The sequence below is a fragment of the Nuphar pumila genome, chromosome 5 (genome assembly GCF_984573655.1).
Source record: "Nuphar pumila chromosome 5, dmNupPumi1.hap1.1, whole genome shotgun sequence".
Taxonomy (NCBI): Eukaryota; Viridiplantae; Streptophyta; class Magnoliopsida; order Nymphaeales; family Nymphaeaceae; genus Nuphar; species Nuphar pumila.
In genome coordinates this window covers 137,639,507-137,783,685 of record NC_143253.1, presented here as the reverse complement: position 1 = coordinate 137,783,685, position 144,179 = coordinate 137,639,507, and the positions used below count along the sequence as shown (strand labels likewise).

At 38.4% G+C, this 144,179-nt stretch overlaps 3 protein-coding genes across 5 annotated transcripts; 2 read left to right on the top strand and 1 right to left on the bottom strand.

Moving 5' to 3' along the window:
• The first annotated feature begins 3,014 nt into the window (after window positions 1–3,014).
• LOC149838972 (protein RGF1 INDUCIBLE TRANSCRIPTION FACTOR 1-like) lies at window positions 3,015–4,413 on the top strand. Its single transcript, XM_090007883.1, has 4 exons — window positions 3,015–3,275; window positions 3,367–3,441; window positions 3,537–3,677; window positions 3,771–4,413. Exons 1-4 carry the CDS (start codon window positions 3,096–3,098, stop codon window positions 4,158–4,160), a joined length of 786 nt encoding a protein of 261 aa, XP_089864009.1. The 5' UTR covers window positions 3,015–3,095; the 3' UTR covers window positions 4,161–4,413.
• A 29,543-nt stretch (window positions 4,414–33,956) lies between these two features.
• On the bottom strand, window positions 33,957–124,509 carry LOC149838970 (Protein kinase superfamily protein). 3 transcript variants are annotated; one of them, XM_090006908.1, is made up of 16 exons: window positions 124,097–124,509; window positions 121,150–121,355; window positions 119,567–120,874; window positions 94,072–94,244; window positions 92,984–93,221; window positions 85,379–85,471; window positions 79,314–79,454; window positions 79,134–79,226; window positions 78,039–78,246; window positions 77,846–77,931; window positions 66,563–66,651; window positions 53,914–53,965; window positions 53,777–53,833; window positions 53,331–53,489; window positions 34,891–34,968; window positions 33,957–34,369 (listed from the first exon to the last, which is right to left on the bottom strand). In XM_090006908.1, the coding sequence occupies exons 1-16, from the start codon at window positions 124,311–124,313 to the stop codon at window positions 34,271–34,273; spliced, it is 3,297 nt and encodes a 1,098-aa protein (XP_089863034.1). In that variant the 5' UTR covers window positions 124,314–124,509; the 3' UTR covers window positions 33,957–34,270. The 3 variants fall into 3 exon arrangements, 2 of the variants coding, with proteins under 2 accessions (XP_089863034.1, XP_089863035.1); XR_016432005.1 differs by lacking the exons at window positions 33,957–34,369; window positions 34,891–34,968; window positions 66,563–66,651 and having other exon boundaries at window positions 53,408–53,489; XM_090006909.1 differs by lacking the exons at window positions 33,957–34,369; window positions 34,891–34,968; window positions 53,331–53,489; ... (3 more) ...; window positions 77,846–77,931; window positions 78,039–78,246 and adding an exon at window positions 78,766–78,956.
• Window positions 43,000–45,250, top strand: LOC149838971 (uncharacterized). Its single transcript, XM_090007882.1, has 2 exons — window positions 43,000–44,557; window positions 44,836–45,250. The coding sequence occupies exons 1-2, from the start codon at window positions 43,519–43,521 to the stop codon at window positions 44,871–44,873; spliced, it is 1,077 nt and encodes a 358-aa protein (XP_089864008.1). The 5' UTR covers window positions 43,000–43,518; the 3' UTR covers window positions 44,874–45,250.
• Window positions 124,510–144,179: the final 19,670 nt, after the last annotated feature.

The following is a 144,179-nucleotide window of genomic DNA, read 5'->3' as shown; positions in this document are numbered from 1 at the left end:
TTTTTCAACCTAAACCTCACAGCTGTTGTTCTAAATAATAAATTATTGTTACATGCTTACTAGTGGCATTATCTAATCAAATCAAAGTACCCACTTGTATTCTTTGTTCTTGATTAAAACTAGGGGTGGCAATCGGGTAGGGTCGTCGGGTTGGTGGGTCGGGTTAATGGGTTGGCGGGTTAGAATACTTTAACACGCCGTTTATTAAATGGGTCGGATGTGGCAAACACAAACACGACCCATTTATTAAACTATTAAACGGGTCGGATGTGGCAAACACAAACACGGCCCATTTATTAAACGGGTAACCCGACACGACATGGTTAACCTGTTTAATAAACGGGTCGACCCGATAACATAGACACGATAACTGACCCGAGTCACCCGAATAACCTGTCTAACCCGAATAACACAATTAGAAACAAAAATAAATAAATACATATTATACTTTTTTTTCTGCAAATCTCAATATGAAATTATACTACCAACATCAACATAAAACTTCAACATAAGGACAACATCAACATAATTGTCTTACAAGTTACAACCATACTACAAACATATCTACCAAGTTGTCTTACAATCATCAAGATAAACATAAATAATTAAACGGGTTGACCTGCCCGCCTAACCCATTTATTAAATGGGTCAAACGGGTTGACGGGTTGGCATACCCCTAACATGAACACGACCCATTTAATAAACAGGTTAGGCGGGTTGACCCGTTTACGACACGAACCCGTTTAAGCCAAACCCTAACCCGGCTAAGAAGCGGGTTGTCGGGTCAGATTTTGCCACCCTTAATTAAAACAAAGAATTGATAAAATTTGCCCTTTAAATTCGTCTCTATTGATGAACCAGCCAGAGCATGAGATAAGTTGCATTTGTTGGCTGTAATAGTTCAGGCAGCAAAATGCTGAGAGAGAGAGAGAGTAGAGTAGTAGTAGCAGTAGCAGTAGTAGTAGGTAGGACAATTCCCATAGACCATATAGTGTGTTTCATGTGAATGTGTGCTGGGCTAGTAGCAGTCGATTTATGGGCCGGGCCGCCTAGACCACTAGGCATCATCTCAAGCATGCCTTCATAAATATCTTCCAATAATAGAAAAGTTGACATTTTTTCATGATTTTTGAAAAGCATTGTTGTCCATGAACTTGGTCACATACGTTTTAGGTGGTCTAACATGCAACAGCCTTGCACTTGCAATCAGTGCGACTATTTGAACTGGAAAAACACTCAATTTAGGAACCCTCCTTAAGATCAACATTTGTCTTTTTTCTTTACAATTTTAATGATGATGGCCTGCTCTTCATGTACTTGGGCTTGAGTAACAAAGGCAAAGCAAGTGGAGTTGCGGCGAGCTTTCGGTGTTGTAAAATGACTAGTATCCGTTCTGTGGCTCTGCGATGAATATTTGCTGCCGGGTTTGATATACGTTGAGTCATGATTTTGAAAATATTAAAACTTTGTAAGGTTCGTTTGAACTTTGAGCCTCTCAAGTCTCGTTTCCCATTTTAGAGATACCCTAACCCTCTCCTTCCCAGCCAGAGATACTTGATCCATTTTCTTATTTTTTAAAAGTCAAGCTACCCCCGCCGGTTACACAACATGCATACCACTGGGTTTTGAACTTGCAATGTTCCAACGTATAGTGACGTGCACTAACAGCTCCTCAGCTGATCCCCCACACACCCCCACCCTCGGTCAGAGATACTTGATCCTTGTTACTGTGAGAGTTTTGGTATTTTTTCACCTCCATTTTCCCACCAGTTTTTATGCAGCGACGCTGACAGCCACCCATCTCAACATTTCTCGAGAAATGCCAAGATGGAGTGGTTGTGTGGGCGACGCATGAGGAAGCAGATCAGGTCATGCTGAACATGAGCGTTTTTGCTCATGCCCCCAACATCGTGGTCATCCGATTTGCATTTTAAAAAGCTCAAAAGTCAACAAAACCATGTGGCATTCATCTAAAATGCAAACAGACGGCCACGATGTCGGCATAAGCAAAAACGCTCATGTTCAGCCTGACCTGATCTGCTTCCATGACTTGGATACATGATATGATATCCCCACAAAGCTGATCACCTCTTCCAGCAGAAAACAAGTATGGCATGTCACGAAACATGACAAAGTGCGTGAAGTCCATGCGCTACGAGAGAGAGAGAGAGAGAGAGAGAGAAGGGTCAGGGTTAGGGTCAAGGTCAGACCCAGACCCCGGTAGGTTGTCTGAGTAGGGCCAGCTGGCCAGATTGTCCGAAAACCCAACCCGAGGAAGCACACCACTGGCTTGGTTTCGGGGAATGACAAAGCCCGGGTCGAAAGGGTAATTTCGCCATTCACAAATTAAAGGGACATGCTTGTCATTTTTCTAAAAGCAGTCACGCCCCACTCTCAGACACTCTTTTCAAAAAGATACGGTATTTTTGGTTGCATTCCAAAAAAATCCCAATCCCCATTAATGTTTGCAGTAACACACCCTCCTTTTCTAGTTTTCTTTCCCAAAACTACCAGCTTGCCACCCGGAACTCTCCACAAAACAACCGAATAACGCTGAAAAATAACGAAAACACCATCCCCTTGAACGTGGCCCAAGTCAAAGAGCTTGGTTGCTGTATCACTATCAATGTTGTCGATACGTATCATGTCGGCAAAAATTCGATACGTTTAACCCCCTGAATTGGCTAAGGTTAGGGGGGGGGGGGGGCTGGACATATATACCCACCAAACAAGAGGGCCTTTGATGAATTTGGCTAGACATAGTCCATCTCTCTGAGATGATGGATGAGATTTTTTGGGAGGATGGCGTTGTTGTGGTTTTATGAAGATGTGAGGGTGTTTGGTTAGGAAAAGTTTGAAGTTCTTGAAGTGTGCAGAGGGGACAGATGTGGTGAGCAGCCGCAGCAGCAGACATTGATAAGAACAAAAGCCCTGGGCAACACATTTTGGTCATCCTCTTTTCCCTCCCTCACTCACTCTTTCTCTCTCTCTCTCTCTCATGCCGAATCCCACACTTCAAATACTTTGATACGCCCTCTCCTCTCCCGCCTCTCTCTCACACCCTCTCACCCATCAGAGCGCTGCTCTCTCTCTCGATGCCGACTCCAACTCAGAACCCCGCCTGGCTCTACTCCATCCTCTCGGAGAAATTCTTCACACCGTGTTTCCTTCACGAGTTCTCCAAGAAGAACGAGAAGAACATCTTCTGCCTCGACTGCGTCACCACCATCTGCCCTCATTGCCTCTCCCAGCACCGCTCCCACCGTCTCCTCCAGGTCCCTACTTCGAATCCCTACCACTCAATTGACAATTCTCCTTCCTTCTGCGCTTAATTTCGAGCTAATTGTCTTCTTTGAAACTTATCAGGTGCGGCGATACGTCTACCACGACGTCATCCGGCTGGAGGATCTCGAGAAATTGATCGACTGCGCCTTCGTTCAGGTGGGTGTGCCTGCCTCTAAAAAAAAACCTAAATTTTCCTTCCTTCTGAACCTTACGAGTTCCCTAACGGGAGGTTTCTGCGTGTACGGTAGCAGGCGTATACCACCAACAGCGCGAAGGTGGTTTTCCTGAACCAGAGACCCCAATCCCGCCCCTTCAAGGGCTCAGGCAGTGTCTGCAACACATGCAAGAGAAGCCTCCAGGAGCCATACCACTTTTGCTCCCTCGCCTGCAAGGTAAAAAAAAAAGCCACCAAAATTAATTCAAAAATTTCCGGCGGAGAAGCGGTTTTCTAAGGGATCGACGGTGGTTTTATACGGTGTATGCAGGTACAGTATTTGGTGAGGTACGAAGGGTGTATATCGAGGTATCTATACGACTGCGAGTACCTGCCTCTGTCGGAGTTGGGGTGCTCGCAGCAGGAGGGCTTCAGGGAGATGGACGACGGCCAGATGACGCCCAGCTCCATCCTCGACGGCGACGCCTCCCTCCGTACGTCGTCGTCGTCGGGGTCGAGCGGGAACAACCACAAGAACAACGGCCCCGCCGGCGCAGCGACGGTGGCCTGCACGGCCACCACGGAGTTCGTCAGGAGGAAAAGGCGTACCGGAACCGTCGGGAATTCCCGAATTGCCCCTGCCGCACCCTCCGTTACCTCCTCGTCCTTCCCCGCCTTCAGCCGGAGGAAAGGAGTCCCTCAGCGGAGCCCCCTTTTCTGAGATTTTCCGGGAATTCTCAGGAACAGCAAGACATTGGGAAATGTTGTGTAATTAGAGAGCGAGCGAGCGAGCGGGGGCTTTCGGTTCTCATCACCTCGCAATTTTGGAAGCCGTGGAAATGAATTCCCAGGAAATTAGGAAACCGAGGGCTCTCTGTAAATTATGAGCTTATGGAAGTTATTTAATTTTCTGTTTCCCGCAACTTTCCCTCTTCGTAAGGTGGGTGGTTTGGGGGCCGGCGAATGTTCGCGTTAAATTACCGAATTATCGCGCTATAGCCTATGTTTCATGTTTGCTTGGAACTTTTTCCTTTTATTTTGCCGACGGAGAATTTTGCAAGCAATGACGAAATAGCCTGACGGAAATCACGGGATCGCCACCAACTTGTTCGCTTTTTTTCCCCGCTGCTGCGATTATGGCAAACCTGACAATGTGGGCCATGTGAAAAGAAAATGCAGCCTGACGACGGTAAGGGGTATTTTAATCATTTTCAGAGGCGCGACCTGCCCCTCCAGTCCAGTCTCCAGCCTGTGGGTGGGTGGGTGGGGGCTCTGTGACCGTACGTCGTGCTTTATAGAGGGAAAGGAAGAAAAACAAACGCAATTTGGTCCAAAGGAAAACGAGGGTATTTTTGTCATCTAAATGAGGATATTCTTCAAAAGTTAGTCGTTATTTTCTGGAAAAGCAAAGATTCTTGTAAAACACTAGTGTGAGGATATCTTGCCCTTTTCGGGGAACAGAGCTGGGATTTGGACCCTGCCCGTTTGATCCGGTTCCAATTCGTTTGAAGATCGCCTAGATGCCTATCCACGGACGCCAGCGGTAGCGGTTTGGGTCGGGTCTTCAACTGCATCACAGCCGGTTGCCTTGATACGGTATTCTGCCAGAGATATTCATTTTGAACGAGTGTTGGAACCCGTTTAGGCAGTTTTTAGGTATTAAATTTGGGTTTTCATAGAGGCATGGAGCTCATCAAATTTGAACCTGTGAACGCTGACGAGTTCAAGTGCATGCGAATCAAGTTAACCTGTATGGTATGGGGACAAAATCCGAACCATTTAATTGACATTGCCATTGATATTGACATAGGTGCGTCCCAACAGACAACAGACATGGATGTGGGTCGTCAACCGGACCAGCGTATTGAAATATATGACGATGTGAATGATGGGATGGGATGAGCACCATCCTCTCCTTTTTACGCTGGACCATGTTGGTCGTTTCTGGAGACAATGGACACTATTTTCTCAAGTGTGAAATAACTTGGATCCAGGCATTTGTGTTGGAATTTAGAGTTGGACAAACTAAGCAATTCTCCCTTTTTGCTCCGGAGGGAGTTGTGCCGATTTTGGGTTTTATTTTTATCTCAGGGGGCTCGAGAGTGGAGAGTAAATAATTTGAGATCCAACATTGCAAATGTTTGTAAAGGGGGGAAGAGGAATATTTCTGATTGTGAAAGATTTCAACCGGCTTTGTATGCTCACCACCATACTTGAATATTGTTTTCTTAATTTGGGAGGATTCATTCATCTCTATTCATTCCCAAGTTGTGCTGCAAATTTCTGTAGCTGCTTAATTTCTATAGTTATATTGTCGCGCCAACGAGGACTCGGCTCAACTGGTGGGGCGGCTCCTCCGTGTAGAGTAGGGACGTCTAATTTTGAGTTTCTTGTTTGGATTGATCTTTTGTTTGCTTGCATCTCAAACTTTTTATTTTGGTACTACACTCTCTAGTTCCCTATTTTTGAGTTTTCCAACGTTTTGTGTTGTTCGCATAACACGTGAATAACAAAGTCTCAAAATCCCATGAGGCTCAACTCAATTTCTATGCCATTGATTACGCCCTTAACTTTGGTACCTTAAGACACAAAAAAAAAAACAAAGCGCCCAAAACCTAATCATTCTTGAATGTCAAGCGACTTAAGCTTGCATGATATATTTGCTTTCCCCAATGAGCCTGTCCTGCGAACCATCCATCTTCAAATCGAAGGGTCTTAAAATATATAAAGCTTTTGTTGGTGATCCTCAGGTGGTGAGGGCTTGTCAAAACCGATATAAGCATCACGCCGAAAGCCTAAAATAATGTGATTGTTGGCTTCTTTGCTAATTTGGAAACCTAAACCAGGGCTATGCAAATCAACCATGGAGTTGCCAGAGAGAGAGAGAGAGAGAGAGAGAGAGAGAGGTGAATGAAACGGAAAACCCCGACAAAAGGGGAACACCCCTCACTGGGAAATCCCTCTATTTATGGGGAAATCTCTTTCCCGGTTACCCCCCGTCGAAAAGAGGCAGTTGCAGAGTCGATCTACTCCCTAACCAAAAAAACCCATCGATCGGCTGAACTCAACAGAGCCACCAATGAGAGGTGGTGGTTGCAGAGGATGCAAAAAAAAATTGAAAAGAGGAAAAACCCTCCATAAAGAGAGAAAGAGGTGATCACCGGCCATGATCCCTGATCTCCACCCGCACGACAGTCGGGTAACCCCCAACGGGAGGCGATGGTGTCTCCACCAGCCGGTTCTGTTCAGTATCCACGGGACGCCGTTGCCGGAGCGATGGATTTGCTGGAGAAAAAAAATGAAAGGGAGAAGAAGAAAGAGGAGTTAGGGTTTGAGAACCCTCTTTTGACCTTTTAATATGAATTTACCTTTTTGCCTTTTAATTTTCTATTAATTCCCATTGTATCCTCTTATAGCAGGATTACCAGACTACCCCTGCTCTTTCTAGTATATTTCAATTGTGCCTTTATTTTTTCAGAACTTGCTCTCTTAAAAATACCCTAGTTTTCACATAACAACGACTACCAACTTTTCAAAAATTTCAGAAAAGCACACGCAATTTTCTTTTCAACTCAGAAGTTCTGAAAATTTTGTTTAAGTGTTCTACTTTGTTGTTTTTGTCCGTAACCACTTTATGAATTTTTTGGTTTTACAGGAAAACATCTTTGGTTTGATGAATACCTCTCAATGCTTTATCCAGATAGGTTTGTATCTATTATTTGGACAATGCATTATTTTCATGAGTTCGATATTCAGTTAAAGTAATATTCATAAATTTTTTTGTGATAAAAAAATTCATGCTTGATTTGGTTTTCTTGGATCGAGTTATAATCTAGATTGAATCTTTACCCTGGTATGTGAGATGTTTAATTTTTAGCATGCATTTATATTTGGTTCCTGAAAATGCTGGGTATAATTGCATATTATTTTTTATGTGTTTTATGAGTTACTCATATTTTGGATCATACTAATATATGGATCGTGTATGGCTTTGTATTGATCTATTTTTTTTTATGAAGGATCAAAGTTAATTGAACTAGGATCAATTAGATATGATATTTGCATCGACAGTGGATCTGATCAGTATTGGATCTGATGCTTGAATCAATAATGGCTATGTTGAGCCTGAATGAATCTAAATAAATCCAATTGAATATTTTTTTATCCAAAAAATACCATTAAACATGCTTGCACCATTATCATGCTTAAGGTTATTTGGGTATTCAGTAAAATAATTCAACATGAATCAAGTATCTAGGTCTAGTTAGAGAACTATTTTATAGCTCAAAACTCATGGTGTGAAATTCATACATGATACATGTGAGTTGGTTCCATATGAGATCTGAGAACATTTTACATGATTGCACTGCATGAATATGCTTGTTTATTTTATTATATATGGATCTATTGCGGTTCTAAATTAGTATAATGGTGTACAAGTTTATTTAACTTGATTATATGGAACTATGTATGGTTTGATGCATGTACAATTTGGATAGTTATTTATTGGGTATTCTTATTAGACGGATCTATTAATGGATCCATAAAAGTGTAATGTTTGATATGTTGTATAGATCTTGATCAGATCTAGATTATATGATGGATCTGGATTGAATCAGATAGAGTTTTTGAACCTAATAATATATTTTATATAGGTCTTGGTTTGACCCGAATAGATCCAGATAAGTATAATACTGGATATGTGGTGTTGATCCATTTGAATTGAGAACATAAGGACATAGATTTTGACTATGGTCAAATCTCTTGTGATGCATGATTTTGCATGAGTTATTTAAGCTTGCATGAGATCCATTTCTTATTATGGATCATATTAAACTTGATGATAACATCTAAAGTTGGTTTTAGATATAGATTTATACAAATCCAATGAATTTGGATATAATTTTTTGAGTAAATCTGGTAATGAATATGAACTTGTATGTTGACATACTTATTGCTTAAGTTGCTTATTATCGCAAGATTAAAATCATGAAAAATGAATGAGCTTATTTTATTTTAGCATATCCAAATGCTAATAAGATAACTCTCATTAGATATGGATCTGATGTATATCTAAATTAAATATAGAGATGAGGACTTATGTTATGCTTTACTTATTGTGCATATTGTTTCTAGTTTCTGATAACTTAATGCGCATATTGCTTAAATGCAATGCATTGAAAAAGTGAGTGTTGAATTATAATTTTATATATTTTATTTGTATATGATGATAAATAATTATTATAAATTATGCTCTTTATGGTTTGCTTGTATGAAGGCATAGAGAGATATTTTGTTAGAAGTTTATGCATGATATGCAACATGGTGTTATCATAGTGACAAAAGTTAAAAGTGACAAAATCTCAGGAATCCAAAAACTTGAGAGATTTTGAAAATTTTCATAAATCTTGTTTTTTTGGCAAAATCTTGGCAATAAAAAATTAATTAAAAATCTAAAAAAAAAGTATAAGAAAATATAAATAAAACATATTTAAAAATGAAATTTTTGTGATAAATATATGCTAAAATGGTAAATATCGCGATATTTGTCATGGTTTGAAAATCATGGGAGAAATTACCGTTTTAAACTTTTAAGCAATTTCTCGCGATATTATCATGAGATTTTTATAAATCTCATGATATTTGTTACATAAGGTGTTATTCATATTTTTAATAATATTTATGATTATTTAGATATGAATATATATGGATCCAAAATGATCAAGTGGTGGTTAACCTGATGAGAATTTAAGCATGTTGCATATGATGATGATGATGCACATAGATGGTGAGAATATTAATTATGATGAACATTTTAAAAAGTAAGTGTATTTGCTATGTTTGACAAATTATATTTTATCATGGATCCATGAGTTAAAGAAAATTCATAATTCTCAATTAGTGTGCATGTGAACATAATGATGTCTAATGTTATGGTTATGAAAGAGTCATAAGAACCCCATGATTAACTAAGAAAGTGAGACTCCGATATAATGCATTAGTTTAAATATGGTATTGCATGCTAAGAGTTATAATTTAAATTGTGACATGACGAGAAACCTATATGGTTATGTGAAATTAGTGCATGCAAGGATAATGTCATGATTAAACCTATACCATATGCAAAAAGAATTATGGCTCATATGATATTTAAAATATGATACGACTATGTGATAAATAACTCATAACATGTATGAAAAACCTCATACTTGAAATTGAAGAAAAGAAAACATAGCTACGTGAAAACCTCATACTTAAAAAATTGAATGATAAAAAAGATTCACATGATTATGTGATAAATAACTCATAACATGTGAAAAAAATATCATATTTAAATATCGATATAACCCAAAAAATTATGCAAGTTTATTTGGTGCATGTTTTGTCACGAAGTATTATATGCAATATATGATACACCATTTATGATATAATGTAGGTGTTTGCCCCATATAACCAAGTGAGAAATGTTGGATCTTAATTTTAGATCTCACATATGAAATCTATAACCAAAAGTATGAATGTATTTATCGGATTCAAAGTTGGTCATTGGATCTCACAAGAGAATCCAATACCCCAATAATAGTGGGCCCTTGATATGTGGATTACAAATAGTATTTGGGGCCTACAACTCATTGGATTCTCAACATGTTTAGGAATGTGACAGTTATGTTGGGTTGGGAACGGTTCACCAAGGAAGGCTTTAAGGCCTAACACTTGAACACAAAATAGTATATGATGCATGGTTTTCCATTCTTCTCCTCTCTCCCTCTTCTTCTATCTGTACTCTCAACCCTCTCTCTGCGCACACCAGCAGTCCCTAAATCCAACAAAGCGATGCAATTGCTTCGTAGTCTATGTTGATCATTTGTGTATATATATATGAGCACTCCAATAGGGAGCTTTGTGTTTTGGTTTTGGGGCCAATGCTAGGATGACGCGGAAACACATAAAAACATAATAAGACCACCAAAGAAATAAACCATGCACAAAGAAATAAACATAGAGGGACAAGTAGACGCAGCCTGGGTCATTTTCAATCACCTGAAACCATAGTGATCAATGTAATCCGACTATCAGTCCATTAGACCTGTCGCAGTGCTGGATTTATAACCAGGAGATTCAACATCTCTCAAATTCAATTGAGAATCTCACTCTCAACATCAAGAGAGTCTCTCTCTCTCTCAAAAGATCCCAGAAAAGCAGAGCCGTACCTGTGTTTTATGGGGCTTCAGGCGGAGGAAAAAAATGGGCCTCCTATTAATAGTAGGAGTTCGGGGGCAGTGCCTCCCAATTTTTTTTTAAAGAATAAAAATAACAATAAAATTTGCATTTGCATTAAACAGATATAATATTCCAAATATTTATATTAAATTAAATAAAAATAGGGGAACTCGGGCCTTAAAAATGAGCCCCTAATTTTTTTTTGAGCCCAGGAGCCCTGGGCCCAAGCCTCATTGGCCTCTTTAGAGGTCCGGCTCTGCAGAAAAGCCCACAAACTAACTCTACTACTTTCGTCTTCTCTTCCTCTCTTTATTTAATGCTCGCATAAAGAATCCCTCCTTTTTTTTTTTTAATTTTCTTAATGTCTAAAAGTTACCGATACGATTGATTTTCTAAATTCACCATCATAGGTAATCTAAAAGTCACCTCAAAAAAGGGTCTTTGTAGTGGGGTCTAAATGTCCCCATGTTTAAGCAACAACTTACCATTTATTTTTATTTTTTTTGTTAGGCTAAGGAAAAACCCCTTTATCACTGACCACATATTGGCAGACCACTTCCTGATCACCGGCATGGAGCGTAATTATTAAAAGATTTTCCTTGTAACGTAAAAGCTCATTCTTTTTAGATAAAATTTCATTTAGAGACCTACTTTTACTCAATATTCTTGATTTCTCAAAAAACAGTTTAGACCCGACTTTTTGCCCAAACTGTCAAATAGATACCTTATTGGCTCAGTTAGAGTAACTCAAGTTAAATATGAAATATGTATGCCCGACAGGGGGGCTCCCACTTGGGTAGGGTAGGGGTCAAACTAATAACTCAGTGTCATGAGTTTGAGCCCTGAAAGGTTATTTTTGTTGCGCAAGCTTTTTTGGAAAACATGAGACTCTTATTGTAGTATCAAGGAAAAGGTGGGATTCTAAATGTAATTTCCTTTTTTTTTTTATTTATTCGGAGAAGAAAACAGGAATAATAAATAAACTGTCGATAGAAAAAATAGAGAGCGTATATATTTTATTCTTTTCCTGTACATTTGAAAACTGAAAAGAGATACAAAAGTAAGTGGAGAGACCCACTTCCACTTGTTTTCCGGTTCTTCCTATAAGACAAAAACCATATGGGCTTAGCAAAATCGGAGGGTTTGGTTTTACGGGCGGCTGTACGTCCAAGGTTCGATCCCATGGGATCCCTCATTTCATCATGTCAGGTCGGGCCCAGCCCCCATCTTTCCTACCATTTAAAGCAAAACATCACAAATTTTTTTTGTTTCTTCACTCACCAATCGGAGTTTTTTTTTTTTTAAGGGGGGGCAAAATCTTCTTGAATTGACCTCAACTAGAAAGCCTGAGGGGGCAATACCGTCAATTCGGACCACAAGCGCGGGCCATGTGAACGCGCATGCATTCACATGTCCTAGACAGACTTGCGCAGGGCCGTACGGGTCATGAAATGGCATGAGAAAATCACATGAAACTACACAACCTTCTTGTCAAAGACAAGGGCTTTGTTACTGCACAAGGCTGGTAATCGTCCATCTGAGAGATGAAAGGTGTGCAACGTGGTGAGTATGAGAGAGGTGGTCGTCCAACCACTATCATTAATTTTGACCCCGAGATCTGGAAGGGACGGTAGAGGATAACCCATGCATGACACATTGATTAGTCTGGCTGGCCTCTTTCAAGGGTGAGTTGGGTGGGACAAGTGATTTTCCTGCAATGGGTGATAAACCCCGGCGAAAGGGAAAGCTCAAAGCTCTTCAATTTCCAGATTCTTACGCTGAGGAAAAAGCTTAAAACCTATATGTGCCCACCAAACCTAAAAAGGCACATCCTTGGAAGACATAAATTAAAGGGAAAAAGGATAAATGTGGCATGTACATTTTATTGGCACACTTTGCATCCCCCTTTAGCTTATCAATTTGCAGAGCACTTGCATCTTTACCATTTGGTAAGGCTTGCTCGAATTGGCGCTCCATGTGGTTGCTGATCAGCATCACTACCAACACAAATATCCCAACTTACTGTTCTGGTTTTTTGACACTTATGCAACCAACCAAAATATAATTGAGGATGCCTCCTGTTGATCTGGGTCATAGGATTCAAGCTCAAGCTCTGTATCATTTTCATAGTGCAGCAATAATTTGAGGACAGTCTCTTAGTCCCGGTCAAACGTTAATTTCGTCTTCTACTAAGAGGGGTGGGGGGGGATGCCCTTTCATGGGAAAAGCGAGTGCTGCATTTGCCTGCAGAGCGTCGGAGATGGGGAAGCAGAAATCTTTTTATTTTTGCACTCCAGTCTGTTGGGGCCAGTGCTGTGGGTGGGATACCATACCACCATGGGCTGGCTGGCATCCACCTCGCGTGGGTCTCACCATCCGACCTGAAGATGACCCACCAGGTGGGCCCATCAAGGTTGGCAGAGTTGTTATGTGAGGCAGATCTCAAAGCTTTGCTTTGCTTTCCTACCCTTCCCTTTTTAGGCCACAGTATGATTATGACCTGGTGGGCGCCCTATTCCCCCATTCACAGCCTCTGCCTTCCCTCCGAAAAAATCACAAATTTTCTCCCCTTCCTATTGTTTCCTTTGTTGTTGGTGTTTTTTTATTTTTTTCTGACATTCATCACTTTTTTTTTTTTTTTTATGTTCTAAACATTCTCCCATTTCTTGTGTTTTTATCTTTTAGATTACTCGGCTGGCCAGCAAAGCTGCATGAGGACACTTCTCTTGTTAGGTACTTATGTCTGATACTTTGATGATCTGATCCATAGGCTACGTGGGTTATGACGTAAATGGATTGGGAATAGCCACTTATTGGAAGCTGCTATGGACAATTGGAACGTAGCGGTTGGTCAGTGTTCTCTTTAGCCAATTTAAGCTTTCCATGAGCCGAGGCCGATATGTCGAGAGGTGAGCGAGCCTAAAAAAAGATCGTAGTTCTCATCACACTACCACAAGTCTCTTATTTATAGTGAGATCTGGTGGGAGGACCATGATGAGACCATAATGAACATGCATGGACAATTATGAGACCTCATAGTTATCCTTTAACTCTCAAAACTGAAAGGTCTCTTCAGTCATTTGGACCCTTGATGTGCCCAGGTCAATCTGGATCACATCTATGTTACATCCGATCCAACTAAAAAATCCAATATTCTCTCACTGGACTCATTAACGTGCAAAAAATACATTATCGAGGTTCTTTATTATTATCTCGATCCATTTTTCATATGGGTTCTGATGCTATCCTGTATCACAAGAATGAATCATATGAGTCATGAAGATGAACATCTCTACGTGAGATGTTATATTTTTATGTACTATAATATTATTTATTTTAAGTTTTTAGCATGTTAAGAATACATTTATGAATGAGTTGGTCTCTAACTCATTCTATTGGACCTTTTAATATTGTTATTCTCTCTTCGAAACAAGAGACACTTTATACAAAATCAACAATGCATAAATTATAAATAATCAATTTAATTTCATAAATGTGATCACATATAACTATAACGTATTGTCATACATTAAAAAAAATCAAATAAACGTATCCTCATTATATGTTGAGAATATAATCTCGGTGCTAGCTCTTTACTAAGAGGATCCATAATTATTTGTTTCATACTGATTGTATCAATACACACTAAATGATTCTTTGTTCTTTCTTTAACATCAAAGTACTTTAACTTCATATGTTGACATGAGGTGAAACACTTGTTATTAAAGAAATACACAACAACTTCATTATCACATAAGATCTTTAGTAAACTCTCAATAAAGTTCATAACACCAAGACCCATAATGAGGTTTCTGATTCATATGGCCTGAAATGAAGTCTTGTATAGAGTAATAAATGACACTAGCCTTATCAGAACTGACAAATTGAGTCTCAATGACTCTAAAAAATTACTTCATTGTCCTATAGTGCGGGATGATGCATCGAATATTCTTAGTCACTTAAGATTGCCAAAGCAACATATTAAGCCTATTTGAGCTCTCTCACTTCTCATAGACAACGTTTTGAGTGCTCTCACTTTTTATAAACAACCATCTGATCGGTTGTTCTATTTTCTGTATGAGTGGGAGGTTTGTCAGTTACTAAAGCTAAATATATGTCCATGTATCTCAAATTGAATAACACAAAATAAATGTTCATAAAAGTTTCATATCGAAAAGGTAAATATGAGATCCTTTATTATTCACATTTTCTAAGGTAAACATAATAGGGTCATTATCGTTTCACTTTGATGAAATCAATAATACTCATAGCTACTTCGCCTCTTAATTTCACAAGAAATTGACTCTTAATTGATGAAACTAGTAGATAATTTAACAAGATGCAATTCAACATTGTACTTTTGGGTACGAACATGCTTCATGGGTTGGTGTACACACCTACTATTACACCCTGTGTAAATTTGAAACACAATGACCTACTTTTTGGGTAAAATCATTGCCTTCCTAAAGTCATACATAATTTACAATACCGAATTTCAATCTTAACACGGTCTAAGGAACCCTCAATCAACATAACTTAGATCACTTTGGTGATTGCAAGAGAGAGTTGATCGAGATATTTTATCGTCAGTATTTATAAGGCATGTCACAATACAAAAGATAGTGCATACATTCATAATCTCTTGCTTAAATAATCAAGGATAACTCAAAACAACATGAAAGACACCAAATATCATGCTAAAGTCACCAAATAGCATGAGAGCTACGAGAAAGACATGTATAAGTAATATCTAGGATTGAGCCTGAAAACTACCTCAAACGAGTCCTTAAAGTCCCTGAATTGGTCATTAAAAGCCTTGAACTGATCACAGGAACCCTAAATCGATAAAAAATTCCCTGAACAAAAACCCCCCCTGAAAGCATAAACCGATCCCAAGAAGCCCCAAATTGGTCATAAAATGCATGAACCGATTCAAGAAAAGCCAGAACTGAAACCAAAAACCTCAGAGCCAGTTTTCAGAAGTCCCGAATCAGTCCTAGATGGACCGAATCAGTTCTAGAACTAGTTTTGTTTTGGATGGGTCTGGGTGGTCCAATTTTGAATCTGATCTGACTCATAGTTACTGACATGATCTACCCTAAAACCTGTAATGGGTCCTGAACTGGGTCACAATGGGTCGAGTACAGACCCGGTCCACCCAAAACGGGTTCGGTTCCGACTGGGTTAGGCATACACCCAATCTACTTGAAACCCCAAAACATGTTCGGCTCCAAGATCGGGTCCCCCTTAAGTCAGACACAGACCCGATCCACTCAGAACCCGTAATGGGTCTTGGTCCAGATCGAGCACAGACCCGATCCACCCAAAACCCCATAATGGGTCAGGGTCTGGATCGAGTCCCCTAGAGAAGGATCAGACTTGATCCACCCGAAACTTTGTAACGGGTCCATGTCTAGATCGGGTCTGCCCTGGGGTCTCCTCTCCCCTCTCCTGCCTTCGTCGCCTTCGGTGGCTAGCCATCTGGGTCATCCGTTGATGGCTGTGGCAGTGGAAAATGGTCTGGGTGTGATTGCCCCCCCTTCACTTGAAACCACAGTCGGCAGTGGCTGCAACCGGCGACCGACCTCAATCGTCGACGGTGAGGGCCAACCTTCAGCATCCTGCTATCGAAGATCACAGTCGTCTGTCAGTGATGAAAGCAGGCAGAAACAACCTACAGGGCTGAATGTGGTTGTTCACAACCACAAGAGCCCATATTCACCGACTATCGTTAGAGGCGGCTGACCTCAGGTTGCCATCGATGATAGCTGACCTTAGGCGGCCAGTCGCAGCCCGACAAAGCTTGATCCAACCTCCAGACATCCACGATGTTCTTGTGGCGGTAGGGGGCTCTGTGTATCTGACTAAAAACCTAGATTCCGGCAACCTTGTTCACAGGCGACGTCCACCGCCAGCCTTTGCAGAAAACAGCATCTGCTGTCAACCCGCCGGCGGTGGGTCATTGGTCAATGCTTCCTCTATCGACATCAGATTTTCCAAAACCAAACGGGTTATGGATGATGGTGTTGGTGTAAATGGATTTGGAAGATACACTTACCCAAAGCGCGGCCATGAACGATCTGGATGTAACTTGGGTGACATAAGATAATCGATGCCCTTGATGAACCCAGGCCTATATCTCGAGAGGCAGGACCGTTGAACCTAGAGAGAGAGATCATACACAAGTAGTTCTTATCGCACTACCATGGGTCTCCTATTTATTGTGAGATCTGGTAAGAGGACCATGATGGAACCATAATGGGAATGCATGACCGTTATGAGACCTAATATATGTCTTGTAACCTCCAAAACTAAAAGGTCACTTCAATCATTTGGACCCTTGATGTGCTCGGATCAATCAGGGTCACATTTAGGTTGGATTTGATCCGACTCAAAAATCCAATAGATGGGACTCACACATGCATGAGAGTTTGACTTTGATCGTAAAACTGGTTAGATTTAGATGCATGACAGTGACATAATGGTACTTTATTTTTATTTTTTTGGATTTATAACGTAAAGAACCACACCCAACACGAAGACATGGTCACACTGGCTCAACCTACCATACCGATGATCGTTATACTAGTAGAGTAAAATTCTAAGGCTAGGACCCTTGCCTCGGGACCTATGCTATGCATTGGCTTGCCTAGAGGGGCGACACCCATGAAAATCTAACCATAACTGCCGTCTAGCAGCCATGGCCCCACCCAACCAAGCTATCCCCCCTTGGGGCTAATGACACTCACTCCACTAATCAAGAAAAAACTGTTAGGAGAGGGATCTCTCGTGAAGTGCCTTGATTATGCGGACCACTACCCTTGTATTGATAATCAAAATGTATGCACAAGGGGATTTACATGATTTTCATGATGAACAAATACCTTTTTTCTTTTATGCGTGTTGTATAATTATTTTGGGAAAATTTCATAAGGGGCTATTCTTTTGCTTCAATCCAAAAGTGAGCATAACTTTTTCGAATTCCGTGATTTGAGCAACTGGTTTCCTGAAAACTGCCAAATAGAGGCCGTAACCTTTCTCCATTGAGGCATTGCCCTTTGGAATTGAAAAATACCTAGATAAGGTATGTATTTTAATCATTCAAAGGTATTATTGATATTTGACTCAATTTAACTGAGATTTAACCTGATTGAATGATCAATGCTAATAATAGGTTTTTAGAACTTATTTTCATATGATGTGGCCAGAGTTTCAAGTTCGTTTGCCAAGCTTCCTCCTTTATCCAGGTTTGGGATTTACACTAGTCAGGTTGAAACAATCTTGATGGCAGAATTTCACAACGCCACTGAAACAGGTTGACATAATACAAGTAAAAAGAGCTAAGAAAAGAAAAGGACCACTGAAGACTTGAAAGAAAACAACTAGAGGTGACATGGAAGATTGTACATTGACCAAAGTTTTAACTCTAGATAGATAAGAATGAAAGAAATAGGATTCATAAAGCCAACTCCATGTAGCAGGGGCATAGCTAGGATTCATGTGAGGAGGGGGCAAACAGGGGTGTAGCAAAAAAAAAAAATTTTGGTGTGATAGTCAGGGGTTCGGGGGGCAGTGCCCCCACTCCCCCCATTTTTTTTTGAGAAAAAAATAAAAAAATGGCTACAATTATTAATAAAAATCTATTTCATATGGACAAATCAAACTATATGCTGCAGTCTTTCTCAACCTCAACAGAAAGTTCTTAAACATGATCTAATGGCAATATATAACACTGGTGCGATAATTTGAAGTTCATAAGAATGCATAAATTTTATTTATGACAAAATAAATCAAAATACAAAAGTACCAACTAAAATGGACCCCGACAGTTACCCGCAACATAAAATTCATCTATAAGAGAATCTATAACTAAAGTCATAGTATATTCTCGTTCAATGTACAATGTCATACATACAACAAGAAAACCGTCGTCCATTTTGTTACGAATTTCCGTCTTCATATGCTTCATCACTGAAAATGCTCGTTCTGTAGTGGCCGTAGAAACTGGTAATGTCAATACAAGATGAAATAATCTAGTTAGCATGACATAACTTTCTGACCTTCCACTTGCAACCAACTTTTGATACAAATCAGGTAGAGTAGGTACTTGAAATCGAGGATCAGAAACCACATCAATCTGATAATGTTGTAACTCTGCTTTCAAGTAAAATATATCTTGTGGTGTAAAATCTTGAGGATAGAATTTCTCGGCAAGATTGCAAATATCAACTATATTAAAGAATTCAAATGAGTTTCTAGGATCCAATGTCACACTGAGAGAAAGAAGTTCGACTGATGTGTCATTAAATCTAGTATTTAACTCCACCAACAAGAAATCTATAGCTTTATTGAAAACATCAAAATGATAGTGATGCTCAACTGAGGGATACTCACGACCACGGGATCGACCAACCATGTATGAACCACTGAAGTCAGGTAGGCAAATATCATTTATTGAACAAAATGATGTTACCTCTTGAAGGAATTCTTCCCAACCATCTTCTCTCAAAGCTTGAAGCACAGTCTTTGTAGTGTAGACAAATCTCATAGCAGTCAAGATATCTTGATTTTTCTTCTGAAGGGTCTGCCATAGAATATCAGTAACTGCAAATATTCAATTCATTAAATGCAAGACAAATACAAATTCGAAGCTTGTAATGCAAGTGTATGCACCATCAACTTCAGCCTGAGATCTAGCACTTGGAGAATTTTCAATCAGACACTCAAATACTTTACATGTTGCAACGTACATATCCATCAAACTTTTTACAGATTCATAATGAGAACTCCAACGAGTAGCTCCAACTCTATGCAAGTTTCCAATCTGATTAGCCCCACTTTCTGTCGGCTGTTCTCCAGTTTCTAACAAATGTTTAATTTTTTTTCTATGTGCATCTTTCAACTCACAAACATGATTAGGCGAAGAAGTAATAATGTTAACAACATTATCCAAATGAGAAAAGAATTGACAAATGTCACGAACATCCTTAGCTGCAGAAACCAATGTTAATTGCAAACCATGCGCAAAATAATGAACATAATATGCGTAAGGACAATCCTTCAGAAATAAAGCTTGGAGCCCATTCTAAGCACCCCGCATATTACTAGCACCATCGTACCCTTGTCCTCACATATTCTGAATTTGAAGGTTGTGACTACTAAGAATATCAAAAATTTGATTTTTCAGATTCAACGAGGTAGTATCACTAACACTTTTAATTGCAAAAAATCGTTCTCTTAAAATTCCCTCTTCATTGACAAACCTCAATACAATGCACATTTGTTCTCATTTAGATGCATCTCATGCTTCATCAACAAGGATACAATACAATGCATCTCCAACTTCATTACGAATCATACCTTGTACTCGGTTTGCCATAATGTGCAAAATCTCCCTCTAGATATCTAGAGAAGTGTATGCGGCATTTCTTGGAGCATTAGCCAAAACAACTTTACCAACATCTGCATTCATTTTTTCAGAATAATCAACCAGTTCAATAAAATTTCCACGATTCAATGAAGATAAATATTCATCATGGCCTCTAAATGCGCAACCTTGGAGCGCTAACCACTGAAGAGCTAACATTGAGGTTCTTACTCTCAAACGAGCTTTATGACGTTCCTCTTGGGATATAACATTCATCACTTTGTCAATGTGATGACCCGGTCTCATCAAAATCTCTGTATTTATTACACATACATTATGATATAAAGACGACGAAGAACCGACATAGGTAAGAAAAGCACATTTTTCTCCTTGACTAACCCTCTTCCAATTATTAAACCCAACTATTTCCAATGCTGAGAGATTCGAAGGAGGGCTATTATCAAGAAAAAGAAAGCAATAAAAATAATATGATTTATCTTCTGTCGGAGAATACTCTAGCCAACAAAACTTATCATACCAATGTTCTTGACATTGACACACTTGTTTACCACATTGTCTACTTCGATATTGTGCAAGTTTTGGTTGAAAAGGTCCCGCCCTCAGATAAGCCTGTCTAATTTGATCTATTTCATTAACAAGGTGATCACACATACGCTTTCTTTTACTCAGATCTCTTTTAATATAAAAATTAGATTATGAAGTTGGATTCAGAGATGGAATATGCTCAGGTGATGAAGGAATGGTTGGAGTAGGACTTGGAGTTTTCTCGACTTGTCCATTTGAAGAGTTGTCTAACTTCGAAAAAAATGATAACAAGTTTTTTCTTTTCTTAGTGCTCGAAGATTGTCCTCTTTCCATTTCAAATTCTATAAATAAATAAGATACTACATGAGCATAACTTTGACTGTTTCAACTTACAAAAGTATTACTTTAACTGTTCAACATAACAATTATACATAAGTACACCGAATCAGATACAATTACTAATTGGTGATAAATAATAAAAAATAATTGAATAACATTATGTTAAGGTAGTGAAAAAAACTAGAGAAAAGCAAGTATAAAATTTTCACCGAATCAGATATAATTACTGATTGGTGATAAATTTATTAATCAAACACGTAAACTATCAATAATCTACACAATTAATCATTAAAATTCTACACAAGTACACCAAATCAGATACAGGTACTAATTGATGATAAAATTATTAATCAAACATATAAACTATCAATAATCTACATAATTAATCATTACAATTCTATACAAGTACACCGAATCAGATATAGTTACTGATTGGTGATAAAATTATTAAACAAACACGTAAACTATCAATAATCTACACAATTAATCATTATAATTCTACACAAGTATACTGAATCAGATACAATTACTGATTGGTGATAAATGATAGAAAAATACCAATATAACACTATAAATCTATACCAATTAACAAATTAACACTATAACAATTAACACTTAACAACTATAACAAACTAATAATCGTGCATAAGGTATGGATCAGGACAAATAACAACAATAAATTTGTAAATTGCAACTAGATAAGAGTTAAGCATATACTCACAAGTCACTAGGAGAATAAGTAGATAAGAGTTAGCACCGCTGAAACGATATTTACTAATCCACAACCTTCAAATATATCTTCTTATCCTTCAAATAAATTCACTGATTCACAACATTCTCCTACTGTCCAAAGATAATTGATTTGGATATCAGAACATTAAAACATAAGTTAGAAGTCAGGACTTTTCTATAATTCTATATAATTTGAGTAAATAAAGTAGATAATTGATTCTATAATTCAGAAATCATGACTTATTCTAAAATTCAGAAGTCACTGATTCACAACCTTCTCCTAGCTTTGTTCCAACTAAAAAGAGTAGATAAAGTATAATTATTACACCAAAAAACATAAATTATCATCAACACTCAATATTCATCTTCCACTTTAATTTAATTTGTGAGTCAAACAATTAACATGAGATAAAAGACTGAGAGACATCTGCATATATGTATATAATATATACATAGAAATATATGCATAGGAGCTCATTTAGGAACAAAAAATAGGATTTATCCCCAAAATGGTAATTTGTTTTTTTATTTTAAATAAAATTTGATAAAAAATAAATGCAGTGAATTGTTTCAGGTCAGGATCAACCCTACTTCGGAGTTGATTTGATTAAATCCACTCCAATCCACCTATAATTTGATTAAATCAAACTAGCACATATTTGATTAGTCAAATTACCCAAAAGATCGGTGTCTCGTCGTCGTGCTCGGTCGGTGTCTCATCATCTTGTTCACTCAGGAGCATGGGAGCAACGCCAGAGGCTTGGAGGAGAAGCGTGGGCGGCTGGCGTCGAAGGAGAAGCTCAATCGGCATCGGAGAAGAAGTTGGGCGGCTGAGCGACATTGGATCGGTCGTCGGAAGTCGGAGGATTTGGGGAAGACGAGGGCAAGGGCTAGGTCACTCAAAATCAAGATCGAAGAAGAAGAGGGACTGAGGGGTAATAAGTTAAACGGGTAGGATCCAGCACGGGCGGGTGCTCGCCCTCGCCAGGTGTTGGATCTGACCCGGGAATCAGGGTTGGGCTAAGACTGGGCTTTTAATTTTTTTTTTTAACTGAGCCGGGATGTTGGACTTTGTTTGGTAGTTTTAAGTGGCGATATATGCACCATAATATCACGAGATATTGAAAATAAGCGAGAATTCGAAAATCTCGTGATATTATTGGCATAATCTCGTTTTTGTGAATAAAACACGATAATATAGCGAGAATTTTTAAAAAATCAACGATATTTGTGACTATGGCTACAACTCCACTTAAAAGCCAATTAGGATGTGTTTGGGAGCCTGTCATCGGAGGAGATGGGATGACACTAGAGGTAGTTACTTGAGTTAGACTGCCCAAGATGCAGTTGAGGTTGATTGGGACAAGGATTTGAGGAAAGCATGAATTATGCTAGGTAATCGGCCAGCTCCAAATCCCAATATTTCAAATTTTAAGTCTCCTTGTAAAGAGTAGGTATTTAGGACTCATTGAATGACAGGGAATCCGATGTGTCTGAAATTTCAAAAGTTCACACTTTTTTACTGCATTCACCTCAGCAAATTTCCTTTTGAACATTGAAACAAGCTTTTTTATCTATATATGTTGACGCGCCTCAATGCTGCTCACTGCAAACTGGTTCAATATTGTTGTTTTTCTCTGGTTCTCAATCTCAAAAGGGAAAGAGGTTAAACAATAGGTCATTCTTGAGTTTTTTCCCTTGGAATTTTTTGTTTTTTGAGTGTTTATTTGTGTGTTTATGGTTAAAATATGCTTGTTAGGTAGTTTTGTTTTCTTGATATTGAATTTTTTTGGGTGATATTTGCGACCATGGTTATCACCAACATATCTTATGTACCTCCATCTGCAGTCTTAAAGCTGGAGAGATGTGTGGAGTCCTGTATATGTTCATCAAAATAATGGAGAGAGAGAGAGAGAGAGAGAATCAAGTCATAAAAAGATAAAAGATACTTTAGTGCTGTCTCTGTGTCTGTGTGGTCATGTTCTAGAACGGTCAATATTTTGTAAATGTTTTAATAGTTCAGGATACATGTAGCTCATGTTTTGTGTTAATTTTTGTATTGGCTTGCGTTGATCTTCTTTAAACATTCTGATAGAGTAGTTCTAGAGTTTGAAATTTCAAATGTTCAGGTACTTGGTGTCTTTAGATAATCCTAGGCTTGTGCATAGCAGTTGTTTGCTTATGTACAAGCAAGAGTACAATTTTTTGATGAGGGATGACTTTTAAAGGAAATGTCTAAAAAAATTGTTGTTTTTTGATGGATACTTGCATACATACCCATTTTTTTTTATGATAGATGCAAGGGTGTGTCATACTATTGTCTGTATATTATAACACAGGGCTATGTTGTTGAGTTGAAGAGAGAGTTTGAGTTCAACTTAAATAACATTTATGCTTTTAAATCTTATTTAACTTTGCTTCACATTCTTTATTACTCAAATTCTAGGAATTGATAGTTGATGGTCCGAATTTTTGGAGTTACTTATGCTTAGAAACAATAGAAAGAGTGCAAACTCCTTTGAAATCCATTTCTCATGAAATTTAGTATTTGCACTTCTCTCGACTACTACTTGCAAATCCCTCCCACACTAGTTCCCAAACAGAGCCTTAGTAGCAGCTAAAGTCGCAAAAGAAGAGTTGGGAATAGGGCGAACCCAACCCCTTGAAGGAGATCGTCAGGGCCTTCCTTCCACGTGTAGAAAGAGGGCATAGCCGTGATTCGACGGTCTAGAAAATCGTTGTGAAAATAAATAGAACAAAAGGTCGCGATTCCAAATGACCCATAGAGCGTTTAATTGAGGTGCAAGATGCGCGATCACATCTCTGACTGTTGGGGACAGCCAAAATGTCTTCCACGACGATTGTTTGTAATTCGGACATTGATTTACAACTGCGTGACCATTTATAAGCAATTATTAAACCACCAAAAAGAATCGGTTGCCTCTCAGCCCATCTTGAACCCATCTTTCTCTTTTAATGCTCTGAGTGGGAGCTGGGAGTTGAAGGATGCTCACAGATTCTTAAAATTAGAAGCCATTAGTTCCTAAAATTTGCAGCTACCCTCTAGGAGGTGGCAATTACCAAATACAAAATCAAGGATTTCACAAATTCAGGATTTTAAAGCCATAGGATTTGCTAAATCATGTAAGCTGTTTGAGACCCAACTGCTAGAGTTGGCATCTCCTTGCCAACCACCAGCTCCCAAATCTATCAAAATGGATTGCTTTGGAAAGATAAGATTGTATCAATGTTGGATTTTCGATAGGACATTGCATAACTTTTGATGAAATCCATAGATATTCAAATATGACCATGATGATGTTAATGAAGTGTTGTTATGGTATTGCATGCAACTATGACTTATGCAAGATGTTATCATGCTTATCTTATATAAGTTGTGTCAATTTGAACACGGAAAAAAACACCAACCTCAAAACTTTGGGTACATTGCTTTTTATTTCTCACAAATTATGTTAGGGGGTATAAGCCTGAGTGAGTTGGGGTGATACAATGCATTTTATTCTTTTTATGAAATAGGGTCTATTGGAGATGATGCGTTCAAGAGATATACATACTCATGTAACCAGTACGAGAAAATCACCCGAGGACTTGATGGAGACCATAGAACATGCGACATACATGCTTGCAGTAGACCCAACATTGCCCCTCTGCCAGTTAGACAATTGGATACGTGCGAGGGCAAGTAATCCTATTGAGAGTGAATAATAATTATAATCATTAGTAGCCTTTAAGACATGATTGACTATGTGAACTTTGGTCTTAGACAATCATTGTGTCCTATATTTGTATCGTATGTCTATGTTGTAAAACCCATAAAAAAATAATAATAAAATTTATTTGGACTCGGACCGGATCCGGACCCAGACTCGACCAGGATCCGTCAGGTGTTAGTCGGTTGCGTGCTTATAAAAGCACGCAGCGGCAAGGGGGGAAAGGTTTCTCGAAACCTCCTTCCCCTCAGTTCTCTCTCTCTCCTCTCTCTCTCTCTCGCCACCGCCTCTCACTCTCTCGATACCCGACCCCCTCTCCCACTCTCCTTACGTTTGCCGAGCAGCGGCCTCCGACGATGCTCACATGCCGACGACCTTCCCTCCAGGTACGCATTGCCTCCTCCTCTCCTTTGTTTGTTTTTCTCCCCCTCACCTCTCTCTTGCGCAGAGAGGGGAGCTGAGCCGCCTCCCTGCTCCCGTAAATCGCAGAGGAGGGGTAGAGCCCCCTCCCTACAACTCCTTTTAGCAAGGGAGGGGCCGAGCCCCTCCTTGTACCGTATTTTGAAAGTGAGGGTCCGAGCCCCCTCACGGTGGCCTCTATTTGCAGGGGAGGGGTCGAGCCCCTCCCTACACCCTTGTAGGCAAGGGAGGGGCCGAGCCCCTCCTTGTACCGTATTTTGAAAGTGAGGGTCCGAGCCCCCTCACGGTGGCCTCTATTTGAAGGGGAGGGGTCGAGCCCCTCCCTGCACCCTTGTAGGCAAGGGAGGGGCCGAGCCCCCTCCCTGCGTCTCCTTTCGGCAAGGGAAGGGTCGAGCCCTCCCTGTGCTCCCTGCAGCCAAGGGAGGGGCCCAACCTCCTCTCTGATCCCTTTGATGGTGGGGGAGGGGTCGATCCCCCTCCCTGCTCTTTGCACCCTTCAGCGACAGGGAAGGGGCAGAGCCTCCCTCCCTATACCCTCTGTATGCAGGGATGGGGACAAGCCCCTCCCTATGCACTCGTTTTGTAGGGGAGGGGCCGAGCCCCCTCCCTGCACCCTCAGTTTGGCGGGGGAGGGGCCGAGCCCCCTCCCAGTGCCTTCTTCTTCTAGTAGGCAGGGGTGCCACCCCTGCCTCCACAAACTTTGGCAGGCAAGGGTAAAGCCCCTTGCCTCCCCCTTTGTGATCGACGGGCAGGGGCCTCACCCCTGCCTCCTTGCTCCTTCAGCAGGCAGGGGTGAAGCCCCTTGCCTCCCTTGTTTTTGTTAGGCAAGGGCGTTACCCCTGCCACTCTTCCACCTTGTCAAGCGGAGGCACAACCCCTGCCTACTTTCACTTTCGGAAGGCAGAGGCGCAGCTCCTGCCTCTATTTAATTTTTTGAAAGCAGGGGCATAACCCCTGCCTCTGTATGAACCATCGTTAGGCAGGGGTGCAACCCCCATGCCTCCCCATTTTTCGTGTTCAGCAGGTTCGCAGGGGCACGATGCCCGTGCCTCTGCTTCTTTCACGTCAGGACAACGACAACACTCCTGTCTTCTCTACCTTTCTAATTGAGATAACATGTTGACGTCTCACTTTTTTAGCTCGTACGATGGATCCTGCTCATGCCCCACGACTCTAGCCGTCAATCGCTTACACCCGCAGATGCCAGCAATCTCGGAACTCTCCAAGGTAGGGGAAGATTGCACAGAGGACTTGGACAATTGAATTGAGTTCAATTAACTAAAAAGGAAAATAAATAAATAAATAAATAAATATAAATATAAATAAATAAATAAATAAATAAATATATATATATATATATATATATATATATATATATATATATATATATATATATATATATATATATACGAGTACATATTTAACAAGGACACAGTTTCACGATCCTTGTCCTTTACTTTTTGTCATGTCTTTCGTTTGCCGTTGCACTTTGTGCCTAGGCTTCGCTTACGCATTCCTGCTTTCAGTCTTTCCTTTGTTGTTGCACTTTGCACCCAGGCTTTGCGTTTGCACTCCTTCTTACAGTCTTTATTTTGCCATCGCGCTTTACGCCCAAGCTCCTACCTTTTGCAGATGACGCTCAAGTTTTTGCTCATTGCATGTGCTATAAAGGCATTCTCGTGGAGGATGTAAGGGGCATTTACCGTTCTCCCTCTTGCGATTAGAGTTGAGTCAAGGGCTTAACGATACATCCTCATCTAAGGAGAGGGATCCCTAGCAAGGATCCTGACTTTTCGAGTGAGCAGTTCTGCAAAGTAGACTTGAGAATTTAGGGAGCTGCGCAAAAGCATCAAAGACTGCCCAAATCAAAGTATTTAGAAGGATGTGATTGACTGGTTCTATTTGTCTATCCGACATATCTCGGGTAACCCCGAATTGAGGCTTGAGCGAACTTCTTAATGAGAGTTCTGTAGAGAAACCTGTATCTCGTTTATCGAGGCCAATATCGAGTCATGCGAGGCATGTAGATACTACGATAACGGATGAGATTCTAGAAAATCGTATGCCAAATGTTGACACAAGTTGTTGACTTTTAAGTTAAAGAATGTCAAAAGTAAAGTTTGAGAAACATTACATCTTTAAGAAACACTTTTGTTGATGCTCCTATTGAGGAACTATATCCCTTTTATCATAGAGTACTTGTAGTCGTGCACTGCACGCTAGTACTGCGATGATCGGATGAGACGGTTGTGCGACCTCGAACAGTGCTAAATACACAATGCTGTAAACACATAAAAATGGGATCACCTTCACAGGAAAGATGCTCGAGTGACTGAAAGACCATAGCATGTAGAATGGGTCGTTAGTTAAGCAACGCCTAACACACCTATTCGCCTTTTGGTTTCTGTCAAGGAAGAGGATGGATCGATACAAAAACTCCAATGGACAGGTTGTTAACAACCACCCTGCGGGCAAAGATCCGGCCTCCTCAGTCATTGGAATTAGGGGAAGGGACTACCAGACATTATCCTAGGTGGTAGATCCCATGGACTTCTGCAGAAGTTGGATGCATCCGTTGCCAAGTAACTGCCTTTGGAAAATCCTCTCTAGGCTGAAAGTCGTCCCCTTAGGAGCGGACTCAACTAGCTATTCGGGTTATTGAAGATACATAGAATAACAGATGCCCGAACTAGTCTCAGTTGTTTCTACGATTTGTTTGCGCGTACCCACAGACTAGTAATATCGAAACATAAGTATGTTCACACTGGTTGATGGGTCATAAGACTTGCTAGTTGCATGGTAGTTCACAACTTACGATCAAATGAATCGTCATGCTGTGTTTGACAGTTGCACTGCTTACTTGATTTGAACTGCTTACTTGCTTTGAACTGCTTAGCATATTGAATTAAATGCTCTTAATTCAGTTTCCTGTAGTCTCTCTTGTGCACCTACTAGTTTTTCGCGAAACTAACTCATTCTATGGGTATATGTGATGATTAGGTACACCACGGGCGATGACACGATTGCATGATGGTTTCAAGATTTTTTTTCTTGCTCTTAGCTCGCGTCCTGAATGTTTTTGGGTTTTATCAAAAATTTTTCTTTGGATATCCGAATTTTGTACTATTTGGAAACTTCTTTAAATGAAAGTGACTTTTCCATGTGTTTTGCAAGTAACATGTGTAGTGAGTTTTGGTTCTTTTAGCTAACGTGCCCAAAGTTGTCAGCTTGCCTTTCTAAATTCAACAAAAGAATTATCTTTCGCTGATTACATAAACAAACTCTGAAAGGAAAGAGATTTTCTTTGTCTCTTGCCGGTTTTCTGAAAGGTTCGAAAGTTTGAAATTTTGGGGCATTACATATGTACTGAGCGAGCAAAACTTTTATGATACTCGCAATGGTAACTAGTGTACGCATATTATATTAAGGTTAGACCTCTATTACGTCTAGTATGAGTTAATATACTAGTAAATATGTATATATTGAGTCAAATTTATGATTTGCCAAACAAGTTTTTTGTAAATCTTGTTTTGGGAATATGTTTGTAATGATTATACATATTAAATTTTGTTTTCGGTATTCTTAAAATTTCTACAACTTTTAGTCTTATTTTAATTAAAAGTAATACCTAATAAATGATGAACTTGTTAATTAAGAAAGTGTGGTTGGAGGTTAGCATCAATTGAAATTCCTTTTTTTAATGGGAGACTGGAGTCCCCATACTTTATAAATAGGTCTCATCCTAGGGAGGAGTAATAGAGAAATTCTTCTGTGTTGCCTTATGCCATATAGCCAAGAGGCAAGCTGAGGTCCACCCCATTCAGTGTGCTTGTAAACTTAGTGTCGAGCCCCCTCCTTGATTCTCTTTTGATAGTGGTTTAAGTTAAAATAAGATGATATAACCTTATGCCGTATTTTTTTTAATCAACAAAGATTTAAAAGTTTTGCTGGCGAAAGATACATTTTCTCTTTCTTCCTTTTTTGACGTTATTATCAATTTATATATATTATTTATTCAAATTTGTTCTTAGATCCTATACATATATTTGGGTCAGAGCATACTCAAAATTTGATAGCACTTGACATAGTCAACTTGCAAAAGCCATAACTTTGCAACTGCATATAAAAATTCAATGATTTTTTATGCACTGGAAATCTTATTCAATTTTCTAAATTCAGATTTTTTAAGTCAAAACTATCATGTCAGAAATTTTATGACAATTAAACTATTTTTTTGCAGATTTGGTTGCCTATTTAAATAAGCTTGATCTTAACTAAAATCATATTTATAATTGTTGATTATAATTATATGTTTGTTTATAATTGCAAGTATCTATTATTTAAAATTTGATATATATATAAGCTTAAATATTTTAATTGATTATTTATGATCATATATACATTGATTTAGTCATAGGGATCTCATTTGCATATTTAAATTGACATGTCATATGGATCATGTCTAAAAATATATAATTTTTCTTATTACTATGATTATTTTAAATAAATAAAAATAAAAAATAAGATGGGTTGTGTGAACTTTATATTATGAATGAGAAGTTCTGACTACGAAGTTCAATTTAACAAGAAGCGCACACATTTTTTATACAAATTTCATATTATATATGCGAACTTCATGATGTTCACAAATATGATTATGCAAACTTCGTGACATCCACACAAAAATATGTGGACCTTATTTTAAGTGAGAGAAAATTCACAAGTTTAAGAGAAAATTCACATATATTTAAGAGAAAATTTGCATATTCACATATTTTTTGCAAAACAATCATTGTTCTTAGAGATGTATCTCTTTGATCCGAAGTGAAAAATGTATATTTTTACCGTTGTTAAAAAGCTGAGATATAGGCTTGCAACCTTTCTATTTTGAGTCTAAACCGAAAACCCATCTAGGATTCTTGTTTTTAGTTCAAAAAACTAAAACTGAACCATGTTTCGTAAACTGAAACAATCGAATAATCTATCTTTCATATGACGTTTCTTTCCAGTCGCTCATCAGATTATTGTGATCTTGGTAGTGTTTGAAAGCTAACTCCCTGATTTGTCTCTATCTTTTTTATTGTTTTTTTGAATTTCTGATGCATATAACCAAAAAATAGCATAGAATAATCAGGATTGGCATAATTGTAACTATTCATCTCCTGTTTCAGGAACGTTGTCAAAATTGTATCGCAACATTCATTTGTCATTTTTCAGCAAATCAGGTATTGTTGAAAATGTATTTTTGTCTAGTGACCTTGTATTTTTTTTTTCGATATCCTTTTAGGAAAAAATAGTGGCAAAGTCTGCCATAAATCTTGGATGCAATACTTGAGCACATCGAGAAAATTTGCATATTTGAAAACAATTCTTTGCTGCGAAGGTTAAAATTATAATTTTAACACCAAACATTTATGGTTTTGAACATCAAATGGATTTTCAAAAATTATAAGGTTTTTCGAGAAACACATCCTTTTTGTTGTACAATACAATCATTTTATGTTATTTTCAAAGGGCAACTATGGGACAATAGGTCTCAATTACTAACAATGTTTACTTTTGTCTAAAGTTTGTTAATGTGTGCCTTTCCTTTCTCTTATACTATTTATGGACAAAGCGTTGCTGTTTTTAGCTCGTGAAAGTGTATGTTTGAACCCTCAGTTGTTGTATCCATCCTATTCCCGCAATGGTGCATGGAAGGAGGTAGGTTGTCAAACAAGCCATCTTTTTTCTATCATCGAGAGGGATGCTATAATACCAACACCTTTTTTTCTTGGTCAAAGGAAAAATTCTTCCATCACTAATCGCACATTGACAGGCTTCTGGTTGGTAAAACCCTCAATGCACCTCATGCCTACTGAAGAGTACACCCAGCTTTAACCTTACGACACGACACTTCTTGTAGGTTTTGAACTCATGACGTCATGTTCCTGCCAAGATTATGACATTCACAAGTTGCGCTTAAGAGATGATTGGAGTAGTGGGGGCCTAATAATTCCAACACAATCAACCAAAAATGCTGCCAAACCATGTCACTTGAATTAGCCCACACCTTGGCATCCTTTAAAGCATGCATGATGGTTTGTCTAAGATTGGACAAAATGAACAAAAAAGATGGAACCAAATAGTAACAACTATACCAAGTCTAATGTTTGTTTGAACCGTACTTGAATGTTGTGTTTCAAATATCCGTTGTTTGATGATGATGGGACAACTTGGACAATCATGGATAATGGGTTAGATTACTTCATTTTGGATTGTATGACCCGATCCACCCAGTGTTTCTACATATTTCTTATATATTTTAACTTTGGATATAGAAATAGGATTTGATCTAAAAACTAAAAAATGTTTAAAAAAATCCATGTACGTATAAAAAAAAATCTAGGAGGGGCATATGTCACAAACTAGTCATGGATGCTACCAACTATAACATGCAAGATTAATGGTCCTCACTGCACGTACGAAGACAACAAAGAATTAAAAATAATGAATAAAAATGTTGAAAACTATCCCACCTATCTTGAGCTTTTGAACTTTGTTGTTATTTTGCAGTCGATGGTTTTTTACTATAGAAATTAATTGGAATAAATAAACGCCAAAATAACCAAACTTCTCATTTTTTGAAATCCACAAGCTGATTCTTTGAAGACTAATTAAGACTAAAAACAGGAATATGCAGTTACTACCAGTTTATGACTATTATCCAAATAGCCTGAAGGATTATGACCAGTAAAAAAAATATAAAAAACTCCAGCAGGTCTTTAAATCACATAAAAATGCAAGTTTTCTGTCCATGATTGACCAAGAGGATTTTGCTCATCAGAAACTCAAATTTCATTTGTGAAAAGGGGAAGAATGCAACGTAACAAAAATTGGCAATAGTAGCACAAAGGAAGAGCAGTTTCTCCTTCAAAATCAAATGTCATTATAACATAGAATTTGATTTAAGATCATCTGATTAAAACATACAACGAAATTGTATGGACTTCTGACTGAAATCTTGGAAATACTGATCCCTCGTGAGAAGAAAACAACTCGAAAGGATTTCATAAAAGCACAGAGCAACCCTTTTTTTAACATCCCATGAAATACAAGCACTCCAATATCTCTCTGTCCTTAGAAACAAGGCCTAGAAATGACTCCAAACAGCCTGTTGACATACTGGCTTAACTTGGCAATCTTTACAAGGTCTCATTTATAATTCAATAAAAGCAAACCCGGATCAAAGAAAGAAAAAACAGGAATTCAAATTTCAAAAGAAACACAATGAAAAACTTTCACAAGAAATCTCTATTGACCAACAAAAGATTATACAAAAAATAACAAATCTGTATTGGTTCCAATTTTTGGATCAACCGTCCCAATTACAATACCAGTCTACTTCTCCAAATGAAATAACAAAAAAATGGATCTAAATACTGCAAAATATGGACGAAATGAAAAAAACAAAAAAAATGATCAATTACAAAAAAAACAAAAAAATATGGATCTAAATCCTCCAAAATATTGACAAAATGAAAAAAAAAACACTAACAGAGAGGAGGGCAAGTTGTGGGTGAGGCAGAAAGCCTGAAACCACCACCATCCCCAGTCCTTCCCATCCAGATTTGGCCCAAAGCCTCCACCACCGCTGCCGCCACATCCCCACACCTCCCTCAACCTTCTTGACGCCTCCTCATCCGCTGTTGCCACCACCATCATCAGCACCCATTGCTTTCAGAAATGGAGCGATTCCACGAAGAACAGAGGAGAGAGAGAGAGAGCATTCACCATTACCAAAATACATCCAACAGAATATTGGATGAGAGAGAAACATAGGAGTAAGACAGCCACAATCTAGATGGTGGCTGTGCACAATTCAGAGTACAAGCAAATCAGACCCCCTCTCTACTATGTAATTTGAGAGAGAGAGAGAGACGGGCACGACCGTTGAGGCCTTTTTTTTAACTAGTTTCACGTCCCTGTTCATTTTGTAACGGGGGAGGGTGGAACGTAAATAACGAGTTATTCTGGATGCGGCGGACGGCATTCCGGGTGTCTGCCAGTTCTGACATTTGTTAAAAAAACTGTAAAAAGTCTTATCGTCCCGCATGATGTGCGGGACGCGGCATCAAACATACCCTTAATATAGAAAAGGGCAGTCGTGAAAAAAACAAACTATTGCACAAATGTAACAGCCTATCAACCTTCAACTAATCTACAAAGGCCTCCCAGAAGTAGGCAGATGTTGCTTTGACTTGCATATTTTCTCTTTGATCTATTTACAGAAGCAATTACACAGAGTAATGGATAAAAACCAACAAAAATTACAAAATTAAATTGCTAAGCTGTACAGGCGTATGAAACTCCAGAACCCATACCGCTGAATGCTAATCCGAGCAGACATGTACATGCTGGGCGTACTCGGACTGGAAGAATCAATCACAATGACACTGAGAAACAATAGACGTGTCAAGTGAAAAGAAAAATACGCTATGGCTTCAGCTCCTTTTTTTCATGTGAGATATCTGGTGATTCTTTCCCACTCTGCGAAAGCATGGCACAACTGATTGATGCTAGCTGTGATAAGTTCTGCAGGACAAGACATCTGGTCAGCAGTTGGCAGAAAATTGGCAATCTTCTGATACCAATTGGGTAGTCTGGACAATTTTTAAAAGTCCCCATCACGAATGTCGGTGAAATTTTTTAAAATATAGCGATTTTGAAATGCCAATATATATTATACTGCCAAAAAAACACACCGGTTTTCATAATATCTCCTGTTTTGTGAACACAACAAAAAAGAACACTTTCTATTATTCTGCAGATTATGTATATATTTTTCATATTTCCGTGTACGCCAACATTTTCCTGAGAGTTTTCTGAGGAAAACCATAAATTTTCAACGCATCACGAGATTTTCCAAAAACAAGATTTGACATTGTTAAAAGCACATTGATTTTACCAAACAACCTTTAATAACAACCGGACAATCTGGGAAGCTTTTAAGACTTGTGATTGTTCAACACCTATCACTCTGCTGAACACTAGAATCAGTTTTTCCAAGGTTGGCAATCAAATGGAAGTCAGTTGGATCAATAAACCTGACTTGCCTTGAAGGAGAAACTTCCAAATGATTGCTTAAGCAAAGCTGAATGCCCAAACTCCGCAAGATCACCGCATTCATCTACCTGAAGCACCACAAGAACTAACTCAAATTTGAACCATAAAAATGCACAGCCCTTCCATTAGCGAAAATATAGCAAGCTGCTCTTTTCGAGATATGACCAATATTTCCATAAAAACAAGATCCTAATTAAGGCAAACATAGCAAGCTTCTCTTGCAGACGTGATTAATATTCCATAAACGAAGACCCTAATTAAGGCAAACTATTGGTGGCTTTATGGTTACTTATATTATTTTTTATCAAATAAATTTATTTACCTGTATTAGCTAATCATGGTGTGAATGTCACATGATCATCCACAGCTTAAAATGTTTTATCCATGTGACTGCAATAAGAGCGTCAAAAATAACAAATCACTTGAAAATTTGTGGTTTCACGTTAAATAATCACGATGTCAACAGACCAAACAGAAATGGGCTAAATACTAGTAGAAAACAACATTTTTCTCAACTTTTGCAATTTTTTTTGCTGATCTAACCTTAGAGATGTGATATATATAGTTTGTTTAGTATCACTATCAAATAGGTTTTGGATCATGAATATGTGAAATGTAAGCAGGTTTTCCAAGGAGCATCAAAATCAACGGCCCACAATGTGCCAAATTTCAAGAATGAAAAGATCATATTTTTACTTCAAAAGAATATGATCCAAGGCATGTCTTCTAGCAAATGGAACATGCTGAACACATCTGTAAGGTCAGATTGAGTGGATGCAACTTGCATCTATGATTTCCCAACTAGATTGAACATACTAACAGTAGCATATATATATATATATATATATATATATATATAGTGTGTGTGTGTTTTAGAGAGAGATTCACTTTTATACATTCTAAACAACAGCACAATAATCATGCCCGTGAAATGCATCGTATATTGCATTTAGTTTAGCACATAGACAATGCTCTATGTTCAATCTCCATTTGCCATGTAATGTTAGACAGGGCAGCTATCGTGCATTTGTATTTAAGTTTGGATCCGGATCAAACTATCTTTGTGAAACATGTCCAGCCAATATTAGGGCATACTTGTAAATACCTGTATTAGGTTTTGTTTTATAAATTAAAAGGTAGAGATCACGATTTTCACATAAGGGAAAATTGTGAATAGTTGCAGCCCCATTCTCTTTTCTTCTCTACAGTTTCCTGATCGTTGATTCTGGAGAAAACTTTCATGGTATCAGAGCGAGTCTGATCCGAAGGCTGATATTCTTTCCAGCAGGTGTGTCCTCAAGAGATCTTATTCCCTTTTCTGTCTCTCCTCTAATTTTTTTTGCTGTTCTACGTTTTTCATTCTATTCTTCATCTTCAATATTCTGTTTCCAAGTATTTCTTGATCCCTAGATTCTCATTCTTATTAATCTTTTCTCTCAGACCTGATACACAAATCAGACCAGTCATCTGGTTTGCGTCAAATCAGGTTCAGACCTTTCCCCTCTTTTTGAAATCAGTTTCACGACAGCCCTTCTATTCCAAATCAGTTTCGTGACATCTTTGGTATCAGTTTTGCGTCAAACTGATTTGGGTCGAGTTATTTTTCACACAAATCAGTTTCACGATATTTCTTTTCAGTTTTGCGTTAAATTCATTCTCGTTGTTCATCGGATCTGTGTGATAGGTCTGACACTTCATGGTATTTCCCAGATTGATGCATTAAATCTGACTATTGGTTAGAGTCAGTCTGTAGACTTGGTTTCACCTGTTCTCCTCTGTTTTCATTATTGCTGTGTGCAATCTCAAAAAAAAAAAAATCATGATATATAATCTTCATTTTGGTCACTTCACTTCTTTGATGCAATCAAAATAGATCTGTGACCTAACTTTTCTCATTCACGCTGAATATTAGAGCTCTCTCCCCCCCCAAAAAAAAAGGGGGACGAGACTTATTTGTTGCATCTTGGTCTGAGACCATTTTACATTCTGATTGCACACGTCAAAAAAAAAAAATTTTCTTTAAAGTCATGGATTCTTCTTCCCATTCATTTCTCTCATACAATTTCCTCGGTCAACTCATTTCTGAAAAGCTTACCAATTCTAATTTTTTGATTTGGAAAAGACAAATTCTTTCATTCATTAAAAGCCAAGGTCTCTCTGAACATCTGAATGGATCAATCTCAGCTCCTCCAGAATTTGTTATACAAGAAACTAAGAATGGAAATGAGGCTGATTCTACACAACAAAATCCAAATCCCCAATACGAGATTTGGATGAAGCGTGATCAAGCTGCAGTTGCCTTTATTATTTCTACTATCTCTCAAGAAGTATTGGTGGGAATTCCAGACGAGTGTTCAGCAAAGGAATTGTGGGACAGGCTGGTCAAGACATACTCTCAGATATCAGAGGCTAGAATTTCTTTTCTTCAGCGTGAATTTCAACTCTTGACTAAAGGCTCCATGTCCGTCATGGAGTACTTGAACAAAGTTAAGAGTATCAGTGATCAACTAGCCGTTGTAGGGTATGAAGTGACAGATAAACACAAAGTCAGGCAAACCTTGAATGGCTTGGGACCGGAATTTCATGTTCTTTCAACTTCATTGCTATGTCTACCCGACTTACCGTCATTTGAGGACTTGCAAGCAAAACTACTTCAATATGAGATGACTTTGAAGGGGATGTCACATGAGACTGGTGGACAAGTTCTTGATACTGGAATTTCTTTTGGTCAGGGACGTGGGGATAGTAATTTTGGAGGTGGCAGAGGACGAGGACGAGGTACTCCAGGGGGGCGTGGGTTACTCCCTACTCCGAATGTTACACCAGTTTATAATGTAAAAAATGTACCAACATGTTATCTCTGTAACAAGCGAGGTCACATCAAAACCAATTGTTGGCACAATCCACATAACAAAGGAAAGTTCCAAAAGGGTGAGAGCTCGTCATGACGAAAAGAGAACTCTTCAAAGTTTGGTGGGGATGTGAAAGAGCTTCTCTTGGACACGTTGTCTGATCTTGATCTGAAGCGTGATGATAAAGGAGTGTGGTACATTGATTCAGGGGCAGCTACTCATGTCACAGGTAATGCAAGTAAATTCTCTAATTTAATCCCCTATCTTGGAAAAAGTAATATTGTCACTGGAGATGGGTCACACCATCCCATCACTCACATTGGAAATGTTTTTATTCCCTTGTCTAAATCCCCACTTCATCTTTCCAATGTCTTGCATGCTCCAGATATTAAGAAAAATATAATTTCCGTTTCTAAGCTTGTTGATCATACCAATTCTTCCGTTGAATTTACTCCGTCTTTTGTTTATGTCAAGGATCTATAAACGAAGAAGACGTTCGCTAGAGGGGAACGCCGGGAAAATATGTAAGTCTTCCAGGAGGATCCTTCTACTTGTGTCCGACCTACCTTGAAGTCTCCTCAATCTATGTCGTCAAAGAGTATTCGTGTGTTCAGTTTGCAATCTTCAAATAAATGTAATAAGCCTGATTTTTGGCATTCTCGTCTTGGTCATTGTGGTCGAGTCTTTGTTGAACGACTGGTATCTAATGGACTTATTCCTGAATCTAGCTTGATTCCTAGATCAGATGATAAAATATGTTCCAGTTGTCAACTGTGTAAGAGTCATGTTCTTCCTTTCCATTCAATAAATGAGAGAGCTTCAAGGCCTTTTGAAATCGTCTGTTCTGATGTGTGGGGACCGGCCCCTGATTCCTCTAATTCTGGCAGCAGATACTATGTTATTTTCATCGATAATTTCTCTCGTTTCACCTGGATATACTTCATGAAGAATAAATCGGAAGTCTTCTCTATTTTCCGTTGTTTTCATGCGTTTATTAAAACTCAGTTTTCTTGTAATATTTTACATTTCCAATGTGATGGTGGGGGGGAATACTCCTCTAGGGAATTTATCAATTACCTCCAAGATAGTGGAATAAATCGTAGAGTATCTTGCCCGCATACACCTCAACAAAATGGAGTTGCAGAACGGAAACACCGTCACATTGTGGAGAGTGCTATGAGCATGATGCACGGAAGTCGTGTTCCTATAGGATTATGGACAGAGGCTTTTCATTCTGCTGTTTACATCATTAATCGTCTGCCCATGAAGATTTTAGAAAATAAATCACCTTATTTCGTTTTATTTGGGAAGCATCCAAATTATGATGAACTAAAATTTTTTGGCTGCATGTGTTATGTTCATATTGACTCTTCTCTGCGAAATAAGTTTCAGGCTAAGGCATCAAAGTGCAGATTTGTTGGATATGCAGATCACCATAAAGGGTACAGATGTTATGATTTTGACAACAGGCGAATCAAGATATCTAGAAATGTAGTTTTTGATGAAAATGATTTTGAAGATGGAGAATGTGCTTCTGCCCAAACCAATATGAACGTTTTTTTCTATGATCCATGGCTTAGTGCAGAGCTTTTTCCTGAAACAAGCAATGAGTGCTCTTCCTCCTGTGCTCCAGGGATATCCTGTCAAGATGGAACCAACAAAATACAGGAACTTGAAATAGACAATCCTCCAGAGATTGATAAGTTTGCTGGGCAAGTTTATAGGAGAAGAGAAAGGTCCCTTTTGACCCCAAATAATATTGAACAAGGAGCTCTTACGTCTTATTCACCCAATGACCCCCCTACTTCTCCAATTCCGAATACCGTAGCATTCCCGATCAGACGATCAGAAAGAGCTCGACATCCTATTGAAAGGTGGGTTAGTTATGAGAATTTCACCATGGATTTTCAGTTATTTTTGTCTCAAATTGAAAAAGATACCGAGCCTAGACATTTTCATCAAGCTATTAACTCCAAGAAATGGATTCAAGCCATGAATGAAGAGATGGAAGCTTTATACCAATGTCAAACATGGACAGTTGTCCCTCGACCTTCAGGTAAGAATGTTGTTGGATCGCGATGGGTTTACAAGATCAAATACAAACCGGATGGGAGTGTTGAGTGATACAAAGCTCGTCTCGTAGCAAAGGGATTCACCCAAGAATTTGGACAAGATTATGATGAAACCTTTAGTCCAGTCGTGAAAATGGGCACAATTCGCATTGTTCTGTCATTGGCTGTAGATTATGGTTGGAGAATAAGCCAGCTAGATGTGAAGAATGCTTTTCTTCATGGGGATTTGAAGGAAGAAGTATACATGGAACAACCGCCAGGGTATTAGATTGGTATACAGGAAATAAGGAGAGAGAGAGAGAGAGAGAAAGAGAAGTCACAATGGCTGGGGCGGCTCACACAGCTCGACCACCGAAACCCTAAACATTAAAAGGTAAAAACATGTACAACGATATTACAAAAATGCCATTAATGAGGTTATATGGCATGTGTTTATACAATATGCGTATGGATCTGGATCCAGATCCATACGCATATATCCATACTGTATTCTAACACCCTTCCTCAAGTTGTACGTGATTTTGGAGCATGTACAACTTGCTCTTCAATAGCCAAAATTGACGTCCTGTTAATCCTTTGGTAAACAGGTCTGCCACTTGATCTTCTGTTCGAACATGACGTAGTTCTATCTCCTTCATCTCGACTTTCTGCCGTATGAAATGTTGATCAATCTCAATGTGCTTCGTTCTGCTATGCTGGATAGGATTACATGCAATGTTTATTGCGCTTTGATTGTCACATAAAAGAAATGATCGAATAATTGTCTCCCCAAGATCACTCAATAAGTGTCTAATCCATGTGGCTTCTGCCGTGCCTGCAGCCATCGATCTGTATTCAGCCTCTGTACTCGATCGTGCCACTGCCTTTTGTTTTCTGCTGCTCCAGGACACTAAATTGTGCCCAATATAAACACAATATCCAGAGACAGATCGTCTCTCATCTGGATCCCCTGCCCAATCTGCGTCTGTATAAGTGATGAGTTCATGTCCTTTATGCAGATTATCGTTCTTGCGATAAACAAGTCTGTCTCCTATAGTTCCTTTTAAATAGCGTAGAATGCGCTTCACAGCTTCCATATGACCCTCCGTTGGAGCATGCATAAACTGGGATACCTGATTGACAACATAAACTATATCAGGTCTGGTAAAGGTCAAGTACTGTAACATCCCCACGAGACTTCTATACGTTGTAAGGTTGACACAAAGATGACCATCTTCAGAGCTCAGCCTTTGATGTAATACACTAGGAGTGCTGACTGGTTTGCAATTCGTCATCCCGGCTTTTTCCAGAAGGTCAAGAGTGTATTTTTGTTGCATGAGTGTCAACGTGTCTTGTTGTCTGTCAACTTCCACACCAAGAAAGTACCGCAACTCCCCTAAATCTTTCATCTTGAAAGTTTTCATTAAAAACTGTTTCACGTCTTGCACATGACTATCTGAGCTCCCAGTGATCACAATGTCATCAACATATATAAGAAGAAGTATAACAATGCCCGCCTTTTGGTAAATAAAGAGTAAGTGATCCAGAGAGCATCTTCTAAAACCATAACTCTGAATCTGCATAGAGAAACTTTCAAACCAGGAACGGGATGCCTGTTTCAACCCATACAGAGATTTCCTTAGTTTGCACACCCAGGCAATAGGATCCTTCTCGGCATAACCAGGTGGTTGCTCCATATACACTTCTTCCTTTAAAGTTCCATGCAAAAAAGCATTTTTAACATCCATCTGGCTAAGGCTCCAGCCTTTATCAACTGCTAGGGATATGATGATACGAATAGTACCCATTTTGACTACGGGACTAAAAGTTTCGTCGTAGTCTTCACCATATTGTTGTGTGAATCCTCGAGCAAAAAGTCACGCCTTATATCTGTCAATACTTCCTTCAGGCTTATATTTTATTTTATAAACCCATTTTGAGCCAACTACATTCTTTCCTTCTGGCCGAAGAACTATTTCCCAAGTCTGGCATTCATTAAGAGCTTTCATTTCTTCATTCATAGCTTCAGTCCAATGACGGGATTGAAGAGCTTGATTAAAACAAGTGGGTTCATCCTGTTTTGTGAGCTGAGACATAAACAACTGGAAATCAAGGGAGAAGGTCTCATAACTCACCCATCGTTGAATAGGATGCTTAATGTGTGACGGCCTTTGAGCCGAAGCATTGGCGATGCTTTCCTTCACATTCCTCGGCTCTGTATTTTTGTCCCGTCTAGTGTATATCTGCCCAGAGAAGCGTTCTACTGGGGGTGGCTCAGCTGGAGACTCAACTGGAGATAATTCAACATGCATTTGTGAGTCATTCAACTCCCTACTCAAGCCGAAGGAAGGACAATTTGTCTGACATGTTTCTCCTGTATTAGCAAAAAGATCTGCGCTCATCCATGGATCATATACTTCTAATTCTCGAGATGGTAACGCTGCAGAGTCATTGACTTGAAAATTTCCTTCATAAAAAACAACATTCCTGGAGGTCCTAATACGTTTTGTAGTAGGATCATAGCATCGATAACCTTTGTATTCATCTGTGTTGAGAATAGGTGGTTTTTAGGTTAAGTTATTCTTTATTAGAGGTTTTCTGAAATACTTTTTTCATAAGGTCTTAGATGTAATTTCTTTGTTTTGCCTCTCTCTATTTAATATAGAGAGAAGCCCTAATGATGGATTAATGATTTCTGTTTTCATGTTCAGTCGTCTCTCTCTCTCTCTCTCTATCTCTCTCAGGGTCGGTTCATCTTCTACATGGTATCAGAGCCTCAGCCGATCGTGGGAACGTGATCGACTGTGACGTGGGAGCGTGATCGAGATATCGACTGTGACGTGGGAGCGTGATCGTGCTCTACCAGAACTCAGTCGATTCATGGAGGCTCTCATGATCGTGATCAAACTTCGATCATGCTGAGTAATGTTCTAATCAGGTCAGCACTTTAAATATTTTTTTTTGGGCATTCTGCTGGTCGTGGATGCTTGCTGTGGGTGTCGTATCATCTGCTAGCCGTGGATGCCTGCTGTGGGTGTCGTATCTCCTCGTGCTCGTCGTGGATGCCTGCTGGGTGTGTCGTATCTCCTCGTCTTTCTTTTTTGTTTTCTCTCCTCGTGACTACCTACGCTGTTGGGAGTTTGCTGCGACCTGGTGGTGCCGAGTCTGGTTGCTGCTATGACGAGTTGTGTTTTGGTTCATAAGTTGTCGAAGGATATTCCTGATGGGTGGAAATAACAGAATTTTTTCCTGTTGTCGTGAGTGCTGAATTCTCGTCGAGGTGTGTTCCTGCTGTTTGGGAGCAACAAATTTTTTTTTTGTGTGGCCGTAAGTGTTGAGTTCTTGCAGAAGCTGATTTTGTGTGATATTTACTGGATGTCATGTCGTATATGTTGGAGAACAGCAGGTTTAGTTAACATTGTGTCTTGCGACTGCATTCTATCATGTGTGGTGATGTGTTTGGGTGCAGCAAGGATCGGGATTTCTGTGGTAACTACAGCAACTGAAATTATGTTTTTTTTAACTCCCTGTTGTGTCGAGTGTTGGTTTTAAGGAAGCACGGAAGCTGAAGTTACTCTTCTGTCATGGAAAATAGCAGATGTGATTTCCTGCTGGATTGAACTTTATTTTGTGGAACAGCAGGAGTGGTTTCCTGCTGAGTTGAAGAATTTTTTTTTCCTTGAACACTTGTTGTTCAAGTGAGTTTTTTTTTGGTATGGCTGAAACGTCGAAAGGTGATTCCAAAATGGAACATATTGGGGAGTATAAGGCGTTTGCCAACCCCTTCTCGTATGGCTCTTCTGTTAGGTTGAATGAAACCAACTATGCCAGGTGGTCCAGAACTTTTATGATGTCGGTATCTGGACATCGTCGAAAACATATTTTGTTGGAAGGCGAACCCACTGAGAGATTGAGAAAATATGTTACTTGGGATGAAGATAATGACATAGTTATGTCATGGATCATGAACAGTGTCGAACCCCATATTGCAGATGGATTGATCTACTATAATACAACCAAACTAATGTGGGACAATCTTCGTGATACATACTCACAAGAAACGAATGTGAGTCGTGTCCTACAAGTCGAACAAGAAATATATAACTTGCAACAGGGAGATCAGACCTTGGCCCAGTACTATGCCTCTGTCAAAGCTGCGTTTGAAAGACTTAATGCTCACCGGCCTCTGTGTTGCTCGAAGCAAAAGGATCATCAAGAACAAACCATGGTTGCTCGTTTTCTTACAGGTCTCTCTTCAGATTTTTCTGTTGCAAAAGTTCAAATGTTGACTGGTTCAGATGTTCTGACTCTTGCTGACGCTTACAATCGTCTGAGTAGACTTGCGATATCTCTGCCACAATCTCAGCCTGTGACTCAGACATCTGCTCTTGTTGCCCCATCTAGTTATGGCCGTGGAAATATTCAGAATATCAGAGGACGAGGACGTGGACGTGGTATGGGAGGCAGAGGAAAGCTTCAATGTACATTCTGTGGAAAGTCTGGACATTTAAAAGATCGTTGTTGGGATAAGCATGGTCGGCCAATCTCTTCTGCATCAAAGTCATATAATCCTAAAGCTCATGTTACTACTATTGAGGCAACTAATGCACAAGAGAATATCACTGCAAATGAAAGTAGTATCACCCTTAGTCGTGCGGAATATGATGAGTTGATTGCTCTCGGACCTTTGAGTTCCAGTTCTCCTGTAGCTGGTATTGCCTATTCAACCGGGAATCATCTCCATCCGAATGATAGTAAGTGGGTTATTGACTCTGGTGCATCCAAACATTTGTGTGGAAACTCTCGTGTTTTTTCAGATCTAAAGGTCATTAAGGCTCAACTTGGAGTCTCATTAGCCGATGGGAGCTCCTCCTCGGTTGTTGGTCAGGGAAATATTTCTATATCCTCCTCATTACAGTTGAAAAATGCTCTTCATGCTCCAAACTTTCCTCAAAGTTTACTTTCTGTTAGTTGCCTTATAAAAGAACAAAATTGTAGAGTAATATTTGATCCAATGGGTTGTCATTTTCAGGATTTGCTGACGGGGAAGAAGATTGGTGGAGGCTATGAAGAAAATGGAATTTACTACCTACATCATCCAATGGGTTCTGTTCATGCTGCAGTGGACCATTCATTCAGCCCTGTTCAGTGGCATCGTCGTCTTGGTCATCCTTCATTGTCAAAGCTTCGGTCGGTCTTTCCTCAGATTTCTTCCACCACATCATTTCAGTGTAAAGCATGTCAGTTGGGCAAGCATCATCGAAGTTCGTTCCCTTTGAGTCAGAGTCAGTCTAGTAATAAAGTTTTTGAACTTCTTCATGCAGATGTATGGGGTCCTAGTAAGATTCCTACTAGGACTCAGTGTCGGTATTATCTTGTTATTGTTGATGATTTCTCTAAGTTATCATGGGTATTTTTAATAAAAGAACGATCTGAAGTTTCAAGTCTTATCAAATCCCTAATTCTTGAAATAAAAACTCAGTTTGAATCTATTGTCAAGATTGTTCGCACTGATAATGCTCTTGAGTTTAAATCAAAAGATTTGTTACAATTTTACCAAGATCATGGCATCCAACCACAAACTTCTTGTGCCTATTCATCTCAACAAAATGGGGTGGCTGAGCGAAAACATCGGCACCTCCTTGATGTTGCAAGGACCATTATGATTCAATCCAATGTTCCTGCGTCATATTGGGGTGATGCGATTACCACTGCTTGCTATCTGATCAACCGCATGCCTTCGTCTTCTGTGGGTGATCAAATTCCATTACATATCCTAAAACCTAATGCCCCACTTTTTTCTTTCTCACCAAAAATATTTGGATGTGTCTGTTTTGTTCATAAACTTGGCCCTGACCGTGATAAATTAGCAGCTCAAGCTACAAAATGCATATTTATTGGTTATCCGAAAAATCAGAAGGGCTATCAATGTTATGATCCTATTTCTCGCCGAGAGTATGTCAGTGCGGACGTATCTTTCCTGGAATCCTCTCCATATTACTCTAGTTCCGGTTCTCCACTGCAGGTTGATCCAGCTGAGTCTTTTCCATTACCTATACCTCCTTTTCCTTTGGAATATGTGCCCTCCTTACCGAACCAAACTTCATCCTCTTCCAGATTTAATAATCCTCCATTGGTATATGTGCGTAGAGCTCCACTTCCGCAAGAGCCTTCATCTTCTTCTTCTCCTGAGGTAAGTTCTACTGACAATAGTGTTCTTCAGGATGATGATAACAGGCCTATTGCTCTACGAAAAGGGACAAGACAATGCACCTTATATCCCATAGCTCATTTTGTCTCCCATGCCAGAATTGGACATAAGATGAAGTCTTTTATTTCAGCCTTGTCTGCTGAAACCATTCCTTTGAACTATCAGCAGGCAGCACTTGATAATCGCTGAAAGATGGCTATGCAAGAAGAAATGACAGCTTTGGTATCTCAGCATACCTGGGATCTAGTTGATTCCCCAGCAGATGCTGACATTGTTGGTTGTAAATGGGTATATACAATAAAGTATAAATCTGATGGTTCTATTGAAAGGTACAAGGCCAGATTAGTCGCGAAAGGATATACCCAGACATATGGAATTGACTTCTTTGAAACGTTTTCTCCTGTTGCACGGATGGGTACCATCCGTCTTGTTCTCTCAGTAGTTGTTCAGCATGGCTGAAACTTGTGTCAATTAGATGTGAAAAATGCATTTCTTTATGGGGATCTCTCTGAGACCGTTTACATGCAACAACCTCCAGGTTTTGAGGTTAAGGGGGAGTGTCATAAGGTGTGCAAATTGAGAAAGGCGATTTATGGCTTGAAACAAAGTCCTCGTGCATGGTTTCAAAAGTTGTTTGAAGTGATGTCAAGCTTTGGTTTTAACAGATCAGCAACAGATCATACTCTTTTTATAAAGAAAACTAGCTCTGGCATAGTTGTTATGGTAGTATATGTGGATGACATCATTCTTACAGGAGATGATGTGAAAGCTATTGAAGCCACAAAAGCTCATCTTCACAAACACTTTGTTACAAAAGACCTTGGTTCACTCAGGTATTTTCTGGGTATAGAAGTTGCTAGAAGCCGTGAAGGGATGGTTCTGTCTCAACGAAAGTATGTTCTTGACTTATTAAAGGAAACAGGCATGTTGGAAGCTAAACCAGCAAATATTCCCATGGACCATAAAGTTCAGTTGGTTGAAGAAGGGTCAAAACCTGTTGATAGCAAACGCTATCGCTCACTAGTAGGGAAGTTACTATATGTAACTGTGACCAGACCAGATATTGCTTTAGCAGTAAGCAAAGTTAGCCAGTTCATGGACAAACCAACTGAGGTACACTGGAATGCAGCCATAATGATTCTCAGATATCTAAAGTCCTCTCCTGGAAAGGGGTTACTGTTCAAGAAAGGTGGAACACTGGAGATAGTAGCTTATTCTGATGCTGACTATGCTGGATCTGTAGTAGATAGAAAGTCTACCACAGGATTCTGTGTGTTTCTGGGAGACAACTTGATTTCATGGAGAAGTAAGAAACAAAATGTGGTTTCCAGGTCGAGTGCAGAATCAGAATATCGGGCTATGGCCCAAACAGCTGCTGAATTGATATGGGTTCGCACTGTTCTTAATGATCTCCAGGTGAAGGTTTCCTCTCCAATGACCATGATGTGTGATAACAAAGCGGCAACATATATAGCAAACAATCCTGTCTTTCATGAGAGAACAAAGCACATTGAGGTTGATTGTCACCATGTAAGAGATATGATTCAAGCTGGTCATATCACTACAAAATACCTAAAGTCTGAAGACCAAGTTGCAGATATGTTTACAAAGCCTCTTGCTAGGCCTAATTTCTCCAGATGCTGTGACAAGCTGAGCATGATAGATATCTATGCTCCAGCTTGAGGGGGAGTGTTGAGAATAGGTGGTTTTTAGGTTAAGTTATTCTTTATTAGAGATTTTCTGAAATACTTTTTTCATAAGGTCTTAGATGTAATTTCTTTGTTTTGCCTCTCTCTATTTAATATAGAGAGAAGCCCTAATGATGGATTAATGATTTCTGTTTTCATGTTCAGCCGTCTCTCTCTCTCTCTCTCTCTCTCTCTCTCTCTCTCTCTCTCTCAGGGTCGGTTCATCTTCTACAATCTGCATACCCAACAAATCTGCACTTGACAGCCTTGTCTTGAAACTTATTTCGCAGAGATGAATCAACATGTACATAACATACACAACAAAAAACACGCAGCTCATCGTAAGAGGGATGTTGCTCGAATAAAGTATAATAGGGAGATTTCCGATCCAAAAGTGTCATAGGAAGACGATTTATGATATGAACAGATGTGTGAAAAACTTCTGTCCAGAGACTAACGGGCATATTGCTGTCATGTAGCATGCTCATTGCGCTCTCTACAATATGCCTGTGTTTCCTCTCCACAACCCCATTTTGTTGAGGGGTATGAGGGCAAGAAACCTGTCGACTTATTCCTTTATCCCGAAGAAAGGCAATAAACTCGTTCGATGAATACTCTCCTCCACCATCACATTGTAAATGCACAATATCACAAGCAAACTTTGTTTTGACCATCGAATGGAATTCCCGAAATATTTGAAAAACTTCATGCTTGTGTTTTAAGAAATATATCCAAGTATAACGGGAATAAGAATCAATAAAGATAACATAGTAGCGACTGCCAGAAAGAGAAGGAATAGGTGCGGGTCCCCAAACATCAGAACAAATAATCTCAAATGGCTTTGAAGCTCTTTTATTTATAATATGAAAAGGAAGAACATGACTTTTGCAGAGTTCGCATGAAGAACATTTATTATTATTATCAAAAAATGAACATAAACTAGACTCTGGAAGGAGACCATCAGATACAAGGTTTTTAACGAAACCCCGACTACAATGTCCCAAACGACTATGCCAAATATTTGACTTATTACAATGAGATGAATTAAAAACTTTCAATGAAGGAAAAAACAAAGACTCTGAAGGTGAAGACACTGAAGAATACTTGGACGACTTCAACTGGAGAACTGGGACTGAAGATGAAGACACTGAAGGAACCTCCTTGAAGACGTACATGTTTCCTTGTCGCTCCCCCTTAGCGAACGTCTCCTTCATTCGTAGATCCTTAACATAAACAGAAGAGGGAGTAAATTCGACGGAAGAATTCATATCGTCAACAAGTTTAGCTACAGAAACAATGTTTTTTTTAATATTAGGAGCAAGAAAGACATTGGACAAGTGGAGTGAGGACTTTGACATAGGGATATGTGCACTGCCAGTATGACTAATGGAGTGATAAGTTCCATCTCCCGTAACTATACTACCTTTTTCAAAATAAGGTAATAAGTGAGATAACTTACCCGCATTACCCGTAACATGTGTGGCGGCACCTGAATCAACATACCACTCGCCTTGTTCATTTTGCTTGATCGTCATCTGTGACAATGCTGATAACAAAAGTTGTTGCACATCTGTGGATGGCCCTTTTGTGTCCATAGGAGTAGCTGATTTATGCTCAATTTTGTTTATTTTTCCTTTATTCTGTAGATTAAACCAACAATCAGCTTTCACATGTCCTCTTTTGTTGCATAAGAAACAAGTGGGCACTCTCCTCTGATTTACTGTATTAAAAACCCCTGAAATATTAGGTGTAGGCAAAATACCACGTCCTCCCTGCCCAAAACGTCCGCGGCCTCTGCCTCCTTGATGCCCTCCATTCCCTCGTCCAAAACCTACAGAAGTGTCCATGGCCAATACTGAATGAGGACGAGCAGATTCATTTCCTTCTGCCCGTTGTTTCATAATCATCTCATGCTGGAGAAGCTTCGCTTGAAGATCGTCAAAAGTGGGCAACTGCGGAAGGCATGATAAAGCCGTGGTAAGCATGTCAAAATCAGGACCCAATCCATTGAGAAGTTGTTGAACTTTATCTTTATCTGCAATAGCACTTCCAATAACCGCCAATTGATCGGTAATACTCTTCAAGCGGCCTATGTATTCCATGACTGTCATGGAGCCTTTCTTCAAACTTTGAAATTCATTTTTTAAGTACATAACTCGGGCTTCTGATATCTGAGAATATGTCTGAGACAGCTTACTCCATAGATCCGCCGCAGTGCAATCATCTGAAAGAGTAACCAACACTTCTTGAGAGAGTGTTGACGTAATATAAGCAACCAAAGACTGATCCCGCTTCCTCCAAGCTGTATACTCTGGATTCTTAATAGAAATGGTAATTGTGTCACCCTTCTCATCTTTGGTTTCCTGCAAAATAAGTCGTGATGGTATAGGAACTAAACCATCTAGATGTTCATCGAGATCCTGACTCCGTATAAAAGGAAGGATTTGCCTCTTCCAAGTCAAGAAATTAGAATGAGTAAGTTTTTCTGTAACGAGCTGACTCAAGAAATTTGCAGAGGGACCGGATGACGAATGGAAATCCATATCAATGGGACAATGAATAAGCAAACAAAACGAATGGAAAGAAACAAACAGGTTTGAGATCACTTAATCAAGCAGGAGAACCTCAATAAGACATGTACCTGTGCTACCGATATCTGGAAATAACCGCCTTTTTTTTTTTTCAGAATCAAGATTGTAAACAATTACAATCTGCCTGTAGGCGTTGCACAGGGGACACTAAAATAGCAATAAAAGGAAGAATTTCTGGATTCAATAAAAAATAAAATGAATGAAACTGACAGACGTTGCACAGGGGACACTAAAATAGCAATAAAGAGAAAAAAAATTTCTGGAATCAAAGAAGTTCTGGAAATCAAAGAATGAATAAAAAGAATAAATAAATTTCTGGAATCAAAGACGATTAACAGATGAAGAAGATAAATGATTAACAGAGAAGATGAAGAAGATAAATCATTAACAGAGAAGAAAAGATGGATGAGCACGCTGAAAGGAAAAAGGGGAAAAGGAAAGTACCAACTTTCAGAAGATGAGATTTCAGATAAAAAAGAAGATGATCACGTTGGGACCTGTCCACGCTGACGAACCACGAGATGATCACGCTGGAACTTCTTCACGCTGGGGTTGTTCACGCTGACGAACCACGAGATGATCACGCTGGGAGCTGGGGTTGCTGTTCACGCTGACGAACCACGAGATGATCACGCTGGAAGTTCTTCACGCACAGGATTAACCTGTGTGCTCTGATACCATATTAGATTGGTATACAGGAAATAAGGAGAGAGAGAGAGAGAGAAAGAGAGAGAGGGAGAGAGAGAAGTCACAATGGCTGGGGCGGCTCACACAGCTCGACCACCGAAACCCTAACATTAAAAGGTAAAAACATGTACAACGATATTACAAAAATGCCATTAATGAGGTTATATGGCATGTGTTTATACAATATGCGTATGGATCTGGATCCAGATCCATACGCATATATCCATACTGTATTCTAACACAGGGTACACAGAAAGAGATTCAAAGGAGTATGTCTGCAGATTAAATCGAGCCCTCTATGGCTTGAAACAAGCGTCTCGATCTTGGTTTGAGAGTTTCTCCCTAGAAATTCAAAGACATGGTTTTTATCGATCGCAATTGGATCATTCTCTTTTTATTCATCGAAGTAAGGAGTCTACTACCTTCTTATTGATATATGTCGATGATATAATTATTACAGGAAGTAGTGAGAACCATGTTCAAGAGACTAAAAATCTTCCGAGCCAAAGATTCAAAATGAAGGACCTTGGAAATCTTCGGTACTTTCTTGGAGTAGAGGTGGATAATCAAGAAAATAAGCTTACTTTAACCCAACATAAATACACTCTCGATCTGTTAGAAAAGGCTGGAATGAAGGATTGCAAACCTCTTGCTACTCCTAGTGTGCTTAACCAGAAATTAAGTACGCAAGACAGAGACTTGTATCATGATTCCACCAAATATCGGAGTTTAGTGGGAATGCTTCAATATCTCACGTTTACCAGGCCTGATATCACATATTCAGTCAATCAAGTTTCTCAATTCATGCATGAGCCAAGAACGGGACACATGGATGCAGTAAAAAGGATACTGAGATACTTGAAGAGTACTGTTGGTGATGGACTTTTGTACACTAAAAGCAGAACCATAAGTACTGCTCATGACATCATTGCTTATTCAGATGCAGACTGGGCCAGAGATCCTGATGATCGAAAGTCAGTTTCAGGATACGGGGTTTTCATTGGTGCCAATCTTGTTTCCTGGAGTAGTAGAAAACAAAAGGCAGTGGCTAGATCTAGCACGAAAGCCGAATACAGGGCGATGGCTGCTGCTACGACAGAAGTAACATGGACTAGACATTTGTTAACAGAATTAAAGGAATCGATTGCTAGTTGCTTCCTCCTTTGTGACAACCAAAGTGCTATTCAAATATCTCTTAATCCTATTCATCACAGCAAAACCAAACACATTGAGATTGATTAGCATTTTATCAGGCAGAAGATTGAGGAAAAAGAGATTGAGCCCCATTATGTTAAAACAGAAGACCAAGTGGCTGATTTGTTCACTGAGGGACTCACAAAGTGTCGTTTTTGGTTCCTAAAGAGCAAGTTGTCCATGATTCAAAATCATGCACAACTTGAGGGGGACTGTTAGACAGGGCAGCTATCGTGCATTTGTATTGTATTTGTATTTAAGTTTGGATCTGGATCCGGATCCGGATCCAAACTACCTTTGTGTAACATGTCCAGCCAATATTAGGGCATACTTGTAAATACCTGTATTAGGTTTTGTTTTATAAATTAAAAGGTAGAGATCACGATTTTCACATAAGGGAAAATCGTGAATAGTTGCAGCCCCATTCTCTTTTCTTCTCTACAGTTTCCTGATCATTGATTCTGGAGAAAACTTTCATGTAATACATGGTGTACGTTGCATAATGAGAGGCGATTAAACATAAAAATGGTTACATGCATGTGGTTCAAAGCAGGGCAGCAATATTGAAGACTGTAGGTATCAAATGTAAAGTGATAAATTGATGCTTTAATCGCATACCATGGTCAAGGTCACTCATCAATAAGAATTTCTCTCTGTCTTAAATACATACTATGCAAGAAAGAGAGACTTAGTTCAGGTTCGGATAACAGATTCCTTTTCATCTGCCAGTATTTCTTAATCAGACTAGGTTGATCTGGTGCACATCAAGACTAGTACTTATTTTTCTGTCTACAGTATAGATCACTGCCTCTAGATATGAACACACACACACACACACACACACACACACACACACACACTATAGTGTGTCAAATAGTAGGCACAAAATTCCCAAACATTAATAGAAGAATCATACAAGGACGCAAGTGCAAGCACGTTGAAAGATGAAAACTTTGGATCCTTTACTGCAAAAGGACGTTAAATATAAGAAGCATTGCATGAAAGGGCAGTTTGAATGCAAGTCATTTAAAATATGAGAATGTAAGACTGTTAACAAATGCGAGCAGGCAGAATACTGCCAAGACATACAAAGAAACTAATTCAAAAACTTGCAAGCTAAATCTGCTTAATCATATGGTTAAGTAGAGATACGTACATTCCCTTCAAAGTCACCATCCATGGAGCCTGAGCTACAAACAGTAGAAGCATCTTCACTTGAGTTTAGGTCTTGTGAAATCTGAGTTGACTCTTGAAAGCACTGAGAAATAAAATAACTTGTGTCGTCTGGATTGTTAGGATGTGGCACAAAGGCAGCCTACGAACACAAATTACAGATCCAGCTCCATCAGTTTTGAACATTTATAATACCCCACAAATAGTATAAGAGCACCAAAACTTCAAAAGAAACTGCAATTTTAGGAAACTAGGCTACAATATCACAAAAAACAACCCAGATACAAGATCTCAATTGCATAGCGAACAAAAAATAAGAAATGAACGGCAATAACAAAAGCAATCATGGAACACATGTAGCATGAGTTAGCAATGACATATATGAACACCTAATCAGTAAAGCTTCCAAACTGGAGAAAACACAGCTACCTTCTGCAAGGCAAGGGTCTCCCAGTTCATGTCCTTGAAAAAAGGATGTGCTTTCACCTGCACAGGTGCATATCAGACCATCTCCAAGCAAGATAATCAGTGAAACTCATTAGCTTGAGTATTAGCTTGGTGTCTACCTCTGATGATCCGTTTGCTCCAAGACGTTGGTCATGATCATGAACAAGAAGTCTGCAAACACCATATTCTTGAACAATTCAACAACAGGAAGCTTCACATATATAAGTACAAACAAAATTATATATATATATATATATATATATATAGAGAGAGAGAGAGAGAGAGAGGGAGTAATATGTAGCTTCCGGACAATTTATCTCCCAGATCATCCCATGCTTCATTAAAAAACATACATGTGTTTTTTGTTTAATCTAAATCCATAGATATGATCTCTATAGAGTCTATACTTTATTAGTAGAAAACACATTAGTTTAAGCATTTTTCATGTTTTGATGTGTTTTTAGCTCCACGAAAAAATCAACGGCATATATTGCACAAAAACTTGATTAACTAAAAATCTATGTAACACAGGCACTTCTAAAAGGACAACACACCCGTGTCATACCCGCGTCAGTGCAGGTGTGACACTTGGACACATCTTCTGTAGTGTTAGGTGCAGTCAACCATACTTGAGTACATTTCTGTTCGAAACTGGACTATGTTAATCCTAACCAAGTCCAGTTTCACACATAGATATGTACATACATAATAAATATATATATATATATATATAAATAAATAAATAAATAAATAAAATAAATACATACATTTATATATCTGCACCCGCACTTACGTGACAGCTAAAAATCAAGAATTCTTGTTAAATTGATTCAATCCAAAACATGGTTTTTAGTAAATAAACATTGATAAACACATCTATAGGTTAGGATTATGCAAAAAACTCATGCAAGTATGTTTTTCAAAGAAGTTTGAGACGGTTTGGAAGATAAATGGTCTGGAAGCTCTCTCTCTCTCATTTGCTACTCTCGTGGGTAAGGAACCCCCTAGTGAAAAAATGTAATATTTTTTATTTTTTCACTTTTTTTGCATATGTGATCTACACATCAAATTTAGTAGAAACTGACCTTTGGATCATGTTTTTCTGATGTATATATGTCAGATTTTACAAAGATTGAAAAACCAATCGCCTACAATGTACCAAATTTTCAAACCTCAAAAAAACATAATTTTTACGTCAAAAAACTATGAACCAAGGGTATATTCCTACTATTTTGATCATGCTGAACAAATCCACGAAGTCACATTTGGTCAAAACAATCCCCCCCCCCTCCCCCTCTCCCTCCCCTATGAGTTCCAATTAGGGGGTTCCTTACCCCCATGAGGATAGCAAATATATAAATATAACACACACACACACACACACACACACAAAGGCTGGCATCTCAAATAATCAATGCAGTGAAATCTACTTCAACTGGTACGCCCTTAGGCACAGCCATACATAACATAGAAATAACACTTGGTAGTGGTTTGGTCCTAGGTATGAGTAGAAGAGGGTGGCAGGCTAGCACCTTGTAATCAAAGTTATCCAAGGGGCCACTGTCCACCTAATTCATACATGAATAAATTTGACAGAAATGTTAACCCTAAACCATTCTCAATCTAAAAAGTGGGGAGACAGGAAGACCTAATCTATTACGGGCTTATAAAAAATCTTGGTTAGAGGCTTAGAGCACTGATTTGGGTCGGGTTGACGTGTTATTGACAGGGAGCTGACTATAATCTAAGGATCATTATAATTTTTTGTCTTGAATTTTTTCTTGTCATCCAGTCCCAATAAACAAAAGTTACAAAACGTTGTATAAGAAATAATGTTGCTGTCAATCACATACAGGTTGCTTGCAATTAATTCACAGGCATTGCATGATTGCATTATTGTAAATGAAGAGGCAAGAAAAAAGATAGCTTATGAAATCCCATACTGTGAAACCATGCTGGCAATCTTGAGTTAATGGTGGTGTTTAGGAGCTTCTGTAGGGCATTCATGCAAGCACCTTCAATTCGAGAGAACGATCCACTTGAGAATCATTTTCCTTGAGAAAGAGTCACAAAGTTGGACTTGTGACTCCCTTTGTCGAGGAGATGGGCCTCTATTTTCTCAAATGAGAGAACTTTCTCAAGACACCACACTTTCGCATTTGCAATGCACCGAGAGATGGCCCTCTTGAGAATTATTCTCTCAAAACATGGGAGAGTGATTCTCCCAAGGGTGGAAGCTTGCCCATAGATTGTATATGCCATGCTTGTTCTCACTATCTAATATGTGTGTCTGCATGAGCATGAAACAAGGAAGCAAATCTTTGAGGATCTAAGCTGAAAATTATTAATAAAAAATAATCAAATGTATGCACACGTTTTCAGTATAACAATTACCAATCACCATATGCGTCGAAACAACTTGGAGTCAGCCAGCCAGGTGCTTAGTGTGAGCACTTGACCAACTTATTGTTAAAATATATACATATTTATATATGTATATATATTGACTTGCTTATATATATATATACATTTATATGTATATATATACATTTATATGTATATATATACATTTATATGTATATATATCATGCTTACATGCTTTGTAATTAGTAATGTCCTATAGGGGCATTTTAGTCTTTTTACCTTTTGTAATTAGGTCTGCCCTATAGGGACAGTTTTGTACTTCTTTTTTGTATTTCTCTTTTGGTTTTAGGGGCTCTATGGTCATTAATCATAGAGTTGTTGGGATTGCTCCCAAAGGCTATAATTAGAGCCATTGAGAGATCCCAAGGCTTCTTGCCTATAGTCTCTTTGTATATAAATAGGGACTCCTTGTCTCCATTCATTTTATGCTTTTTGCTAAAGCATATTATCAATAAAGACTATTTTTTTTTGTTGCCTTGTATTAAGCCCTTGTTGGCTCTTTGTATTGTCCCTAGTGGACTTGTGATTGTGCACATTGTGTTTGCGCTTTTGTATGCCCTTAGTGGCTCTTGTTTGTATCTTCCGCTTGTTTCATTATATGGTATCAGAATCACAATGCTCTTGGACTTGTGAAGAGTGACCATCACTAGTTGGTGTTCGTGAGAAAGCATAAAAAAGTGTGTGTTCGTGGTGCTTACGGGGACTCAAGTGGACGTGTTCTTTCACATTTACCTCTCTCTCTCTCTCTCAACATGGAGCATGATTCCAAGATAGATCTCTTCTTCAAGCTCAATGGTACTAACCACATGATGTGGGCCTCCGCTACGGAGAATAATCTTAAAGGAAAGAAGCTTTAGGGATATGTTCGTTAAAATATATGTAAACATGTATACATGTATATATATATAGGTAAATTCCATATAGGGGCATTTTAGTCATTTCACATGTAATAAAATTGTTTTTAAATAGTTTCTTTTTCTTTTTATTTTCTGTTATTTTGGAGAATCATTGAGGGCTCTATGGTCAAAATGATCATAGAATCGTTGGGACTCCCAACGGTCATATTTCGGACCATTGGGAGCTCCCAATGGTCACTCTCCTTCCTCTTGTGTTGTATATATAGGGGTTGTTCCTCCCTATTCTTTTATGCTTTTCACTCAACATTTCATCAATAAAGATCTATATTTTTTACTCTTGTGGTTGCCCTTTGTTGGCTACTTAGTGTTGTCCCTTAATGGACTTTTGCTTGTGCACATTGTGAGTGTGATCTTGTTAGCCCTTAGTGGCATTGGGTTGTGCTTGTGAACTTTTGTGATTGCAATCTTGTAAGCCCTTAGTGACATTGCTTTTACTACTTCCACAATTTCATTACATGGTATCAGAGTCATCGGGTTATTGAGAAAAAACATCTTTAAAGTGATTGTGTGTTCGTGGTGATTAAAAAATGGAGGATGAACAAAAAATCGATCTCTCCTTCAAGCTAAATGGCACAAATTACATGATGTGTGCATTCTCTATGGAGAACAATCTCAAAGGAAAAAAACTTTGAGAGTATGTCATGGGCACCATTCTGGAACCACAACTCAAGCTCACCAAAAGAGGAGATCAAGAGAAAGCCTTATGTGAAAGTCATTCAAGACCATCAAACTAAGGTAGAGGATTGAAAAAGTAACCATGCCAAGATTCTTGAAACAATGTTTAGCTCAAGATATGTGCCAACATTGCCAAATTTCGTAAAGCCAATGAGGTTTGGTTCTTTTTAAAGGGCATGTATACCCAAAAAGACTTTGCAAGACAATTTTTCTTACAAGGCAAGATACGAACAATCAAACAAGGTGAAATGAGCGTTCATGATGATTTTAGCTCTCTAGGCTCACTATGGGACAAATTATCTCTTCTTGAACCCAAATGGGTTTCTAGTGAAGATGTGGAGCTAAAAAGAGAAATGAAAAAAAAAACATTTTTTTCAAATTTTTACATGGGCTTAGGCCCGAGTTTGAGCAAGTAAGATCTTCTCTCTATTAAGTTGTACATGTATATATATGTTCATATTGTACATATATATATATATATATATATATATATTCATATATATGTATATATATTTTATTTATAATGATGTAATAGGTAAATACCCATCAGGAGTATTTTGGTCATTTTCATCCTTGAAATAGGCTGCCCATTAGGGGCACATTAGTACTTTTACTTATTTTTTGTCCTTTTCTATTTTTATAGGGACTATTTGGTCAAATATCAAACAAAGTTGTTGGTTTTTTTTTACTAGTCAAGATAGAGTTGACTAGTCAATAGAGGTACAACAACTCTATTGAGGTCTCCCTCTCTCTTGCATATATATAAATAGGGGCATTTGTCCCCTTTCATTTCTTAACGCTTCTTTTAAGCATTCATGCTCAATAAAATGCATATTTTTATATTCTTGTGTTCTTTTAATTCTTTTATGTCTTGTATGCATTTAGTGCTTGTGTAGTGCCTTACTGTTTTTGGATTGTCTCTTACTTAGACATGTGTATATGTATGTGCACTTTGTGTTTATGATCATGTAAGCCCTTAGAGGCCTTTGTTTTGTATTTTCGCATATTTCATTACACTCTCCTTCATAGAACTAAAGCTTTTCCTTTGGAAGATGCGGTTACCGAAGTTTGCCAAGAAGAAACTCGTCTTGGTATGGTTAAAGGGGGAGATGAAGTTTTGCCCTTATCTAAACCAAACAATCATGTTAAATCTTACAAACCTCCATACTTTGGAAGGCAAAATAATTATAATGGTGGATATAGGAAAGCCAGTTGTCATCATTATCATGAACTGGGACACATAAGGCCAAATTGTCCCAAACTTAATGATACCTCCAAAAACAGATCCAACTGGGGCAAGGAATACTTATCCAATGAATTCCAAAATTATTTAAAACAAAATGAAATTTGTCACAAAAAATCTTGTCCAAGAACTCCTCAACAACATGGGTTAGCCGAAAGAAAACATAGACATTATAGAAACCGCTAGGACCCTACTTATCTCTAAAAATATTGCAAAAAGTTTTTGGCCCGAGGCCGTTGTAACATCAACCTACTTGATAAATAGAATGCCCTCTTTATCCCTACAAAATGTTCTCCATACGAAACATTGTTTAAAAAAATCATCGATTATAAATGTTTTAGAATTTTTGGTTGCAAGTGCTTTGTTCTCTTACATAAAAGAGATAAATTATCCCCAAAAGCCATTGAATGTGCCTTTATCGAGTGTAAACCAAAAAGGCTATAGATGTTTTGACTTTAAGAATAACAAACTTTATGTTTCTAAGGACGTGACCTTTTTAGAAAATGAAGATGGACTCGAGAAAACTAAAGAAAAAGATGAAGTAAATTATAACTTTTTATTTGATTGTTTGCCACAAGAAGAATTTGTTAGATTTTGATCCTTGCTGAATACCTGCAAGAAAATGTGAGAAGAGGACGAAGACAAAAGTTGAAACAAGGAGCAGCAGTTCACATTAAAATTTTTTTGTGTGTATTTTGCTGCTGCCTATTCACTTGATTTTATGTTACAGGATAGGGTTTGGTATTTTACCAAAATACCCTTAATAATATTACAACTTACAAGCATACTTGATGTGTTTTATAGAATGGATTAGGTCTGCCCAGACCCGATCCAAAATTTGTATACACTAACTTTCTTACAGCTTCCCTTAAGTTGTACATTGAATATGCTTAGTTTTGCCATGATGAATGGGATTCAACGAGATTTTGATAGCACTCTGATTGTCGCAATATATAACGGAGCATCCAACTTTCTTATTTAAAATAGTGAGACTATGATGAATCCAAGTAATTTCTGCAACGAGAAATGCCATAGAATGATATTCTGCCTCCGCACTTGATCTGGTTACAGTGCGTTGCTTCTTGCTACTCCAAGATATTAGATTACTTCCCAAGAAGATGCAAAATCCTGACACAGACCGATTCATATCCGGATCTCCCGCCCAATCAGCATCCGTAAAGCCAAAAACAATTAGACGATCATGTAATGAAGTGGATTGAATCTGATACACACGCAAGAACACACTTTCAATCAAGTAAAAATACTTGATCGAATCAAGAAACCACCCACACAAGGGTCTAAAAACTTGTTATTGCATAGAAGCACTCAAGAATGAGTTGGGAATACAAGGCCACAAGAGGCCAATATATAATACAATGGAGCCAATAGGGTGCAGCTCCATATGGCTGTTGGGGTTGCACCCAACGGTCATAAATATAGTTGTTGGGGCAGCTCCAACAGCTATATGGAGCTGTCCCATCAAATCTGAAAAAGACAAAAGGTGAAAAAGGAAAAAGACAAAAAATAAATACATGAAATAAAATACAGAAATGTCATCCCCTAATGGGCTGACACCTATTATAGAGAAAAGACCGAAATACCCCTAATGGGTATTTTGGTTAACAATAAACACACACACACACACACACACATATATATATATATATATATATATATATATATATATATATATATATATATATATATCTTAACACCCCCCTCAAACCAGTGGCGGAGCTAGAAGTTTTTCGTTGGGTGGGCAGACTTCGGGTCTCGGGGACAATGTTATACAAAGAATTACAAAGAATTTCTTTGCCTTTTTTTTATATGAGAGGGATAAAAAAATTTATATGTAATAACTGAAATCCATGAAATTATGGGATTACCATTAATTAGGTGGTCTTGAAGGACGATCCATTTATTCAGACCAGTGGCGGAGCCAAAAAAATTTCGCCCACCCATCGTCAGAAGAAATTTTGGTTGTGCGTGGTAGATCTGACATGCTCTTCTAGAAGCAGCCTCCCTGGTCGGAGAAGGCGATGGCCATCAAGTTGATGGTACCATCTGGTTTCATTATTCTGAGGGCCTTCATGGCATCGGCCTGCCCGTGGCTAGGCTATAACAACACACTTTCAATCCCTCTTTTCCTCCATTTAGTGAAGCAAACATAGTGTTTTGCATGGCACCCATAACCACATTTAGGTTCCAGTCATCCATATCGCCCTTCCTGTCATTAGGACCTCACCGATGCAAGTTGTTTTCATCAAATTGGACCCTGTGTATGTGATCTACATCATCCATTTAGTGAAGATCGACATTTGAATAGACAGAATCCGACTTATGTGGAGGACTTTTTGCTGATTCAAAAGTCAATAACCATTAATAAAAACATGGTTTTTTTGTTAAAGAACACTGTCAAAATAAATTGAAAATCATGTTTTTTTTTTGTTAAAGAACACTATCAAAAGATTGATTTCTATTAAATCAACCGTGTTGAACCCATCGATAGGGCCAGATTGATCAAAACAACTTAGTACCAATGAGATCCCAGAGGGAGTTGATCACAGAGGATGATATATGGATGAGTGGAGCCGGGTTCCCCATAAACGTAGGTTGCGCGGTTTCACAAAGAACAAATGACAAAAGAAGAAGCTGGGGGAAAAACACAAATTTTTGTTGAATATTCACAAGAGAGAACTCCAACTCCCACGAACTAATAACCTGTCTCTTCTGCAGTTTTTACACAATTCAATAAGGTGAAAAAAATTAAGGGAAAAGATTAGCACTACCATCGTCAGAAGAAAACACACATGGACGCATATTCTTTCTTTAACATCGGAAGAAAACAAAAATTCCTGGTTTCTAATTCTGGGGTGGGCGACCGCCCACCCGTGGCTCCGCCAGTGCCTCAAACTCATGGTGCAACAACCGAGAGTTTGCCAAGTAGGAAGTGAAATCTAGGTGAAGGAAGTGCTTTGGTGAAGAAGTCCGCGAGTTGATACTCTGATGGAACATAAGGCAATGTGATAGTCTTTCGCAGAAATTCTTCCCGAACATAGTGGCAATCCATTTCAATGTATTTTGTCCTCTCATGAAACGTATGATTGCTCGCGATATATACAACACTCTTATTGTCACAGCATAATCTGGAGGGTTCTGTGGTGTGAATTCCCAAATCCTCTAGTAGATGTTGCAACCGTACTAACTCAGATGTAGTCGTTGACATGGCGCGATACTCAGCTTCAGTTAAGGAGAGAGACACCTTTTGTTGCTTCTTGCATCGCCAAGAGATTAGGGAGTCACCTACAAAAATACACAAACCAGTAGTTGAGCGTCTATCATTTACATCCCCTCCCCAGTCAAAATTTGAATATGCAATGACTTCTAATGAGGAAGAAGATGATAAAAACAATCCATGACTCATAGAATTCTTAATATATCTAATAATTCTCATTACAGCACTCATATGTACTTGTTAAAATGTATCTCCAAAACCATTGTTGTAAGTATAAATATATGTACTTATACATATATATCATATATGTATATGTATCTCTCTCTCTCTCTCTATATATATATATATACATATTTTATTTTCTTATACCCGAAAAGGGTATTCTTGTAATTTCACATTTTGCACATATTCCACTTGAAATATGTTGTAATTTCTTTTTATTTTTTTGTATTTTTTATTTTTTTATTTTTCATAAAGGTACATTGGGGGCCCCCCCAACGACTCCTTTGGGAGCCCCCCTTGTACCCCTTTGCTTTTGTATAAATAGGGGTGTTCCCCCTTGTTATTCCTTAAGCTTGAGAGTCTCAAGCATTTGCTCTTTTCTATAAAATACATGCCTTAGTGCATGTTTGCTACTTTTACGCTTTTTGTGCGTATTTTGTTCAAGTATTGTCTGAGTACCTTCGTGCACATCTTTCATAAAGTATTTGTGCTTGTATGCATATTGTCTCTTCGTAGACAATTTTACATGGTATCAGAGCGAGGTTGGTGATAGAGGATGGTGGGATTCTTCTTTTTTGAGTGCCTCGAAAAGCGTGCCTTTGGATCTTTGAAGTTTGAAGTGGTGGATCTTGCTTCTCAAATATTTTAGAAGAATCTTGTGCAAGTCAGATTTTGAAATCTTGTGTCGGTACGCATTTTCTCCCTTCCTATTTACTCCTTACAGAATTAACCTCTTGTGATGTTTCTTCAAATGATGATTCAAGTAAGAATGGTGATGATCATGAGCATTTAGATGCTGAAATTGTTGAATTACCATCAAGTAATGATATTATTGATAAACCAATACAAGTGTATACCCGACGGGAGCAAAGAAATCCTCCAAGTGCTTTAGAAAAATATAAACATAATTCCCCTATAGAAGGAACCCCACTTAGAAGATCCAATCGGGTCTCTATTCCACCTAGTAGGTTTGTATCATATGATACTTTGACACCAAATTATAGAGCATGCTTAATAACTTTATATTCGTACTATGAACCATCGCACTATAATGATGCTAAAAATATTCCACATTGGGTTGAAGCAATGAATGTAGAATCAGAAGCTCTAAAAAGGGCTAATACTTGAAAAGTAACTTCATTACCTCTAGGGAAGAAAGCTATAAGATGTAGATGAGTTTTCAAGAATAAAACCAAAAGTGATGGGACCCTAAAAAGATATAAAGTCAGGTTCGTCGCCAAAGGATATTATCAAGAATATGGGATTTACTGTGAGAAAACCTTTGCCCCAGTAGCTAGAATGACTAGTGTTAAGACCTTTATAGCAGTTGCTTCAATTAAAAAGTATCCCATATATCAATTTGATGTTAAAAATGCTTTTCTTAACGGAAAATTAAGTGAGAAGGTCTATATGAACTCCTGCCAGGAGTTAATATTGAAAATGGTAAAATTCTTAAACTTAAAAAGGTCTTGTATGGTCTTAAACAGGCTTGAAAGGCCTGGTATGATATATTAGTAGTGTCATGTCTTCTTTGGGTTTTCATTCCCGTTATACTGACATTGCTCTTTTTATTAAAAGTATAGGTACCAAAGTAGTTATACTTCTACTTTACGTAGATGATATGATAATCACTGGGAGTGACAAATAGGGAGTTAGAGATATTAAAAATATTAAAAAAAAAATTGACATGTCTGACTTGGGTTATTTGAGATATTTTTTAGGCATTGAAGTTGCATACTTTCCTAGAGAGTACATTTTATCTCAAATGAAGTTTGCTACTGACATTTGCGCCAAGTCAAGGGGGAAAGTCATCAAAATGCTTTATTTTGAAACTTATTCACAAAATCTTTCATTAGAACATCTAAAGGAACCATTACCTAGAAAAACTCTTAGGATTTTTATGCCTCCTCGGGTTTGTATCCTACGAATCTTTTTCCCAAAGATATAGAGTGTTTTTTATGATAATCCATGTCTATCATGAGCCCTCAAATTTTCATGAATCTAAACAACATTCACAATGGGTAGATGCCATGAAATTGGAATTAGAAGCTCTTAACAAAGCCAACACATGGGAAGTAGTGAATTTACCCTTAGAAAAAAATTGTTATTGGGTATCGATGGTTGTTTAAAATTAAAACCAAAAGTGATGGCTCTTTAAAAAGATACAAGGCTAGGCTAGTTGCAAAGAGATTCACAGGAGTATGGTATTGATTATGAAGAAACCTTTGCCTATATTGCTAGAATAACTAGTGTTAGGACTCTAATTGCCTACATCCATCCTATTTATCAGTTAGATATCAAAATTGTTTATCTCAATGGTGATCTTTGTGAAAAAGTTTATATGAATCATCCGCCTCGGTTTGACCTTGAAAAATGAAAAGTTCTTAAAATTTAAAAAGACTATTTACGGTCTTAAGCAAGTTCTAAAGGATTGGTATGACCGCTTTAGTAGAATCGTTATTGATAATGGCTTTGTCTCTTGTTATACTGATACAACTCTCTTTGTTAGAAATGCAAGGAACAATATAACTATTTTGTTGTTATATGTTGATGATATGATCATTACAGGAAGTGATAAAAAAGGCATTGAAACAATTAAAAATGTTCTTAAAAGAAATTTTGATATGTCTGACCTTAAATTTCTAAGGTATTTTTTAGGTATTGAAGTTGCATATTTCCCTAGAGGGACTAACTCAGATAAAACTTGCATCAGATATAATTGCTAAATTTGGACTAACTGACAAAAACAATGATATACTCCAGAAGTGATCCAAGCGAAGATGAGGGCCAATGATGGAATACCTTTAGAAGATCCTACCCCTTATTGTCAGTTGATTGGGTCACTTACATACTTATCTATCACCAGGCCAGATATAGCATATGTGGTTCATAGTGCAAGCCAATTTCAGCATGCACCGACCATTATTCACATGGCGGCAGTCATGCATATTATCAGATATTTGGAGACAGTGACAAAAGGGATTTTTTTATCTTCATCTCCTAGTTTAATTGCTTATACTGACTCTAATTGAGAGTGGCAATGCCAATGATCAAATTTCTAATACTGATATTGTATTTTTCTTGGTGATTTGTTGATATCATGGAGATGCAAGAAATAATAGGTGTCGATGTCTTCCACTGAAGCTGAATATAGGGCAATGTCGACCACTACAACTGAGATTGTTTGGTTGAGATGTTTGCTTAAAGACATGGGAGTCAACATCTCTATTCCTTTGAAGATGGGTTGCGACAACAAAAGTATGATTTATATTGTCAGCAACCACACCTTCCATAAACGAACAAAGCATATAGAGATAAACGGCCATTATGTTCATGATGAGTATCTGAAGAGCACTATTAAACTTTCCTATGTCACATCAAAATGCCAACTTGTAGATTTCTTCACCAAAGCTTTGTCGTCTCCCCGGTTCTCATTCCTTCTAGACAAACTTTCAATGATCGCATCGTCAATTTGATGGAGGGTGTTAAAATATATACATATTTATATATGTATATATACATTTATATGTATATATTATACTTACATGCTTTGTAATTAGTAATGTCCTATAGGGGCATTTTTGTTATTTTCTTATTATGTAATAGGAGCTGTCCATTAAGGGCAGCATTGTACCTTTTCTTTTTCTTTTTGTATTTTGGCCCTTTCACATTTGTGAAAGGGCATTCTTGTAAATGGCCCTTAGAGTCGTTGGAGGCTTCCCAACGGCTCTTAGAGCCTTGTAAAGGCCTATTTAAAGAGGCCCTTTGCCTCTTAGGTATGCTTGTCTCAAGCATTTTCAATATAAAATATTTTTTTATATTTTGTGTACTCTCTCTCTCTAATACTCTTTTGTGAGTTATTTGTGCTAGCCTTTGTGGCTTATTGTATTTTGCCCATTAGAGTTTTTTGTGTTTGTGCACTCTTTGTAGCCCATTAGTGGCATTGTACTTGTGCATATTTGGTTTCATTACACTTATAAGCACCATTTGAGAAACTACAAAATAAAAAATATATAAAAAAGTATCCTAGGAATAGGAAAATCTTCACACACCTGCTAATTAAGTCCTTTGCCTCGCATGACATCTCACCCGGGACAGATGGCCAAGGGATCTTATGGTTAAGGATGTTGTCAAATATTATCTGGAATAAAAGATAAACAACCAAATACAGTTTACAAACTACAATTTTGAAATACAAGCAAAAATTAAATAGGCAGTTCTCTTGACCATATACAGGGAAAATTGAAAAGAAAGATAGGCGACCCCTGCCCCCACCCACGAAAATCCATTAGTAGGGGAGAACCTCACATGTCATAGCACCTAAACATGAAGAATCCAGCATCTGGATGTGCGTCTGAATTCATTTTGTGCAACAGTTTACATTACAAAGTTTTCCATCTTCTAATTTGGAGAATAGATGACACATTGCATGAATCACACCCTTTCACAACAACATTTATAAAATATAAGAGAAAGCTACAGTTAATGGCATGCAGTTCTCAATATTAGTTAACCACATATCTTTGACATGTTTAGGCTTTTAGTTCATAAGCTTGACAGTCTATAACTTCATATTAGAAGCATCTAGTAAAAGGTAAAATAATTGAGTATTTTTACATGTGCAGATGCTTTTATATATATCCGTTCCCATGTACTCATCTACAAAAATTGTCATACCGCTCATACCCATGTTTTACCGCATATCTGCACCCATACCTATGCAACAGATGCATGTGTTTGTGTGTGCATAAACTTTCAGCTCTGGTTCCCACTGGTTACAATGAGGTCAGGTTAGGTTGCTTATATACAACCCACCATTTACAGTTAAGCATGACCATAGTCACAAATCTCAGCGATATTTTGAATTTATTGTAAAAAATTTGCAATAAATTCAATAACCAAGAAATATATGAAAAAAGTGATATTTTAAATATCTAGTTAGCATTTTTTTTTTGACATTTACATGGAGAAACCACCTCCAGGATCAAAGACCTAGCCGCGTTGCCTTTGCCTGTCGTATTTAAGGTCGCTGTCCTAGTAGCATAAAACTCTGTGGGCTTACCCCTTGCCCCCAAAGAGTCGCCACGCTTTGGCTTGTGCAAGGGGTGACGCCCATGGGATTTTTCCCGATATTTTAACAAAAGGCAAAAAAAACATAAAAATGAAAGCTTTTTTTTCACATACCCACACCTCATAATAGGGGCAAGGCAATAAATGATCACTGCCTGCCCCACGTGATGGAGCTGGCAGACACCTTGAAATCTGACAAAAGAAAAAGGGAGGGAGGCCTTCCATTTACAGAGTTGGGGGAGGACATGACCCGAAATGATACGGAACCCGAGACACAAGAAACAAAACATAACAAAATCGATAAAATCCAAATGCATTATAAATATGCATTTGGCTATATACAATAAGCCATGCAAATTCAAGAGAAGAAACAAGATATAAAAAGCTAAATATTTTATTGATGTGAAATAAACACAAAAAAATATACAAGAAAAACCCCACTACCACACTCATGCACACACTCAATATAGACCCATCCTCTCTCACTAAAACACACATACACACCGTTTATATAAGGGAGTGAGAGAGAGAAAAGGAGAGGACTAGCCTAATGGCTAGTTGGGGGGAAGTATGGCTAGTTGGACCTCCTCCAACTAACCGTTAGGCATAGTCCTAACAACCAGCTTGCTCAAAACATTTTGACAAAAAAATTTTACATAAATATTAGTCATAAATAATGACTAAAAAATAAACATACAAATACAAATCAAAAAATACTTATTCTAACCTTACAAGTATACGTTTAAGTATACTTAATCTAAATATTAAATACCTAATAGGTATACCAAAGGTATAGGCATACCTAGAAAACAAAAAGGATAAAAGAATAACAAATACAAAGGAAGCACTGATAAGTATACCTAAGTATACCTCGGTAACTAAACCATAATATTACATTTATCTTAACACCCTCTCTCAAACTTACAATGGAAGACCGAAAGTTTGCAAAAACAAGATAAGAAAAGGTCTTCAAATGCCTCCATAAATAATCTTCAAGTTCCAAAGCTTCTTCAAACTTCAATCATCATTAGAATTTCAAGCACTTTAATCTTCAAACCTCCACGGTACTTTCGCTCAATCTACGACTTCCCTTAGTTCCTGCAATGATGAAGCAACACAAAGCAATTACTACAACAAAGGGATTACAACGCAATGTGTGTGTGTATATATATATATATATTACAATAAAATAAAATAAATAATTATAACATTAAACATATATGCATATGGAGAGAGGATAGTTAAACATAACGAGTCAAGATTTTTTTATTTATTAATAAATGTTAAGATCAGTCGTCTGAAGTCTCTTTTATTCTTAAAGTTCCTTTTTTGATATTTCATATATAATGAGGGACCCATATGTAATTTTCTCCTTACGCTAACCTCTATTTAAACTAGAGGAGATTAGCCCTAAGGGTAAGAATAAGACTTTCCTCTCTCTGTCGACCTCTCTCTCTCTCTCTCACTCTCTCTCTCTCTCTTTGTGCTCCATTCAAGTTTCAACATGGTATCAGAGCAGCAGGTCTTGGGGAGCGTGAGCACTTCTTCTGTCTGCACGAAAGCTCAAAAAAAAAATGTGTGTATTTTGTTTCTTTACAAGTGTACAGATCTGATGTCTTGACACAAATCTATAATCAGATCTAAAGACCTCAGTGGATATTTTGTTTGTCATCTGGATCGAGTAGCGGCTGGTATGGGTGATCTGTAAAAGCCGTGGATTTTTTTTATATAACGGATCCGAGTGGGGTGAAGAAAATCTATTCTGTTCATGGATCTGGATGTCAAAAATATTTTGTTTCAACTGATTTGGTGCTGCCGTGAAACATGTATCGTGGGGAGCAAAAAAAAATTCATCAACTGATCCGAGGATTGCCGTGAGACATAGATGTCGTGGAGGATTATTTTTTTTAAGTTTCTTTTGGATTTATGAAGAATAGTTCAGATATGATCTCAGATCAGGGGTCGTGTTTCATCACTGTCTCTGGTGTTGTCTTTGGTGGTGTCGTGGTTTCTGCATTGTGATTGAGCAGATCGGGTGGTCGTGCAGTATTCAGATTTGAACCCTTAATGTATAGGATCTGATCTAACGTTCCTTCTTCAGCAAAAACGCAGATCAGATGGTGATCGTTGACATCATCTACAACGACTGGTGTTCGTGTGTAATCTGGATCGCGTTCTCCTTATTGTGATCCGATTGTCCGACTGTGTTGGATCTGACTTCAAAGTGCGTCAATGGTGGTAGAGTGGATGTTGAATAAGTCATCAGTTTCAGGCATGAACCTGACGCATCTCTATCGTGTTGGATGCGGTGTCGTGGTATGCAGCCTGTCGTGGTTGTGGTATGCAGCCTATCGCAGTACCTTGTTAAGGTGGATGGTTAGTCGGTGGTCGTGGATCCCAGATTTTATCTGTGAAATTAAATCTTGATATTGTCGGTTTTATAGCTGGTTGTTAGTGTGCATCAGATCTGGACTTTCAGCAGGTTGTGTGCGCGTGTGGTTGTACCTGCGTTTTGAATCAAGCCCATTATTTTATCTTATGGCTCAAGTGGTTAAATCAGATGCAAATTACTCCAATGACTCTGTAACTCTTAGCAGGGTTGAATATGACGAGCTCCTTGCCTTACGCTCATCCACTTTGAAGTCTCCTGTTGCGGAGGTTGCGGGCTCGACAGGTGATGGCCTTTCTGGCCAAGGTGGTAGGTGGATCATTGATTCAGGAGCATCTAGACACTTGTGTGGAAATTCATGTAATTTTTTAAATTTAAAACCTGTGTCTGATAAAAAAAGGGTAGTTCTGACTGATGGCAGTTCTTCCCCAATTGTAGGGCATGGAAACATGTCTATTTCTCCTACTCTTCAATTGTCAAATGTTCTTCATGCTCCTTCTTTTCCACAAAATCTATTATCTGTCAGTCGAATGACAAAAGAGCCGAATTGTAGGGTGATTTTTTATCCTATGGGTTGCACTTTTCAGGACTTGCTGACGGGGAAGAGGATCGGTGGCGGTTATGAAGAAGGTGGTGTGTATTATCTACATCAACGAGTGGGTTCAGTCTATTCTGCAGTTACATCATCCTCAAGTCCTCTATTGTGGCATCGTCATCTGGGTCACCTTCCAGTGCCAAAACTTTGTCGTGTCATTCCTTATATACCTCTTGTTTCTTTTCAGTGTGAAACATGTCAATTGTGAAAACATTGCCGAAGCTCCTTTCCCTCTAGTCAGAGTCCGTCGAGTCAAAGATTGTTTGATCTTCTTCATGTCGATGTATGGGGTCCGAGTAGGATTCCTAGTAGGACTCAATGTTGTTATTATTTGGTTATTGTTGATGACTTCTCAAGGTTATCGTGGGTGTTTCTGTTAAAAGATCGGTCTCAAGGCCCTGTCATTCTTAAATCTTTAATTGCTGAAATAAAACTCAATTTGATGTGTGTTAAAATTGTTCGCACTGATAATGCTCTTGAGTTCAAATCCACAGACTTGCTTCAATTCTATTCTGCTAATGGGATTCAACCTCAATTTACATGTCCCCATACATCCCAGCAAAATGGTGTGGCTGAGAGGAAACATAGACAAATCTTCAATGTCGCTCGGTGCCTAATGATTCAATCCAATATGCATGCGTCATACTGGGGCGATGCGGTTTTGACTGTTGGCTTTCTTATAAATCGCATGCCTTCAAGTTCTGTAGAAGACCAGATCCCAATTCGAATTCTCCATCCAGAGGTTCCTCTCTTTCCTATCCCCCCTAAAGTTTTTGGATGTGTGTGTTTTGTGCATAAGCTGGGTCCTGATCGAGATAAACTTGCTTCGCAGTCTATTAAATGTGTTTTCCTTGAGTATCCTAAGAATAAAAAAGGATATCGTTGCTATGACCCTATATCCCATAAAGAGTATGTTAGTGCGGACGTTACCTTCTTTGAGTCTATTCCATATTTTTCGAGTACTACTCCAAGGTTACAGGAGAGTCATGGTGATGTCCTTCCTCTGCCAATTCCTCCTTTTCCTTTAGAGTCGTTTCCTCCACAGTCTTTGGCTCCATCCTCTGGGGAGTGTCGCTACTGAAACCCTCCTATAGTATATACTCACAGGTTACCACCTACCTCCATGCCCCCATTATCTCCTTCTCCTGAGGTAAGTATCTCTGAGCATACTGAAGTTTCTGCTCTTGATGATGATCTTCCTATTGCTCTGCGCAAGGGAAAAAGACAATGCACCCTTCATCCCATTTCTCAGTTTGTTTCAGAAGTTAATCTTGGGGCATCTATGAAGAATTTTATTTCGGCTCTGTCTGCCTCCTCTGTTCCGCTTCATCACAGTCAAGCTCTATTCAACCCCAAATGAATGCAGGCTATGCAGGATGAGATGGATGCCCTATGCTCTAGGGGCACTTGGGACTTGGTTGATACTCCTACTGATGCAGATATTGTTGGCTGCAAATGGGTATATACCATTAAATATAACTCGGATGGGTCAATTGAAAGGTACAAAGCCCGGTTGGTTGCAAAAGGCTATACTCAGACTTATGGTGTTGACTTTTTTGAAACTTTTTCCCCAGTCGCTCGTCTTGGCACTATTCATCTCGTTCTTTCTGTTGTTGTGCACTATGGATGGCCCTTGTTTCAGTTGGATGTCAAGAATGACTTTTTGTATGGGGATTTGCATGAAACAGTCTACATGCAACAACCCCCAGGCTTTGAGGTTCAGTGGGAGTGTCAGAAAGTGTGCAAGTTGAAGAAGGCAATTTATGGCCTGAAGCAGAGCCCTCGGGCATGGTTTCACAAATTATTTGAGGTAATGTCGGATTTTGAATTTGTCAGGTCAGCTTCAGACCACTCTTTGTTTATCAAGAAAACTAGTTCTGAAATTGTGGTTATGGTGGTATATGTCGATGACATCATATTGACAGGGAGCAGTGCCCAAGATATTTCTGCAACAAAGGATCATCTTCAGAAACATTTTGTTACTAAAGATCTTGGTTCACTCCGATATTTTCTGAGTATCGAGGCTGCAAGAAACAAAGAGGGCTTAGTTTTGTCACAAAGAAAGTATGTGTTGGATTTATTAAAAGAGACTGGAATGCTAGGAGCGAAGCCAGCTAACATTCTGATGGATCCCTAAACTCATATGTTCGAAGAGAAGTCTGAATATGTCGTTAGTGCCAGCTTTAGATCCTTGGTGGGTAAGTTGTTATATGTGACTGTTACTAGACCTGACATTTCATTAGCAGTGAATAAAATCAGTCAATTCATGGATAAACCTACCAAAGTTCACTGAGATGCCGCTATGATGGTTCTCAGGTACTTAAAGTCATCTTCTGGTAAAGGACTGTTGTTTAAACAAAATTCTTCCTTGGACGTTGTTGTTTACACTGACGCAGATTATGTGGGGTCTATTGAAGATAGAAAGTCAACAACTAGATTCTGTGTTTTTGTGGGAGGAAATCTCGTTACCTGGAGGAGTAAGAAACAAACTGTTGTAGCCAGGTCGAGTGCTGAATCGGAATACCGAGCTATGGCTCAGACCGCAGTTGAGATTATGTGGGTAAAATCAGTTTTGACCGACCTTCAGGTGAAAGTATCCCTACCTATATTGATGGTGTGTGACAATAGGGCTGCTACATATATTGCCAACAATCCAGTTTTTCATGAAAGGACTAAACATATTGAAGTTGACTGACACTATGTACGTGACTTTGTTTAGACTGGTTATATTTGCACAGATCATGTATCTTCCGAAGAACAAGTAGCTGATGTCTTTACCAAGGCTCTCGTGAGGCCTAGTTTCTCTCATTGTTGTGACAAGCTGAGCATGATTGATATCTATGCTCCAGCTTGAGGGGGAGTGTTAAGATCAGTCGTCTGAACTCTCTTTTATTCTTAAAGTTCATTTTTTTGATATTTCATATATAATGAGGGACCCATATATAATTTCCTCTTTAGGCTAACCTCTATTTAAACTAGAGGAGATTAGCCCTAAGGGTAAGAATAAGACTTTCCTCTCTCTGCCGACCTCTCTCTCTGCCTCTGTTTCTGTGTGCTCCATTCAAGTTTCAACAGTAAAAATATAACAAAATCGTATATTATGATTTTATATAAAAAAAACAAATAACCTGAGGTCCTAAATCAATCATAAAGGCTAGAAAAAAACAAGTTTTGCTAAATATGATTCATAGCAAATTTTAACATCTAAAATGCAATATCATATATTTATTGCATATGCATTCATAATAAAAAGATGCTAATGATTAAAAGAAATGTTTATTGAGCATTACAATCCAGCTAATCTCAATATCTAATTGTTGACGGTAAAAAAAACATCGAAGGGAAATTGTAAAAAAATACCAAAAACAAGGAAGCAGTGCAAAACTAGCATCAATTAAGAGAGACAGAGAGAGCAGGCCTCTAGGTTGCAGCTACGAGCCTACGGTCTGCTCTGCTGACTGAGAGAGAGAGAGAGAGAGTACCTGTTCAAGCTGCAGTATGCTTGAGTCGAAATTACGTTCCTCGATTCTTACTTCTTCCCTCTTCAAATTTATGAGAAAAAAAACAAAATTTGCAAAATCAAAGAGACTGAGAGAGATAGAGAGAGTCAAAGAGAGAGAGACGAGCCAGTAGGCCGCCTGCTGCAACTGCAAGCTTGTGGTTGTGCGGCCTGCTATGTAATATCTCGTAATTTTTCAATAATTTTTAAGCTCAAAAATATAATTTTTAAATTAAATATTTATATTTAATATGTTGAAATTATAAAAAAATATTAAATATGGGATGATGTCAACCTGGGTCTGGACCTGGTCTAGAGTCCAGTGACAAGATCTAAATACGTTAAGAAAAATATGTGAATTCAAAACGTAGATCTCGTAGGAGATCTGTTTTGTCAAAATCGGATAACGGTTGGTTCAAAAAATGTATTTTTTAAAATTGACCGACCTCTATTTTTGGGCCTTTTTCGGTTTGGATCAGATTCGACCTGCTCTGTTGGACCAATGTTAATATGGATATGGACTCAATCTAGGATCCATATTGACTAGGAGCCAGTCTAGGTTGAGATCCAATCAAATTTGGATCGTGAATCTAAATCGGGTCCATAATCCATTCATGCCAATTTAAAACTAAAATGAATTTAAAGTTTTAAAAACAAATACTTGAACTTAAAGTGAAAAGATGAGGTAGAGTTCTACCTAGCCATCTAGAAGGGTAGAACTCTACCCCACTTAACCATCTAGAAGGGGGTGTCCCCCCCTAATGTAGAATATTTCATAAGATAAACAAAAAATAAATATATATTAAAATTAAAATGATAAGGTTTAGAGGGGTAGAACTCTACCCCTAAAGGTCTAGAAGGGGGCGTCAGCCCCGCTAGAGACTTTTCAAACTATATAAAGGGTTGAAAACCCCTCTCTCTAGAAATTGTTTTCTAGAGAGAGAGAGAGAGAAAGTCGTGAGTTAAGAGAGAGAAAAAGAGTGAGGAAAATGAAAAGAGAAAAGAAAAAGAGCTTCCTCAACGATTTTTTTCTCTTTCCTCTAAGTTTTCTTCATAAGATCAATCAAGCTACGGGTTTTTCTCTAAATCTGAATGGGAAGGGAGTTAGGGGTGTACATGGAGGTCACTGACGTCGGCGTCGGCAGGCAAACGAGAGAGAGAAAGAGAGAGAGAGAGAGTGGCGGGAAGAGAGGGATGAGGTTGAAGGGGGGTTGCCGGACGGGGCTCGCTGAAAAACGAGAACAAGAGAGAGGGGGGTGTCAAGGTCGGGGAGAGAGAGAAGAGGCGGGGGACTGAGAGAGTTGCGGGAGAGGGGGGGGGGGGGGTTCGAATGAAAACCCCTTCCCTCTTCGTGCTTTAAATAAGCATGGGGGGCATGTACCCGGTTCGGATCCGGGTCGGGTCCGAACCCGACCCGGGTCCGACCCAAAAGATTTTTTTTCAATGGATTTTACATATAAAGAATAACAAATACAAAGGAAGCATCGATAAGTACATCTAAGTATACCTCGGTAACTAAACCATAATATTATATTTATCTTAAGAGGGCCTTCCCTCCCCACCATAGTCACAAATATCGCCGAGATTTTGAAAATCCCATGATATTATCATGAAATATTCAATAAACATAATATTCCTGATAATATCATGAGGTTTTCAAAATATCACATATTTTTAATATCTCGCGATATTATCGCGAGTTAAACATAACTAAAATATTAAAAAACAAACCTTTCTTGATTCTCTCTTACTTTCTTGAAAAAGAATCTTTTAATGCCCACCTTCTACCAGTCCTACTTTCTTGAAAAAGTGAGGAACTTTTAACGCCCATCCTTTTAAAAAAAGGGAGGCATTTAATGCTCACCCAATGTGAGGAGGGCACGCTCCTTTTGCGACAAAATAGATGGGAGGCCCTCCTTTTTATAAAGTGTGTGGGAGGCTTCCCTCACACATTCTCTTCGATATGGGACTAATCCCATTCACATATATGGGCAATAATAACCTAATACTCGCCCAATAACTACACGCTCTTGATTTTCTTTCCATCCACTCTCCCGCTCATCCAGAATGTCTTTTTTCTCTCTTTCAAAATACAAGTTTATAATTTTATTTTTAATTCCCAAAAAAATTCTGAGAAAAACACAATTTTTAAAACACCAAGAATATCCCGAGAACGAGATTTGTGACTATGCACCCCACGCTCTTCGATATAGGACTAAAATCCTATAGGGATTAATTGCTGCCTTTTGTGCTTCCTACCTAGTTCTCTCTTTTCTAACCCAAATCTCTCTCTCTCTCTCTACACACACACACACACATATATATATATATATATACACACACATATATATATAGCTGAGATGTTTCCGAGAAAAAATCATTTTTTGAAAATATCCCAAGATTTCCCTTTGCAGAGAATATTCTGAGAACGAGAATTGTGACTATGAGCATGAGCTATCATAGCCATAGTCACAAATCTCCTTCTCAGGATATTCTCGACAAAGGACTACCTTGGAAGATTTTCAAAAAATGTTTTTCTTGAAAAAAATGGGGAAAATCTTGGCAAGTTGAAAAACAAAAACTCTCTCTCTCTCTCTCTCTCTCTCTCTCTCTCTCTCTCTCTCTCTCTCTCTCTCTATATATATATATATATATATATATATATATATATATATATATAAAAGAGAGAGAGACAGCATAAACATTATGCAAGTATGCCACATCCAGTGTACCATATATGAAACTTAATAAAGTTGGGGGCATTTGAGAGCGCAGTAGATCATTGTACACTTTGTTGGACTTTTGAATAGTCCCATATTGAACGGAGTAGGGGAGAGAGGCCCCTCCCACATGCTATAAAAGGAGGGTGTCCCTTCCCAACGCATGCACACGAAACCCTTTCATCACTTCAATGGGTGGGCAGCATTCAATGCTGCCTGCTGTTGCTATGCAGCATTATATGCTGCCTTGCCAGCAAGGCAGCATTGAATGCCTGTATAAAAAGAAGAAAAGCATAGAAACATGCCATAACAAAAGATGGCATTGTGTTTAACATTTTTTTTAAACTCACGAGATATTCAAAGTGAGAGATATATTGAATATATCATGTTTTATTTGCGAATATCTCATTTTGAATATACATCACATTTTTTTGTGGGATATTCAAAATATCAGCTAGATTTGTAACTATGGTCATAGCCACATAGTGTTGCAAACTGGTTTATTGTAACCAACTCAAATGACAAATATTTTAAGAAATAGAAAGCAATTCAAAAAACACATCTCTGAAAAGAATATTATTTGGTTGGATTTCCTACCATATTCACCCTACCTATTAACATACGCTCTGTGGTGGCAAGATGTAATAAAAGGGCATTTCAGGTGCATCACAGTTGCTATGATCTAAAAGCAGAGATAATCTGAGTAGAATAACATCGCCTGAAAAAAACTTTCATGCAATGAAGGCGGAGAGGATAAGCGGAGTGTGGGTAAGTGTGCACATGGATCCTAAGGAATGGGATATTTCCCCAACACCTTGATATATGCATGAATTCCAAGGACCAAAGATGCATCTTTTCTGACATTATCTGAACAGCAAACCAGAAAGATTTTCACGCACATGGTTTGTTATCATCCACAAGAAACAGTATTATATAAAAAACTTGCTTCATGCAAATGCTGAAACAAGTGTTTTCTGACCCCTGGGGATTAAATTGAAACATAATCTAGACCAGATATTAAACATCCTCAAGAATGACACAATATATAATGCAAGATGATACCTCAGGAGATTGTGCTGTGAAAGGGGGGATTCCCATTATAAACTCAAAGAGGATGATGCCTACAGACCACCAGTCTGCACTACAGCCTGAGTTCAAAACTCAGTAAGTTAACTTTCTATGTTTGATAAAGCAGTCACAAAATCATGCAAAGAAACTGCAGCGATCATATACCAACTTTAGGATAGTATACTACCATGCTCAGTTCCGAGTAAAATTTCAGGTGCCAAATAGTCTGGAGTGCCAGCTGCATGACCCTGATTTATTTTCTCCTCACAGTGGGCAGATTCAAGAGACACTTGTATGCTGTGGTCATCTACCTTTGAGGAACTTCCTGTCTCACTTTCAACCAAACTAGCAGTGCTCTTGATAAGGCCGATTTTTGAAAGTCCAAAGTCTGTAAGCTGAAAATACATATTCAAATTTCAGACAACAAATGTGGGCTAAGCTATTTGTTCAAAATGCTTGCACTGGCAAAAAAAACTTGAAGTTGAGATGAGACTGTTAGTGTGATTCTACATATGAAGCCAAATGGCCATAAAAAAATTTTTAAATCATTGCCTTAGGTAACTTCTGAATATCAATTGACGGACTTCTTCACCAAGGCACTTCCTTCTGTTAGATCCTATTTTCTCCTTGACAAACTTTTGGTGATCTCACCGTAAGTTAAAGGAGGAGTGTTAAGATATATATATATATATATATATATATATATATATATATATATGTGTGTGTGTGTGTGTGTGTGTGTGTGTGTTTATTTATTTTTATAGATTGTATTTAGGACTTTTTTGTATTTTTTGTCTTTTTGTATTTGATGATGGGTAGTCTGGTCTTTTTGACCAGCTAGCCACTGGGGTCCATTGGGAGCTCCCCAACGGCTAGTAGGTCTCTCTCCTCTCTCTATCATGTATATATGGGACTTTTGGCCCCTATTCTATTATGTATGTTTTATGCATTTTATGTTAATAAAATAATTTATTTTATATTGTGTGTGTGTGTTGTGCCCCTTGAGAGCCTCCCCTTTGTGGGTTGTGTTGTGTTTTTTCCCTAGTAGACATTGTCTTTGATTCTTGGAGATCTCATTACACTTTCTTCCACCAAGACTGATGCTCTGCAGGAAATTCCATGAATAACAAAAATAAGACGTACATTATGACTCGAAACAGTAGGAGTGGCATCTTTACATGAGTGCAGATTTTTCTTTTCTTTTTTGTTTTTTTTATTTGCATGAATAGAAAATAAGAAAAAGCTTATAAAGAGAAGCAGACTAACTTCCATATTAACAAACCTTGATGTGCCCATCATGCCCAACCAAAATGTTGGCTGGCTTCAAATCACGATGCACAATTCCCATAGAATGAAGATATTCCAAAGCAAGAACCTGATAACAATAAGCTTCTTAAATATGACACAAATAACCAGAAAAACTAAAACGTCATATTTAAATATCTGAGGCGATTGGTCAAACCAGTTCAGCAGTGTATTTACGAGCTACATCTTCCTCCAAGCAACCAACATTTCTTAACAATGAGTACAGGTCTCCTCCATTTAGATATTCCATAACCAAATAGAGATTATCTCTGGAGGTGAATGAATAAAAAAACCGCACCTACAAAAGCTTTAAAGTTTACCACCATACTTATGGAGAGCATATAAAAATTGACTGTATAGAAACAGGTTGTTTGTCTCATGCCATAGATAAACCTGTATACTTAAGAAATCTGTTGGACAAGCAGATTTATGCTAATAAACAATAGATCACTAATAGTTGTTTTGGCAAATGAAATTATATCTCTCATGTGTAACACATAATACATGTTTTGGCATTTTCTTGCATAACAGGGGGATAATGAAAAGCTGTGCGTGCTTCTTGTAATGGGTCACGGGTCAGGGGATCCAGACCCGTAATCATGCTATTTCATTAATGGCATGTATGTAATTTATTACTGTTGTAATAGGGGTATTTTAGTACCCTAAAATTTGTATTAGTGTGTGCATATAAATGAATAAGAACAGCAGCCGATCCCTGTGAGTGGAATCGGGTTTTCTCTGCAGCTCCTCTCTCTCTGTTCCTCACCCTTCACGCGTGGATGAACTCGGGTTTTACAAAACTAACATGGTATCAAAGCCACGCTAGAGCTGGATTTGGGATTGATTCCAAAGGTATGTCCAAAAGGATCTGAATCTCATCGTTTTACTCTTCCAAGTCATCAAAAAAAAAACTTTTCTCAATATTCTTTCTATCTGCCTTCTCATCTCGATCTTGATCAGTTCTGATTAAAATCAGATCTGATCAAGTTTCTTCTCTGTTAAAACCGAATCGGTCTTGGTATCTCGATCTTGATCAGTTCTGATTAAAATAAGATCTGATCGAGCTTCTTTTCTGATAAAACCGAATCGGTCTCGGTCTTGGTATCTCAATTTTAGTATTCTCATTTTTTTTCATCATCATCTTGATCAGATCTGATCAGATTCAGTTCTGATCCCGATTCTGGGTTGCCTTCTTAATCTGGTTCTAATCTATCTTGTTGATCAGTTTTGATCAGAGTGTGATCTAATCACGTAATCGGCTGTCCATTAATCTCGTCATATTCCTCCTTGACCAGATCTGATCAGATTCAGATCTGGATTCTCCTTCCCTTTGACACCTTCATTACTTTCATTCTTTTCAGTCTTGAAAGGCATTACATCAATATCAGATATGTTTTTCTACCCATATGTTCTTTCCGGTTTTCGTATTCAGTGATTAATTATTTATTCATTTTTGAAAATCAGAGATCTGATCGGAATTCAATATTTAGTTTTAAATTAGATATCGGATTTAAATTAGATATTGAATCAGTTTTTTTTTTTTTTTTTTGTCTAGTGTCCCTTACATAGCCCGATATAGTCCTCTCTGTAAAAAAAAAAAAAGGTTGCAGGAATTGCAGACAGGCTGTGTGCTGGACACATTCTTATTATTGTGAAACATGGATCCATTTCCTACTCAGTTTGGTCTTTCTTCAAGCTTCCTCAGTCAACTTGTATCTGAAAAATTAAACAATTCTAACTTCTTGACTTGGAAGAGGCAAATCATTCCTTTCATTAGGAGTCAGGATCTTTCTGGACATCTGGATGGATCTGTTTCAGTTCCTCCAGAGTTCATATCACGAGAAGAAAGGGGCAGTAAAGGAGCATCTACCACAGTATATGTTAGAAATCCTGAATTTGTAGCTTGAATGAAAAGAGACCAGGCGCTAGTTGCTTATATTACATCTACATTGTCACAAGAGGTGCTTGTGGCAATTCCAGACGACTGTACTGCCATGCAACTTTGGGACAAACTTGTTCAAACATATTCACAGGTTTCTCAGGCCAGAATTGTATTTCTTAAAAGAGAGTTTCAGATGTTAAGAAAGGATTCCATGACTTTCATGGAGTACTTGAACAAAATGAAGATCATCACAGATCAACTAGCAGTTGTTGAGTGTGCAGTGACTGATAAAGATTTAGTACAACAAACTCTGAGTGGATTGGGGCCTGACTACCATATGATTGTTACTTCCTTATTATGTTTACCTGAGCTGCCCAACTTTAAAGACCTGCGTGCAAAATTACTTCAATATGAGATGAACTTAAAGGGATTTTCTGCATAATCATCTATGCATACAGGGACACAAGACGTTCTTGCTATAGGGATAGCTTATGGACGAGGACGAGGAAGTTATGATGTTAAAGGAAAGGGAGGACAAGGAAGAAGTGGACAAGGAGGCCGTGGACTATTGCCTACACCCAACATATATACCAATCCACAGCGACAGAGGCCAATTCCTACTTGTTTTCTGTGTAATAAAAAGGGGCACATCAAAGCTAACTGTTGGTTCAATCCCCTAAATAAAAGAAAATCAACACAGGCTGAAGCAAAGATAGGTACAGACACTACAAGAGCCAGCGGAGAAGTAAAGGAGTTATTATTGTCGGCTTTAGCAGGATTAAATCTGAAATAGAATGAGCAAGGTACTTGGTACGTGAACTCTGGGAAAGCGACTCACATTACTGGTGATGCTGGTAAGCTCCTAAAACTTGTTCCTTACATTGGTAGAAGTAGTATAGTTACTGGGGATGGATCCCACCATTCTATCTCTCATATTGGAAACTCCGTTATACCTATGTCAAAGTCCTCTCTCAACCTTTCAAAGGTTCTTTATGCCTCTAACATCAAGAAAAACATTGTTTCTGTTTCTAAACTTGTTGATGATATCAATGCCCCAATTGAATTTACTCTCTCTTCTGTTGTTGTCAAGGATCTCTGCACGAAGGAGACGTTCGCTAAAGGAAAACGGCAAGGCAATATGTATGTTTTCCAAGAAGACCCTTCGGCTCGTGTTCGTCCTGTAGACCCAAACTTGAAGCTCTCCTCATCGTCGTCCTCTGAGATTCCTACATGTATCTTTAGTGTTTATGAAATCAATAAGTCAAAACTTTGGCATGGTCGTCTAGGTCATTGCAGTAGTAGTTTCATTGAGAAGCTTGTCTCAAATAACCTTATTCTCAAGTCAAGTTTAGGAATAAATGTTAATGACAACAAATGTTCTAGTTGTCTCGTATACAAGACTCATGTTTTACCCTTTCATTCTATTAATAAAAGAGCTTCAAGACCTTTTGAGATTATCTATTCTGATGTTTGGGGACCTGCCCCAGTTGCTTCTATATCTAGAACTAGATATTATCTTATATTTGTTGACAGTTATTCTTGTTATACTTGGATTTTCTTCATGAAACACAAATCTGAGACTTTCAAGTTGTTCCAAAATTTTTATTCTTTTGTCAAAATACAATTTTCTGAAAACATTCTTTGTTTCCAATGTGACGGAGGAGGTGAATTCTCTTCTATTGACTTTGCTAACTTTCTTCAAAGTAATGGGATAAGGAAAAAGGTGTCTTGCCCTCATACACCTCAGCAAAATGGGATTGCTGTAAGGAAGCATCGCCATATTGTTGAGAGTGTGATGAGCATGATGCATGACAGTAATCTTCCGATTACTTTATGGACAAAAGCTTTTCATTCCGCAGTCCATGTGATAAATCGATTGCCCATGACTATTTTGAAAAACAAGTCTCCTTACTTTTCTCTATTTGAAGTTCATCCCAACTACCATGATTTGCGCGTGTTTGGCTGTTTATGTTATGTTCATATTGATAGTTCAATGAGACATAAGTTTCAGGACAAAACCTTGAAGTGCAGGTTCGTAGGCTATGCCAATGACTATAAAGGATACAGATGCTATGACCCCATGAGCAAGCGCATCAAAATTTCAAGAAATGTTATCTTTAATGAATTGAATTTTGATTGTTGATGCATTAGTCCTTCAAAATCAAATTCCAGAGTTGAGGTTTATTATCCTTGGTTGAATTCTGAACTTTTCTCCGGCACTAGTGATGTTTGTCCTTCAGATTGTGCTCAAAAGGATAAGAAATCTATGCCTATTGATGAGATGATTGTACAAGAGAGTACAGAGCCATCTTTGGATCCCAAAAGGTATAAAGGTCTTGTTTACACCCGACGAAGAAAAGAGGCGCCCACTATTGTTAATCAAGAAATGGATACATCCACTTCTACCTTTGATGCTAGAAGATCCACTCGTTCTCGTCATCCGATAGAAAGATGGGTCAGTTATGAAAATCTCACTGGATTTTCAACTTTTTCTAACAGTTTTGAGCAAGGAAGATGAACCCACAACGTTTTCTCAAGCATCAAATTCTAGAAGATGGATTGAAGCAATGAATGAAGAAATGGAAGCTCTACATGAATATGGTGTAATGAAGTGGATTGAATATGATACACATGCAAGAACACACTTTCAATCAAGTAAAAATACTTGATTGAATCACGAAACCACCCACACAAGAGTCTACAAACTTGTTATTGCATAGAAGCACTCAAGAATGAGTTAGGAATACAAGGCCACAAGAGGCCAATTTATAATACAATGGAGACAATGGGGTGCAGCTCAATATGGCTGTTGGGGTTGCACTCAACAGTCATAAATATAGTTGTTGGGGCAGCTCCAACAGCTATATGGAGCTGTCCCATCATAAATATAGTTGTTGAGGCAGCTCCAACAGCTATATAGAGTTGTCGCATCAAATCTGAAAAAGACAAAAAGGTAAAAAAAGAAAAAGACAAAAATAAATACATGAAATAAAATGCAGAAATGTCAGCCCCTAATGGGCTGACACCTATTACAGAGTAAAGACCAAAATACCCCTAATGGGTATTTCAGTTAACAATAAACACATATATACATATACATGTATATACATGTATATATACATGTATATATACATATATATACACGTATATGTATATTTTAACACCCCCCTCAAACTCATGGTGCAATAACCGAGAGTTTGCCAAGTAGGAAGTGAAATCTGGGTGAAGGAAGTGCTTTGGTGAAGAAGTCTGCGAGTTGATACTCTGATGGAACATAAGGCAGTGTGACAGTCTTCCGCAGAAATTCTTTCCGAACATAGTGGCAATTCATTTCAATGTGTTCTGTCCTCTCATGAAACGTATGATTGCTCGCAATATATACAGCACTCTTGTTGTCACAGCATAATCTGGAAGGTTCTATGGTGTGAATTCCCAAGTGAGGTAAAGGCAAAGCCTTAGTGAAGAAGTCCGTCAACTAACATTCAGAAATAACATAGAGTAATTCAACGATTCCTCTTAAGTATTCTTCTTTGACATAGTGACAGTCCATCTCTATATGTTTGGTTCATTCGTGGAAGGTATGATTGCTTGCAATATAGATAGTACTTTTATTGTCGCAGCACATCTTCGAGGGACCAGAGAGGACGATGCCCATATCCTTGAGAAGACTCCTTAACCAAATATTCATAGTTGTAATTTCCATGGCTAGATATTCAGCTTCGGTTTTTATTCGCCTCCCATTTAATTCTCGTTTTGTTTCCCATTCGATTCTCATATCACTTCCTTTTTTATTCTCATTGCACTTTCAAATCAATTCTTCGCATATTGCTCCCTACAAATTTTAAAATGTTTCGCTTCTCGCTTTTGTTTTTGCTTCATAGTCTGGCAACCTTGGTTTTTCCCCATTTCCCTTTTTCTTCTCTTTCTTTTACAAGTCTTATCTATTCTTGTTCTTAAGACCGTAACTCCTAGTTATTCTTTTTACCTTCAAGCAGAAAACTGCTGTAAATCCTTTGAGGAAGCAAACCCAATATCCACCAAAGATTAGATCTCAGAATTAGGATACACATCTGCTGAACAAATTATGCATTTGCATTTATATATAGAGTAGCATGTTCAGCCAAGGTGGCAAACTATATAGAAAAGAATGATGAAGGGAAAATGCTCATGAAAGGCTATGGAAAATTATACAAACAACAATGACATAGAAGGAAGATTGCATATGGTACATAAAAATGGCTGAAAAAAAAAGTACTGACACCAGTAACTACTAGTTTGCAAACTACTGAACATTGGACAGTTAAAATATCAAGAATAAACATAAAAAGGACCGAGCTTACCACAAAAGGATTTCTAACTGTTATTAGTATGTTCCGCTCCGCCAATATGCGTTCAACATTATTCTTTCGTATCATATCCACTTTGCGGAGTACCTGAATTGATTGATTATAGCATAAGGAACTCACCAACTAACAAAGTATACAACAGACTGTAATCCCGTTAAGAGTTTATGCAAAACTAACCATAAAGCAAACAACCCGAGAGATAGACAATCGGAAGAATGAAAACAAATAAAAATAAACATAAAAGACAGTAGGAAGCGTAAACAACAATAGTTAAAATTCTGAAATTACTGCATTTAAGATATCTTAGAAATTGTCTTAAAATTTCTGATAATGCACATTATACAGACTTTTTTAAGCATAAAGTCATTTTTACATGACTATGGATGATAATATGCAATCAACTATGATTCGCATATGGTAAGACATAAAGAAGAAAGAAGCAGGGGAACAACTGCAGAAATCTAGCTAAATATAAGTTCTTCAGATCTCTCTTGGATTTGGTTATCACTAATATATTATTTTGGAACATAATATACTGGGCAAAGTAGTCAACCCAGAGATTGTATATCGCCAATTCTGAAGGGAACACTAATTTTTTATGCAAAACAATAAGCTCAGTGAAGGAAAAAAGTGAAAAAAATCTCCAGTGAATCCAAGCAGGTTTGATGGATTGAGTTCCACTAGAGGCTTAAAACCAATTTGACTTAATTGTATTAGAGGCTTTGGTTTATGCCTTTCATGCAACTTTATCTGATTTTAACCTGTCACATGGACACTTATGTGTTGCATGTTGACAGAGATTGACACCAACATGAAACCTGACATACCACCATGTTCAGTTACCACTCCCTAAATCCATCCCTATTTTTACGATCCTCACCCTTTATTTTTCACTTGCAAATTTTCTCTTCAAAATTTGAAGTTTGTTATTGTTTATATGATTATATCTCAATTTTCAAATTGGATTTATCATTTAGTCTTTATCAAGCACAGTGAGTTCGAACTGTTGCACAGGACTTTGCATTTATGCATCCTTTATTGCTTTAGATTGTTCAAATGCACACACACGTCCTAGTTTTAGAAATCCCATGTTTTGAAACAAGGCATGTGTGTGTGTGCACGCACGTGCACGCCCGTGCGTGCGTGTGTGTGCATGTGTGCGTGTGCACAAAATAGCCTAGTTATACGGGGACAGTATTTGGTGCCCTCGTGGGTAAGGAACCCCCTATAAGAAATCGAGAGATAGGTTTACTTCACGGCTCAGCCTGCACAGGAAACAGAGAGAAAGGGAGAAAGGGAGAAGCACAAAAGCTGGGGCGGCTTAACACACATGACCTCCAAGCCCTAATCCTTATAAATAGAAGCAAGTATACAATAGGACGATATTACAGAAATGCCATTAATGAAACATCATTGTGCGTGTTTTATTTAACGTGCGTATGGATTTGGATTCAGATCCATACGCATACTATATTTTAACACCCTCCCTCAAGTTGTACGTAGTTTTGGAGCATGTACAACTTGCTCTTCAATAGCCAAAATTGACGTCTTGTTAACCCCGTGGTAAACAAGTCTGCCACTTGATCTTCTGTTCGAACATGACGTAGTTCTATCTCCTTCATCTCGACTTTCTACCGTATAAAATGTTGAACAATCTCAATATGCTTCGTTCTGCTATGCTGAATAAGATTACACGCAATGTTTATTGTGGTTTGATTGTCACATAGAAGAAATGATCAAATAATTGTCTCCCCAAGGTCACTCAATAAGTGTCTAATCCATGTAGCTTCTGTCGTGCCTGCAGCAATCGACCTGTATTCAGCCTCTTTACTTGATCATACCACTGCCTTTTGTTTTCTGCTGCTCCAGGACACTAAATTGTGTCCAATATATACACAATATCCAGAGACAGATCGTCTCTCATCTGGATCCCCTGCCCAATCTGCGTCTGTATAAGTGATGAGTTCATGCCCTTTATGTAGGTTATCGTTCTTGCGATAAACAAGTCTGTCTCCTATAGTTCCTTTTAAATAACATAGAATGCGCTTCACAGCTTCCATATGACCTTCCGTTGGAGCATGCATAAACTGGGATACCTGATTGACAGCATAAACTATATCAGGTCTGGTAAAGGTCAAATACTGCAGCATCCCCACAAAGCTTCTATACGTTGTAGGGTTGACACAAAGATGACCATCTTCAGAGCTCAACCTTTGATGTAATACACTCGGAGTGCTGACTGGTTTGCAATTCGTCATCTCGGCTCTTTCCAGAAGATCAAGAGTGTATTTTTGTTGCATGAGTGTCAATGTGTCTTGTTGTCTGTCAACTTTCACACCAAGGAAGTACCTCAACTCCCCTAAATCTTTCATCTCGAAAGTTTTCATTAAAAAATGCTTCACGTCTTGCACATGGTTATCTGAACTCCCAGTGATCACAATGTCATCAACATATATAAGAAGAAGTATAACGATGTCTGTCTTTTGGTAAATAAAGAGCGAGTGATCCAGAGAGCATCTTCTAAAACCATAGCCTTGAATTTGCATAGAGAAGCTTTCAAACCAAGAACGGGACGCCTGTTTCAACCCATACAGAGATTTCCTTAGTTTGCACACCCAGGCAGTAGGATCCTTCTCGGCATACCCAGGTGGTTGCTCCATATATACTTCCTCCTTTAAAGTTTCATGCAAGAATGCATTTTTAACATCCATCTGGATAAGCCTCCATCCTCGGTCGACTGCTAGGGATATAATGACACGAATTGTACCCATTTTGACTACCGGACTAAAAGTTTCATCGTAATCTTCACCATATTGTTGTGTGAATCCCCGAGCAACAAGTCGTGCCTTATATCTGTCAATACTTCCTTCGGGCTTATACTTTGTTTTATAAACCCATTTTGAGCCAACTACATTCTTTCCTTCCGGTCGAGGTACTATTTCCCACGTCTGGCACTCATGAAGTGCTTCCATTTCTTTATTCATAGCTTCAGTCCAATGACGGGATTGAAGGGCTTGATTAAAACAAGTGGGTTCCTCCTGTTTTGTGAGCTGAGACATAAACAACTAAAAGTCAAGAGAAAAGGTCTCATAACTCACCCATCGTTGAATAGGATGCCTAATGCGTGATGACCTTTGAGCCGGATCATTAGCGATGCTTTCCACATTCCTCGGCCCTGTATTTTTGTCCCTTCTAGTGTATATCTGTCCAGAGAAGCGTTCTACTAGAGGTGGCTCAACTGGAGGTGACTCAACTGGAGATGGTTCAACATGTATCTGTGAGTCATCCAACTCTCTACTCAAGCCGAAGGAAGGACAATTCGCCTGACATGTTTCTCCTGTATTAGCAAAAAGATTTGCGCTCATCCATGGATCATATACCTCTACTTCTCGAGATGGCAGCTCTTCGGAGTCATTGATCTGAAAATTTTGTTCATCAAAAACAACATTCCTAGAGGTCCTAATACGTTTTGTAGTAGGGTCATAACATCGATAGCCTTTGTATTCATCCGCATACCCAACAAATCTGTACTTAGCGGCCTTGTCCTGAAACTTATTTCGCAGAGATGAATCAATATGTACATAACATATACAACAAAAAACACGCAGCTCATCATAAGAGGATTGTTGCACAAATAAAGTATAATAGGGAGATTTCTGATCCAGAAGTGTCATAGGAAGACGATTTATGACATGAACAGATGTGTGAAAAACTTCTGTCCAGAGACTAACGAGCACATTGCTATCATGTAACATGCTCATCACACTCTCGACAATATACATGTGTTTCCTCTCCGCAACTCCATTTTGTTGAGGGGTATGAGGGCAAGAAACCTGTCGACTTATTCCTTTATCCTGAAGAAAGGCAATAAACTCGTTCGATGAGTACTCTCCTCCACCATCACATTGTAAATGCACAATATCACAGGAAAACTTGGTTTTGACCATCGAATGGAATTCTCGAAATATTTGAAAAACTTCATGCTTATGTTTCAAGAAATATATTCAAGTATAACGAGAATAAGAATCAATAAAGATAACATAGTAACGACTGCCAGAAAGAGAAGGAATAGGTGTGGGTCCCCAAACATCGGAACAAATAATGTCAAATGGCCTTGAAGCTATTTTATTAATGATATGAAATGGAAGAACATGACTTTTGCAGAGTTCATATGAAGAACATTTATTACTTTCTAAAAATGAACATAAACTAGACTCTGGAAGAAGACCATCAGATACAAGATTTTCAACGAAGCCCCGACTATAATGTCCCAAGTGATTGTGCCAAATATCTGACTTATTACAATGAGATAAATTAAAAACTTTCAATGAAGGAAATAACAAAGACTCTGAAGGCGAAAACACTGAAGAATGCTTAGACGACTTCAACCGGAGAACTGGGACTGAAGGCAAAGACACTGAGGGAATCTCCTTGAAGACGTACATGTTTCCTTGTCGCTCCTCTTAGCGAATGTTTCCTTCATTCGTAGATCCTTAACATAAACAGAAGAGGGAGTAAATTCGACGGAAGAATTCATATCATCAACAAGTTTAGCTACAGAGACAATGTTCTTTTTAATATTAGGGGCAAGGAGGACATTGGACAAGTGAAGTGAGGACTTTGACATAGGGATATGTGCACTACCAGTATGACTAATGGAATGATAAGTTCCATCTCCCGTAACTATACTACCTTTTTCAAAATAAGGCAATAAGTGAGATAACTTACCCACATTACCCGTGACATGAGTGGCAGCACCAGAATCGCCTTGCTCATTTTGCTTGATCGTCATCTGTGACAATGCTGATAACAAAAGTTGTTGCACATCTGGAGATGGCGCTTTTGTGTCCACAGTAGAAGCTTTATTTTCAATTTTATTTATTTTTCCTCTATTCTGCAGATTAAACCAACAATCAGCTTTCACATGTCCTCTTTTGTTACATAAGAAACAAGTGGGCACTCTCCTCTGATTCCCTGCATTAAAAACACCCGAAATATTAGGTGTAGGTAAGATACCACGTCCTCCCTGTCCAAAACAACCTCGGCCTCTGCCTCCTTGATGCCCTGCATTCCCTCGTCCAAAACCTACAGAAGTCTCCATAGCCAAAACTGAATGGGAACGAGCTGATTCATTTCCTTCTGCCATTTGTTTCATAATCATCTCATGCTGAAGACGTTTCGCTTGAAGATCGTCAAAATTAGGCAAGTGAGGAAGACATGTCAAAGTTGTGGTAAACATGTCAAAATCAGAGCCCAACCCATTAAGGAGTTGTACTTTGTCTTTATCTGAAATAGCACTTCCAATAACAGCCAATTGGTCAGTAATACTATTCAAGCAGCCTATGTATTCCATAACAGTCATGGAGTCTTTCTTTAAACTTTGAAACTCATTCTTTAAATACATAACTCGGGCTTCTGACATCTGAGAGTATGTCTGAGAGAGCTTACTCCATAAATCTGCTGCAGTGCAATCATCTGAAAGAGTAGCCAACACTTCTTGGGAGAGTGTTGACGTAATATACGCAACCAAAGATTGATCCCGCTTTCTCCAAGCTGTATACTCTGAATTCTTAATAGATTTGGTAATTGCATCACCCCTTTCATCCTTGGTTTCCTGCAAAATAAGTCGTGGTGGTACATGAATGGAATCATCCAGATGTTCATCGAGATCCTGACTCCGTATAAACGGAAGTATTTGTCTCTTCCATGTTAAGAAATTAGAATGAGTAAGTTTTTATGTAACAAGCTGATTTAAGAAACTTGCAGAGGGACTCGATGACGAGTATGAATCCATATCAATGAAAACAATGAATATGTGAACAAAACGGATTGAAGAAAACAAACTGAGTTGAGGTCACTTAATCAATCAGCAGAGCTTCAATAAAACATGTACTTGTGCAACCAATACCTTGAAAGAAAATTCCTTCTTTTTTTTTAGACGAGAATGTAATATGTTGCAGTCTGCCTATAGACGTTGCACAAAAAACTCTGATTTCACTACTGATTGAAAAAGATGGAGAACAGCAAAAACAAATTCGAGAAAATCTGATACGATGGTGAATGCTAGACTATGACAATAATATTTCGAAGAAAATGATATGAATCGTCCAACAGTACAAGGAGTATTCATAACACAGACTTAGAAAAATATTAAATTCAGAAAGTAGAACACAGAAAGTGCGGTTATAGACAAAAGAAGGGTGATATCGAAAAAGGAGATACAGTCAAAGGAGAAATCGCAGGCCCAGATGATGATGTTGAAGATGTTGACAGACGATATTGACAGACGATGTTATGATACCAGATGTTGAAGAAGAAGGAGACGTTGCCGAAGCAGTGAAGAAGAAGATGAAGGAGTCTTCACGGCTGATAAGGATGACAGACGATGTTGAAGAAGAAGAAAGAGATGCAGCCGATGTTGAAGAAGATGTTGACAGACGATATTGACATACGATGTTGAAGAAGAAGGAAGAGATGCAGCCGAAGAACAGGATGAAGAAGTCTTCACGGCTGCCTTTTCAGATCTCGTTGAACGTGTCGCTGGTAGGGTTCCACAGCCGTGGCTCTGATACCATATAAGAAATTGAGAGATAGGTTTACTTCACGGCAAAGACTGCACAGGAAACAGAGAGAAAGGGAGAAGCACAAAAGCTGGGGCGGCTTAACACACACGACCTCCAAGCCCTAATCCTTATAAATAGAAGCAAGTATACAATAGGACGATATTACAGAAATATTACAGAAATGCCATTAATGAAACAGCATTGTGCGTGTTTTATTTAACGTGTGTATGGATCTGGATCCAGATCCATACGCATACTATATTTTAACACCCCCCTAGTTGGAAGTCATAGTGGGAGGTTGTTTTGATCAAAACTAACCACAGGATGTGTTCAGTATGGTTAAAATAGTAGGAATCGATGCTTAGATTGTATTTTACCGACATAAAAATATGATTTTATGAGGGTTGAAAATTTAGTACATTATAGGCCTTTGATTTTTCAACCCCTGAATCTTAGATATGCGTTGGAATAACATGATCCAAGCATCGATTTCTACTAACCTAAACATGTAGATCACATATGGAGGGTCAAATGTGCAAAAAACATTAAAAAAACTAAAAATGTTGCAGTTTTTTACTAGGAGATTCCTTACCCATGAGGGTAGCAAACATTAACCCAGTTATATGGATACAATGCACCAAACTAAAGAATAAAAACAAATAAAAAATCTTCAAGCACTATAGGTCAATTATATGTATTCTTGGTAGAGAACTTGTTTCTTTAAGGTCCAAACACAGGTTGATATCATTAGTTCTGAAGAGAACTCAAGATATAGACTATCGTGCAAGCTCTTCTAAAGAAAGCACAAAACATCCCCATGAACTTAAGCAGGTCCAAACTCCAAAGTTCTATAACCAGAATATGTCATCCATGTGCATACAAACATTCATGCATGTCCATTTATACAACATAAAATATGCTTTTCCACCCACAGAGAGAACTAACAATATTTCAAAAACATGACATGGCCCTGCAAGAATATTGATACTCCTAATGTGCATGCATAATGGGCACTCAAATCCAATTGTGCCAGAACCTTTATTGCAAACAGATCTCCTGTGGTTCGTTTTCTTGAAAGAAAGACTTTTCCAAAGGCACCTTTGCTGATTGGTTTAATAATTTCAAAATCATCAATGCTTGTCCTTTCTTTGCATGCATGAAGTGAGGGAGTAGAAACCCTATTATAGGAGGTATTATCTGTTGAACATCCTGTTTCATCCAAATGCTCAGCACTTTTTTCATCCATCAGCTCACAAGCAGATAGGTATTTCTCCCTGAACAACAAGACATACCATATCAAATCCAAAGCCTAGATCAATCTTTAAAATAGGAAGCAAACAGGTTGATTATGGGTCAGGTCATACTTAAACCAACTGGATCCTTTTTTGTAAGGAGGATCGGGTCTGGTTCTGGATGTGACTTAAATCTTGTAATAGAAACCCAGATCCAGACCTAATCTGAGGTCTCTGTGACACTTGATTTGGCAACAATGGGTAACTGCTATTGATTTTTTATGTTGAAAAGAGGCAATGATAGACACAATTCCATCCTGGACCTGATTGTACATGCATCTGTGTCTGGAACTGTATCCAACGAGAACCAACCACATATGTTTGAATGCAGCTCGAATTCAAATATTTGACACATGCATCCAACAATATGGGTTGGACACAGGTTAGAACTCCAAACTGTTCTCATCCCTACTTTAAAATGGGAAAGTATTGGCTACACTGATGGGTTCCAAACCCATAAGTGAAAACACCATCTTTTTACGTTCTTTTTTATTTCTCTTGTAGATCAGACCCTTCAGATGTGATCTACATGCTAGGCTGAGTAGGGACAGGACCTTGGATCATGATTTTCTGGTGTGTATACAGGTTTTCCAGGGGGTTGAAAAATCAACAGTGTACAATATACCAAAATTTCACCGCTCAAAAAACATGATCCAAGGGTCAGTCCCTAAGAAACGTACCATTCCCAGCACATCTATGGGGTCAGATTTGGTCTACACGACCTGCCCTTATGAGTTTCAGATAGGAGGCTTGGAACCCACGGGTGTAGTCCATATCTTCAACTTTAAAATAGTAGCAAATAAGACAACTTTTCAAATAAGAATAGACTTACCTCAACATATTTTCTATTCGACTACCAAGAGTATCTATTACAAGAGCTTTGAGATGACTATGTCGCATAATGTCCTGTAGATCATGCATGCCTGCAACCAAGCAATCAGCAGCCCCTTCTTTTGTCAGATCAACATCTGCCATGCGCTGGGCTATGCAAGCAAGGACACTCATCTGCAAAGGCAGTTTAAAGTCATTACAACATATGGTCGTACTTATCTATAGAGTGAGAAAATTTATCATCATAAAAATCACATCTAATTCAATGTATAATCATAAATATGATTATAATGGAAATCCTTATTATTTATGCTTCCAGAGCCATCAGACAGTTCGCATTCCTTATGCATGAGCACGTCTCACAACCTTGCTAGCTTTTATGGAAGGGCAACTATGTCATCTGATGTATATTATAGCTGTTATTTTTAAAGGAAAATGTCTATGGAACAACCTCCTAGCTCCAATGGAGGAAACCTTCTCAAAGAGGTTTTTTAATTAAACAAAGCTACTTATAAATACCAGATAAGCATCATAGGAATTTATTCCGCAATATTAACCATGCTGAGCTTGATATCATCACATCTTTTTGCATGCCTTGCAAGCATCAACATTTATTCCTTGTCAAAAAATTTATTTTATTGCATAGAAAAGACAACCCATTGCAGCACTATTAAGAACTGAAGTAGAATATAAAACCATGACATTAGATGCTAGGTGTGTAAGGAAATGAGGATCTTCCAAGAAAGCACAAATGCATGTAACAGGTGTCTATTAAAGACACTTCAACCATAACCCACAAAAGGGTATAAATGAGAGAACTCAAAAGAGAAAATAATAAACTTTATTTCATTCACATGAAATGCATAAAAAGCATTATAACAAGGAGAGGGGAGTCACCCCTCTTATACACAATGAGAGAGGGAGAGAGAGGAGCTTTTAGAGAGCTCTAGAGAGTCGCTGAAGCTAGTCCAATGGCTCTAATTGTAGCCGTTGGACTAGCTCCAACGGCTATCAAAACTAGAAGAACTAGTTAAGTCTTGACTAGTTTTAAGTCTAGTTCAAATTGAACTAGACAAAAATAAAAATACAAAAAATGAAGAAAATAAATAAATATAAAATATTATATATTAAGATATATTATATTATATTATATATAATTACATTTATGTGTACACTTTTTAACACTCTCCCTCAAACTTACGGTCTAATGAGCGAAAGTTTGTTTAAGAGGAAATGATATCTAGAAGCAGCGAGAGGTTTGGTGAAGAAATTTGCTAATTGGTACTCTGATGTAACGTAAGGCAGATCAATGGTTCTATATAGATACTCTTCTCTGATATAGTGACAATCCATCTCAATATGTTTGGTGCGTTCATAAAATGTTCAGTTGCTGGCAATATAGATCGCACTCTTGTTGTCACAGTACATACATGAAGTTTTTGTCACTTCAACTCTCATGTCAGCCAGCAGTCTTCTGAGCCAGACTAGCTTTATTGTTGTGGTGGTCATGGCTCAGCATTCAGCATCGGTTGACGAAAGAGAGACCTTCAAATGCTTTTTGCACAGCCACAAAATCAATGATTCATCTTAGAAAACACAAAAACCAGTGGTTGAGTGTCTATTATTGGGATCACCTCCCCAATCAGCATCGGTATAAGCAATTAAATCTAATGAAGATGAAACAGACAAGAGGCCCCGTAAAAGGGAAGACTTAATGTATCTAATAATACACAAAACTGCTTCCATGTGAACAGAAGTGGGAGCGTGCTAAAATTGACTAGTTGTGTGTACAACGTGTGCTATATCAGGTCTAGTAATGGAGAGATAGAAAAGTGCTCCAATAAGTTGTCTGTAAAAAGTGGGATCGTCAAGAGGTTCTCTATCATCAATTCTCATTTTGGTGTTGACAACTTCTGAAGTATCAACTCTCTTATCATCTGTAATTCCCGACCTGAAAACAATATTAAAAGCAAACTTAGATTGAGATAATAAATAACCTCGAGGGAAATAAGCAACTTCAATTCCTAAAAAATATCTCAATAAACCTAAATCAGTAATTTCAAAATGATTTTTAAGAAGCTTTTTAATGTTTTCAACTCCTTATTTGTCTCCTTCAGTAATGATCATGTCATCCACATAAAGAATAAGAAGAAGAATCCATGCATCAGAAATCTTAACAAACAAAGCAGTGTCAGTCAGGTAAGTTTTAAATCCAATATTGAGCATAATATGGCTAAAGCTGTCATATCAGGCTTTTGGTGCATGTTTAAGACCATAAAGAGTTTTTTCTAAACGAAGAGTCTTACCCTTAGGAATACTTATATCAGCTAGTGCCTCCATATATACTTCTTCAATTAGGTTTCCATTGAGAAAAGCATTTTTGACATCCTTTTGAAATATAGGTCATTTTGCTATTAATGTCCTAACTAAGGTCATCCTGGCAACTAGAGCAAAAGTTTCTTTATAATGTATGTCATACTCTTGAGAATACCCCTTAGCCACTAATCTGACCTTCTATCTTTCAAGAGTTTCATCACTCTTGGTTTCAATCTTATAAACCCACCTACAACCTATAGGTTTCTTTCCTTGTGGAATATCTTGAATAGTCCAAGTGTTAGCTTTTTCTAAAGATTCTAATTCTACCCTCATGACTTCTACCCATTCTATATGTTCTTTGGCTTAAGTATAAGATGAAGGTTCTATATACGAGTGTATCAATACAATAAATGCCTTATACGTGGAAGAAAAGGATTCGTAGGCCACAATTTTTTTAGGAGGTTTAGAGACTCTGGATGATCTTTTGGTTTGTACTATTGAATATTTTTCCAATGCACATGGAAGATTGAATTCCCTACGTCTTAAGTATTGTAAACAATCGGTGTCCCTATAGGTTTTCTCTTCATTAATTACATTATGTTTTGTATCTATAATATCTTGACTATCGTCAAGGTCACATTCATAGTCATATCTATCAAACTTCATAGTCATATATATCAAACTTCAAAGTCAAATCTATCAAAAAAGAATATTCAGTTACTTCCTTGGCCTTTTCAAAATAAAAAAATTTGTCTTTTTCCAAGAATGGTACATTTCTTGATATATACAATTTTTTATTTTTAATATCAAAACACGTATAGCCTTTTTGGTTATCTGCGTAACCTAAGAAAGCACAAGGAAAGGCACGGGTAGAGAGTTTATCATTCTTGATAATGAAGACCATCTCAGGGGTAGGAGAAAGTTGCATACGAAGACAAATGACAAAATACTTCTAACTTATACGTATATATATATATATGCTTTTAAACTCAATGATGCAGTTTTGCATATTCTTGTACATTTAAAATTTATGTCATTTACTTTGCCGCCGCGTTGTTACGTGCACAGGCTACTGCTTATGTAATTTATTTAGTCAATGTACGGTTTCGTACATCATGCATCGCTTACACAGTTTATTAGCTCGATGTGTGGTTTCGCACATCGAGTCTGGCTTTATATCATTTACTTTGTCGTTGCGTTGTTACGTGCACAGGCTATTGCTTACGCAATTTACTTAGCCGATATACGGTTTCGTATATTATGCACTGCTTATGCAATTTACTTAGCCGATGTACGGTTTCGTACGTCGTGCATGACTTACGCAGTTTATTTAGCTCGACGTGTGGTTTCGCACATCGACTCTAGCTTTATGTCATTTACATTGTCGTTGCGCAATGTGCACGGGCTTATGCTTTGATATATATGTATCAAATATATATATATATATATAACTTTGTAAGGTACGTAGTTTTGCATACTCCTGCTACTTTGCATTACGCTTGCATTTAAAGACATAGATTTGCGCATACTCGCCAAGTCTTTAAAGAAAAAGGGGATTTCACATGCAAAATTTCAAAGCTCATAATATTCGTTGTTTTGAAAAGCAAAAACGAATATTTGGTGTTTGCATATTCGCAACCAAGTCTTTCATTCAACCCTGCGTAACAAAAGGGCTTCGACTGCGTAGTCCTAAGTGGTACGTACGGTCCTTTGTTTTGATATCCGAAATGACTCGGATATTCCCAACCTAAAGCACGGGACTTTGAGATTTCTAAAAGATGTTGGGGTTTTTTTCTGAGAAATCGATATCCCTTTCATCGTAACGCTACTGTCAGACATGCATGCATGTTAGTACTACGATGATTGAATAAGAGGATTATGGCAATCTCGTAACGTGCAAAGGCACAATGATATAAAGAAAATTGCATAAATGGTGATGATCACCTTTTCAGGCAAGATATTTGAATTGGTTTGAAAGACCAGAGCATGTAGAATGGGTTGTTAGTTAAAATAGAACCAGACATACCCATTTGTCTTTTTAGTTTTGTCAAGAGAGAGAATGAGATGGTAAAAAACTCCGATGGACAAATTGTTAACAACTACTCGAGTAGCAATTGAACTCGATGTCTCCGATCATCGAAGTTAGGGGACTGGGTTATCAAAAATTATCCTAGGTGGTAGGTCCCAATAACTTTTGGAGAAGTATGGATGCATCCCCTTGAACAAGTGGCCTTTGAGAAATTCTCTCTGAGTCATTGGTCGTCCTCTTAGGAGTGGACTCAGCTAGTTGTTTGGGGCATCAAAATAGATAGAATAATAAAACCCCAGGCAGTCTCAGTTGTTTCTACGTTTCTCCTGTGTGTATCCTCAAGACAGTTAATATCGAAATAAGGTTATCATGCTCATTTTGCTTATTCTGAACTGCATATCACGAAAGAGATAATGTACATGTTAGTTTTGTTCTTAATTTTGATATCTATGCACCTATCAGATTTTCATCAATCTTACCTGTTTCATGGGTTCAGGTGATGATTAGGTCGGAACGGCAGGCGATGGCGGGATGACGTGATGAAATCAAGATGAGACTTTTTCCCTGACGTTTTGCTCCTGAGGACATTTTTTATAATTTGGTATAAGGGTTTCTTTAAAATTCCACTTTTCGTATCAACTTTAAAACCTTGTTTTGAATTTATTTGGTTTTAATGAATGTACGGAGTTACAAATACGTTGTGTAAAAGAAGGTTCGCTTGCTATGTCACAGGGATTCAGCCAGACAGGTGCCACACCTGCATCGATGCGATGTGATGCGGGTGCGGCACCGGTTGCGATCAACCCAACCCTGTGTGCGTTGACCGCACCCAGGGTCATTTTGGTCCAATTTTTTTATTTTTATTTTTTTTTAAAAATTGCCCTATGAAATGGGCTGCGGAATTTAAAAAAAAAAAATTGCTGACCGCGCAGCGGGACCCGCCCCTTGCTGGATTTTGATTTTGATTTTGGCCTTGATAGCTTCTATCTCCTTAGAGTTGCCTATTCCCTGACGAGGACTTCCAGATTCTTCACCGCTCCCCACCCCTTGTTGGATCCCTGAAGGTAGTGATGAGAGAATGAAAGGATAGAACAGCCGAAGCGTGGATGCCTGCTTGTTGTTGCTGCTGCTGCTCTTGTTTTATAAAGGGGCACTTGTGTCCACAACATCTGATGAGCTTTGTTGGCATCCCATGCTATTCCTACCTCCAAACAATGAATTCACAGTGTTGGAAAACATACTGTTAACTTGGAAATGATGATCCATCTTCCTCAAAAATTAAAACCAAAATTCAAGAGCCTTTTGAAGTCTTTATCCTTCAACCATCCAGATCTTTCTTCGTCAAGGATTTTCTCTCTCCATAATAAATGATAATGGTGGTGGTAGCCTTGGTGGCTATTAGTATTCACTTTTCTCCTGACGAGATGGGTGCTCTAGCCGTAGCCTGGTGTAGGCCTCTCTTTTCCACATGTCAAATCCAATAAATTTCTTTTAGCTGTCATCCAGAGTCCAAACCGGAGATCTAGGTGCAACTGTATATAAAATGAAATTTAAAGAACCCTAGGCAGTGGCGTGGCAGTGGCAGTGGCGGTGGAGCCGTAGGCCTCGTGAAGACTCTCTCCAACAAACCACATCAAACCTTTCGCTTATATTTTTTTTTGTGAAGACCAGGGAGTTTCATACATGATTGAATCATGACAGTCAGCAGAACGCAGCAGGCTGGGTAGATCAGATTGCCAATCCTTTCGGTTCATCAATTTTTTCCCGTTGCGCCAAAGTACACAACAATTTTGTCCCGTTATAAGTCATAGGAATATATATATATATATATATATATATATATATATTGTCGCACTGCCGCACCCCCGCACCCAGGTTTTTTAGAAGTGTCGCATCCCTGCACCCGCACCCATGTGACATAGTTCGCTTGTAATGCACCCAAGGTCCGTTGACTTGTCATTTCAATCACCATTTTCCATTGAACTGTTATTTTAAACTCTAAAAAAAAGAATGATTACAAAGCTTTCAAAATTTTACAAGTCTGGGATTTTGGGGGCGTTACAACTTGGTATCAAAGCGACAGGAAAAACAATGATTCTTGATCATCCGGCATCTGCATCGCATTGTAAGTATTATTGATTAAATTATTTTTATATCTATTCTGATATGTTTCGATTTAGATGTCATACAATGAGATGATCGAGTCAATAGATGCCTTGACCAGAACAGTTGAACAACTCCAATCAAATGGTCCAGAACCTGAATTATAGGGTGGATAGGTTGGCTTATGAAAGCACCAACCTAGAATAACGTGATAACCGAATGGAATGCCATCAAGCTCACCCGGGTCAAATGTACCCTCAAGATTTAATAAATTTTATCTTTTATGGCGAGGTAGGTCATTCTGTGAAATGGATGCCATCTTAAGCAAGGTCATGATAAGAGATAGCTGGCCGCGCAAGGCCTGGAGGACGAAGTTTTCTCCGTAAAAGGTTCTCCTAATATACTTGGCACTTCGACCTTACCCTCCTCTCCTCCACGCAAGGTTAGGCGCACAAGTATTGCGAGGAACAGTGCTAAGTAGTACTCAGACCGTTCGTAGGGGAGAAAGTAGAGAATGCTAGGATCTTGATGCTTTTTGAAGAGTCGGCGAACTCTTATCCGGCAGGTTTTAACCTTCTGTAAAATCAACCAGCAATGCTGAGTTTTTGTAAAATGCTCCGTAGTATATATATAAATGTTGCCTTGTTTTTCCACGATTATTTTAAAACCTCTATTTACACAGCCTTTGGTGCGAATAAAGGATGACGCGAAGTACAAATGGTGAATCGCCTTATAAATGGTCTGAATAGCAGAGATTCGTCATGGACTCCCTCAGCACCCTCGCAAACGCAATTCAAAATCAAGTTCATTCTCAGAGGGATCAGGCTGCAACTATTGAAGCGAACTATCACCAAGGCATAGTTACTTACAAAAAATTTTGAAACTAGATTCCCCGACCTTCGTTGGCAAGGCCGGTTCGGTGCTCGCCGAAAACTGGGTTGAGGAAACCGAGCGAGCTTTTCAAGTACTGTCGGTACCTAAGAAAAAGAACACAATTTTTTGTACTTATCGGCTTAAGGATAATGCCTGAAAATGGCGGGACGCGACTCAGAGCATCCATTTTCCGAGAGCAACGGTTATTCTTTGGGAATCTTTTCGGGGTGCTTTCCTAGCAAACTACTTTCCCCCTCATGCGTGGGACAAAAAGAAGATAGAATTTTTGGAGTTATGCCAAGGTAGCTCGAGTCTGGTGGATTACACCACAAGGTTTCAAAACTCGAAATGATATTGCCCCAGCCTGTTCGAAGATGATCACGAGCGGGCCGGGAAATTCATTTGGGGACTGAAGGAAGGACTCTGTCGTCGGGTTATGACCAGTATGCCCTCAATTTTCTCAGCAGTTGCGACAACTACCCTTTTAAATGATGATTGAGAGCAAGTTAAGGGAGGACAAGACAAAAAGTTTGTTGGGAATGATGGAGGCAACAAACGACAACTTGTTGATGGCAAAATGCAAGGACCCTCATTCAAGAAGCAAAATCAAGATAGAAGAATTGAGCCACAACAACAGCCAAATCAATTATGCCCAAAGTGTAACTATGTTCATCATGGACAACCGTACCTTTGAGACACTAGAGGCTGCCTATACTGCGGGAAGATAGGACACTATGTTCAAAAATATCGAAAGAAAATGACAGATTGGCAGAGACGAACCACAGTTGAAGGCAGCAACAACAACAACAACAACAACAACCACAAAAAGAAATGTTTAGTCATGTCTATGCCATTATGACAGAACAAGTAGAGAATAGCAAATAGACACTCTAATAGTCGTAGGTTAAGACTTTTTGTGACACGATAAAATTATGAATTTTGCCAGACAAAAGTTTGTCAATGAAATCACATATAAATTTTGTTCAACCGCGTAATTAGCTCAAAATTTTCTCAGAAACTCATTATGAGTTGTCTTGATCACTTTAAGAACTTATATGTTTGGGTACACACTGTTAAAATATTATGTCTCTTTTAACTGTAAACTGAAATACCCATCAGGGGTATTTCAGTCCTTTTACTTAATAGGTGTCAGCCACCCTAATGGGCTAACAATTTTACTTTTTCTTTTTTTATTTACTTTTGCTTTTTACACATTTTTTCTTTTTGACTGTTGTGAAAGGGACAACTCCATATAGTTGTTGGAGCTGCCCCAACAGTCACAAATGTGACCGTTGGGTGCAGCTCCAACAGTCATATTGAGTTGCACCTGTGGCTTCTTTTTACATTATAAATAGGCCTTAGTGGCCCTTGTAAACATATTCTTTTTTGTGAGTGCATATGCAATATTGTGAAGCCCCTCTTGGGAACTTATGAATTGAAGTTCATTTTGTTTCATGCTTTTGTGCATGTGTATCCGTGCCTTCGTGCACTTGTGAGTGTTCTCCTTTGTGCTTTTGTGCACTCTTTGTATTTCTTGTATTGTGGTGTTACACACAATCTCTTTTTGTAGAGATTTTCACATGGTATCAGAGCAAGGTTGTTTGGAGAAAGAAATTGGTGTGATTCTTCTCAATATCAAGTGCCTCGAAAAACGTGCCTTCAACTTTTTGGTGATTGGAGTGGAGGCTCTTCTTCATTCAATATTTTAGAAGATTACTACAACAAGAAAGATTTAAAATCTTATTGTGGTACGTATTCTTTTCTTTCTTCTTTCTTCTTTCCTCTCTAATGTGTGAGAAAGACTCATTTTTCTCTTGGTTTCAAGCTAAATGGCTCAAATTATCATGTGTGGGCCGGAAATATAGAAGCTCACATCTAAGGGAAAGGGCTTTGGGGTTACATTCAAGGCTCGATTCCGGAACCCGAGCCTAAAATTACTTTGGCTAAAGAAGGGAAAATCAAAATCCTTGAGGGAGATGAAAGAACTAATGCTCTTGAGGAATATAGTAGGAACATGAGGAATGGGAAATGAAGAATTTCAAGATCTTGTCTTGGATTTTCTCTTCCGTTGAGATAAGGATTAATGCCAACATTATAAAGTTTAAAAAGGCTTCTCAAGCGTGGGAGTATCTTGAGAAGATGTATACTTCTAGGGACTTGTCCCATAAGTATTATCTTCAAAAGAGAGCGTTAACTCTTGTTCAAGGTGATATGTCTATAAGAGAGTATTTTGCGAAACTCTCTTCAATTTGGGATGAGCTTGCCATGCTTGAACCCAAGTGGAGTGGAGAAGCCATAGAGCTTCGTCATAAGCAATTAGAAGAAGACCAATTCTTCAATTTTTTGAATGGGCTAAGGCCCGAGTTTGAGCAAATAAGATCTTCTCTCCTATCCTACCTCTCCTTCTCTTGAAGATGTCTTAACTAAATTAAGTTGAGAGGAAACCCGTATGGGCATTAGCAAGCAAAATCCTAGTGTGCTTGCAATGTCCACAAATCAAGAAGAATGTGATGGTGTTAATGTTGTTTCTAGACCCGGTAACAATTTAAGAACATATAGACCTCCTCATTTTAAGAATCAAAATCAAGGAGGAAGAAGATATTATAGCAAAATCTCGTGTCACTTTTGCAAAGAACCGGGTCATATCAAACTGGTTTGCCCAAAATGGAAGAAACTTCTAGCAATGGCAACTACATCTCAACCATCCAAAGAGGAATCTTCAAAAGAAGCTCTATCTCTCAATCAAATTGTGGAGGCTCTTCAACCTCTTCTAAAGGGAGCTATTGCCGGTGCCGCCGTATCCACCTCTTCTCCTCTAGGTAAAACTTCTTGGCTCTTAGATTCGGGTGCATCCTTTCATATGACCCCAAACATTCCATCTCTTTCCGAGTATTCTAAAAATATGTCACCTTCTTTTGTTTCGACCGCGGATGGTACTTCTCTAGAAATTAAGGGAATTGAAAATTTTAAAACTCAAAACTTCTTTATTCCAAAAATTAGACTTATACAACAAACAACAACAACAACTACGCCTTCATCCCAAAACAATTGGGGTCAGCGATATGAACCAAAAAAGAAATTCATTTTGGGTCTTCCACATGAATCCTTTTCCTCCAATCATTTCTATCCAACGCCATGTCCTCGGTGAGGTTCAAAGCATTCATATCCTTTCCTATCATCTCCATCCAAGTCTTCCTAGGCCTACCCCGACCTCTTTTAACTAATATATTTTCCCATTTCTCCAACCTTCTAACTGGAGCATCATTAGGCCTTCGCCGAATATGTCCAAACCACCGTAAACGATTCTCTCGCATCTTATTTTCAATGGGTGCAACACCTACCTTCTTACGTATCTCTTCGTTCCGAATCTTATCTTTTATTGTATTTCCACACATCCATCTAAGCATCCGCATCTCAGCTACACTCATTTTTTGAATATGATGTCTCTTGGCAGCCCAACATTCCGTACCATATAGTAAAGCGGGTCTAATAGTCGTCCTATAAAACTTTCCCTTCAACCGCAATGGCATTCTACGATCGCACAACACTCCAGTAGCACTTTTTCATTTCATCCACCCAACCTTTATCCTATGATTTACATCTCCATCAATTTCTCCATACTTTTGAATGATGGATCCCAAATATTTGAAATAATCATTCACCGGTATATCTTGCTCACCAAGCTTCACTACACTCCCATCACTACTCCGTTGCTTACTAAACCGACATTCCATATATTCAGTCTTACTCTTACTCAACTTAAAACCTCTAGCTTCCAATGTCTGTCTCCATAATTCTAACTTAGCATTAACCCCAGCTCTAAACTCATCAATCAAAACAATATCATCAGCAAACAACATACACCACGGTACATTTTCTTGAATTGATCTCGTAAGCTCATCCATCACAATCGCAAATAGGAAAGGGCTTAAAGCAGATCCTTGATGTAACCCAACCGTTATCGGAAAATTGGTTGTCACCCCTCCACAAGTGCGGACATTGGTTACTACTCCTTCATACATATCTTTAATTATACTAATGTACTTGAGAGAAACACCTTTCTTCATACATATCTTTAATTATACTAATGTACTTGAGAGAAAAATTAGACTTATACCAAAATTAAATTTAAACTTGTTTTTTGTTTCTCAACTCACGGACCTTGGGTGTAACATTTAATTCTCATCTAATAAATGTTTAATCCAGGATCACCGGTCCGGGAGATTGATTGGGGAAGGCTCTAGGAAAGGAAACTTGTACTATGTGGACTTTCTTCAAATTCCTAAAAACACTTTTTGTAATGTGGCCCAACATAAAGACATAAATGTTTGGCACAAGAGACTTGGTCATCCCAACATTACCAAGTTATCCTATCTACATTTTGTTAAAGATCTTTGTAAAAATATTTTCTCTTGTAATGATTGTATTCTTGAAAAAATGAGAAGTATACCTTTTGAACCAAGAACTATGTTTAGTACTAAACCTTTTGAAATTATTCACTCGGATGTTTGGGGACCGGAACCTGTCATATCCAAAGGTGGTTTTGCTTACTATGTGATTTTTGTGGATGATTTCTCACGATATTGTTGGATACATTTTCTCAAACATAAGCATGAAGTTTTTTCATGTTTTAAAACATATCATATGATGATTAAAAATCAATTTAATAGTAATTTAAAGATATTTAGGACCGATTCCGGAGGTGAATATCTCTCTAATGAGTTTAAGAAATATCTTGAGGATTGTGGCATTGTCCATCAAAGATCGTGTCCTAAGACCCCACAAAAAAATGGTTTGGCCGAAAGAAAGCATAGGCATATCATTGAAACCACTAGAACCCTTCTCATTTCCCAAAATATTCCTAAAAATTTTTGGGTCGAAGCGACTCTTGCTTCCGTCTATCTTATCAACTAACTTCCATCCAAAAATTTAGATAAAAATTTCTCCCTTTGAGATTCTATATGAAAAAGAACCTGATTATAATAGGTTGAGAGTTTTTTGTTGTAAGTGTTTTGTTCTTACCGATAAAAATGATAAACTCTCACCAAAAGTCATTCCTTGTGCTTTCCTTGGCTATTCGGAAACTCAAAAAGGATTTCGATGTTATGACTCTAAGAATGATAAATTATATGTTTCAAGGAATGTAACTTTTTTGGAAAATGATAGTGGTTTTGAAAAAAATGAATCTCATTTAGAAAATGCTGATTACTCCTTTCTTTTTTACCTTTTATCCAAGGATGATGATATCTCTAGTGACGATGAATCAACATATAATAGTGAAAATGAAATGGTTGTGATCAACAATAACTCTAACCCTTTTACCCCTCAAGAAGAAAATGTATCTAGAGAACCCATCACTTATTCGCATAGAGATAGAAGCACCTTTAGGAGTGCTATTGAACTGTATAGTGAACCTAGTGAGACTATTTCCACTCATGATTCTCATCCTAGGAGAACTGAAAGAACTAGAAGGACTCCCTCTAGATTCGTATCTTTTGATTCTTTCTCTCCTAAATATCAAGCTTGTTTGAGTGCCATTCACTCTTATTTTGAACCAAAAATTTTTGGAGAAGCCAAACAATGTACTGAATGGAGAGAAGCCATGGAGAGTGAACTCAAAGCTCTTAAGAAAGCTAACACTTGGGAATTTCAATCTCTTCCCAATGGCAAGAAAACTATAGGATGTCGATGGGTGTTCAAGGTCAAGACTAAGAGTGATGGTTCTCTTGAAAGGTATAAGGCTCGTCTTGTAGCTAAAGGGTACAGTCAAGAATATGGGATTGACTATGAAGAGACATTTGCTCCAGTAGCTCGTATGGTTACTGTCAGATGTCTTATCACCATTGCTTCAATTCGAAAATGGAATATTTACTAAATGAATGTCAAAAATGCCTTTTTAAATGGAGATCTTAATGAAGAAGTTTACATGGATGCTCTACCTGGAATGGAAATCCCTAAAAATAAAGTTCTTCGTCTTCGTAAAGCTCTTTATGGACTGAAACAAGCACCCAAGGCTTGGCACGATAGGTTTAACAATGTAATGACTGAAAATGGTTTCACTTTATGCTATACTGACACTGCATTGTTTGTTAAGAAATCTGATGCAGGGATTGTTATATTATTGTTATATGTTGATGATATGTTAATAACAAGTGATGATATCAAAGGAATCAAGAGCATTAAATCTATTTTGACTTCAAAATTTGAAATGTCAGACTTAGGATTTCTGACATATTTTTGGGGAATTGAGGTTGTCTATTCTCAGAGAGGCTATTTTTTGTCTCAAACTAAACTTGCTTGTGAGATTCTTGATAGATCAGGAATCACAGATGACAAGGTCTGCGAAACTCCTGAAATAGTAGGTTCGAAGATGAAGATTGATGATGGGATTCTCTTAAAAGATCTCACACCTTACCGGCAACTGGTTGGATCCCTAACGTATCTCAACATTACCAGGCCTGATATTTCTCATGCAGTACATGCTGCTAGTCAATTTCAACATGCACCTACTACAGTCCATATGAGCGCCATCCTTCGCATCATCATATACATAAAGGGTACAGTAAACAAGGGAGTATTTCTATCTTCTACGTCTGAATTAAGTGTAATTGCTTATACTGACTCTGATTGGGGAGGTGACACAAATAACCGTCACTCTACCACTGGTTTCTGTATTTTTTTAGGTGAATCATTAATCTCTTGGAGATGCAAGAAGTAGCAAAAAGTATCGCTTTCATCCACCGAAGCTGAGTATAGAGTCATGGCATCTACTACCATGGAGATTGTTTGGATTCGCAACTTGTTGGAAGATATGAATATTCAAGTTCAAGGGCCCACAAAATTATGTTGTGATAATAAAAGTGCAATCTACATTGCCAAAAATCACACATTTCATGAGCGCACGAAGCATATCGAGATGGACTGCCACTATGTTCGTGAAGAATATTTAAGAAAAACCATTGACCTTCCTTATATTACATCAGAATATCAACTGGCAGACTTCTTCACCAAGGCGCTGTGTTCTCCAAGATTTAACTTCCTTCTTGGCAAACTTTCGGTCGTGACACCCTAAGTTTGAGGGGGAGTGTTAAAATATTATGTCTCTTTTAACTGTAAACTGAAATACCCATCAGGGGTATTTTAGTCCTTTTACTCAATAGGTGTCAGCCACCCTAATGGGCTAACATTTTTACTTTTTCTTTTTTTATTTACTTTTGCTTTTTACACTTTTTTTCTTTTTGACTGTTGTGAAAGGGACAACTCCATATAGCTGTTGGAGCTGCCCCAACAGTCACAAATGTGACCGTTGGGTGCAGCTCCAACAGTCATATTGAGTTGCACCTGTGGCTTCTTTTTACATTATAAATAGGCCTTAGTGGCCCTTGTAAACATATTCTTTTTTTGTAAGTGCATATGCAATATTGTAAAGCCCCTCTTGGGAACTTATGAATTGAAGTTCATTTTGTTTCATGCTTTTGTGCATGTGTATCCGTGCCTTCGTGCACTTGTGAGTGTTCTCCTTTGTGCCTTTGTGCACTCTTTGTATTTCTTGTATTGTGGTGTTACACACAATCTCTTTTTGTAGAGATTTTCACACACACATGTTGTACATCCTCGTTAGCCTCGATTAACTTAGACTACAATCTCTACAGATAACCTTTGAAGGATATTTCGAGAACAAAATTCTTTTAAGGAGTAGATTGTAAGACTCGTGCCTTTTCAAAAAAAATTTGTTTTGGATCCAACCCGGATCTAGGTCCATCCCCCACCCCTCCCCTTTGTTTCCCCTCTTGCCCAGGAACCGAGCCTGGCTCAGTTGTGGCCTGCCTAGTCGTGGGCTGGCCACTGCCTACGACAGTGGCCCAGCCATGCTAGGTACGCCCGATCGAGTTGAGCTCGATCCCCGCCTTCCACTAGTCAGGCGCAGCCGAGCTAAGCCCGACTAGCACCGAGCCCAGCTCGGTTCACCCTTGGTGTGAGCCTGGTTAAGTCTTCTTAAACTGAGCCCAGCTCGATCAAGAGGCAACATTGGGCAGCCTCTTGGCTCAGCCGAGTTGAGTTCGGCTCAATCCATCTTTTTGGTACCAAGCCCGACTCAGTCCGGTCGGCTCGAACTAGGTTCAAGTTCGGCCCCTACGACGCAAACGTTGATTACTCGTTAAATTAAAATGGTTATATCATTTCTTTCGCAGTGTAATAAAATATCCTTTAGTGCACCCCATTGGCGCAACGGACGTGGCACGCGCACCAAGGCATGAGATCTTAAAAACCTACGCTCGGAATTGTCAGCAAGTCCGACCATCTCCGAGGTATGGGAAAGTTGCATACGAAGACAAATGACAGAATACTTCTAACTTATATATATATATATATATATATATATATATATATGTGTGTGTGTGTGTGTGCTTTTAAACTCAAGGACGCAGTTTTGTGTATTCTTGTCCATTTAAAATTTATGTTATTTACTTTGTCGTCGTGATGTTACATGTACAGGCTACACCTTACGCAATTTATTTAGCCGATGTACGGTTTCGTACATCGTGCATCGCTTACGTAGTTTATTAGCTCGATGCGTGGTTTCACACATCGAGTCTGGCTTTATGTCATTTACTTTGTCGTTGCGCTATTACGTACACAGGCTACTGCTTATGCAATTTACTTAGCTAATGTACGATTTCGTACATCATGCACTACTTACGCAATTTACTTAGCCGATGTACGGTTTCATACATCGTGCATGGCTTACGTAGTTTATTTAGCTCGATGTATAGTTTCGCACGTCAAGTCTAGCTTTATGTCATTTAAATTGCCGTCGCGCTGTAATGTGCACAGGCTTATGCTTTGATATATATGTGTCATATATACATATACATAACTTTGTAAGGTATGCAGTTTTGCATACTCCTCCCTACTTTGCATTACGCTTGCATTTAAAGACGTAGATTTGAGCATATTCGACAGTCTTTAAAAAAAAGGATTTCACATGCGAAATTCCAAAGCTCGTAATATTCATTGTTTCGAAAAGCAAAAACGAATATTTGGCGTTTGCATATTCGCAACCAAGTCTTTCCTTAAACCCTGCATAACGAAAGGGTTTCGACTACGTAACCCTAAGTGGTATGTACGGTCCTTTGTTTTGATATCCGAAATGACTCGCATATCCAAGACCTAAAGTACAAGACTTTGAGATTTCTAAATGATGTTGGAGTTTCTTTCTATGAAACCGATATCCCTCTCATCGTAACAGTACTATCAGACATGCACGACATGTTAGTACTATGATGATTGGATGAGAGGTTTATGGTAACCTCGTAGCGTGCAAATGCACAATGATATAAAGGAAATCACATAAATGGTGATGATCGTCTTCACAAGCAAGATACTCGAGTTGGTTTGAAAGACCAGAGCATATAGAATGGGTTGTTAGTTAAAATAGAACCTGACGTACCCATTCGTCTCTTTAGTTCCGTCAAGGGAGAGGATGAGATGGTACAAAAATTCTGATGGACAGGTTGCCTCGAGTAACAATTGAACCCGGTGTCCCCGATCATCAGAGTTAGGAGACTAGGCTACCAAAAATTACCCTAGGTGGTAGGTCCCAATAACTCATGTAGAAGTATGGATGCATCCCCTTGAACAAGTAGACTCTGGAAAATTCTCTCTCGATCATTGGTCGTCCCCTTAGGAGTGGACTCAGTTAGTTGTACAGGGTATCAAAATACATAGAATAACAAACTCTCGGGCAGTCTCAGCTATTTTTACGTTTTTTCTGTACATACTCTCAGGACATTTAATATCGAAACAAGGTTATCATGCTCATTTTGCTTATTCTGAACTGCACATCACGAAAGGGACAACATATATGTTAGTTTTGTTCTTAATTTTGATATCTATGCACCTACCATATTTTCATCAATCTGACCCGTTTCATGAGTACATGTGATGATTAGGTCGGAACGACAAACGATGACGCAATGACGTGATGATATTAAGATGAGACTCTTTTCCTGACGTTTCACTCCTGAGGACATTTTTTGTAATTTGGTATAAAGGTTTCTTTGAAATTCCACTTTTCGTATAAACTTTAAAACCTCATTTTAAATCTATTTGGTTTCAATAAATGTACAGAGTTACAAATCCGTTGTGTAAAGGAAGATTCGCCTGTAATGCGCCCAAGATCCGTTGACTTGTCATTTCAAACACCATTTTTTGTTGAACTGCTATTTTAAACTCTGAAAAAAGGAATGATTACAAAGCTTTCAAAATTTTCCTAAAAAGTTATAAGTCCAGGATTTTGGGGGCGTTACAATGCAGGTATTCCTAGCTTGACTTCGGGTTGGTTGATAGACTTAGGAGCATCATGCCACATGACTGCAGATCAGTGTATACTAACCAATTGTAAACCATGTCAGTGTTAAAATATGGTATGCGTATGGATTTGGATCCAGATCCATACGCACGTTATGTTTTAACACATGCACAATGCCATTTCATTAATGGCATTCCTGTAAATTTTATGTTATCTCAGCTATTGTATTTTTTCCCTATTTATAAAGTTTAGGGCTGGGAGGTTGGGTTAACGTGCGCCGCCCCCAGCCATTGTGAATCTCCCTCCTCTCTCTCTCTCTTTTCTTATTTTCTGCAGTGAAGGCTGAACCCCACACAGAATCTTATATGGTATCAAAGTTGCAGGTTGCGGAACCCTACCAGACGTGTGTTCAGCAAGATCTGAAGATTTCTGAAGGAACAGTTTTGATACACCTCTTCGTCCATTCTTCTTCCTTTCTTGGTAACTTCTGCACTCGTTCATTCTGATTTCTCTCCTTTTCTGATTCTTATTCATTCTGATTCTTAACGTCTGCAGCACTCGTTAAATGTGAAAACACATTTGCAGTTTTCACAGTACTCGTTATCATCACCATTTGTCTCTCCTTTTCTGATTCTTATTCATTCTGATTCTTAACGTCTGCAACACTCGTTAAATGTGAAAACACGTCTGCAGTTTTCACAGTACTCGTTAAATGTGAAAACACGTCTGCAGTTTTCACATTTAACGCCTCTTCGACATCAACGATTGCAGTTTCCCTTTTTTTATTGCAGTCTTCCTTTTTTTATTGCAATCAAATCTACTGCAGTTTTTTAGTATTTTTTGTTGATTTATTTCCTCTTTGATTACAAAAGTTTTCTTTTCTATTACTGTTTCATGTTTTCTGTGCGACGCCTATAGGCAGGTTATAACAGTCTACAATCTCGACCCTAAAAAAAAAAGGGGTTTTATTAGTATCACGGGTGCATAGTATCACGGGTGCATCCCTTATTAAAGTTCTATTGATTGATTAAGTGATCTTCAATTTTCTTTTCTTTCTCTTCATTCGTCTTGTTCGTTTATTCGTTGTTCCATTGATATGGATTACTCTTCGTCATCCACCTTGTCCTCCGGTCCCTCTGCAAATTTCTTGAGTCAGCTTGTTACAGAAAAACTTACTCACTCTAATTTTTTGACATGGAAGAGACAAATACTTCCTTTTATACGAAGTCAGAATCTCGATGAACATCTGGATGGTTTGGTTCCTATACCACCACGGTTTACTTTGCAGGAAACCACCAATGAGAAGGGTGACACCATTACTATTTCCTATAAGAATCCAGAGTATACAACCTGGAGGAAGCGGGATCAGTCTTTGGTTGCTTATATTACGTCAACACTATCTCAAGAAGTGTTGGTTACTCTTTCAGATGATTGCACTGCGGCGGATCTGTGGAGTAAGTTGTCTCAGACATACTCTCAGATATCAGAAGCTCGAGTTATGTACTTAAAAAATGAGTTTCAAAGTTTGAAGAAAGGCTCCATGTCAGTCATGGAATACATAGGCTGCTTGAAGAGTATTACTGACCAATTGGCGGTTATTGGAAGTGCTATTTCAGATAAAGATAAAGTTCAACAACTCCTCAATGGATTGGGCCCTGATTTTGACATGTTTACCACAACTTTGTCATGCTTTCCTCACTTGCCTACCTTTGACGAGAGGCCGCGGACGTTTTGGGCAGGGAGGTCGTGGTATTTTGCCTACACCTAATATTTCTGGTGTTTTTAATACAGGGAATCAAAGGAGAGTGCCCAATTGTTTCTTATGTAACAAAAGAGGACATGTGAAAGCTGATTGTTGGTTTAATCTACAAAATAGAGGAAAAATAAACAAAATTGAAAATAAGTCAGCTACTACTGTGGACACGAAAGCGCCACCTACAGATATGCAACAACTTTTGTTATCAACATTGTCACAGATGACGATCAAGCAAAATGAACAAGGCGAGTGGTATGTTGATTCCGGTGCTGCCACTCATGTTACGGGTAATGTCGGTAAGTTATCTCACTTATTGCCTTATTCTGAAAAAGGTAGTATAGTTACGGGAGATGGAACTTATCACTTCATTAGTCATACTGGCAGTGCACATATCCCTATGTCAGAATCCTCACTTCACTTGTCCAATGTTCTCCTTGCGCCTAATATTAAAAAGAACATTGTTTCTGTAGCTAAACTTGTTGACGATATGAATTCTTCCATCGAATTTACTCCATCTTCTGTTTATGTTAAGGATCTACGAACGAAGGAGACGTTCGCTAAGGGGGAGCGACAAGGAAACATGTACGTCTTCAAGGAGATTCCCTCAATGAAGTCGTCCAAGCATTCTTCAGTGTCTTCACCTTCAGCCTCAGTCCTCCAGTTGAAGTCGTCCAAGCATTCTTCAGTGTCTTCACCTTCAGAGTCTTTGTTTTTCCCTTCGTTGGAAGTTTTTAATTCATCTCATTGTAATAAGCCAGATATTTGGCACAGTCGTTTGGGCCATTGTAGTCGGGGCTTCGTTGAAAGTCTTGTATCTGATGGTCTTCTTCCAGAGTCTAGTTTATGTTCATTTTTAGATAATAATAAATGTTCCTCATGCGAATTCTGCAAAAGCCATGTTCTTCCATTTCATATTATCAATAAAAGGGCTTCAAAGCCATTTGAGATTATTTGTTCCGATGTTTGGGGACCCGCACATATTCCTTCTCTTTCCGGTAGTCGTTACTATGTTATCTTTATTGATTCTTATTCCTGTTATACTTGGATATATTTCTTGAAACATAAGCATGAAGTTTTTCAACTATTTCGGGAATTCCATTCGATGGTCAAAACAAAGTTTTCCTATGATATTGTGCATTTACAATGTGATGGTGGTGGCGAGTATTCATCAAACGAGTTTATTGCCTTTCTTCGGGATAAAGGAATAAGTCGACAGGTTTCTTGCCCTTATACCCCTCAACAAAATGGGGTTGCGGAAAAGAAACACAAGCATATTGTCGAGAGTGCGATGAGCATGTTACATGATAGCAATGTGCCCGTTAGTCTCTGGACAGAAGTTTTTCATACATCTGTTCATGTCATAAATCGTCTTCCTATGACACTTCTGGATCGGCACTCTCCATATTATACTTTATTTGGGCAACATCCCTCTTATGATGAGTTGCGTGTTTTTGGTTGTGTATGTTATGTACATATTGATTCATCTCTGCGAAATAAGTTTCAGGACAAGGCCGTTAAGTGCAGATTTGTTGGGTATGCGGATGAATACAAAGGCTATTGATGTTATGATCCTACTACAAAACGTATTAGGACCTCTAGGAATGTTGTTTTTGATGAACAAAATTTTCAGATCAATGACTCCGAAGAGCTGTCATCTCGAGAAGTAGAGGTATATGATCCATGGATGAGCACAGATCTTTTTGCTAATACAGGAGAAACATGTTAGGTGAATTGTCCTTCCTTTGGCTTGAGCAGGGGGTTGGATGACTCACAGATGCGTGTTGAACCATCTCCAGTAACACTAACCCCAGTAGAACGCTTCTCTGGACAGATATACACTAGACGGGACAAAAATATAAAGCAGAGGAATATGAAAAGCATCGCTAATGATCCGGCTCAAAGGCCGTCACGCATTAGGCATCCTATTCAACGATGGGTGAGTTATGAGACCTTTTCTCTTGATTTCCAGTTGTTTATGTCTCAGCTCACAAAACAGGATGAACCCACTTGTTTTAATCAAGCTCTTCAATCTTGTCATTGGACTGAAGCTATGAATGAAGAAATGGAAGCACTTCATGAGTGCCAGACTTGGGAAATAGTACATCGGCTAGAAGGAAAGAATGTAGTTGGCTCAAAATGGGTTTATAAAACAAAGTACAAGCCTGACGGAAGTATTGACAGATATAAAACGCGACTTGTTGCTCGGGGATTCACACAACAATATGGTGAAGATTACGATGAAACTTTTAGTCCAGTAGTCAAAATGGGTACAATTCGTGTCATCATATCCCTAGCAGTCGACCGTGGATGGAGGCTTAGCCAGATGGATGTTAAAAATGCATTCTTGCATGGAACTTTAAAGGAAAAAGTGTATATGGAGCAACCTCCTGGTTATGCAGAAAAGGATCCTACTGCCTGGGTGTGCAAACTAAGGAAATCTTTGTATGGGTTGAAACAGGCATCCCGTTCTTGGTTTGAAAGTTTCTCTATGCAAATTCAAAGCTATGGTTTTAGAAGATGCTTTCTGGACCACTCACTCTTCATTTACCAAAAGACAGGCATCGTTATACTTCTTTTTATATATGTTGATGACATTGTGATCACTGGGAGCTCAGATAATCATGTGCAAGACGTGAAACAGTTTTTAATGAAAACTTTCAAGATGAAAGATTTAGGGGAGTTGAGGTACTTCCTTGGTGTGGAAGTTGACAGGCAACAAGACACATTGACACTCATGCAACAAAAATACACTTTTGATCTTCTAGAAAGAGTCGGGATGACGAATTGCAAACCAGTCAGCACTCCGAGTGTATTACATCAAAGGCTGAGCTCTGAAGATGGTCATCTTTGTGTCAACCCAACAACGTATAGAAGTCTTGTGGGGATGCTGCAGTACTTGACCTTTACCAGACCTGATATAGTTTATGTTGTCAATCAGGTATCCCAGTTTATGCATGCTCCAACGGAAGGTCATATGGAAGTTGTGAAGCGCATTCTACGATATTTAAAAGGAACTATAGGAGATGGTCTTGTTTATCGCAAGAACGATAACCTGCATAGAGGGCATGAACTCATCACTTATACAGACGCAGATTGGGCAGGGGATCCAGATGAGAGACGATCTGTCTCTGGATATTGTGTATATATTGGACACAATTTAGTGTCCTGGAGTAGCAGAAAACAAAAGGCAGTGGCACGGTCGAGTACAGAGGCTGAATACAGGTCGTTGGCTGCAGGCACGGCAGATGCTACATGGATTAGACACTTATTGAGTGATCTTGGAGAGACAATTATTCGATCATTTCTTCTATGTGACAATCAAAGCGCAATAAACATTGCATGTAATCCTATTCAGCATAGCAGAACGAAGCACATTGAGATTGATCAACATTTTATACGGCAGAAAGTCGAGATGAAGGAGATAAAACTACGTCATGTTCGAACAGAAGATCAAGTGGCAGACTTGTTTACTAAGGGGTTAACAGGACATCAATTTTGGCTATTGAAGAGCAAGTTGTACATGCTCTAAGACCACGTACAACTTGAGGGAGGGTGTTAAAATATGGTATGCGTATGGATCTGGATCCAGATCCATACGCACGTTATGTTTTAACACATGCACAATGCCATTTCATTAATGGCATTCCTGTAAATTTTATGTTATCTCAACTATTGTATTTTTTCCTTATTTATAAAGTTTAGGGCTGGGAGGTTGGGTTAACGTGCGCCGCCCCCAGCCATTGTGAATCTCCCTCCTCTCTCTCTCTCTCTCTCTCTCTCTCTCTCTCTCTCTCTCTCTCTCTCTTTTCTTATTTTCTGCAGTGAAGGCTGAACCCCACACAGAATCTTATAGTCAGGTTGTCTTTCGCACTGCAAATGGTTCCTTGATGATTATTTCAAAAGTTGGTTCAATTACTTTTAAGTCCAATCCGTGTAAAAAATTTAATGTTCCCAAAGGATTAGGGATCGCAATGAACCGGGGGGAAGGGGGGAAGCAGTGGTACCTGGCATGTTTGGGGCAGGGATGGAGGATATGAAACAAGGAATGGATCGGGGATAGAGGTGAAAATAAAAAACTCGTGTGGGGATGGAGGCAGGGATGGACTTACACTTTCTCTCTCCTCGCCTCACTCTGTCTCCGATCCATGTTAATAAAATGACTAAAATACCCTTAGTTATTTAATAAAATTATATATAACTCTTATATATATTTCTAATACTAAAGCCCAAAATGACCCTTTCGGCTTCTTCATTTCTCCTTCCTCTCCTTTTGGTCACCGCGGTCGACCCTTTCAACCTCCTCTCAAGGTTCCTCATGCTACTCCACATGACAACTCGACCCTCTCGGCGGCTCGTTCTCTCCTCCTCCTTCTAACGAACGCAGCGATAAGAGACGAGGATGATAAATTTGGTGAGATGCGGGAACGGGGACAGGACAAGGGTAGGGATGGAGACGAGGATGGTAAATTTGAGATGAGGTGGGGGTGGAGGTCTAAAGTCTCCCCCCCCCCCCCGGTCACGGGGATGTACTGGGGATGGAGGTCACTATTTTGAGATGGGGCAGGGATGGAGACCTTGTCCCCCGCACCCTCCCTGGTCCACTACCATCCCTACAAAGGATTACTCTATTCACTACTGAGGTAGAATATTGTGCTATAGCTCAGGTGACTGCACTGGTTATTTGGTTGAGGTGGTTGTTGCGGGATATGAGAATGAGTATAACAACTACAACTACTTTGCATTGTAACAATCAAAGTGATTCATATTGCCAAAAATCCAGAATTCCATGAAAAGACCAAGCATGTTGAGATAGTTTGTCGCTTTACCTTTCAGGCATATCTGGATGGAGTCATATCATTGGCGTAAATGGAACTGAAAGTCAGATTGCTGATTGCTTTAGGAAAAATTTACCTTTGAAGGCTTTCCAATCATTCTTGGGGCTGATTGTGTTCTCATCACCTCAATCTTGAGGGGGAGTGTTAAGGAAATGCCATGAACATTTTCATATAATAACCTTTGTTTATTAGTATCTTGTACATACATATTTTATAAAGGGGTATATAGTTGTTGGCTCTCTAGTCAATCATTTTTGTCTTTTTGTGTAACCCTAAGGGGACGTCCCCCTATATGTTGTATCATTGCTTTCTTTTGAAGTTAGTGAGAGTTCTCTTCATCTTCCTTCTTGTGTTGCTTCTCTAATCCCTCCTCCCTTTTAAATCTGATTTAACATATCATTCTCCAGATCAGCATTAGTATGTAACTTTATGTAACAAAGATCACAATTATAGATATATCCTATATTTTAAAATCATATCATATAAATACGGTACATTATAGAAAGACACACCTCTAAATGATCCTTGAATGACCCATTCAAGCATCCAAGTTACATTTTTCTCCTTTTGTTCTGATATACTTACTACCCCCAAAAGATAATCCCAACTAAAAGATTATGCAGCCTACAAAAAACTACAGACTAGCAAGTTTCCTATGCCATAGCATCCTTACCCTGTGCATCAATGCCAAAGACATTGCACCCTTATTGAGATATAATGGTTTGGATTACATACCAAATTACTGCTAACTCTATTAAAGCATAACTATGGGGAAGAACATGTGTAGAATAACAAGACAGCCCTATTGGCCAATCTGTCAAAGCTAACACGTCCAAAAATTTGGGCACAATAAAGTGGTGCAAAGATGAGACAACAAAGCAAGCACCAAGTTTGAATTCAGGCCCAAGTTGCATCCACTGATAACAAGGGAGCCGATAGCAGCAGGAAAAAAAAACACAAGCCTGAGAATGAAGACAAAGATCGACTTAAGCCTTAGTTGCATCCAAGAAGAATTGAACCAGAATACATCATATATAGAGTTTCTACAGATAAATGTAAAGCTGCCATGAAAGATTTGCTACTCAGAAGATTGCACCTTATACATTGTTTTTAAAAATTTTGGAGGCATACAAAACATAGTCAAGTCAAAGTTATGATTCACCAAAGTGCTAAATGATGACCCAGTGTAACTTCATTGAAAATCATAAGATGCATCATGAAACCAATTGCAAGCTATAATGATTAGAGATAGAGTCAACATAAGAAGCTCACTTGCATCACATCCTCTGGTTCTGAGGAATTCCGCTCCAACCAAAACAAATCAAATTGACTTGCTCTTGGTGTACTTGTGGAAGAAGCTGGAGTTGTACATTCAACAGATGAAGGCGCAAAGTACTGATCTTTCAAGCCCGCCCCAATGAAACTATTTGATAGTGCAACACGAGATTCATCTATACAAGCTGTGTCCATCTCATGGATGTCTTCAAACATTCCCTCCATACCCTTATTATGCCACTCATTCACTTTAGGGGACTGACCTTCAAATCCTCCTGAGGAAGCAGCCTGAAGTTTTGAAACCCCAGGGCTCCCACAAGATACTGGGAAGCCAGTTGAAGTGCAACACTTGATAATATGTTCAAGAATCTCAACAAACTTTAAGAGGCGCTCATTAACATCCAAACCTTTCAAGTCACATTTATCAGCAAAAGCACATATGTAGGAATGAGTCTCTAAATGAGAGGATGGAACAAGTTCCTCGCATATTCTGCAGATCACTCCATCAAGATGTTCACGATAATGTTTATCATGAAGTGAGTTCCATCTCATTTCATCTAGCAGCCTCTTGGGTGACCTACCATCCTTCTGAAAGACCAATGCATCCTCATCGTCAAATGAGGGAAGCAACTTATCATTTAGAGTCTCACAATAACTGCAAGTGTCAGATTCTGTGATGCAGCCCTGATCAGAATGTCGCTCACTTTGTGATGACTGTAACAGAGGGGAGACACTGAAATCTCCTGTATCCTCTTCAGACATCATGCCTTTCTGATCATGAGGTTCCACCTGGCTCTGTAGTTTCAATAGTGCATAAATGGGTGATAGATTTTTAACATCCTCCATATTATTCAAGACTGCACCAGACTCGATCTTAGAACTACTTTGCTGAGGAATCAAGCTTCTTTCTATGTCTGGAACACTTTCCAAATACTTTTCAAACATACAAAGATGATTTTCATCAATTGGTCCATTCTCTTTGTGCAGCTGTAATAGCCTAGAACCCTGCACTAAAATGAAAATTGTCCTACTAAATAACTGCTTCAACCAACCTGATTGACAAAGCAATCTCTTCTCTGCTAAACTTTGAACTATGCCTCCACATTTCTGCTGAAATTCAGAAGAGGAGAGCTTTGTACACTCTTCTGATAGAACAAGAAGTCCTTTAGCCATTTCCCTTGACTCAGCAGATGCAGCCCCCTGCCCATCTAGGATGGCCATCACTTCTCTTTTGAAAAGAGCAAGTTTGGCATTCATTGCTTCTTTAGTAGTATCTAATCTTGTATTCAAGGACCCCAAAAGCTCCTGAACAATGGCACATACCAATTATAACTGGGGAAGTGAGTTCTTTATGAAAAAACAGGCATGAAATGGAGAGGGTGAACTTTGTATGAAGTCACAAGGAATAACATTTAACAAAATTGCTTGCTCAAAATTTTTGCAAAGGACAAGATAGCATTAAAGTGTGAAGTAAAAGAGATAATCCATAGCACTTGGAAGTTCAGAACTACAAAATGGTAATAATCGGTTGTCTCCTTTGTCAGAAAATCTAACAGATAACATGAATATCCACTTAATACCTTCAAGTCACTGGGATTGTGTGAACCAGGTTGATCTGGATCAGAACCATGTGTTTTCAGTTTCTGCGTGGAATTTTTTAAACATGTCAGCTCAATCTTTGGATCCCCGCTACCAGCTAACTGTTCTACTCCTGGAAAGTCGGCTTGCACCTTCTTCATACTTTGAGACCCACCCTGTGAGTCACTGAACCCTTGGTTTCTAGTGCCTGGATGAGCAAGGAGAGTATGAAACACACTCACAAACAAACAAACAAAAAAAAGAGGAGAAATAGTCATGTAACTGTTATTAGCTAAAGAGCATCAAAAGAACTGTTCCTTTGACAACCATAAAACACATGATTCCTGTGTTTCAATTGGTAAAAAAACATTTTCCTTGCTTGGGCTAAATGATCCAACCTCTGAAAAGTGAGTGCTTCAAGTGTAAGCCTGAATCACAGTAGTTTCCATTCCTCAGATTTCAAAATCAGTATCAGAAGGCTTCTAATACCAAAACAGACTCATTTTTTGACTATCTAAAATTTCTTTTTTTTTAACTCCTAGGATCATAGATTAATGCAAGATACCATGATAAAGATAAAGTGGCTCAATAACTTAATCCGTCATGCCACCAGGTTCTGCTTTCATGAATCTGCCAATTTTAATTTTTCTAAATAACACCATAAATGAAGAACATCATTTTAGTCAAAGAATAACATGTCACTGATGAACGGAAGGCAGCACAATGTTCCATTAGGAGAGTTATCCAAGCGAGTTCTGGATGGTGAATAACATGGAAAATGTAGAATGCCCCCTCTTGTTGATACAGTCAGTTTTGCTTCCTCACATATAGATAGGGCTGGGGAACGGAACCAAGACACTCATGGCTTCGCTTCTTTCAGTTCAGATGCAGGCTCATTTAGGCTCACAAACGGGATCGATAAACTAAGTACAAGCTTGATTAAATCACAAGACGAGCATGAAAACAGATGTTCACTCAGCTCAGCTCGGATAGGCTCATTAAAATATATAATATGCATACTTTAACTGTCATTAATGTCAACTAAAACATTGTAGACTAGTTGGTTGAGATACATGGCTTGTAGCAAAAGGCTCAAGGTTTGAGTCCTTTGTCATACATCTTTTCAAGCATAAACAAATAAAAAAAATAATTATCTAAAACAAGCTAGCTCAGGCTCAGCTCAAGCTTGCGATATGCTGAGCCCAAACTAACAAGCCTGACCTCATCACACACTTCAGCCAAAATCTAAGCTCGATTTGAGCTAAATAATGAGCCAAACCTGAACAACCCAAGCTCACTTGTTCAGCCCTTTTTCTAGCCCTACATGTAGATAACATATAAACAGACTCTGATTTCAAAAATGATTACAGGGTACTTCAATTTGAGAACCTAGAGGAGATGAGCATTATTATGTGCACTTGAACATTAATGGCATGAATATTATGCAAATTATGAGACCAGAATCGATTTTTTTTCACCCTTTATTTAACACCAACTATTAGTTTTCAGTCAAAGTAGGAGAACGGACTCTACTTTTCAACATTATCTGACTGTGATGTCAGGCAAGAAAGCCTTCCGTTATTGAGAAACTGCCATTTTCAATATACTTTATATTTTTTCTTTCTAAATTTATGTTCCTCACCGTTTTGTAAATAACAAATAGATAAAACTAATCCCCCAGATTCACAAGTAAATTTCCCCTTTAAATGGGTGCTCGATGCTCCTACTTGTCCAGAAAAGAAAAAAGTGGAGAGATTGCATTGTGCTCCACAATGCAAAATCCCAGCTTATCATATTATATTGACAAGTGGATTAATGAAAAACACACTATTAGTGAATATATCTCATGGAAACTCATTTTTTTATTCCCACTTGAAAATTCAGTGACTATTGCATTTAGACAAGCCTCTGCACTTTCCACATCAGATGGATGGTACAAAACTAATTGAGAAGTGACGCAAGAAATTAATGGATTTATACAGCATGTGAAGCGAGAAGTGACTATGACGCATTTAAGTAGTGATAAAAAGTTTTTTTATAATGCATAAATTAAAAAAGAAAAAGGTCAAAGTTTTTATAGTATATGATGCGACTGATTCATCTCAGATTTATTCACAATTTTTTTGTTTTTTTTAAAACATAAAACCACATGACATTATAATTCGTAATGGACCTAATGGGCCTAAAATACTTTTTCATTGTAAGATAATAAATTAAATTATTTTACATACGTCAATAGAGAAAAAAATCTGGTTTGAACATATCTAAGAAAAAAATCATTAGTAGTAGTAGTAAGGAACAAATAGTAGATAAAGATTATCACAGCATACTCGTGAATTATATACAAGACAATACTAGCGTGCATGTTCTTACAATGAGATGAAAGTTTTGAACATTAGTGCCTTGACTTATTTTTTCAAATGAATAACCTAAAATACCTTCAATAAAACGAAAATGTTTGCATTTAAAGAAAAGTATACAAAATGCATATCATCATTTAAGATTTATTCCTTAATCCAATTATAAAAGGTCAACTAGGGTGCTGTTGTCATAGGAATTACAATTCAAATTAAGAAAATGTTATGTTCTCGAGTGAAAGTTCGATTCCCATTCTGAAAATCTGATAATCTTGGAAGCCTGGTTACAATGATTTCCGGTAACCATCGTCTATACCGTGATTTCTCCAGCAGCCATGCAGTAGGAGATAATGTCATCCATGCAGTAGGAGATAATGTTTCTACGCTTATTAGGTCATACAAGTCAAACGTTCTCACAAATCATATTTGAAAACCTCTCCGTATAATTAACTCACTCCTGTTCACCAATCGCAACGCAATCATGAAGCAGGCAGAGCACAAACCTTAAAAGGAAAACCTCCAAAGAATTCAAGAGAGAAAAAAAAAAAAGGATAGGAAACCACCACGCTTTCAAGAAAATCCACTAACCCACCTCGTTCACCATCGCGGCAGAAACTCCTAGCAAGCCTCGACTCCCCGCGCTTCGCCGAGCGCCGCCACGAAGGAACGAAGACTCCCCGCTGACGGTCGGCGGCGGCAACGCTAACCGGGACCGCTTCATCGGACGGAGGGCCGCGCTTAGTCTTAATCGGGTTGAGACCGGCTGGGATTCCGAACCCGGCCATGGAATCCGTCCCTTCACCGTTCATCCTCCGTCCGGAAAACACAAAGCCCTAGAAAATCGTCACCGCGGCGATGCAGAAACAGAGAAATTATGACGACTGACCTCCACCATCCCTTCGGACGAAGAAGAAGAACGGTGTTTAGGGTTTTCGGTGCAGGGATTGGTGATGGCAACGAATTCATGCGCTCGCATGGGAAACCAAAAAAAGGAAGATGCGCCAGCGGGATGAGGTGCAGACCAAAGCGAGAAAACGAGCAAGAAGAGGATTACTGCTGGATGAGGACGAATTTTGGAGTTGACCCACTGTCCCATGTCCCACTTTGAGTTGAGTCTGTTTCCTGCAAGCGCCAAGTGGCACACTAACAAAGACCCGAGGGTGGGTCTCCAACCTCCAAACCGCACAAGAATTGAGCTCATCTGATCTGGCTGAGTCGGCAGGACGGAACAACGGACCCGAAACGGTCTGGTTTGTGGATGCATAACCCGTGATGTTATGATTCAAGTTGTTTTGATGGAATCTGAAACTATAGATGGATTCAGCATGATGCGATTTAATAAGAATCGATCCTTGGATAATCTTTTTTTTGAAGAAAAAAATATGATTTTTTAAATCACAACAATTTATGTTTTGTCAACCTTCGACTTTTGAATCGCCAAAAAAATCTTGTACACGAGTTGGATTTCGGAGATTTAAATGTCAATCTTCACTCAATGAGTGATGTAGACGGAGTGCGATTTAATCAAAACAGCTTGCTTAAATGAAATCCCAATAAGGGATATGAAGATAGGGATGAATCGTGACCAATGTGCGAATTGTGAAGGCCATATATGGCCCACCGCCGATGGTGGTGACCGGCGAGTACGCACTTGCCGTTCCCAGGTCATGTCATCGAATCAGGGCGCTGACGCTCCAGTTATTATTTTCTCTACTTTATTTATTTAGATCGCTACTAACCATGCTGGACCTGGTACTGCTAGTGTTCGAGCCAAAACACCTCCTTTGCTAAGATAGTACGCCTCAACAACTAAAAAAGACTGAGATGTCATTGATGCCCAGTTTCTGCACGGTTTGGGCCTTTTGGCAGGTAAAGGTCATCAGGCAAGCAACGTACGCTCATGCAAACGGCACGTTTGGATCTGGTAAGATAGTTTTCCTGTTTCATAACGGAGGTGAGCTGCTGAGGGAATCAAGGCCCTCTCTTTTACAACAGTTTCCCAACCGTCTACGTACCAGTGGGTCTTAAGACGTGTACAAACTGCTCCTACCAGATAAGCGACGAACCCCCGATTCGTTAATTAGGAAGACTGTTCTTAGCAAAAATAATTCGTAGAGGAAAAATTAGTTGGGGAAGATAGGGAAGAGCTAGCTCATTTTCAAATCAAAGGTGATGATGGATCTGGACAACATTTTATCTTAAAACAATAGAAAAAGGCATAGGAAAATTACATTTTTCTCTACTATCTTTCCAACATCCAAGTATGCCCACATGATTTTTATTGCACCACGGGCATTTTATCAGCCAAAAATGGCATTGCAAGCGAGTCAGCTCACAGGAATTTTAAGACTGACAATTGGGTCATCATCCTTTGTCATGTGCAAAGTTAGTTGGTGCTTTTCCAAAAAACAAAAAGAAGAAAATTATTCTTTGACTTCTGCAAAAGCAGACCACGTACGTATAAAAGCATGCTCCTCAAAGTGTGTGCCATCATTTGAGTATAACAATCACCTCCTGATATTGTTCGATAAACAGAATTATTCTCAAGAAGACTGATTTTTTCTCAGGCATCCAGTTCAGTGACTCTTAGCTTTAAGAATGCTGCTTAATATGATCTCGCAGAACCTGCACGATATCATGGCAATATAATGCAATGACAGTAGACCTACATTTTTCCTTTCTCTTCTTCTATCAACTGCCACTAGATGGGCAAGAGGGATCAGGCGAAACACAATAACAGGGAAAGAGTCAATTTTTTGTGGATAATCCTCATTTCTCAGAACCGGAGTACTAAGTTTTGCAGCTATTCAAATCGGTCTTTCACCAGAAGCTTACAACGGACGATTCAAATAGGAATATAAACAAAATCAAAAGTTAGCGGCGACTCACAAATTCCACAAGACGAAGAGTATCATCTGAAAATTTAACCAGCACAGAAGCGTCATATCTGCACCAACAGAGGTACACAATCTATATAAAAGAAATGGGTGGCAGCTGAGGTATGCTTATAAGAACTTAAATGTGGAAACCAAGCCATACATCTTTAGTTCAACGAAAAATTGTCCCAAAAAGAAAAAGCTCCACTAACCACACACTTAATAAATAGTTAAGAGTAGTCACCTTAATCAAGGATGCTTGAATGGAGAAATGCTTGAAATGAGAGCAGGACAGAGTAACATAAAGCCATGCAACAAATTACTGTAGTACGACTATTTTTCACAAATTATTGTGTCCACTGCAGCAGCTGAAGTAGAAGTGCTTCACACTTGGAAGTAATTCAGACAGTAGGAACACATACATTTATTTTCATTCCTCTCCTACAAAGACGTCATCCTTTTTGCCGCAAGGAACGTGGTTTTTGCATCATCTACAGAATAAGGGCATCAAAAAACACATCTGAATTAGTGGATAAGCGTGACATCAACTGACTGAAAGAATGAATTTAAACTAGAGCATAAATGATGACCTTAATGAGAAGAATATTGTATTCAAACAGATGATATATGCCTTTTAGATTCTCTGCATAATGATTCTCACTATAATAGGTAATGATCGCACATTTTCAGATGAAAATTTTTCTTTTTCTTTTTCTTTTTCTTTTTCTTTTTGGTTTGGTTTCATTCTAGGAGGTAGGGGCAACTGCTTGGTACAGTGGCTAAGTGCTCAGGCTGTCAGCATGAAAGGGTTAGAGTCTAGAGAGTTGCCACTTCGTGCGAAAGGCAGAAGGTTAGGACAGCACTCAGTCCGTCCCAGCACCCAAGACGGTTAGAGTACAGGACCACACTAGGTGTTGGTGATAAGTTGTGGAACCTGATTCAGAGTTTTTGTGCTTGCAGAAAGGGGTCCAGGGGCTCCTCCCCGGTGCGGGGGGGGCTTATGTTTGAGACCCAGTTTCTTATGGATCAGACCTGATTTGTTTAGGTTTAGGGTTGTCGCCCTTACCTTATATAAATATTTTCTTTTCTTTCTTTCTTGTAACAATCGAACAAGAGCAATAAGATTTCTCTTTGGGCGGCATGATTTTTTACTTTCTCTTTAGTTTGAGGGGAGGTTTTTCTACGTAAATCTTTGTGTCCCTCTTTTTTGTGATTTGATTGTTCTTGTTTCTTTGTTTTTCTTGCTTGAGTGTTTCCTAACAGTTGGCTCTACATTTTCACTATAGGGGAAAGAATCTGAAACTACACCCAATTCTATATCTTTCACTTCCACTTTGTTGTCCCTGTCCTACATGATTCCATGCATCACATAGATCTCTAAAGCCATCTTTCTGGAGAGATCTTATAGGAAATTGTAGACCAAAGAGGAATAATAGATAATGGAATAAATTTGACAAAGATACTTAAATTAAATTCTTCCACTCTGGTAAATAAAGGAAAAGAAGTCTCGGACTTCTAGGTTCATTTTCAAGATGAGCTTAGCAGTGAAAGATCTATCAGACAATTTAAGCAAGACTCCCAGATCATTGTTGATAGGTCACTATTATCAAAATGAATCTAGGTGGTAATCCCTCGTGTTGAACCAAAAGATGCAGCAGTTGGTATTGAACAGTCCCACAATACTTCCTCAAGATCTCAGAGTGACAGCTTAAGCTTAACACTTATGCTAGTTACAAAACCTATTTGGTATCAAGGGGATATCTAAAGTTCACAATGAAAAGATGCATCATTAACATGAAAGACAATAGACTGACAGAAGAAATTTGGGTGATCTTATTGCATTTATTCACGTGGATCATTTAAATTGTGAAATCTACCCATTGTCATTCAATGAAATGAGGATTGATCTAATCGAGAATGTAGCATTTCATGGAGTCCTCATCAATGACAATAGAAGAGAATGCACTTCTTATTGTTTGTTACTGCAACACTTGTTTGCACTAGTGATGCATACCCTACTACATTCATGCAGTCAGCACAAGCATGCGCGCGGGCCAACAACCAGCCGCATGAAGGAGAAGCCCGCACACGAGTGTCGCCCAGTCTAGCATGTGCACAGGGAGCAGATGTGCACCACTTGAGTGCCGCCCAGCTGGAAACTGCCACACATAGCGCAACATCACAGTTGAAGGTTGCACTTGCCAGCATGGCATTTTTGCTTGTACAGTGTATACGGCCAGCACAACATCGCCACATCAGCCAGAGGATACTTGGCCAGTCAGATACACAATTGTTAGTGTGTTGCATCAGAATGTTCGTATTCATTCTAAGGGAGCCTTGGGCGCCACTTCAGCTGGGCCGATTCAATGAATGTGCGCCTTGGGCTGTTAGGACCACTTGTGGCAGTTTGAAAACCATTATGGTTTATACAGATTGGTTTCTGGTTTTGTTCAACCTATAAATAAGACTCATGTCCATCAAATTGTATTTTTGAAAAATCATTTGAATGAAATTGGACTTTGGTCTTTTGGGAAGAGAGAAATTTCTTTTGGTGCCTTTGTCCATCCGGTTCTCTTATTTAGGAAAATTTGGAATTGATGCTCAACATTCATCCTTGGGCCAATTCTAGTTAGATTCAAGCTATCTAAGTTGGATTTGACCTTGATCAAGTGCTTCGAGCCTAGATCGGGTTCATCACACATCTGGCGAATTGCGGATTGACTTCTGCAATACGTTGAAGTAAAGATGTCAAGAGCGCAGCTCGCATTTCGAACAATCAGTGAGTGCTTGACATCTCACAGTTTTATTCTAGTTTGATTTGACACGAACGTTCACTACTTGCTATTTTCTTTGTGCCACGCCTTTCAGGATGAACAACTTCGACTCTCACACACGAGGAGCACTTCTGCCACAACAGGAGGCCTTTCTTAATCAATCCCAGGCTTAGGGAGGCTTTTTGAACAAAGATCGCCTACCACCAGGAGCAGTGAGGCCTGATTGCCTTCAAACTTGTGCAACAATCATGGAGGTTTCTATAGGCTGAGGATCAGGTTGATCCTTTGCATTTGACGCATTCTGCCTGTGCGTCAGAGCATATGTGTCACAACATCAGCACCGCACCTCCGCCTCGCTCACTCAACATCATCTGCCGCTTCATTGTTGAGGAATGCATGGTCGCCATACGCTTCTTGCGCTACGCATTCTACGCAATGTCAGAGTGTCGCCTTCAGCTGCAGTGAATGCACAATGCCTAGTGCGCCGCACGCACCACAACATCTGCTCATCGTAGCATGTGTAACCTCCTCTCCTGCGCATAACAACATCATCCATGCATGCACTTCAACAATACACCTTCTCATCTGCACGTGCAATTCATCTGTGCACCTAGCTCTTCCGCCTAGGCGCCAACAAGCATCAACACTGCCTTGAGCAGTGCTCTCCTCTATCGCGCGACAAACCTATGCACTTCTGTGTACCTCACGATCGATATTTGTCAAGTGGCGACTTTTCCATACGGGCGGAGAACCTCCCCCAGCTACAGTGTGCAAAACTGTATAAGCTGCTATGTGTGACAACAATGAACTGAATATAGCTATTTGCAACCAAGGCCAGTTGTGGCCTGATTTTGTGAGCTTGATTAAGAGCAGCTTTTGTAACTCCTAACATAAGCTTGTAGCCTAGCCACGGGCTAGACAAAACCCTTTCCAAACTTGTAATAGTGTAGTGACATAGTGAAGTATATTCACAAGAACACACTTCACAAGTGGCGCCATAAACAAGATTAATGAAAAAGAGAGCAAAGCTTAGAAGAATAGCTTAACTAGACCAAACTTCCGCGTTAAAAGATTGTAGAGACCTCGATCAAGGTATTCCGCCTTCAAAAATGGATTCTAAAACTATGGTCCCACCAAGTGGTATCAAAGCCAATGAAGCCCATAGAAGGGATGAAGGTTCTAGCTCTCATTTTGGGGTGAAGAATTAACTAAAACATTCTATGTTAGAAACTCAAACCGAGTTCATGAAAAAATTCACTCAAAGGGATGAGGAGTCAAGTTCACGTACGGAGAAGCTTGAATTGCTCATGCTTCAACTCACTCAAAATGTCAATGCCATGGTGATAGGAAAGGAACAAGTGACTCCAATGCAAAAACATGAAACACGGTTTAGAGGTGATGAAAGGGGTAATAAGATTTCTACCTTGGAATTATGTTAAAAAAGCAAAAGTGTAGAGCTATCTACTTTTAAGGGAAAAAACCCTAGAAAATGATTGTTTAAAGCCATTCACTACTTCACATACCATCAAACTCCTAATTATCGAAAGGTTGATGAAGTCATATCAAGGTTAGAGGAGAATGCATTGAGATAGTGCTCTTGGTACGAGATCATGTATAGGAAGCCGGATTGGCAAACCTTCCAACAAGCAATCTTAGAGAGATTTGGCCCTACATTGATGGTGAACCATAGTGTAACCCTCAAACAAAGGGGAACATGTAAACACCCCCAATTTTTTTTAGGCCCATTCTGGGCATATCCTTTCATAGATGCCAACCCTTTGCAGGGTGATGTAGAGTCTCACTCCTAGGTTTACCCATTCTAGATGTCAGTTTACCCCCATTTTAACAATAAAATTAGCATTTTACCCCTGAGTTACCCTTAGACCCTTCGTCAGTCAGACCTAGCCAAGCTCGTTCTAAGTTTAAAAAAGTTAGAATGTCAATCATTTCTAGCTCCCCTAAGCTCATGACGAGCAATGTTAATTCATTTCAGCTAAATTTAGTTTATTTCAGATGAAATGAGCTTATTTTTGCTTAAATTTTAGCCAAATTGTCTGAGTCAGTTAAACTCAGTAGATCCTATCTCTGTGAGTATAATCTGAGTTCATCAGAAGTTTGAATGGTTCAATCCCAGTTCAAAGTCACTTTCTACATCACGGAACCTTCATTTTAACTCATTTTAGCTCGTTTGAGCTCAATTTAATCCAAATTGAGCTAACCCCAGTCGATTGAGCTAGTGTTTTAACTCTGAATTTAGTTCATCTTAGTATAACTGACTTCCAATTCAGTTCATTTCAATCCTACCCAGTTCAAATTAGTTTAGGCTAGTTCAGTACCATGTTTTCTACCTCTATAGAACAGAAACAAAAAAAAATAAAACATTGTTTCTATCAATTTTGTAAACTGAGATAAGTCCCAATTCAGACTCGGATCAATTCTTTTATCTGATATTTTATCAATATCAAATATTCAATACATATTTCAATTCAGATATTGGATCCGATGTCCATTTGCCCCTCTGAACCTGAATTCTCCATCCAATTTATTTTATTATCCAGATTCGGAATCCAATTTATCCTTTTGAACTTGAAATATCTTATTGGATATCTGAGATCCAATTAATCATCCTAGATCTATTTCCATCTGGATCCATCTTCTGATCCATTTAGAAAGATAATTGAATCAATTTTTGAATTCAAACTCATATTCACCTAACATCTGAGATCAAATTTCACTTCTTGGATTCTGATCTAGATCCAAGATCCGATTTCATTTTCAAGCTTGATCTAATATCCAAATCCAAGATCCAAATCCAAATTTCATCATGAGCCTGAATCTTTTATTTCAATTCATTTTATAAATTCATATCCAAAGTTCGAACATCGTTTTAAACCAATTTTCTTCATTTTTACCTTCAATCGAGATCCAAATCTGATTTTTATTCAAAACCTCCGAGAGTTTATATGTTGTGCCTTAATAGAGTTGACATGATAGCAGAATTTCTGTCTCGTTCATGGAGAAGCATTAGTTATGTAGCCTTGCTATTTCTCCACAACTATGTTTACTTAGCTTCTATACCGTAATTTCTTTCCATCTTATCATCCTCATCCTACCATTGCTTCTACACGAATTAAGCCTCCTTACCTTGTTATCATGAGTCTTATCATTCAGGGATGTGGCTGTTAAGGTATATGTAACGTCGTCTACACTAACTATACCTAGGTATGCCTATTGGTACTGCTTTTGGATTTTTTTTTGTATTCAAGATAGACCTTCGATATACCTATTGGGTGTTTAGTCTTTAGCTTAGACATTTTGTAAATTAAGTTTACTTAAGATACTTTTAGGGGTAGAATAGTTATGTTGATCTCTTTTTATTTTTTAGTCATTATTTAAATGACTATTTTTGTATTTTGTATTTTTATTTTTCTTCAAACTTCTAGTTGTTAGGCAACATTAACAATATTTACCATAAGCTCCCCAAAGTAATAATAGCACAATGTGAAGCAAAGGCAGGCTGCACTTATGCCCAAGGCCTTGCTGTGTAATTTTATAGAGAGAGAGAGAGGCCAAAATATCATCTATATGTATATAAAATATTTGTTCCAAGCAGAGGAGGATTAATTCACATATGGTGGCCTACTTGCAGAGGCGGAGCTTGTGTGTGGGTGGGGTGGGGGGGGGGGGGGGGGGCTGTAGCCCAGTCCTGCCTCCAGAAACAGTTAATTTTTTTTTAAAAGCCCAGCCCTGATTCCATATGAAATAGATTTTTATCCATTTTTTTTAGCCCAGTCCAGTCCTATTGTAGCCATTTTTTATTTTATCTCAAAAAAAAATATCGGTGGCGCTGCCCAAATTTTTTTTTTTTTGCTACACCCCTGTTTGCCTCCCCCCCCCCAACACACACACATGAATCCTAGCTACGCCACTGCTACTTGTAATAGTGATCAGAGAGAAGTCAGAAGGAACGTTCATTTCTGTCATTACTGCCGCTTTAGCAGTACTCTTCAGATTATCCAGACCAGCACACAGAGACGCCAGAATACCACCAACCAAACAATCACCAACACCTGTAAGCCTCACAACTGAAACAGGGAGAGCTACTCCATCCAGCTTTTAGCGCAACCTCATATGGGCATAGACAATTTGAAGTCACAAGTTCATATAGGCCCCTCTTAAAACTACCGGCCTTTGAGTGACCGACATTGTCTATATTGTAATCAGACAAATCCCTAAAACAGAGGAATACGCCGTTCGACCCCCGAGTCAAAAGAATTACTTTAATACCCTTTTCTAGCAATACGCAAATTGCTGGTTTCAGAATTTGAAAAAGAGTTTCAGTTGAATGGCTATATCTTGCATTTTCTCCTGTTTGAAATGAATGTGATGCATCTCCAGAGGACAAAGTTTTTGCCAGGGCAATAAGTTCACCTTCATTGGGTGAAATAAATTGTACCTGCAAATGTTTTTCCAAAAAGTTGCTCCATGTTTTCAAGAATTCTGTATCACAGGAACTTCAAGATATATAAAACAAAAAAAACTTCAAAATTGTACATTGTAAATACTTACATAATCAATAATGCTTTCAATTTTTTTTCGATTTCGTTATAGACAGGCTCAAACCATACTGGTATATTGGATTCTGCTGCCACTGGGAATAATACAAAAAACAACACAAAAGTAGGAACAAACACAAGTTTGAAGGATGAAATTGAGTTAAATAGAAGATACTGTTGATACTCGTGACATTAACAATAACTAGAAATAGAATTTCAAGCAACTGATTATTTTCACAGTTATGACTTACAAGAGGAAAACATGTTTAAAACTCTTAATGCATAAGGTATAACTGTTAGATCTTAAGATTTCACCAGACCCGATCTGCAATAGAAAGAAAGGTGAGAAGAAGAGAAGGAGAATAAGAAGACGCTGAGAAGTTGGGGCTGAAAAGGTTCACTTTTTTCAATAATCATACATGACCTATCTTCTCATATTTATACATAAGGTACAACAATTTTCATGGACATAACTGACTTGCAAATACAATATTACAAGTGTATCCCCTTAAACACGTCAATCACGTAAATCACAATTTGGGTCTGGATCAGATCCAAACTGATCCAGCCCATTTTACGACACTTAATAGCCTCCTTCAAGTTGTTCATGGTCCTGTAGCATGGACAACTTATTCTTTAAGAACCAAAATCTATTTTTCGTCAATCCCTTTGTAAATAAATCTATCACCTGGTTTTCTGTAGAGATGAAGTGAGGCTCAATCTCTTTATCTTCAACCTTTTGTCGAATGAAATGTTGATCTATCTCAATATGCTTTGTCTTATTGTGGTAAATAGGATTAAAGGATATTTTGATGGCACTTTGATTGTCACACAATTAGGGATGGCAGTGGGGCGGGGCGGGGGACAAGGTCTCCACCCCCGCCTCGCCTCAAGATTTTATCTTCCACCCCGCCTCCATCCCCGACGGGGAATGGATTTTATCCTCCATCCCCGCCTTCATCCCCGTTTCATGTCCTCCATCCCCGGTTCAAACGGGGATGAGGTAGGGCGGGGCGGGGATATTGCAGGGAAAAGTGGTCGGGGCGGGGATGAGGCGGGGACGGGACGGGGCGGGGAAAAGTGCACGTCCATCCCCGCCTCCACCCCCGGACGGGGATGGATTTTAACCTTCGTCCCCACCTCCATCCCCGTTTCATACCCTTCATCCCTGGTCCAAACGGGGCGAGGCGGGGCGGGGCCCCGCTTTCCCCAGGTCCACTGCCATCCCTACACACAATAAGATAGATTCCGAAATCGGTTCTCCCAATTCCTTCAACAAATGCTTTGTCCAAGTAACTTCAGCAATTGCAGCACCCATTGATCGGTATTCAGTTTGAGTACTTGATCTGGTTATTGTTTTTTGTTTTCTACTGCTCAAGAATACCAAGTTTTTCTAAGAAATTATGCAATACCCCAAAACCGATCTTCTTTCATCAGGATCTCCTGCCCAATCTGCATCAATGTAGACCATGATGTCATGCATATATTCTCTTTTCCAATTTTTCTTATATATATGAGCCCATCTTTAATTGTACCTTTCAAATACCTTAACACTCTCTTGATTGCATCCATGTATCTTGTTCATGGTTCATGCATGAATGACGACACTCGATTGACACAGTAAACAATATCATGACGAGTAAAGGTAAAAATATTGAAGCATAACGACTACACTTTGATATCTTGTAGGATCTATGTACAAATCTCCATCCTATGAACTGAGCTTTTGATGTAGAACACTCGGTGTAGACAAAGGCTTGAAATCTTTCATACCAAATTTCTTCAACAAATCCAATGTGTATTTATGTTGTGTTAGAGTCAAGCAATCATTCTTCCTGTCTACTTCGACTCTAAAGAAATATCACAAATCTCCTAGGTCTTTCATCTTATATCTTTGACTTAAGAGTCTTTATTTCTTCAATGTGGCTTATTGAGTTCTCTGTGACAATAATATCATCAACATATATCAACAACAGGGTAGTGATACCTTTGCCTTTGAAGATGAATAATGAGTGGTTTGAGAGAGATCGACAAAACCCATGTTTCTGTATTTTCAGGAAGAAACTTTTAAACCACATGCGTGAGGCCTGTTTCAAACCGTAGATGACTCATTTTAATCTGCATACATGTGTGCCTGGGTCTCTTTCAACATACCCAGGAGGTTGTTCCATGTAAATTTCTTCCTTCAAATCTCCATGAAGGAAAGCGTTTTTGACATCCAACTGACTCAATGCCCATTTATGTTCAACAGTTAAAGACAGTATAATTCTTATTGTTTCCATTTTGACCACGGGACTAAAGGTTTCATCATAGTCATCGCCATATTCCTGTGTAAACCTCTTTGCAACAAGTCTGGCTTTGTATTGTTCTATGGTGTCATAAGGTTTGTACTTAATTTTATAAAACCCACTTGGAATCAACAACATTTTTGTCAGTGGGTCTGGAAACAATTTCTTATGTTCGACGTTCATGAAGCAATTTCACTTCTTCATCCATGGCCTCAATTCATTTGTTTGATTTCACTACTTGATAGAACCCCACAAATTCATGAGATAAAAAGGGCTGAAGACCCATAGAAAATTTATTGTAGCTGACCCACCTGTCAATAGGATGTTTGGTTCTATTTGAACTCCTCATGTTCCCAACGAACACATGACTATCTGGTTATATGTGAGAAACAAGAGAAGGACATTTTTCTCTTCACATATAGACATACTCTTCAAATTTATCAATAGAATGTGGGCGTGCACCTTCTTCAACATGTGAAGCTCCACCTTCCTGAACGCCGGATTGAGGTAAACATGCTTGGCCTGAATCAATGTCATCTTGATCAACAGGATGTGTTTCCTGAGTGCACTGAGATGAGCAATCACCATAAACACTTGCAAATAATTTTGCATTCAGCCATGGATGATAAACTTCTTCTCTAGAAATTCTTTGATAGGTATTAAACAATACATCACCAAAATCATTCTCATCAAACACAACATTTAAAATTTTAATATGCCTAGTCACAGGATCATAGCACTGATACCCTTTGTAATCATTTGCATATCCCACAAACCTGCACTTAAAAGCCCTTGGCTGAAATTTATTCTTGAGAGAATCATCAATATGAATATAACAAGTGCATCTAAACATACGCAAAACATTATAATAAGGCTAAATGTCGAAAAGAGAAAAATATTGTGAATTGTTCTGTAAAACTGTCATTGGCAGACAATTTATAATATAAACTGCAGAATGAAATGCTTTTGTCCACAGACTGATTGGAAGATTGCTATCATGCATCATGCTCATAACCGTTTCAACAATGTGTCTATGCTTTCTCCCAACAATCCCATTTTGTTGAAGCGTATGTGGACAAAACACTTTATGCTTTATTCCATTACTTAGGAGAAAATCAATAAAGTTCTTTGATGTATACTCACCACCGCCATCACATTGAAAATGCAAAATATTGGTATATAAATGGTTTTGGACAAATGCATAAAAGTTGCAGAATAGATAAAAGGTTTCAGACTTGTGTTTCATAAAGAATATCTAAGTATAATGAGAATACTTGTCAATAAAAATAAGATGATATCTGCTAACAGAAGTAAAACAAATGAGTGTAAGCCCCCAAACATCTGAATAAACAATTTCAAAAGGTCTTGAAGCTCTTTTATTTATAGAATCAAAATGAAGTACATGACTCTTACGTATTTTACAAATTGAGCACTTTTTATTATTTTCTCAAGAGTCAAACTTGACTTAAAAATTAATTCACTTGATACAAGTTTCTCAAGAAAGGAATGACTGCAGTGACCAAATCGACCATGCCAAAGACTTGGCTTATTACATTTAGAAAGACTAAAAACAGACTCAGGCTTCAAGACAGAACTTGTATGTGCAAATGGATCTTCCTTGAAAATGTACATGTTTCCTTATCGCTCCCCTTTAACAAATGTCTTACTCGTTTGAAGATCCTTGACACGCACAGAAGAGGGAGTGAATTCAACATAAGAATGTGCATCATCAACAAGTTTAGAAATAGAAATAATGTTGTTTTTTATATTAGGAGCATGAATAACACTTGACAAATTGAGAGATGATTTTGACAAATGAATGATTGCATTTCCAATGTGAGAAATATGATGGTGAGATCCATCTTTAGTAACAATACTATTTTTACCAAAGTAAGGAACCAAACTTGAGAGCTTACCAACATCCCCCGTAACATGGGTCGCTGCTCCTGAGTCAACATACCATAACCCTTGATCATTATGCTTCAAGTGCAGCCCAGACAATGCAGCCAACAAACGTTGTTTTACCTCCCCATCTGTTTTAGTAACATTATCTTCTTTCTTGCTCTCAGTGTTTGGCAACTTTCCTTTATTTTGAGGATTAAACCAGCAATTTGCTTTAATATGTCACTTTTTATTGCATAAGTAACACGTTGGAACAACTTTTTGGTTTTGGTTCCTTGCATTGGAGTTAAATGACATATTGGGTGTGGGAAGCAAACCTGGACCTGCATATCTGCCATGACCTCTTCCTCCTCTGAAGCTATTTCCTCCACGATCACGATCAAAAGAAAACTCAATGGCTAAAACATCTTGAGAATCGGGTTGAGCAATAGAATCTTCAACGATGCCTTTTAATGACATCTCATACTGTAGAAGTTTTTCCCGGAGGTCCTTAACCCAAGTTGCCTTACATTCGGCCTTAACCGAGTTAGAAAAACATTATAACTTGGTTAGGACAAACTTGGCCGATCGAGTCAATGCTTTGTCTCAGCCAGTTCAGTCAAGACTCAGTCGAGTTCATCATTGACTCAACCCTGTTTTTCACTGCCATATATAGGAAAAATTGGCTTTCTTTAAAATTTCAAACTATTAATTAAAAACATTTTAAGCTTTCTATTTTTTGACAATGGAAAGAGAGAGAGAGAGAGAGAGAGAGAGAGAGTTAATGAATTAAATGATAAATATTAACTTTTAATAATAGAACCATGATAAGAAAGGGAGATTTTACCAAAGATGGGGCTATTCAATGCATCTTAAATCACTCGCGCAATTTTTTTAAACTTTCTTCTTTAGAATACAAATGTCGAAGATTAAATTGTGATATTTACACTTTATCAAATATATCATAATATTTTGTAAATATCACTCTACTGTTATCATTTAAAATAGTGAACTAACATATCATGTTTTCCAACAGTATTTCATAATACATGTAACTTAAATTTCTCTCTTACAAAAAAGAAATAGTCTAAAAATATCTCTAATCTGTCACTATGTGCATATATATTTATATAAAAAATCAAAGTCACATCTATTATTATATATAATAAATCACACACAGAGATGTTATTTTTTAAAAAAAAAATTGTATTATAAATTTCTTATTTATTTTTAATAAATTAAACAAAAATCCTTGACTTGTCCAAGTCACTAAGTTGACTCGCTTGATGAGTCATCCAGTAAAATGCAACTAATACAATACCTAGTCTCGAGAATGCCAACCATGATGTTGATAATTAAGAGTGGTAGAGAATTCATGAATAATTTAGAAAAACTGGCAAGTCTCCTTTCTCTGCCTGCTTGTGTGGATTTAATTCATGGTATTTTGAATAGATTGTTCATATTTTTAATTTTAATACCCTTCATTAATTCAAATGTCAGTCAATCATTGGATATTTGTGCTAATGTATAGGGTTCCATACAAATTTTATTACTTCTCCCACCGGCTCCTCTCCCACTTCTTTTCCATTTTAGTGAATTGCTCACCGCCTTGAGTTTCCTAAACAGTAGTGTTGTGGTAGCTGGGCTGAGGGTTTATGCATTTGGTAGATACCTCCTCAGGGGTCGATCTTCCTCTGAAACGGAAAGACTACATGACACATGTTGTTTAGTATGGAGTGCTTCATTCTCGTTGCTTGTCCCTGGTTATATCCTCCATTCATTAATTGACGATCTCATATACCTCTGTTTGTCACCGCTTCTATATCCCCTCATTAATTGACTCTTTCCCGACCCCCCCTCCAGTTCAAGGTCAAGATTCGTCTCCCAATTCAAGCACACCGCCCACCCGACCCCAAGTATGTGGTGGTGATTATGCGGTTATCAACAACATCTCAGTGTGGTTTTGTGCTGAGTGCGAGAAGGGTCTCCAAATTTCGACTAGTCATTCCCTTTCCTGAACTCTTAGGTCCTAATTAGCTGACTCAAATTAAGGAGTCTTCAAGTGCAGTTTGATCTGCACGGCCGGCCGGGGTCAACCCAAGCATGGGCGTTATCCAATATGCCTCATTTCAATATCTCGACAACATGTAAATGATAATGTCTACCTTGGTGAAGAATATTGAATCTCCACCCTTTCTCAACCTACGTGGATTTGGATCGGTCTTGTGACTGATTATTGACAACATGACATCTTCAACTAACTTGGAAATGTCATCGACGGCATATTTTTCTCAATCGGACTATGCGCGCGCAGATGTATGTGACACAACTCGCATAGTAAAACACTATGCGCAAACAGAAAATTTGTGAACTTCCAAAGATTAAAATGAAAGTGAATAGACTAAAACAATAAATCAAACTAGCGAATGTTTGTATGGTTGTTGCTCAGATGCACACTTTTGAGTTGCACTTTCGATAAAACTAAGTGCGGACGTTGTATGTTACACAAAAAATTTGCTATGCTCTAAAGATTAAAAAAATAAAAGTGAGAAGATTAAAGTTAAAATGAAAAAATCAAACTAGCGAGTTTTTAGAGAACCTCGCTCGCTCATTCCTCCGTGGATATGTGCACAAACATTCTGCAAAACTTAATACAAAAAAAATTAAGGCGTGTTTGCAATGCCGACAATTTTGACAGACCTGCTCATATGCACACAAATATGTGTCCCACGTCCTGTCCGAAAAAAAAAACTAAGGTATGTTAATTTGCTTCACACTATATATTTTGAACGAACATGCTCAGATGTGCACAAATATGTCGTACACGTCCTATTCTAAAAAATTAAAGACTCTGATGCACAACGCTTGCCTAGAAGCAGGTTCAAAACAAAAGATATTCACTAGTATTATGATATTTTCTGCAAAAGGCACTGTTAGTGTGAGAATATCCATGGGTCCACAATTAATGTCGGGCATAGAATATGAACTTATCTGTAATCATATAAATTCAAATTTTATGGTTTTGGTAGTTCTTTATGCCCTTGCCAAAAGAAAACTAACTTTCATATCCCCTGCGTCAATTGAAGGGTTTTTCACCATCCAACATTTTGGTTATCCTGTGACAATTGAAGGGTGTTTCGCCATCCAATCTTCCAGCTACCCTGCAACTACTATCCAACATTCCGGCGAGCCTGTGGTGACTATTGTGTGAGTTTTTCTCCTTTTCGTGAAGGGGTGACAATGTAGCTCCAAAAGTTAGGGTTTATGTTACCTCTTGTGAAATAATCCCGATATTGTTCTCTCCTTGTGGCTATTCCAAGGTGTGTCATCACCCAACACTTTGATGACCCTACGACTACCTCCCCTTGCAAGATTATTCCTTATCATTCATGGTGCAATAATTGTAATCCCAAAAGGTCACTATCTAAGATGAGTTTTATTTATTATGATGCAATGTTTTTGGTGTTTTATTTTTTATGATGATTTGTGTATCACTACATGTATTTTATTGCTTTTATTAATTTTTTGTGATTTAGACATTATGATTGCTCGAATATCTATATTTTTGTAGAGGCTTGCTTATATAATTTATTTCATTTTATTTTATTTTTATTATATTTGGGTTAAATAAATACAAAAAATATATGGAGGAAAGGGGGTATGCATGATTTGTGTGCAGTGTATTTATGCATGAGTTCTTGTTGTTATCTTTAAGGGATCACCAATGCAGCTTATAGTTTATGACTGTTATAGGCAATTAACGATGACCTCAAAAGTTGATGTATACTACTCTTTTGAGAACGATTTTGCTTGGACGTCTATAAGTGTCCCTATAAACAATATCTTTAGTGAATTTGTGGTAGGAATGTCTGGCAAACCTGGTACCCAGAATTTGTAGTGCTTTAAATGATCATGGTAATCATGAACAGAATACTGACCTATATCGAATGGTCAACAATATCATCGTTCGAGGCAATCATGCTATGAATGTCTGCCTCTCTCAGACAGTATTGTAGACAACATGTAAATAACATGTATATTTTCCAAAAAAATTATTGATGTAGAGTTTGAATTGTCAATAATGTGCAAATTTCTCAGTCAATCACTATTGTAGATAGTCATCTATGATGAGAGGATAAAATTCAACTTTAATGTCACATATGTTGAGTGCAATAATGTGGAGAACAATACTCATGTGGAGATAATCCACATTACAAACTCGGATTCAATTCTGGATGCAGAAAGAATGAGGTATACTAGTTTGGACTATGTGATGAGTTCATAAGATTTAAGTGTTCTTTATATAATTGTTCATTATGATGAATATACATGTCTAATGAAAATATGCAAGCAAACGAAGAGTTAAACACGATGCTTGATGATATTGTTTGGGCATCTAAATAATCACTTAGTGGTAGGTGTGATTCAAAAGATTATGATAAAGATAATGATGACTATGTAGTCGAGAATGAGGAAACCTCCAAAACAAGACAAGACAAGACATAGAAGGCCTAGATGATCATGAATATATAATACCAAATGAAGATAATTCATAATTGCTAGTTGAGAAGCTAGGTCCATGGTAAGTTAAGGTATATGAGTAGTTATTTGGCACAAAACTTGACTTCTAAAACTATTTATAAATGTGTTTGGATAGGTTCTCCTTCGGTAACTTCTCCTATAATGAAGAGGAGTTGAAAATCATAGAAGCATAAACAAGTAGCTTGTTTGAACGATTGCAAAATGAAAGAATCAACAACTAAGAAGCTTTTCAGTGATTAACAACACATTCAAATAATGCAAACATAAGTGTCAATCCAAAGTTTAATGATTTGAAGCATTGTTGTGATTTTTTAAAAAATCATGTGGTCACAAATAACTACAAAACAAAATACTTGATGAGCAACCTAAAAAGTGTGACAATTATATACACAAGAAAAAGTCAGTGAAGTGAGCAGGATTTCTCATTAATGAACCATTGCATCAGGGTTCACGGATCATCTTTCATTAAAATAAAAAGTATGTAAACAATCATACTTGTAGTAGTTCATTGGGCAACCTTTCACTAGAGAAAGTGCCTTTCATGTAGATCGCAAGTGTCATTCCTGATCAGTTGCATGATAACCTAAACATGACTGTTAGATAAATCATTAATGACATTATTCGAAAGGAAGGTGAGGAGGTTAGTTATAAAGTTGCTTGGCATAGAAGGAAACATGGAAAGGAAGCATTGTATGACACATTTGAAGAATTCTTTACGAAACTTTCTGCCTACTTGGATCACTTGATGAAAGTGAACCTTGGAATGCTAGGGGCAATCGAGAGGGATAGACAATGTCAATTTAAGTACCTTTTCTTATCTTTTCATCCATACATTAATGATTTTTTATGAGGGTGTCCCCTGGTTCTTATGGTAAATGAAATGTTCTTAAAAGGAAAATACATCGAAGTACTATTGTTTGTGATTGCAATTGATCCCTGTGGTGAGTTGTTTATCTTAGCTTTTGTAGTTATAGATAAGCAGTCAAATAAATTATGGGTTTGGTTTTTGGATGGTGTGAAGCAAGAACTCGACTACTTTGATGAATTTCACGAGAAGAAAGAGTTGATAGTGATTTCAAATAGTCATCAGGGGTTGTTATATATTATCCCTTTTGTGTGGCAAGGTACATGTCACATCGGATATTGCATGAAGCACCTGACTTGTCAAAGTGTAGCACAACACGAGCATCAACGAAAGAATGATGCAAATACTTTCTTTAAAAGGTATGATAACCTGATAAAGTTATATTTATTTACATTACTACAGACACATATCAAAAGTATTGGGCGACATCTTATTTTTCAAGAAAAATATACAGTTTCTTAACATCTAATGCAGTGGAGTCCTTCAATTCATGAATTCTACCTAGAGGTGTCAATGGGTCGGGTTTACCCGAACCCAACTCGTACCAAACCCTATAGGGTCCAGGTATGATGATAAATAAGAAGACTCAATTAAGACTGCTTAATACATGGAGTTGGGTATAGTCTATGAAATTTATATCAAACCCGGGCTCGACCCGAGTTTCGACTAAGACCCAAAAATTTTCAATATAAGAATGATAAAAATATTATTTTACTGGATTATGGCCTGGGTATGGTTCATGTAGTTCTTATCGGGTCTGGGTATGGTTTATCCTATGATGGATCTGATTAGGATTCTGCTGTACCCCATACCATACCTGAACCAAACCCGACTTGTTGAAACTCCTAATTCTACCCTTTCATGACAAGCCTTTAATTTCTATAATCAAAAGA

Coding starts and splice junctions, on each gene's coding strand:
- LOC149838972 (XM_090007883.1), top strand. CDS start 3,096: ATGCCGACTCCAACTCAGAACCCCGCCTGGCTCTACTCCATCCTCTCG. Junction 3,276..3,366: donor GCTCCCACCGTCTCCTCCAG/GTCCCTACTTCG, acceptor GAAACTTATCAG/GTGCGGCGATACGTCTACCA. Junction 3,678..3,770: donor TTTGCTCCCTCGCCTGCAAG/GTAAAAAAAAAA, acceptor CGGTGTATGCAG/GTACAGTATTTGGTGAGGTA.
- LOC149838971 (XM_090007882.1), top strand. CDS start 43,519: ATGGCTGAAACGTCGAAAGGTGATTCCAAAATGGAACATATTGGGGAG. Junction 44,558..44,835: donor TCATCTCCATCCGAATGATA/GTAAGTGGGTTA, acceptor TGTCATTTTCAG/GATTTGCTGACGGGGAAGAA.
- LOC149838970 (XM_090006908.1), bottom strand. CDS start 124,313: ATGAACGGTGAAGGGACGGATTCCATGGCCGGGTTCGGAATCCCAGCC. Junction 79,455..85,378: donor CAGTTAGAAATCCTTTTGTG/GTAAGCTCGGTC, acceptor AAGCTTTTGTAG/GTGCGGTTTTTTTATTCATT. Junction 34,370..34,890: donor TTGGAAGTTTCTCCTTCAAG/GCAAGTCAGGTT, acceptor CTTGTCCTGCAG/AACTTATCACAGCTAGCATC.